This window comes from Pelobates fuscus, chromosome 10 (assembly GCF_036172605.1).
Source record: "Pelobates fuscus isolate aPelFus1 chromosome 10, aPelFus1.pri, whole genome shotgun sequence".
Classification (NCBI taxonomy): domain Eukaryota; kingdom Metazoa; phylum Chordata; class Amphibia; order Anura; family Pelobatidae; genus Pelobates; species Pelobates fuscus.
The window spans coordinates 98,970,553-99,114,731 of record NC_086326.1 but is presented as its reverse complement, the minus strand read 5'-3'; the positions used below and the strand labels follow the sequence as shown (position 1 = coordinate 99,114,731).

Here is a 144,179-nt window from a genome sequence, read left to right as displayed (position 1 = left end):
AAACAGCCGGCAGAGAGTGTAACAATCTATCCACATCCATCCTGATCGGTCCTTACAACAAAAACGGAACAACATACACAGATGTGCTGGTAACATTCTTGCAAAACGTCCCTGACTTATATTTATTTATATACAGTTTTATATTTTTATATGTATATTCTTATACTTTTATCATTTTGTGCCTTGGCATAGTTGTTTTTTTCTAAATAAATTGTGAACTATTTTTACTATATTGGATTTCATTGGATTTTACTGATTTTCATGTTTTGCTACATTATGGAATACAGTCACCTATACTGTATTTCCACCTTATAAGGAACATATCTTTGCATTACAAAGTATATTATTTGGTGTGTACTCTGTTTACTCTGTGACTACAGATTTAAAGACGTATACACCATATATTTCCGTGTTATTACATACTAATGTCATACTAACTAATCACAGTATAGGAAACAGTTTCTCATACTGATTTCTTGTGCATGAAAGTGACCCCAATTTTTCTTTTGTACAAAGTATAGCATTTGGTGTGCACCCAATTAATTCTGCCTCTAACAGATTTAAAGGTATACACACCATACATACAAATATTGTGTTTTGATCCTGAATTTTAACAAAGCCTTTTTCAAGTGAACCAGCTCCTGGATCCACTACACTGGACTTACAGTGTTATCTCCAATATTTTACAAAAATGTGCCTGTTAACTAATTGCTCCTACTGTTATGCATGAAAAACGCTCGAGGATTGCTATTGGGGCACCATGAGCCTATCTGTATTTATCACAATGCACAATAAAAATAAAGAATTAAAAAAAAAAAAAAGTCTTGTTTCAACACCCTACATTATCTCTTTTACCCTTTTACCAGAACTGGCGATCTTGGGAATATTCCCGAATATCCCACCTGCCAGATCTAAATTACTGAAAGTCATAGCAGCGGTCACCAGGAAAACTATCCTGCACCACTGAATTCAGAATACCTCTAACCCAATCACTTTATTTCGTACTATATTACAAAATGCATTTCATATGGATTGGTTGGAAACTCTTAACCTTAAGGAACGGTAGAAAAATTATTTATTTTAGCCCTGGCATCTATTTACTAATTCTCTACACCCCCAAAGGAAACCAACTATTTATAATACTTTTCACTATATGAATTGGTATCTCCACCAATTTCTATTGAAATACCACCCAGTCACTCTTATCTCAGAACCAGATTGTGGCCCCAGCTTGGACAGTTAATACCCATCCAGGGTATTCCTCTTCTTGTCATCCTTGCAAGGGTTTTTATGATGATTGCTAGATCTCTAACTTCCTGTTTTATATAATGAATAGTTGGCTAGGGCACAAAAAGGTATCAGACCTATTTCTATAATTACAGGCTATTGGTTTTGTTTTATGTTGTGTTTATTTAATGCTGTCCATGGATTCATACATAATCCTTGTATTATTATTATTGCCATTTATATAGCGCCAACAGTTTCCGTAACACTTTACAATATTATGAGAGGGGGGATTTAACTATAAATAGGACAATTACAAGAAAACTTACAGGAACAATAGGTTGAAGAGGACCCTGCTCAAACGAGCTTACAGTCTATAGCAGGGGTTCTCAACCCAGTCCTCAAGGATCCCCTGAACTGTCCAGGATTTAGGGATTACCCTGCTGTGTCTAATGTGTTTTTAGGGGGGAGGGGGGACAAACACTTTAGACACAACAGGGTAATCCCTAAATCCTGGACAGTTCAGGGGTGCTTGAGGAAAGGGTTGAGAACCCCTGGTCTATAGGTATCATTAGTTATTGTCCAAGACATTTTAAGGTATAATTTAGAATCAGTGACATATGTTATTTTTCATATCATGACTGGAATAATTTGTCACTTGAAAATATAAAATAAAAAATGTAAAAAAAAAAAACAACTCCCCCAAATATATACAAGTGGAACAATCAACAAGAACATTTAGCTGCTTCACATAGTTGTTCATGTTACTTCTAGGAAGTTGTCTTTAAGTTTAATATGATGCAAAATCCTTATGTATCTTATTTTGTATCTGAACACTATAGTCACCCAGACCACTTCATCTCCATAAAGTGGTCTGGGTGCAGTGGCCCTGTTCCCTTACCATTGCAAGTGGCCCTGTCCACTTAACCCTGTCTTCCAGGCGGTCACTAGAGAGCCCCCGCTGCACTGACAGAATGAAGATAATAGGAAAGCATTGAATACATTGCTTTCCTAAGGGGAAGATTGAATGTACGCATGCAGAACTGGCTGCGCATGCACATTAGCTCCACAATAAACTCTATGAGGAGCATTGGAATGGACCATCGCAGAGGAAGCCATGAATCCCTGATGATGTCATGAGCCGTGCTGAGGGAACATTGGCGATGGAGAAAGGTAAGTAAACTATTTATTTTATTAATTTTTATGGCAAATAAGTGGGGCCCTTAATACTACTAGAGACTACTACTAGGGGCAATATATTTTGAATTAAAGTTTGAATGTGCATATGGCACTCGCTGTGCATTTGAGGAACATTGGCTTCGACCACCCATTCGTGCCATCGGCAGGGAAGGACATGTGAGAGGTGAGCTGCTGAAAAGGGGTGAGTAAAACATTTTTTAAAACTGCACTGGGGGCACCTGGAACACTATAGTGTTAAGAATATGGATTTGTATTTAGAATGCTATAGTGTTCCTTTAATTTACTGCTGGAATACCTAAGCACTCTCCTTTGCTTACTTCACATTGCTTTCTTGCCTTTATGAATTATAGCATAGTTTTAACATGCCCAATAAATTGTATACCACCAAAATGCGTGTAATAGACTTTGTGAAAACAAAGATCTTTTACATTAAATCTTTTTTAATGGCATTGCCCTGAGCTATTTAGTTCTGAGAAATATTTTCATAATTGGTATTTTTCTCCTCTCTTTTTTTACTGCTGCAACATGTCATACATTGTTTGCTTTGATTTCCTTGAAAAAATAAAAAGATTTATCCCCTTAAAGAGACACTATAGGCACCCATACCACTTCATCTCTGTGAAGTGCTCTGGGTGCCATACCCCTCCCTTTTTAATCCTGCAGTGTAAAATATTGACGTTCTTCTGGAACTGCAACGTTTACATTGGAGAGTTTACATGCCTTTTAAATGGCTGTCCCTCTTACAGGAAGCGTTTCTGATGAAATAGCTGAGTAAAACACGGCTATATCAATCAGATGGTCTCATAGAGACTGATTGACAAAGTGCGGATGTAACGGACCGTTTCACTTACAAGAGGATAAAACCCAGTTTAGGCGATAATCCCCTTTCCAGATGCACAGGCAGCTACTGCAAACACCATTCTCCCGACTGGAACCACACGAACACTGGAACAGCTGAACAAGAAAAGCAGACATCGGCTTACACTCTTGGCAGTCAGCTTACAATCCCATTCCCCCAAAGACCGAGACGACACATCGCTTTGAGGGTTAAGCAAGAACTCTAGACTGGGACACCCAGTCTGGCTTTTATTACAACCAAGTACATACAGGACACTCCCAGGGGGAGGATGAAATTAACCAATCACATGCATGTACCTCCCACACATTTCCTCCCCTTAGATTAGCACTTAACACAATTATACCGTACACCTTTTTCCCCAATTCCTGGATGTACCCCAAAGACATATGCTACACCTCCAAAACCGGTATCCCCTGATAGCCCTTATTCAGGGGGACAACATATGCAAGAATCAGCCCATTCGGATAAATGGTTCGGGAGTTATGGGACTTTAAAGTATTGACCGACCGCATGGGCAAAGTATCCGAAAACAGTTCCATGCATTTTGGCCCTGCGGTCGGTCACAAACAGATGAATGAAACAGACGAATTGCCTGTGCTATAGAGACTAAGGGGGATTCGTATGAATCCCCTAGTTCGTACGTTTCTTTCTACCGAACTGCGGGCCGTTCGGTAGTTTCCCCACGAAATCCTGGAAGTCTGGAGGTCTCAGCGGTGTTTGCCTAGTCGAGTGTCCGATTTTAGTTCCAGACACTCGACGGCAAAACACCGCTGTTCGGTAGTTAAAGATGGCCGCCGCCACGTGGTTGTTTCCCGAATGGCGGCCACCCAGAGGACACATAATACATTACATGGATTGCCAATTACCTGTTTGCAACATTGTTGCAAACGGTAATTGGAGGCACACTTAGTCCTGGGTGGTCTGGTTGTTCGGTAGTTTCCTCCATACAATGAATGGAGTGATTCTACCGAACAATCAGATGAATGCTGTACATATATATAACCCAGGTTAACTGCATACAACAATACATACATGACATTAAAGTATTAAAGGCAGGATTACTGTACTACGCTCCACAGTCTTAAAGGTACAGTAGTCCCAAAAGTCCCAATATGTCCATCGCTGCTTTTAAAGGGCCAGTAGCAGCAATATGAATTATCACATGCCCAAATATAGTGTTTCTAGAGCAATATGTCCAGGGGCCGTAGTCGCAGGGCAGGAGGCTAGCAGCCAGGCCTCTCCAGTTCACAGTGGCGAAGCTGGTTTCGCCACATTTCTCCCCTTTGCCAATTAGACTAACAGGGTACCTGACTTTCTGCCGGTCAGTGCCCTGGTTAGTCCAGCAACCCACCCACAAAACAGAAATAACAGAGCAGCCCACCCACACTAACCGGTTACTACATCTGGGTGAGGAAGGATTTTGTCCAAGTTCTGGTGTTTCACCACTGCTGGGTGGGAGACGGGTAGGCTGCCTTGGTGGGTTGCTGAGGGGGCAGAGACCAGCGGTACTCTGTCCTGTTGCCAGCACTACCACGGGAGTAGTCTGGTGGGCGTCTGGTTGCTGGAGACTGGCTGTCTCCCCTTTAGGTGCACAGCTCGACTGCTGGAGGGGGAGACCGACTGTCTCCCCTTTGGATCCATCACACTGAGGCTGGGGAACAGGACCGACCGTCCCTATCCCTTGTGCTGTAAGTGCAGAGACTACGGTCCCATCTGCACAGTTGTGGGGCTTAACATCTCCCCTTGGTGGGTTAGGTTGCCGTGGGAGAGAGGGTGTAACAAGTTCCTCTCTCTGGATGGCAAACTGCCGCTGGGGAGAAAGGATGGCACCTTCTGCTCCCTGGGGTACACACTGCCGCTGGGGAGGAAGGACGACACCATCAGCTCCCTGGGGTACACACTGCCGCTGGGGAGGAAGGATTGCACCTTCTGCTCCCTGAGACACACCCTGCCGCTGGGGAGGGAGGACACGGCTCTCCTCTCCCTTTACTTCACACTGCCTTCCTGGCACATCACTTTGCTGCTGGGGGGCAGGAACAACAACCTCTGCCCCCTGTAACTCAGCCTGCCGCTGGGGAGTAAGGACGACACCTTCATCTCCCTGGGGTGTACGCTGCCACTGGGGAGGAAGGACGACACCTTCATCTCCCTGGGGTACACACTGCCGCTGGGGAGGGAGGACGCTGCTCTCCTCTCCCTTCACTTCACACTGCCCTCCCGGCACATCACTTTGCTGCTGGGGGGCAGGAACAACAACCTCTGCCCCCTGTAACTCAGCCTGCCGCTGGGGAGGAAGGACGACACCTTCATCTCCCTGGGGTGTACGCTGCCACTGGGGAGGAAGGACGACACCTTCATCTCCCTGGGGTACACACTGCCGCTGGGGAGGGAGGACGCTGCTCTCCTCTCCCTTCACTTCACACTGCCCTCCCGGCACATCACTTTGCTGCTGGGGGGCAGGAACAACAACCTCTGCCCCCTGTAACTCAGCCTGCCGCTGGGGAGGAAGGACGACACCTTCATCTCCCTGGGGTTGCTCACAGGACCAGTCTAAGAACTCTGCTACCTCGGGTACTGCTGGTTGCTGTTGGGCGGGAGGACCGGTTGTCTCTTCCCAGGCCTCATTGATGAGTCGCAGGTAATCCCCTTCCAGGTTCCATTCCTTGGTGACCAAATATCGTAGGTCTGCCTCGAGGTCCACAGCGCCAAAGAGACCCAGCATGTTCTCCCGGATGCCGTACAGGTCCCAAAAACGATAGTCGGCATCTTCCCCAAAGTCCTCGTCACCACTATTATCCCAAAATAGACCAGGGCCAGCGTAATCTCCGCCTTCTGGGAACTCATACTCTGCCATCTCGGGGACACACTGAGCTGCGTACCACTGTATCGCCTGGTATGCGTCGTCGAGCACCAGTTCTCCATATACTAAGATCTCGAGTCTAGTCACCCACGCTTCTTCGGTCTTTTTCCTCAGGAGGGGCATCCGCTCTGCCATTCGAGCCAGGATTCGCTGCCTTCTGCTGCGGCGCCGATCCCCTCTTGAATACTGTACTTCCTCTAGGGCTTCGTCCCACAATCCGGCTCTGGCAGTCTCTCTGTACATCTACATGTCCTCTTCTGACACTGCTCCAGACCTCCGGAATACGGAACCGTACAATCTATCCTGCAACTTCTCCTCCATTTTCTGAGTTCCTTTGTAGATAGGGTCGCTGTACGGATACTAGCGTTGCCCTCAATTTGTAATCCAGAAATAGTGTTGTCTGTAGCTGTCCCTCTGGTTGTAGGAACGATCCCGCCGCTTGCCACCAATTGTAACGGACCGTTTCACTTACAAGAGGATAAAACCCAGTTTAGGCGATAATCCCCTTTCCAGATGCACAGGCAGCTACTGCAAACACCGTTCTCCCGACTGGAACCACACGAACACTGGAACAGCTGAACAAGAAAAGCAGACATCGGCTTACACTCTTGGCAGTCAGCTTACAATCCCATTCCCCCAAAGACCGAGACGACACATCGCTTTGAGGGTTAAGCAAGAACTCTAGACTGGGACACCCAGTCTGGCTTTTATTACAACCAAGTACATACAGGACACTCCCAGGGGGAGGATGAAATTAACCAATCACATGCATGTACCTCCCACACATTTCCTCCCCTTAGATTAGCACTTAACACAATTATACCGTACACCTTTTTCCCCAATTCCTGGATGTACCCCAAAGACATATGCTATCCCCTGATAGCCCTTATTCAGGGGGACAACATATGCAAGAATCAGCCCATTCGGATAAATGGTTCGGGAGTTATGGGACTTTAAAGTATTGACCGACCGCATGGGCAAAGTATCCGAAAACAGTTCCATGCATTTTGGCCCTGCGGTCGGTCACAAACAGGTGAATGAAACAGACGAATTGCCTGTGCTATAGAGACTAAGGGGGATTCGTATGAATCCCCTAGTTCGTACGTTTCTTTCTACCGAACTGCGGGCCGTTCGGTAGTTTCCCCACGAAATCCTGGAAGTCTGGAGGTCTCAGCGGTGTTTGCCTAGTCGAGTGTCCGATTTTAGTTCCAGACACTCGACGGCAAAACACCGCTGTTCGGTAGTTAAAGATGGCCGCCGCCACGTGGTTGTTTCCCGAATGGCGGCCACCCAGAGGACACATAATACATTACATGGATTGCCAATTACCTGTTTGCAACATTGTTGCAAACGGTAATTGGAGGCACACTTAGTCCTGGGTGGTCTGGTTGTTCGGTAGTTTCCTCCATACAATGAATGGAGTGATTCTACCGAACAATCAGATGAATGCTGTACATATATATAACCCAGGTTAACTGCATACAACAATACATACATGACATTAAAGTATTAAAGGCAGGATTACTGTACTACGCTCCACAGTCTTAAAGGTACAGTAGTCCCAAAAGTCCCAATATGTCCATCGCTGCTTTTAAAGGGCCAGTAGCAGCAATATGAATTATCACATGCCCAAATATAGTGTTTCTAGAGCAATATGTCCAGGGGCCGTAGTCGCAGGGCAGGAGGCTAGCAGCCAGGCCTCTCCAGTTCACAGTGGCGAAGCTGGTTTCGCCACAGCGGAGTTTTGTCATGCATACACACAAGCCTCTCAAAGTTTTTCTATGTGAAAACATAGATAAATAATCAATTTCTATGATTTTAGCCAAGGAGATGGGAATAGCCGTGGAGAGAGCTGTGCAGCATCCAGGTAAGGTAAGTTAACTTCTTTATAACTTCTTACAGGGATGGGGGTGGTCATCTAAACAATGACTAAGACACTATAGCGTTAGGAATACACATTTACATAGGCTGAAAAGAAAAATGCGTCCGTCAAGTCCAGCCTTTCTCATATCTGTTTTTGATGTTCATCAAAAACCCCAGTGAGAAGCGCTTTCCAATTTTGCAACAAATTGGGGGGAAAAAATCCTTCTTGACTCGAGAATGGCAGTCAGATATCTACTTAGATCATGAAGCTATTATCCCACAAATTAAAGATTATACCCACAAATATTATGTTTTTGAAAGTATACATCCAGTTGCTGTTTAAACATCTGTACAGACTGTGATAAAACCACCTCTGATAATTCCATTACTGTAAAAAAACAAAAACCTTTCCTTTGCCTTAGGCTAAATCTTCTTTCTTCCAGTCTAAATGCCCTGTGTCCTATGTATATGTCAGGGTACCTGTGGTCTCTACCTCCGAAAGAGGTAGAGACTTAGCTGTTCCTCCATCCAGACGGTCTGATGGCTCCCTTCCCCACGGTCTATCCGGTCATGCTAGGCCGGCCGCGAGGGAGTGACTGCCTTTTACAGCATCTAGGCAGGAAGTAGTCATCAGGACACTCCCTCGGAACAACCTGTCAGTCAATTGCTGCAGGACCAATCAGGACGCCTCGGAGGCGTGGTTACTGCTCTGAACAGGGTATTTAACAGAGCTTCTTTCATTAGCTCATTGCCCTGTCGTGGTTCTAGCTTGTTCTAGTCACTCAGTGCTTGTGTATTCTATTATCCCTTTTGGTTTTGACCCGGCTTGTTTACCTTACTCTGCTTATCTCTGTTACCCTTGATTCGGCTTGTCTCTCGCTTACCTGTCTTCTGTTACCCTCGACCTCGGCTTGTCTTTGACCATTCTATACTGTACTACTTACGTTAGTCCGGCCATTCTAAGGTCCGGTATACGTATCTGGCTACTGTTTGTACTCTGCGTGTTGGATCCCTGTCCCGATCCTGACATTACGACAGGGCCAATGGATCCTGCAAGTACAAACAGTCAGCTGGCTGCTCCTGATCCTAGGTTTGAAGCCATGGATCACAGAATGGATCAGATGGCGCTTGCGCTACAGGCTCTATTAGCTTGTGCCAATAACCCACCAGAGGAGATACGTAATACCCCTGTTTCTCCTGTCGGTTCAGGTCTAGAGGTAGCCACAGTGGGTGCTTCTTCTCGCATTACCCCCCCAGTACGCTATGGTGGGGCTCCTGAGAAGTGTCGTGGTTTTTTAAACCAAATTAGTATCCACTTTGAATTGCAACCTCGCTCTTATCCTACAGATAGGGCAAAAGTAGGATTTATTATCACCCTACTCATTGAGAAAGCTCTGAGATGGGCCAACCCACTATGGGAGAACGATAACCCATTAGTTTATAACTATAACGCATTTGTAGCTGCTTTTAGAAGAACATTTGACCCTCCAGGTAGAAAGGTTAATGCAGCCAGATTACTGTTGCGCCTGAGACAGGAGAACCAAACACTGGTGGATTATGCACTAGAGTTCAGGTCTCTGGCGGCAGAAATCAAGTGGAATGAGCAGGCGTATATGGATGTATTTTTGAATGGCCTATCTGATGTAATCCTTGATGAGGTTGCTACCAGAGAACTCCCTGAGAATTTAGAGGATTTAATTTTGTTCATCTCTCGTATAGATGAACGTCTAAGAGAGAGACAGAACACTCGAGAGAGGAACCAGAGACCTTCTTTTAGGTTAGCTCCCGCTGTTCCAAGTCCTGACTCCACGATATCTTTGCTTACTGAACCTATGCAGATAGGGTATACCCGCCTCTCTGAGGAGGAAAGACAGCACAGGAGAAGAGAGGGTTTGTGTATGTATTGTGGAGCCAAGGGTCATTTACTCTCGAACTGTTCTAACCGCCCGGGAAACGCTCGCACCTAAGTCTCTCTAGAGGACAGGCCTTGGGTGTTTCTATTTTGTCCTCTACTCCTGATTATAAAGATCACAGGCTTCTGCTACCAGTTTCCTTAACTTGGGGGAAGGAAGTAGTAAGGGCTATGGCATTGATAGATTCCGGTGCTGCTGAGAATTTTATCGACCAAGCCTTTGCTAGTAAGAACAATTTCCCATCCCAGCTAAGGGAGACACCTTTGGCCGTTGAGGCCATAGATGGTAGACCACTACTAGACCCTGTTATCTTTCGTGAGACCATACCCATTGATTTAAATGTTGGTATCCTACACGTGGAGAAATTATCTCTTATGCTCATTTCGTCTCCTTCCGTTCCCATAGTTCTGGGGTACCCATGGTTTAAAAAACATAACCCTATTATCGATTGGGAGTTAGGAGAGATACTCTCGTGGGGCCAGGGCTGCCAGGATCGGTGTTTGTGCAAGGTTTCTCCATTAGCTAATATTAACATACCGGAGAGTCCTACTCAGTCCACAGAAAGACAAATACCAGACCTTTACCTAGACTTAAGGGCAGTGTTTGACAAGAGGAATGCCGATTCTTTGCCTCCACACAGGTCATTTGACTGTAAGATTAAGCTTCTACCCGGCAATATGCCTCCGAGGGGCCATGTATATCCTTTGTCTGTTCAGGAAAACTCGGTTCTAGAGGAGTATATTCGGGAGAATTTAGAAAAGGGATTCATCAGGAGGTCTTCTTCTCCGGCCGGGGCTGGGTTCTTTTTCATTAAGAAGAAGGATGGCACGCTGAGACCTTGTATCGATTACCGAGGCTTGAATAAAATAACTGTCAGAAATGCCTATCCTATCCCACTGATTACCGAGTTATTTGATCGTCTTAAGGGCTCCAAAATCTTCACCAAGTTAGATCTCAAAGGGGCTTACAATTTGGTGAGAATCCAGCAAGGTCACGAGTGGATGACGGCATTCAATACCCGGTATGGCCATTACGAATACACTGTTATGCCATTTGGACTATGCAATGCTCCTGCAGTATTTCAATATTTGATTAACGAGGTACTTAGGGAGTTTCAGCATGATTGTGTTATTGTTTACCTGGACGACATACTAATACACTCTAAGGAGATTGAGACTCACCATAGACAGGTCAGAAAGGTATTACACAAGCTGCTGCAACATGTTCTATATTGCAAATTGGAGAAGTGCAGTTTTGATCAGTCTCAGGTAGACTTTCTTGGATACGTGATTTCTGGGGAGGGTTTTAAAATGGATCCTGTAAAACTCCAATCTATTTTAGACTGGCCCTTGCCCAAAGGACTCCAGGCTATCCAAAGGTTTATTGGTTTTTCCAACTACTATAGGCGCTTCATTAAAGGATACTCCTCTATCATTGCGCCTATTACCAATATGACCAAACAAGGGGCTGATACTAAGTTCTGGTCTAAGGAAGCTCTTGGTGCTTTCAAGACTCTCAAGGAACTTTTTGCCTCGGCTCCCATTCTAGTCCATCCTGATACGACTCTGCCTTTCTTGCTCGAGGTCGATGCCTCTGAGACAGCAGTTGGGGCTGTTCTGTCTCAAAGGTTAGGGGTGGATAAACCGTTACACCCTTGTGGTTTCTTCTCTAAGAAATTTTCTGGGCCTGAGAGCAGATATGACATCGGGGAAAGGGAACTGTTAGCAGTCATTAAAGCCTTAAAGGAGTGGAGACATTTGTTGGAGGGGACCCTACACCCTATTACGATTTTGACGGACCACAAAAACTTGTCCTATATTGGGGAGGCTAAGCGCTTATCCTCTAGACAAGCTCGTTGGTCCTTATTCCTGACTCACTTCAATTATGTACTGACTTACAGACCTGGTTCTAAAAATTATAAAGCCGATGCATTATCTCGCCAATATGAACCTTCTACTGTACCTGAACCAGTTCTTTCTTCTATAGTTCCGAAATGCAATATCATTGCTAATACGAATCTCAGGATTCATTCTCCATTACTGGCCGAGATCATTAAGTTGCAACATCTAGCACCTAAACAGACTCCTGCGGCCGTCATTTCGTTCCTCCTGCTCTTCAACTGGAACTTTTACAGTGTTTACATAATAGCAAGATGGCGGGACATCCTGGTATTCGCAAAACGTACGCGTTGATCTCTAAGGACTTCTTTACGGAGGGATATTGAGGAGTTCATCGCTGCATGTGAAATTTGTACTAAAACCAAACAACCCCATACGCTTCCATGTGGATTCCTGCAACCCTTGGAGGTTCCAGAAAAACCATGGTCCTCTTTGGCCATGTACTTTATTGTCGATCTACCTATCTCTAAAAGACAGACTGTTATCCTCACCGTGGTTGACAGGTTTACTAAGATGGCACACTTCATTCCCCTGCCTAAACTCCCGTCTTCTCCCGAATTGGCAGAGATATTCGCTAAGGAGATTTTTCGCCTACATGGGATACCCTCTCAAATTGTATCGGACAGAGGCTCCCAATTTGTTTCCCGCTTTTGGAGGTCCTTCTGCTCTCAACTTGGTATTAAATTAAACTTTTCTTCTGCCTATCATCCTCAGTCTAACGGAGCTGCTGAACGTACCAACCAGAAAATTGAACAATATTTACGATGCTTTGTTTCTGAACACCAGGATGATTGGGTCGGTTTGATTCCTTGGGCGGAGTTTGCACACAACAATCTCGTTTGCGATTCTACTCATTCAAGCCCCTTCTTCATGAATTATGGTTTTCATCCGTCTATTCTTCCTTCGGATTCTCCTTCCCAGGGGGTGCCGTCGGTTGATGTTCATGTTGCCAATTTGAGGAAGTTATGGGATCAAACTCGACAAATCCTTGTGCACAACTCTATGTTGGTCAAGAAACACGCTGATAAACGTAGAAGGGCGGCTCCGGTCTTTGTTCCAGGTGATATGGTATGGCTGAGCACGAGGAACATCCGTTTAAAAGTGCCCTCCATGAAGTTCGCTCCTCGTTATATTGGACCCTACAGGGTGCTGACCCGTATCAATCCAGTTGCGTATCGTTTAGCTCTTCCTAATACCTTACGCATCCCGAACTCGTTTCACGTTTCATTGCTGAAACCACTCATATGTAACAGATTTTCCTCCACAATAGCCCCTCCTCGCTCCGTTCAGGTGGAGGGTCAGGAGGAGTATGAGGTTAACTCTATTATTGATTCTCGAATCTCCCGGGGGAGAGTACAATATCTGGTTGATTGGAAGGGATATGGTCCTGAGGAGAGGAGTTGGGTACCTCAGGAGGATGTTCATGCTCCCCGTCTCCGCAGGGCGTATCACTCTCGCTTCCCATCTCGTCCCGGTTCATTCCGCCCGGTGGGCGTATCTGAGAGGGGGGGTACTGTCAGGGTACCTGTGGTCTCTACCTCCGAAAGAGGTAGAGACTTAGCTGTTCCTCCATCCAGACGGTCTGATGGATCCCTTCACCGCGGTCTATCCGGTCATGCTAGGCCGGCCGCGAGGGAGTGACTGCCTTTTACAGCATCTAGGCAGGAAGTAGTCATCAGGACACTCCCTCGGAACGACCTGTCAGTCAATTGCTGCAGGACCAATCAGGACGCCTCGGAGGCGTGGTTACTGCTCTGAACAGGGTATTTAACAGAGCTTCTTTCATTAGCTCATTGCCCTGTCGTGGTTCTAGCTTGTTCTAGTCACTCAGTGCTTGTGTATTCTATTATCCCTTTTGGTTTTGACCCGGCTTGTTTACCTTACTCTGCTTATCTCTGTTACCCTTGATTCGGCTTGTCTCTCGCTTACCTGTCTTCTGTTACCCTCGACCTCGGCTTGTCTTTGACCATTCTATACGGTACTACTTACGTTAGTCCGGCCATTCTAAGGTCCGGTATACGTATCTGGCTACTGTTTGTACTCTGCGTGTTGGATCCCTGTCCCGATCCTGACAGTATAGTCCTATTTATAAATAGATTTCCAGACAATGGTTTGTATTGGCCCTGAATAGATTTGTATAATCCTATCATATCCCTTCTGAGTTTTCTAAGCTAAACAAATTTAGATTTATTAACCTCTCTTCATAACTAAAATGGTCCATTCCTTTTATTAATTTTGTAGCCCACCCCTGCACTATTTCTAGTGCCATAATAACCTTCTTTAGAACAGATTCCCCAAATTGCACAGCATATTCAATATGTGGACTTACCAGTGATTTATAAAGAGGCAAAATTATATTTCCATACTAAGAATGAATGCCCCTATTTATACATTAAAATACCTTATTGACTTTAGCAACTGCTCATTGACATTGCACATTGTTGCCTAATTTGTTGTCTATAACAATTCCGAAATAATTTTTGTGTGTTGTTGTCAGTAAATTACTACCGTTTAGGGTGTAAATTGCTTGTGCATTCTTTACCCCAAAGTGCATAACTTTTCTACATTAAATCTCATTTGCCCGAATTTATTTAAATTCCTGCAGAAAGCAATGTACTGCTTACATTGTATTACTTTACAGAGGTTTGTGCCACATGCATAACTTTTAATGCCTATTTCAGGATCATTTATTAATATGGTAAATTAAGATAATCCCACAGCAAAACCCTGAAATACACCACTTACCATTTTTGCCCAGCTTGAACACTTCAAGATTCTGTCTTTATGAAATACTACTATACTATGCCGCTTTAGGTTAGCTTGACATGACCTATGTTTCATAAAACCATGCTGATTTTTGCTGATAACCATGTTCTTCACAATTAATTCCTCAATATTATCCCTTAATAACCTGTCTAGTATTTTCCCAGCCACAGAAGTTAAGCTCACAGGTCTATAATTTTCAGGTAAAGATTTTGAATATAGGACTCACATCTGACTTCCTCTAATCCACTGGTACAATTCCTGAAAGAAAATGCTGAAAGATTAAATACAGAGGTTCACTTATTTTCACACTTTCCACATCTCCTTAATTATTGCTTTAAATGCAGTGTTTTTTTATTTTGAACAGGGCCGGCGCCACCTGTAAGGCGACCTAGGCAGCCGCCTAGGGCGTAACTTACCAGGGGGCGCCGGATCCCTGTCCACGCTGCGCCTCCTCATGCTGCGCTGCTTGAGTGCTTTAACAAGCCCCAGGCGGCGCAGCACTGCTGCATGGAGGGCGGCCGGGTTTGAGTGACCGGCAGGAGGGAAGCGCAGAGTGCTCCCTCCTGCCGGTCTCTCCATGTAGCGTGGCTGGGCGGCACGGAACGCGGTACAGGAACCTTTGTTTCCTGTACCCGGCCGCCGGCGGAATGACAGGAAGTGCTCACTGAGTTCCTGTCCCGCGTTCCGCGCCGCTCGGCCACGCTACATGGGCAGGAGGGGAGGGTAAGGACCACTAGGGGAGGGAGGGGGGTGTGTAAGGACCACTGGGGGGGAGGGAGGGGTATAAGGACCATGAGGGGGGGAGGGTATAAGGACCACTAGGGGAGGGGCGGTATAAGGACCACTAGGGGAGGGAGGGGGGGTATAGGGTCCACTAGGGGAGGGAGGGGGGTATAAGGACCACTAGGGGAGGGAGGGGGGGTATAAGGACCACTAGGGGAGGGAGGGGGGGTTAAGGACCACTAGGGGAGGGAGGGGGGGTTAAGGACCACTAGGGGAGGGGAGGGCAGATAAGGACCACTATGGGAGGTTGGGGGGGGGATAAGGACCACTAGGGGAGGGAGGGGGGATAAGGACCACTATGGGAGGGAGAGGGGGATAAGGACCACTAGGGGAGGGAGGGGGGGTATAAGGACCACTAGGGGAGGGAGGGGGGATAAGGACCACTAGAGTAGGGAGGGGGGATAAGGACCACTAGGGGAGGGAGGGGGATAAGGACCACTATGGAAGGGAGGGAGGGGGGATAAGGACCACTAGGGGAGGGAGGGGGGATAAGGACCACTAGGAGAGGGAGGGGGGGATAAGGACCACTAGGGGAGGGAGGGGGGATAAGGACCACTAGGGGAGGGGGATAAGGGCCACTAGGGGAGGGGGATAAGGACCACTAGGGGAGGGAGGGGGGATAAGGACCATTAGGGGAGGGAGGGAGGGAGGGGGGATAAGGACCACTAGGGGAGGGAGGGAGGGGGGATAAGGACCACTAGGGGAGGGGAGGGGGGAGTAAGGACCGCTAGGGGAGGGGAAGGTAAGGACCAGTAGGGGTGGGGAGGGGGGAGCAAGGACCACTAGGGGAGGGGAGGGTAAGGACCACTAGGGGAGGGGAGGGGGAAGTAAGGACCACTAGGGGAGGGGAGGGTAAGGACCACTAGGGGAGGGGTGAGTCAGGACCACTGGGGGAGGGGGGTGAAGGAACACAGGGGGAACGGGGGTGGGGAGGTCCACTAGGGGTTTGGGAGAGGGAGGACCACTAAGGGGGGGAAGGACCACCAAAGGGGGGTAAGGAGGGAGGACTACTAAGGAGAGGGGAGGAGGGTAAGGACCACTAAGGGGGGGGGGGGAGATTACCACTAAGGGGGTGGGGGGGAGTAGGGGAAGGTCTACTAAGGGGTTTGGGAGAGGGAGGACCACTAAGGGGTTTGGGAGAGGGAGGACCACTAAGGGGGGAGGGGGGAGTGAGAAGACCACCAAGGGGGTACTGCAGAGGGACAGGGGGCCAAGGGAGAGCACTAAGTGACAGAAGGGGAGAACACGGAGGGACAGAAGGGAAGGGGAAATCAATAATTGACCGGAGGGGAGAGCACTATGATTTTTTTTTTTTAAATAAAGAGCTGTTCCCCTCTCAGTCCCTATCCTACCCCACAAACCCTCTCTTTTACACTACACACATACACAATGCATCCCCCACACACACACACAGAAACATACAATGCATTCCTACTCACACACAGACACACCCGAAACACACAATGCATCCCTTACGTTCTCTTACATAATTAATGCACCCCTTACAGACACACACTGCATTCAATTACATACACAGAAACAAACCTTGCACCCCTTACACACACACACACACAGAAACATACAATGCATTCCTTACACGCAAACACACACTACATCCCCTATAAACACACTACATCCCTTACACAAATTGCACACATAAAACATCCCCAACTCATGGATGGGCCATGTAGGTGGATTTATGGGTGGGCATTGTAGGTGTATGCCCCCTGGGGGCCCAGACCTTGAGCTGTGTAAGGGGCCCTAAAAAATGGAGCTGCTTCCTGTTCGTTAATTGTTGTGAGCACTGTTAAAAACAGTCTCCAGAGAGCCTCTTCTACACCAGACCTGTGGAGCCAGACTGAGCCCATCATCAGCCTCTTGTCCTCATCTGGTGGTAAGTAGGCAATCCAATATATTATTAGTGGCACTAATCTCTAATTTACCTCACATTAAATGGATACTATAGTCACCAGAAGCATTACAGCATAATGTAGTGATTCTGGTGTCTATAGCCTGTGCCTGTACGCTTTTTAATGTAAACACACTGTCTTTTCAGATAAAAGACACTTTGTGAAGACTGGCGTTGGCCCATATGGCAGAGCATATGGGCGGGGCATTGTGATGTCACATGGTGGGCAGGACATATGGGGGGCGGCAACATTTTTTTTGCCTAGGGCGGCAAATATCCTTGCACCGGCCCTGATTTTGAATGTACTTGGTTTACCTTCTAACTAAGCCACATTGGTTTCACTTAGTTTATTTTATATTTATCATCCAATGGTACATACTGAGAAGGGTACATTTCTAATATTGGTTTGAAGATATTCCAATTCAACCGAGTACAGCATTGTGGTCTATGGAGGTTCCTGCGAGAACGCAGGATCCTCTATAGATAAAGCCAATAGCATGCAGCCGTCCCTTGAGACAGCTGGGGGGATTGACACTTCTAGACGGCGGTAGCTCTGCCCAGTATCTAGAAGTGTCAAGTGTAGGAAATATACATAGACAAAGCAGTCCCTACTTTGTCTCAATATATCTCTTGACTGGATTGGAATTTTAGTGAAATACCAGCATTGTCAAAATGAATATTTCCTAAAAATAATATATATATAATATTCAAGATCCAGCGCACTCACTGATCCACTAAACAGCAACTTCGAAGGTCACAGATTTTATTAGTTTTTTTTAAAAACACTTAAGCTAGGTAAAAATAATGGTTTAGTTACAATATATGATCATACATTGCATAAGCCTGAAACAACGTCAATGTACCCCATCTTTGGCAGGTCCTACTCTAACAACCTAATTTCTGCTCTTATAAGATTAACCCACTTACTTGGGGGGAAAAAATCCATCTGGGGCTCTCTGCAGTGCAAGGTTAAATAGGGCCCTGGGATGAGGCACCTGTGACAGGGAGGGGTGCAAAACCAAGGAGTTGGCTAGACTCCCAAATATATATATGAAACCAGGGGGCTGAAGTCAACTTAACAAGCATAAATGGGGTGCTGCTGGGGCCAATTCGTACAATACACAAGATCCAGCACACTCACTCATCCATTCACTAACAGCAACTTCAAAGCTCACAGATTGTATCAGTTTTTTTAAAAACACCTAATCTAGGCAAAAATAATAGGGTTTTAGTTAATGTATATGATCATACATTCCATAAACCTGCCACAACGTCTATGTACCCCATCTTTGGCAGGTCCTACTCTAGCAACATAATGTCTGCTCTAAGGTCTCTGTAAATCATGAGCTTGAAAAGTAATGTAACCCTCTGGCTAGTGGATGTTTTATGTATGAAATAGTAAAACGTGTTTCTATTTATTGGGATACAAGGCTGATTTTGAAGAACTGTTCTATTACAGGTCTCATCAACACAATAAAAACTCCAAAGGGAGGGGGGTTGGCCGTCATGCAGAGTGAACGCATAGTGGCAGAGATCTCTCTTTTTTTTTTTTAAATGTTTCATTTTTATTGAGATGAAAAGGTTTGGATTGACACAATAACAGACATTGCACAACTGCACTTGGTACATAATAACAGAGGACGTAAGGTAATGACAGTTTTCAGCGGCATTGAACAATATATCCTTGTGGCGTCCCGTGAAAACTGCAAATAGGTACCAGTTAGTAAATTCAAATGTGGATTTAAGCTTAGTATTTAGGGAGGAATAGAGATAACTAATACATGGAAGTCAGGTTTTGGACAGAATGGTAACCTTGTATGTGTCTCATGCTGCATTTTTTGATCATGCCATCTCTTCTGCAAATAAATACTTTTTTTTATTTAGTTCTTAGTTTATGTTGTTTTCCAAGTGTGAAGAAAATGTACAATATTTGAGAACATATATAATACGTATGTAGGCAGTAGTAACAAGGATGTGGTAAATAGACACAAGTTATGCAGAAATAGATTAGATCAGTATTAGAAAGTCAGCCGATAACTCAGTCAGTTGTATGTGTGAAAGTAGAGGCTCATAGGCCTATAGTGACCAGAGTTGTACAAAGGCAAATTAATGTTCATCATCAGTCATCCTGGCTAATGGCCACAAGACTGTACAGGGTACTGTAATTGCATGACTCAACTGAATAGGACAGGTGAAAACAAAATAAGAGTGGACAAGGTGTAGGAGAAAAAGTATCAAGGTGGTAGAAGGAAACGAGAATGGATCCAACATGGCAAAAATGTATACAGAGAGTAAAAAAAACAATGTGTAGACGATATGTGAAAATCAAGTTTACAGAGTGAATGAGGATTAGTTAGTAAAACCAAGCAGAAGCATTGTCAAGTCCTCAGACAAGGAAGTGGAAATCCCCTTTAAGTCTCTCACCCTACAATACAGAGTTTATCCTAGAAACTGAAATAAAAAACCAACAGTACATGTAAAGGGAATAAACACAGTAAAAGAGGAAACCATGTTTAAAAGAAAAAAAACTACCACAACAAGAGGACATAGTCTTAAATTAGAGGGGCAAAGGTTTAAAAATAATATCAGCAAGTGTTACTTTACTGAGAGGGTAGTGGATGCATTGAATAGCCTTCCAGCTGAAGTGGTAGAGGTTAACACAGTAAAGGAGTAGAGATGTCCCGAATAGTTCGCTGGCGAATAGTTCGCTGGCGAATAGTTCCTGGCGAACATAGCTTGTTCGCGTTCGCCATGGCGGGCGAACATATGCGATGTTCGGTCAGCCCCCTATTCGTCATCATTGAGTAAACTTTGACCCTGTACCTCACAGTCAGCAGACACATTCCAGCCAATCAGCAGCAGACCCTCCCTCCCAGACCCTCCCACCTCCTGGACAGCATCCATTTTAGATTCATTCGGAAGCTGCATTCTTAGTGAGAGGAGGGACAGTGTAGCTGCTGCTGATTTAATAGGGAAATCGATAGCAAGGCTAGTGTATTCAGTGTCCACTACAGTCCTGAAGGACTCATCTGATCTCTGCTGTAAGGACAGCACCCCAAAAAGCCCTTCTTAGGGCTAGAACATCAGTCTGCTTTTTATTTTTTTTCCCTGTGTAATCTAATTGCAGTTGCCTGCCTGCCAGCGTGTGTGTCAGGCTCACAGCGTATACTATGCCCACTTGCCCAGTGCCACCACTCATATCTGGTGTCACAATAGCTTGCATTTAAAAATAAAAAAACTTTTTGGACTGTAATATAATAGCAGTCAGTTTCCTTCACACGTGTGCGTTTCAGGGCCTGCCAGGACACAGTGTCACACCAGTGCAACTCATATCTGGTGTAACAGCAGTGTACATTTAAAAAAAACAACACTTTTTTGACTGTGAAATAATAGCAGTCAGTTTCCTTCACGCGTGTGCGTTTCAGGGCCTGCCAGGGCACAGTGTCACACCAGTGCAACTCATATCTGGTGTAACAGTAGTGTACATTTAAAAAAAACAACACTTTTTTGACTGTGAAATAATAGCAGTCAGTTTCCTCCACGCGTGTGCGTTTCAGGGCCTGCCAGGGCACAGTGTCACACCAGTGCAACTCATATCTGGTGTAACAGTAGTGTACATTTAAAAGAAACAACACTTTTTTGACTGTGAAATAATAGCAGTCAGTTTCCTTCACACGTGTGCGTTTCAGAGCCTGCCAGGGCACAGTGTCACACCAGTGCAACTCATATCTGGTGTAACAGCAGTGTACATTAAAAAAAAATTTGACTGTAATAGATTGAATAGCAGTTAGTTGTCTGCAAGCGTGTGTGTCAGGCCTACAGCGTCTACTCTGCCAACTTCTGCCAGTGCACAGTGACACTCATATCTGTTGTCACAGTAGCTTGCACGCATAGTACCACTAATCGAAAAAAAAATGACAGGCAGAGGCAGGCCACCCCGCAGGGGCCGTCGTGGTCGTGGTGCTGTGATTTCCTTTGGCCCTAGAATAATGCCCAGTGTTCAGAGGCCACGTACCCTGAACTCGAAAAGTTCTGAGGACATAGTTGACTGGCTAACACAGGACACCCAATCTTCTACAGCTTCCGCTCGGAACCTTGACGCACCATCCTCCTACAGCTTAGCTTCGGGCACCTCTCAAGTTACCACTCGCCCGCCTGCCGCCACCACCAACACTAGCACCACAGCCGCTTCACTTGATCTGTCAGAGGAGTTATATACACATCAGTTGGAAGAAATGAGTGATGCGCAACCATTATTGCCAGAGGATGTAGATAACAGGGATATGTCTCAGTCAGGCAGCATTACACACATGGACGTACGGTGTGAAGATGATGATGATGTTGTAATCGCTGCTGCTTCCTTTGCTGAGTTGTCAGATACAAGTGAAGCGGTTGATGATGACGATGCGTCCGTGGATGTCACGTGGGTGCCCGCTATAAGAGAAGAAGAACAGGGGGAAAGTTCAGATAGGGAGATAGAGAGGAGGAGGAGACGAGTTGGAAGCAGGGGGAGGTCGTCGCAAGGAGCTAGTGGCACAGTCAGACAGCATGCATCGGCACCCGGGGTCAGCCAGACAGCACGCCAATCAACGCATCCTGTTGCCACCACCAGAATGCCATCATTGGAGAGCTCAGCAGTGTGGCATTTGTTTTGTGTGTCTGCCTCTGACAACAGCGATGCCATTTGCAACCTGTGCCAAAAGAAACTGAGTCGTGGGAAGTCCAACACCCACCTAGGTACAACTGCTTTGCGAAGGCACATGATCGCACATCACAAACGCCTATGGGATCAACACATGAGTACAAGCAGCACACAAACTCAAAGCCGCCATCCTCCTCCTGGTCCAGCATCTTCAGCCACGTCAACCACTGCTGTCCTCCTTGCCCCTTCTCAACCATCCGCCACTCCGTCTCTCGCCATGAGCAGTTGCTGCTCATCTACCCACAGTCAGGTGTCTGTCAAGGACATGTTTGAGCGTAAGAAGCCAATGTCACAAAGTCACCCGCTTGCCCGGCATCTGACATCTGGCTTGTCTGAACTCTTAGCCCGCCAGCTTTTACCATACAAGCTGGTGGAGTCTGAGGCATTCCAAAAATTTGTAGCTATTGGGACACCGCAGTGGAAGGTACCCGGCCGAAATCTCTTTGCACAAAAGGCAATCCCCAACCTGTACTCGATTGTGCAAAAGGAAGTAATGGCATGTCTGGCACACAGTGTTGGGGCAAGGGTCCATCTGACCACTGATACCTGGTCTGCAAAGCATGGTCAGGGCAGGTATATCACCTACACTGCGCATTGGATAAACCTGCTGACGGCTGCCAAACATGGAATGCGTGGCTCTGCAGAGGAGTTGGTGACACCGCCACGACTTGCAGGCAGGCCTGCTGCCACCTCCTCTACTCCTCCTACTCCATCCTCTTCCATAACCTCCTCAACTGAGTCCTCTTCTGCTGCTGCGTCTTGCTCCACATCAACGGCACCCCCCCAGCTCCCCAGGTACTATTCCACTTTCCGGATACGGCAGTGTCACGCCGTCTTGGGGTTGACTTGCCTGAAAGCAGAGAGTCACACCGGACCAGCACTCCTGTCCGCCCTGAACGCACAGGTGGATCAGTGGCTGACTCCGCACCAACTGGAGATCGGCAAAGTGGTTTGTGACAACAGAAGAAATTTGGCGGCATTGAATTTGGGCAAGTTGACACATGTGCCGTGCATGGCACATGTGTGTAATCTGATCGTGCAACGCTTTGTGCATAAGTACCCAGGCTTACAGGACGTCCTGAAGCAGGCCAGGAAGGTGTGTGGCCATTTCAGGCGTTCCTACATGGCCATGGCGCACTTTTCAGATACCCAGCGGCGAAACAACATGCCAGTGAGGCGCTTGATTTGCGACAGCCCGACACGTTGGAATTCAACACTCCTAATGTTCGACCGCCTGCTCCAACAAGAAAAAGCTGTTAACGACTATTTGTATGACCGGGGTGCTAGGACAGCCTCTGCGGGGCTGGGAATTTTTTTGGCACGTTACTGGACGCTCATGCGCAATGCCTGTAGGCTCATGTGTCCTTTTGAGGAGGTGACAAACCTAGTCAGTCGCACCGAAGCAGGGGCGGGCTGGGCCGGGGGGCAGGGAGGCAATTGCCCCCCAGGCCGCCCGAAATTATTTTAGGACCGGCCGCGGCGGGCCGGCCCTTTAAATGCTGCAGCCGCCGAGCGCTCTGTAAAGAGCGCTCAGACGGCTGCAGCAGCTTCTCCCCTCCCTTCCCTCCCCTGTAGCGTGGCCGAGCCGGTCTCCAGTCCGCGGTCCCGGCCGGAGTGATGGGAAGGTGCACACTGAGTGTGCACTTCCTGTCAGTCCGGCCGGTTACAGGAAACAGAAACTCCTGTTCCGCGCGGAGTTTCTGTTTCCTGTAACTGGCCGGACTGACAGAAAGTGCACACTCAGTGTGCACCTTCCCATCACTCCGGCCGGGACCGGAAAGCAGCTCGGCCACGCTACAGGGGAGGGGGTAAGAAGAGGGGAGGGGGGGGGGGGATAAGAAGAGGGGAGGGGGGAATAAGAAGAGGGGAGGGGGGAGTAAGAGGGGAGGGGGGGAATAAGAAGAGGGGAGGGGGGGGAATAAGAAGAGGGGAGGGGGGAGTAAGAGGGGAGGGGGGGAATAAGAAGAGGGGAGAGGGGGGGAATAAGAAGAGGGGAGGGGGGGGAATAAGAAGAGGGGAGGGGGGAATAAGAAGAGGGGAGGGGGGAAATAAGAGGGGAGGGGGAAATAAGAAGAGGGGGGGAATAAGAAGAGGGGAGGGGGAGTAAGATGGGAAGGGGGAATAAGAAGAGGGGAGTGGGGGAATAAGAAGAGGGGAGGGGGGAGTAAGAAGAGGGGAGGGGGGAGTAAGAAGAGGGGAGGTGGGGGAGTAAGAGGAGAGGGGGGGAATAAGAAGAGGGGGGAGTAAGAAGAGGGGAGGGGGGAGAGTAAGAAGAGGGGGAGAGTGAGGGGGGAGTAAGAGGGGAGGGGAGAGTGAGGGGAGGGGGGAGAGTAAGAAGAGGGGGAGAGGGAGGGGGAGTAAGGAGAGGGAGGGGGAGTAAGAAGAGGAGAGGGAGGGGAAGTAAGAAGAGGGGAGGGGGAGTAAGAAGACCGGATGTGGGAGAGTAAGAGGGGAGGGGGGGAGTTAGAGGGGAGGTGGGGAGTAAGAAGAGGGGAGGGGGAGTAAGAAGAGGGGAGGGGGGAGTAAGAGGGATGGTGGGGGGATAAGAAGAGGGGGGAGTAAGAAGAGGGGAGGGGGGAGAGTAAGAAGAGGGGGAGAGTAAGGGGGAGTAAGAGGGGAGGGGGGAGTAAGAGGAGGGGAGGGGGAGAGTAAGAAGAGGGGGAGAGTGAGGGGGGAGTAAGAGGGGAGGGGGGAGAGTAAGAAGAGGGAGGGGGGAGTAAGGAGAGGGAGGGGGGAGTAAGAAGAGGGGAGGGAGGAGTAAGAAGAGGGGGGAGTAAGAGGGGAGGGGGGTAAGAAGAGAGGGAGGGGGGAGTAAGAGGGGAAGGGGGTAAGAAGAGAGGGAGGGGGGAGTAAGAAGAAGAGAGGGAGGGGGAGTAAGAAGAGAGGGAGGGGGAGTAGGGAGAGAGGGAGGGGGGAGTAAGAGGGGAGGGGGGTAAGAAGAGAGGGAGGGGGGAGTAAGAAGAAGAGAGGGAGGGGGAGGGGGGAGTAAGAAGGAGGGGAGATAAGAAAAAGAAGGGGGTGAGTAAGAAGAGGGGGGAGTAAGAAGAAGAGGGGGAGGGGGAGTAAGAAGAAGAGGGGGAAGGGGAGTAAGAAGAGGGGGGAGTAAGAAGGAGGGGAGATAAGAAAAAGAGGGGGGAAGGGGAGGGGGAGTAAGAAGAGGGAGAGGGGGAATAAGAAGGAGGGGAGATAAGAAAAAGAGGGGGGGAGGGGGAATAAGAAGGAGGGGAGATAAGAAGAAGAAGAAGGGGGAGTAAGAAGAAGAGGGGGGAGTAAGAAGAAGAAGGGGGAGTAAGAAGAAGAAGGGGGAGTAAGAAGAAGAAGGGGGAGTAAGAAGAAGGGGGGGTGTAAGAAGAAGAAGAAGAGGGGGTAAGAAGAAGAAGGGGGAGTAAGAAGAAGTAGGAGGGTTAAGAAGCTCTAAGGGACAGAAGGGACAGCTCTATAGGACAGGGGGCAAGACAGGGAGCTCTTTCACACTATGCGCACACACACACACACAATGCATCCCTATACATACACAGAAACACACAATGCATCCCTATACATACACAGAAACACAACATGCTTCCCTTACACACAGAGAAACACACAATGCATCCATTACACACACACACACACAATGCAACCCCCACACAAAGACAATGCATCCTTTGCACACATACACAGAAACAGACAATGCAAACACACACACACTGCTTTTCTTACATACACACAGAAACACAATGCATCTCTTACACTCAATGCACACACATACAGACACACACCTTGCATCCCTTATGCATACAAACACAGATTCACACAATGCATCCCTTACACACAACCAGAAACACATAATACATCCCTTATACACAGATACACACTGCTTCCACTACACACAAACACACTGCATCACCTGCACAAACTGGTATCCCTATAAACTACATACCATAAGCACACATATTAGATCCTCTACAATAACTCATAACACATCCCCTACACACTCCACTCCCTGTGAGCGAACTCATGGGTGGGTGGAACATATAAGTGGACTTATGAGTGGGCCTTATGGGCATACTCACCGTCAGGCCCTGGGGCCCAGACCTTGAGCTGTGTAAGAGGCCCCCAAAAAATGGAGCTGCTTCTAATTCTCCCAGAACATTGAATTTTGTGACCACAGTTGCAAACAGCCTCCAGAGATCCTGTTCTACACCAGACCAGTGGAGCCAAACTGCAGCTCATCATCATCCTCATCTAATTGTAAGTAGGCAATCTAGTATATTATTAGTGACACTAATCTATAATTTACCTCACATTAAAGGGACACTATAGCTTAATGAAGTGGTTGTGGTGTCTATAGCTGGTCCCTGCAGGCTTTTTAATGTAAACACACACTGTGTGCAGCACTGGCGTTAGTTCATATGGCAGATCATATGGGTGGGGCATTGTGATGTCACATGGGGGGGTGGCAAATTTATATTTTGTCTAGGGCGGCAAAAATCCTTGCACCGGCTCTGATCCTGGGCAGGTGCACCAGTCTACTGGTGACCCATAGGAGGGGATTTCACTGATTGCACTGCACTCTCCTCCTGCCCAGACCCGTCTTGACCGCAGTGCAAGTGCCCTCTGCCCTCTGCCCCTAATTTACAGTGGCTCACACTCACAACAAGCAGTGCCTGGAGCCCTTTGCAGAGACGGAAACAAAGAGGTTCTGCGGCAGCTGGCCGTCCTGCAAGCATTACATTAAACAGCTGTTCCCCATGCAGCCACAGGTGGCGTTGTGCTGGGAGACTGTGATTACTCTTCACTTCCTCCCAGCCTACAGAGCAGCGCATGGGGGAGAGAGAGGAGGAGGCATGATTTAATCTTACAATAAATCCTCTAAGCAAACCTTTATAAATTTGGGGGGATCAGCTCTGTTTCCACAGTTTATTGGTGTTTACTCTGATGTCTGTATTAATATTGAGGGATGTCTAAGTAGTAACGTCAGTGTGTGTCAGCAGGGCCAGCCGTTGGGGTGGGCAAGCTGTGCGGTCACGCAGGGTGCCATGACAACAGAGGCACCCGTGGCCAACACAGCTCACAAGTTGGGTACACCAGCATATTTAATTTAAACGATTCGCTGGTGGTCCACTGGTGCGCACCAGCAGTAGGTGCAGTCAGATCATATCCTCTCCCTCGTGGTTCCAGCGCTCAGTTAGTGAGTCAGAGCACAGGCTCAGAGATTCTCAGCCTGTGCTCTGACAACATTGAAAGTCAGAGCCGTGAAGGAGCGGGTATGGCAAAGAGCTACTGATTAGCATAACATCAATATCCGTTATAAAACCAGGAAAAGGTGGGCATGGATGGTGAACTGATTTGGTGGCGCAATGGGCCACTTGACTGGTTTTGCCCCCCAGGCCTAAGGCTGCCAGCCCTCCCCTGCACCGAAGGCACCATCAGCGACATCATACCATTTGTTTTCTTCCTGGAGCGTGCCCTGCGAAGAGTGCTGGATCAGGCCGTAGATGAGCGTGAAGAGGAAGAGGAAGAGTTGTGGTCACCATCACTACCAGAAACAGCCTTATCAGCATCGCTTGCTGGACCTGCGGCAACGCTGGAAGAGGATTGTGAGGAAGAGGAGTCAGAGGAGGAATGTGGCTTTGAGGAGGAGGCGGAAGACCAACCACAACAGGCATCTCAGGGTGCTCGTTGTCACCTATCTGGTACCCGTGGTGTTGTGCGTGGCTGGGGGGAAGAACATACCTTCATTGAGATCACTGAGGACGAGGAACGGGACATGAGTAGCTCGGCATCCAACCTTGTGCAAATGGGGTCTTTCATGCTGTCGTGCCTGTTGAGGGACTCTCGTATAAAAAGGCTGAAGGAGAACAACCTGTACTGGGTGTCCACGCTACTAGACCCCTGGTATAAGCAGAAAGTGCCTGAAATGTTACCGAATTACCGCAAGTCGGAAAGGAGACAGCAGTTCCAAAATAAATTAAAAAGTATGCTTTACACAGCGTATAAGGGTGATGTCACAGCACAACGGGAATCTAACAGGGGAAGAGGTGAAAGTAATCCTCCTCCTCCCACGACCACACCGGCAAGGACAGGACGCTTTACAGACGTGTTGTTGATGGAGGACATGCAGAGCTTTTTAAGTCCTACGCATCGCCACAGCCCTTCGGGGTCCACCCTCAGAGAACGACTCGACCGACAGGTAGCAGACTACCTCGCCTTAACTGCAGATATCGACACTCTGAGGAGCGATGAACCCCTTGACTACTGGGTGCGCAGGCTTAACCTGTGGCCTGAGCTATCCCAATTTGCGATAGAACTTCTGGCCTGCCCCGCTTCAAGTGTCCTGTCAGAAAGGACCTTCAGTGCAGCAGGAGGTATTGTCACTGAGAAGTCGCCTAGGTCAAAAAAGTCTAGATTACCTCACCTTTATTAAGATGAATGAGGGATGGATCCCGAAGGGACTGACAGTGGGCGATACATTCGACTAAAAAAGGCCTGATGAGGGGGACGTAACAGGGATTAAACTGATAAGAATAGTACTACTTAACACACCACTCCTATCTGGTGGCACATTAGATTGCACGCCCAGGGCCCCAAATTTGAAGTAGGAGGACCGACCAAGCATATTTTTCCATCTCCCAGTTCCTAAAATCGATGCCATATACACGTCCCCTGATAGGGTACGTAACAGGGATTAAACTGATAAGAATAGTACTACTTAACACACCACTCCTATCTGGTGGCACATTAGATTACACGCGCAGTGCCCCAAATTTGAAGTAGGAGGACCAACCAAGCATCTTTTTCCATCTCCCGGTTCCTAAAATCAATGCCATATACACGTCCCCTGATAGGGGACGTAACAGGGATTAAACTGATAAGAATAGTACTAATTAACACACCACTCCTATCTGGTGGCACATTAGATTGCACGCGCAGTGCCCCAAATTTGAAGTAGGAGGACCGACCAAGCATCTTTTTCCATCTCCCGGTTTCTAAAATCGATGCCATATACACATCCCCTGATAGGGGACGTAACAGGCATTAAACTGATAGGAATAGTACTACTTAACACACCTTATAATAACGCAGAGAGAGGCAACGCAGAGAGAGGAGTCTGAAGAAGAGGAGTCAGAGGAGGAAGGTGGCTTTGAGGAGGTGGAAGACCAAACACAGCAGGCGTCCCAGGGGGCTTGTTGTCACCTTTCGGGGACCCTTGGTGTTGTACGTGGCTGGGTGGAGGAAGAGACCTTCAATGACATCAGTGAGGACAAGGAACGGGACATGGCTAGCTTGGTATCCAACCTTGTGCAAATGGGGAGTTTGCGGTTGTGCAAATGGACTGTTTGCGGTTGTTTGCGGTGCGTTAAACGGGGAGTTTGGTCTGTCACTGTGAAGTGGGCGTAACCCTTACACTACCTGATCGATACAATATCATACCTGATGTTTTAAAGCACGTTATTCCAAACAATTTAGGAATGTTAGGTGATTTATGCCCTTTATGGATTAAAACCAGACTCTGCATAAACTATGTAATTTTCCATGGGAGTTTTGCCATGGATCCCCCTCCGGCATGCCACAGTCCAGGTGTTAGTCCCCTTGAAACAACTTTTCCATCACTATTGTGGCCAGAAAGAGTCCCTGTGGGTTTTAAAATTTGCCTGCCTATTGAAGTCTATGGCGGTTCGCCCGGTTCGCCCGTTCGTGAACATTTGCGGAAATTCGCGTTCGCCGTTCGCCGTTCGCCAAAGGAAGATTTTATGTTCGCGACATCTCTATAAAGGAGTTTAAGCATGCGTGGGATAGGCATAAGGCTATACTAACTATAAGATAAGGCCAGGGACTAATGAAAGTATTTAGAAAATTGGGCAGACTAGATGGTCCGAATGGTTCTTATCTGCCGTCATATTCTATGTTTCTATGTTTCTAAATGCACAAATAAACCCTTGTTGGCCCATTTTTGAAATTACTCACATACATTCATGGGGAAAATAATTCTATGGTTTCACACGACACTCAGACTCCTATACACACACAGAATTCAGCACCACACACAACACTCAACCAGCACACACAGACAACCCTCATCCTCCTCCATACACACAACTCTCAGTCAACACAGACACACACTACTCACAGAAACAGAGCACAGGGCTCTAGGAGGGGCCACATTCTGGCAAAACTTTAATCTGGCTCTGTTCATGTATTGTAAACAATCAAAATGATAAGGCCTTTTCTTTAGGAATTCTTAATAAAATGTATTCTAATTATAATTATTTGTCAATTGTATGTCTAAAAAACCCTGTATACATTTTTTTGTCAAATTTATTTAAAAATAGTACCGATCCACTTAGCAAATCTAATAATTCAAGCTTTTTTTTCTGCCAATGATGAATTGAGTACCATTTCTCCAATGCTGATCCATACCACAAAATGTTTATTAGTCACTTATTTGATGTACCTTCCAATTAACAATAGTTTTGTCTCTAGTGGTTTGTTATAGTGAGCACATACATTTCTCATGCATCCCAATATTATTGTGCAAATTGTTTATAATTCTATCATGGTAGAAAACACCGCATTATGAGACAGCACAGATCGCCTTTAGACTGACATCATCAGACCCAAACACTGCAACCAATACATCCTCTTTTTAAAGAGTGACTGTTATCTTCCTGAATCTCTTCCTTATTAGGACAGTTTTTTGTTTAACAGTCTTTAACTCTGTAATGTTCACTGAGGTGACAATGTGTGATGATGAAACTTCAGGTTTAATCTGAATCCTGTGGAGTCTGGCCTATATCCTGTTTACTATCCTACTTTCAAAGAATTACTTCTTACATAACGGAGAATTATAGTTATTAGTTAACGTAATATGTAGTCACCACTTAGATGTGTACAAAATTATTGTAAAGTAAATCTCACATCCACAAAATTCGTGCATGGCAGATAAAGCTTCAGGTATATGTAAAAGCGTAATCAACCCTGATTTTCAGCAGATGTGTACCTTTAAAGGTATACTTACCTGGAGCTTGCTGGAGGCTGTTAGTAAGTGCTTTTGCCTATCGCAGTTAGTGAAGGACCCTACTGTGTCTAGCATGTGAACGCAAGCTAAGTATTTTGGCTTAACCTGAAAATGAGAGAACGCTTAAATGTGAAACAAGCCGAGATCAGAATACCAGAAATACGGAAATACAATATAACTAGCCGAGTTAGGATTACAAAAGTCAGAAGAGTCAGTTAACAAGCCAAAATCGAAGAACCAGAAAATCAGGGAGCAATATAAAGCACTATCCAAAGAACCAATAGGAACCCACAACAGGGAAAAGACTATAGGACTGAAAACTTATTTATACACTGTGGTGGACAGTGATTGGACCATGTCATGCTGCGACCCCAAAAAGTGCAGGAATGGGATCGCAGTGATGATGTGGCACCACCAGAAGAGGTAATGACTTTAAGCGTCATATCAGTATTAATAGAGCGCCCCTCTTTCTAACATTATACTTAAGAGCATTCAAATCCTGGTGCATTCAGCGTGTTTGGGAGGTCCGAATGCAAGCTTCGATCTGGAAGGCTAAAGAGAATTTGGAGGCAGTACTTCCCGAACAACATGTGCAACGCGCTCATTAAGCCCCAACCTTAATGAGCGCGTTGCACATGTTGTTCAGGAAGTTCCCAATGCATCGGGAAAGTACCACAACAGTTTATGCAGTGTTATTTGTAGTTTTCCTTATTCATATAGGCTTCCACATCTCTCCTGCCAACATTGTTTTATGATACGATTACAGGAAACAATATGATAATTATATCTATTTAGAAATTCCTCATAATACAAACATACAAGTATGTTTGGTACAACAAATGAAAGCATAATAAAAACAGTAAAAATTTGAGCACATTTTTTATTTTCACCTTACTGATATGATTCATCTGCTGATTTTGTAGTTTTAATGTGAGATTCTATATATAACCCCAAAAAAGGGGAAGTTCTCAACCAAATGAAGACACGTTATAACACATTTATTTTTAACGTACTCACTTACCACGCATAAGGTCTTGGCATTGAACTATATCCAAAAATGGTCATAAAGAGTCGGAAGAAGTAGTTCTTCTTACTAATTGTTTTGCTGAGCCTAAATAATATAACCGTTTATTATAATTATTATTATTATTATATAATAAAAGAAACATAAAAAGAAACCTCATTCTGCTTATAAAAATAATATGTAACTGTGAACAGAAATTTAATCCAAAAATGTTCTATTAAGGTGTGTCAAATTTTAATGGAACATCTTTTATATTTTAGTAATGGACTGGTGATCCCAAATCTCACCAGTCTGGCCCAATTGGATATTTCCACGTGGACTGCAGTATCTGAAGTTGACCAGGTCGCCAGGCTGTAATGATTATGTCTGATGTACCTGGAGGCAGATCTAGATTTACATAGGGTCAAATGGAGCTGAAGCTCCAGGCACATGCTCCTGGAATAAGCCCATTTAAATATATATAAAACGAACATTACATTAAACGAAGCTCCTGGTGCTGAAACAGCACTGTCTGCATAGTCCATCCTTAGTTGGCAGGATTACATTGGCGTGATTGGCAGGCAGACTGGCGTGCATTCATGTCAGACTCACCTTTAAATTCTTTGGGTAGACTAGCCCCCTCTCAAGGTGCGTCTACCCTTTTGGGCGGTGCTAGTGACATCATTCATTTCACTGGCACACCTTCATTACTCTGCCCACCTCACAGGATGCTAATGGGGATACAGATTTAGTTGAGAGATGAAAGCGAGAGATTAGCATTGGGTATGTGTATGACTGTTTTAGTGTAGATACTGTAAATAGGTCCACCATATTTTTCAGCACCAGGCCCAATGGGCTCTTCACCGGGCCCTGCCTGGAGGTGGTTCCAAGTGACTGGATAGTGAGATGATACAGAACTTATGACATTCATACCACAAACTAGTTGGCATTAGTGGCACAGGGGCTTTTAGAAACAGAGTCTGTGTCTCTTAGACATGCACGGATCTTTGTAAATGCTTAGTTTGTTGTTCATGGTCATCCTGTTGGAGGTTTACAGAAGAATGTCACAATTCTGGCAACCTCCATCTGTCATTAGTGTAAGCTCCTAATGAATAGCACAATTCACACCCATATTATTATTATTACTATTATTATTATTTATAAAGGGCCAACATATTTGTGACTTCCATGCCAGTCATGTATTTACCCCCCAAGCTAAATGTTCACAGTCCTCCCTTGCTTTCAGGTGTTTTGGTTTTGTCCTTTGCTTCTAAACTTCAAAAGTACAGAGCAGGTGTTTATAAATGTAAGTCTGTAGCCATTCTCAATGAGAAGCATTGTATTGGTGGATAGTGGTAATTGCTGTGCATGGGCCCTATATCCGCCATTTTTCCTGTATGAGAAACATTGGATTGAACAGAGATCACAATGATCACTGATGATTTCACAAAGACAAATCAGCTGCATAGACTGTTTCAGGACATCACATTACAGCGTTTCTTTTGTTTTGTTTTTGTATATTTTTAGCCCAACTTCCGTTTGTTTAAAAAGTTTTTTTTATTTTTATTTTGAAATGCGAAGTTTGAGCATACATACAATGTAGCAAAAAAGAATATGGTTGCCTACGCAGAGGCATATGGAACCAACATAAGAAAGTGATTTGATATGCTGATCAGTAATTCTTGCAGGTGTGTAAAACAAATCGAAAATATTCATTAGAATGCAGCATAAGCAAGAGTTGAAGGTTATTATTTAGCATTCGAAACTTAGTCAAGGTAAGTTCTTTACAGCAAGATATAACGCAACCTTCTATAAGTGATATTCAGATGCAGAGAACTTGGTACAGCATGGTAAAACAGAGCCTAAGTAGGTGTAAGGACACAATACATTCACGTTTCTAAAGTACTTTGTCATGTCATCACAAACTAGTCTAGAAAAGTACAGCTAGAGAAAGGGGAAGAGAAAAAATAAATAAATAAATGACAATAATTTTTTTCAGTATAAGATAAATGTTGAGTAACACTGTATATATATATATTGCACTTTCACACAGTGTTCAGAAAAGACCAAACTATGTGACCGTTAACATCATAGCATTAGAAATCGTGGTTCGGCAATGCATACAAAAATGAAAATGAAGCATATTAGTAGGAAAACGTAATGCAGTACAGGAGAAATCAAACCCAGTCATGCATGTGTTGTGCTATGTAAGGCTTTAAGCGATATGAGAGTAAAAAAAGGTTGGAGGGATATAAAAACAAATTTCTCTTTTCGTCTTGACTATTCCTTTCCTGCATTTACAAAGCATCAACAAAAAGAGGCTAGAAAAATAAAATGTGCGGCCTATTACATGAAGACCCTTTCTTGGGCGCCCTATGGGGTGTATGCCAGTGCCCCCTAGGACATTGTGTCAAGCACGTTTGGCCAGGCACTGTATAATGCCTAATAGAAGAAGAAAAAAGGAGGGGGAGGGTTCTTCCACGTTTCCCTCTTTCTCACATATTTTTATTTTAAGACACCCCCTCTTTCCTCACTCCTTCTCTCACTTCATCCCTGCCTCCTGCCGAGAGACTCCCCCCCACCCAAGGAGCAACACATCTTAATGGTACAGGACAGGCGTACATGTATGCTAGGGCTATGTGCATTTTAAAAATGTCTGATGTATCCTCAGGATACAAAAACAAAACAAATAAATCCCTCCCTCGGTCCCCCGCAAGCCGCTCTCTGCCCTTCTCCAGTGCAGTCTGTGGCACAGTGGGCACTCAGAGGTCAATGTAGTCCATGGGACCCCCTCCCCGACTAGGAGTTCATGGTCCTCTCTTCCTCCTGCACCCCCCTTGCGGCACTTCAGCTCCTATTGAGAATGGAGCCTCCAAAGTCTCACCTAACTCCAGCAACACACTTGGTGCAGGTGCATGTCAACCCAGCCACCAAGGGTCCATGTAAACTGACCCCACAAGACTTTTGGTGTTAGGGACATTCACTCCAGGCCTTCTCAAGGCCACAGTGTGAGGGCTCTATAACTCCAGAGGGCAGGCAGCTTGCCGTCCCCGTGGCAGAATAGTACTCTCCGAAGGCACACGGGTATCACGCAGCTGCCATTCACTGTAGGTATGTGTCAGCCTTCCAGTCAGTTAAATAGATAAACTCAAGCACAGCCTCCAGAAGCGAGGGAGGGACCCCCCAGAAGAGACAGGCAAACACTGCTAGCGGCTTCCCAGGCTGAAGTCTATGCCACATCCCGAAAACCGGGATCTCCCCCACCAGCTGGGAAGGGGACCAGACCGCCATCTGCTTTTTCAGGCTATAGTGCTGGATCAAACTGTTGGCTGAAGAAGCAAGAAACAGACTCGCAAGGTCTTGTGCCCAAGTAGGCCCGGTTTGGTAGCCTCTGCGGTTGTCTCGTATATCTGGCCCCAGACTGGCATCGTACGGAAGCTGCTGGGTTCCCCTGCTTAAATGTGTTGCTCATTTGGGTGTTAGTGCGGTTTGGAAGCTAAAAATTAGCTCTTTTTGGGAGCCCAGGCCCAGAGCCTCATGAGATGGCTGCCACTCAGCTCGACGGCCTGGCCCCGCCCTAAACTCATCTTCCATTGCTTGTTTTGTACTTATGCACACATGCAAATTTGGCATTTTTGATATGTGTGTGTTCAACCGCAGTTTCCATCTTTCTCATTTATTACACCATCACAAATTATTAACTAATTTTTTTTAAAGGAAAACAGGGTTTTCATTTCATGTAACATATGCTTATATAGATTCAAATAAATACAAAAATACAAAGAAAATAATAATTTGGCAATGATGTTTAGCTGTATCTTCTGAGTACACCAATACCCAATGTATCCCTTTACCACTGCCCTGTCTAGCTACAGTGTCATATAAGAGGCTTGACCATTTCAGATTTTACAGTTAGAATTTAATAGATGTGGGCACTGAGACCCAAGCCCCCCCCCAAGTCCCCCCCCACCCCCCCCCCCGGATTTAATTTGCCATATACAGGACTTCCAATTAAAGGAATAAAAAAGCCCGCACAGAAAGAACCTGGAGAATTGAGGGACAGGCAATAGAGATTTACAATGACCAATCCCACCTCACCCTGCAGGCCCGAAGAGCCCTGTGGCCCTCACCGCTGCCATGCAGGAAGCCCAGATACGATACAGGTGGCAGTTCCCTTTTGCGCTCTCAGCTAGACAGGGCACCACGGAAGCCTTCCAGGAAGCCCTACACTTCCCCCGCATTCCTATTCCGGACTGGACTGCATGCCCACTTAATGAACGCCTCACAGGGAGGCCAACCACCCAACAGGGGCCCGACAGAGATGCCACACATACTCATCACCGACTAATTGACCCCGAAGAATAGAGAGATGGAGAAATCAGCCCCCCCTCCCGCCACTCACCCTGCAATACCAGCTTGAATGCAAAAGAGCTCTACTGCCCATATCCACACTAGGAGATGCGGGCGGGGTAAGGCGAACCCAAAGACATCTACCCGGTTAAATAACTTTTTTCTTAACCCCCCCCCCTTCTCCTTACCCCGACAACCAGGAATAAGAAAGATTTGAAGCCCACCACCGCAAAGGTAAACCACCAGGAGCGGACACCTCCATGGCACAACAGATGCCCCCACCTCTGGTCTACACCCGCACCTCACCGGCCCACAGACCTATCACCACCTAGTAACCACCTTGCCTCTTCAACTAACAGGGTCGATGCCTATAGCCCCCGAGTCCATAACCTGTTCAAGACCACCGCTATCTTAACAGAGACAACCCCACAGGACTTGCTAGCACACCCATAACCTGGCTAGCACCACACAAGCTCCCACTGTTCTACAGCACGAGACACAGGCTCCCACCTGTCAAGCCCCAACCCCCTCACGGGGACGCCCGCTGACATGATACCTTGAACTGGCACCTCGGTATCGCACTGGACTGCTTGTAAAGGTCTCAAATACCGAAGAATGACTCAAAAGAGCAACTATAACACTTGGGCTCACACATGTACACCACCATACACACACACACACACACACACTCAATGCACTCAAAAGGGAACTCACACACGCATCCAAGACGACCATAGACACCCTCACTACCTAACCAACCCGGACTCATACACCCAGAACATACCCGGAACACGTGCAGACCCGGTAACACACACTCCTCTGAGGCCCTCGCAAGTGACTACACTCCAGACACCACGAATACACCAGAGAGCGAGGAAACACCACTCACCAACTATTGCATACCACATGATGAATGCTACTTATTGTTTAATCAGACTTGACGGTGAGGGTACCCAAGCCTCACGCTTTGCAAACTGCAAACCGCTAGAACGGGCCAGATACCACAGCTACTGGGCAGCAGGAGACGAACGCTGATAGACAGTGATACACCACCCGACAACAACCAAAAGTAGGTGACCTACCAAACTATCGACGCCACCTGCCCCACGGGTTTACTGCCAACAGATTGTGAGGTGGCTACGAGGGACACTGTCCTCGGACACCCACCTACCAGTGGCACATTACCCCTAACACCAGTCGCCTCTGCGACTTAACAACACCGACAAACACTACACTACTCCGACTATCCTTCCAAACCCACCTAACCTCCCTCAAACCCCCCCTCTATTCTTTTTTTGCACCACCACCCACCCCCCTCTCGCCTCTAACACCCCACCCCCCCACCGCCCACTAACTCCATACCGGAGCCATCTCTGTACAATGGGCCCACCGCCCCCCGCGCCTCCGGGCAAGCGGGGGAAGGCATTAACCTCTACACGATCAATGCAAAGGAACGAGCAAGAGCACTGCGAGAAATTTGAGCACTCAAGATATCAATAGCCTTCTTTCAGGAAACACACTTCCTAGCAACACAGGCCCCCAAATTCTCCGATAAATACTTCTCAACCGGCTACTACGCGCATAATCCCTCCACTAAATCCAAAGGAGTGGCCATATTGTTCTCGGCGGACACCCAGTTCCGCCTGGAAGCGGAGGAGAGGGACCGGAAGGGAAGATACCTCTTTCTCAAAGGGCATATGGGTGACGCCCAAGTCACACTCGCGAACCTGTACCTCCCAAACAAAGGCCAAAAACCATTCCTAGCCTCGGCTCTGCGAAACCTGGACGCGTTCAGTGCGGGAACCGTCATAATAGGAGGAGACCTCAACGCCCCTCTGGACCCCAAAATGCACACATCTAAAGGGAGCTCCACAATCCCAGAACACGTCCTCAGAGGACTGAGGACCCTTCTCGCAAACCACCAATTCGTAGACTGCTGGCGCATCCTACACCATGTAGAGAAAGACTACACCTACTACTCAACGCCACACAAATCCTACTCGAGGATAGACTACTTCTTTACCCAGCACAGAGATTTAGACACACTGCGCTCAGCTCATATCGCCCCCATGACCTGGTCGGCTCACGCGCCAGTGATACTCACCATCGAAAACCCTAGACCCTTCCGATCATAATGGACATGGAAACTTAAAATCACTCTTAGAGGACCCACTGATACAAACAGAAATCAGAAACACCCTGGACCACTTCTTCCTCACCAACAAGACAACAGACAGCACACCAACGACCATCTGGGAAGCGCATAAATGCGTTATCCGAGGGATTCTCATCAAACACGGCACCCGCCTGAAAAAACAGCGCACACAAGAAATTGCACACCTCTCCACCCAAATGGCGCGTCTGGAAACGCTCCACAAACATGACCTCCGGGATGAAACCTACAAACAACTCCTAGAGACCAGAGCGAAACTCAACTCCTGCCTAATGTCAAAAATACAATTCCAGTTCCAACTCACAAAAAAGACATTCTACGAATACGGAAACAAAAGTGGCAAATTGCTCGCTAGGGCACTGAGGGCCCGGAGACAGAAGAGCTACATTCCAAAGATATCCCTGGCAGGGAACACACTGCAGACCCCGAAGGCTATAGCAGAGGGCTTCCGGCAATACAACGCCTCACTATACTGCCTACCCCCAAACAATACACGTACACACGAAGGAGAGGAGGCATTCAGAGCACGGCAAAAAGCATACATCGAACAGAATATCACTACCACGATGACACCCCAGGATATATCTGCACTAGAAGAAGATATCACGGAAGCGGAGATACATCTGGCCATCAAACTGGCCAAACAAGGAAAGAGCCCCGGACCAGATGGTTACACGGCAAAGTACTACAAAATGTTCGCAGATAAACTCGCCCCACACCTACTTACACTGTTTAACTCAACACACTGCGGAGGCTCACTGGACCCTAACATGCTCCTAGCACACGTTGTGGTAATCCCAAAAGAGGGAAAAACCCCTCCTCATGCGCCAGTTACAGACCGATTTCCCTGTTGAACGCCGACCTCAAACTGTTTGCCAAAATACTGTCCCTGCGCCTCCAACCCCTACTGCTGAACCTCATCCACCCTGACCAGGTGGGTTTTGTGGAGGGTCAGGAGGCCAGGGACAACAGAATCAAGGCACTCAATCTTCTCCACGCGGTCCGGAGAAGACCCTCCCCCGCCCTGCTGATCTCAACCGATGCGGAGAAGGCGTTCGACAGGGTCGATTGGTCCTTCCTGAGGTCCAACCTGGAACGCCTGGGGATGGGACCCCACATGATGGCACGAATCTTGGCCCTATACACCGATCCAGCGGCCCGAGTGCAAGTTAATGGGATACTCTCTCACCCATTTAAGATCAGGAACGGCACCAGACAGGGGTGCCCCCTATCGCCTCTCCTTTTTGTCATCAGCCTGGAACCGTTCCTCAATGCAATAAGAGCCCAACCCCACATAACAGGAATTGGGGGCAGCTAGGGAGCCAGCAAGGTCTACGCTTACGCGGACGAACTTCTGTTCACTATCACCAACCCGGCAACCTCCCTCAGGGAGCTCACGCACCAATTTGACGTATACGGTATCCTATCCAACCTGAAAATAAACTACACGAGGGGGGCGTGGCCGACTGCTGAGCGAACAAGACGCGTGTGTGTGGAGCTCCGTTCCAGCGCATGATAAAGTAAGACAATTACCTGACAAACCGTTCCCATACACGGCCACACATACGCCTCCCGTACAGAGAAACCAATGGGGCACAAAAACAAAAAAGGTTGCCACCCAGAGACAACCAAAATGACCGATATTTGGCTCTCGTTTGCGAGGCCTACTCCACAGGCTGCCGCCAAGATGGCGCCCGCAGTTAGCAGTGAGGAGGAGAATCCCAGGATGACAGGGAAAGTCTTACCTCGCCTCCAGCAGAGACTGAAACCCAGTGTCCTGACTCAGAATCAGAGGCAGAGTCATCCCCTGTAACAAAAAAGGACATAAGAGACCTCTTAACAGAAATGAGAGAGGTGTGGAGAGCTGACATACTAAGCACACAGAAGGAGGTGGGGGACCTCCAACAAAGGCTCACAGAAATGGAAACACGGGAAAGTGCAAGGGAGCACCAGATACAGCATTCCCAAGACTCAATGCAGAATCTCTCCTCACAAGTCCAGAAACTTACCCGGACTATCACCACTATGGAAGCTCGACATAGAAGGCAGAACATACGCCTCCGAGGAATACCTGAAAGCGTGGAGGGAGAGGCCTTAGTACCCTACATCCACCGCCTAATGTCTACAATGGATCTTAAAGGAGGCACTGACCCCAACACAATACTTTCAGCGTTTAGAATCCGTAAAGCTGCAACAGCTCCAGGAGACGCACTCAGAGACAATATAGCGGTCACGAAGGACATGGCGACTCGCTCTGCTATCATGTCCCGCTCCAGAGACCAGGGCACTGTACAAATGGAGGGTAGCACGGTGGCCCTATATGGGGATCTCCCATTCGCAGCACTTGCGGAACGGAGACAGCTGGCACCAGTTGCCAAACAACTACGGGAAGCAGGAGTCAGATACCGGTGGATCCCTGGCGGTACCACGGGGAACCAGATGCTTACCCTGACCTCCACGGACGACCAAAAGGAGTTCCTCTGCCAGTTGCACTTCCCAGAGACCGACAGAAGCGAATCCAGGGAAGAAGACACTGCGTCGCAGCGTATGCCCAAAAGCAATCATGGTCCGAAGAAGAGCATGTATATACCGACAATGTCAAAGAGACACTCATAAGCTTCGATACATAGTTGCAGCACGCATACCTTCAGATCCCGCACAGTTGACCAACTGCAGCGCAAGGGTCACCACTTTAACTTCACTGCCCCACTGCCAATACTGCAGCCCTAGTGGACAATTACTATTATTATATCCAGATGTTGATCATTGATACAGGCTTGTTAACACTTTCACACTACGGCAAAGTTGGACTCTGAGAAATTGTTATAATCTTGTTATTACTTTAATATACATAGTATCCAAACTCTAATATAAAACACAAATTGAAAATAAACTACACGAAATCTGAAATTCTCAACGTTAACTGCCCCCCAGCACTGGCAACCATGCTGCAAACAGAGTTCCCCTTCCACTGGTGCAAAGAAATTATCAAATACTTAGGGATCTGGTTGTCGGTGGACCTGTCGAACATCTACCGCATTAACTTCCCGCCCCTCCTCGAACCGGATACAGAAGGACCTCGACTCGTGGCAGCTCCCGCACATTACGTGGCTAGGGAGGATCAGTGTCCTCAAAATGAATATACTCCCGCGAATCCTGTACCTCCTACAAACCCTGCCAATTCATATCCCCCAAACCTTCCTGTCACAAACCCGTAAGACTCTGACGGACTACGTCTGGGCCCGCAAAAAGGCGAGACTAAACTTCACCACCCTCACCAGACCCAAACTACAAGGAGGCCTGGGACTACCCGATATAACAAAATACAGACATGCTGTACACCTCCAGCGATTGATCGAATGAACACACGACCCGAAAGACAAACTATGGATCTCCATAGAGGCCAGCTTCTCACAGATACCCCTGACGCTGCTCCCCTGGTTGCCGAAAACCATGGCCGGGGAGCTACCAAGAAAACACCCAACCCTAAATGCTACAATGGCCGTCTGGAGAAGACTGGCGACCCACACAGACTTAGCCCCGGAGCTCTCACCACTATGCCCTATATCACACAACCCGAAATTTATCCCAGCATTAGACCCCCACTACACGGCTGCCCTGGGCCTACCGACCCCCTGCAGACTGAAAGACGTCTACAACCAAGGCACGATTACGCCCCTGGACACCCTGGTCCCAAATACTCCACACACTATGCTACTACGCTTCAGATACCATCAACTGATGAGGTTCCTGAGAAGCATACCGACTCTGGACTCGGCATCACAAACGCCCTCCGTGTTTGAGACCATCTGCACAAATCACCCCTGCCCCCCACACGCAATTTCGATTCTATACCGTATGCAAACCACCACCCCCACTAACGCACTCCCCCCTTACTTCACCAAGTACTTGGGAAAGGGATCTAGGACACACGCTCTCAGCGGACCAATGGACAACGGTGTTCACACTCACACACAAAGCCTCCATCTCCACCAAATTCCAAGAAACAGGATATAAAATGCTCTCACACTGGTACAGGACACCGGAAAAGCTAACCACGATGAAAGCCACAAACGAACCGGAATGCTGGAGATGCGGGAAGGAACTAGGATCCCTCTTCCACATATGGTGGTCCTCTTTTTACAGAGGTCCACAAAATACTCACAACCATAACAGATGCAAACCTGCAACCCTCACCCGAAACATACCTGCTCCAACTAACAACGATCCCCATCAACAGTTTTAAAAAAACGGCGATCCCACACCTACTGAACGCAGCCCACAGCCTCATCCCGGGACATTGGAAACAACACACAGCCCCGACGATCAGAGAGTGGATGACCAGGGTGGAGGACATCAGACGCATAGAGGAGCTAATCCACTCCGCAACGAGACGCATACAACGCTACCACGATGCGTGGTACCACTGGCTCCAATGGCTCGCCTCCACCGCAGCAAACGCGGGGGCTGCACAACACCCGGCAGTGGAGGAAGACGCTGGGGCCCTGGCGGAACCGACTGACGACAATGCGGAAGCTGGGCCATCAGCCCAACCAAACCAAGACGATCACGCGGAGCCAGAGCTGCCCCGCGTCCCGGAGACGGGGGGTGCTGGAGTGGGGACCCAAAACCGGACACCCCTTCCCCCCGCTGATCTTCCGCATCCTCCCCCCCTGTGCCTACGCCTACCCTCCCCCCACCTGCAATATCCTTGCCCCACTAACCTGCACCCCCACCTCCCTACAGCATACCCCAAAACATATGACCCACAGCCGACATGCTGACCCAAGAACACAACCTACCCAAGTAGAGACCACCCCTCTCACTTGCAAGACCGACTACACGACACAGCACTCACGAAAGACCCCCCACGGCCTGCAAACACCGGATATGAGATAAACCGCCCCAACAAGACTGCAGCATGTCATGCCCAGATAGTAATTGACAAGAGAGTCAGGATACATAGCTTACATGCAATAAGGCAGTGAGTTTAACATGCACCATTTTTTAAAGAAGGTATAATAACAGGATTATAAACATGCTTATTAAACCTATCTAGAACGAGATTATGGCATTAACAGTCAAGGTAATACAGGTATGAAAGGCTATCTAGATATTGGGTAAAGTATTAGAATACAAGAGATTATCTCCTATCTATATCTGCTTTAAGTTTCAGAAAACTGCTGCGATTGCACAAGTTTCGGGAACCTCAGTCTCCCCGTCGATGGAAGTGTCTGTTAGGCTGTTTCTGGGGTCTTCTGACGCAGTTTTTTTGCATTTTTAGTAGCTTTATGGTTTGTGCTGGCAGTAGCTCCCAGAGAACACGTCAAGCCAGCTTAAAAGTCAGGCCCCGCCCCCTTGTGGAATTTATTTTAATGTTATAATAAAAATGTTTTTAATAAATTTACAATTATTTTATAATTTTTGCATATCCATTGTATTTTTCTGCATAATTTCTAAATCTCATGTGTGTAACTGTTATAAAATTCCGTAAACTATAGTCATCAACTCATCTCCTAAGTAGAACAATACCCCCTATGTATACCTTTGCAAAGTATACATACCCAACATAAACCTAATTCTAACCTTAGCAATAGTGCTAGATACTTTCCCTCTGTGGATGTCAGCAGAGGGATTCCCTTGCTGGTCCTAATCTCAACCCTTAACCCTAATCCTAAACCTAATAATCGTATTCCTTATCCATATCCTATAAGTGAACTTTTTCAAAGTATCAATCCTAACCTAATCCTAACCCTAGCAATAGTGTTAGAGGGATTCCCTCTCTTGATTTCAGCAGAGGGCTTTCCTTACTGATAGCAGAGGGAATCGCTTACAGTGCATGGTGCTCTACACTATTCACTACCAGCACAAGAGGAATTATTTCACTCTCTGCTGCTAAATCATATCGTGACAAGTTTCTTTCATCCCCATATCCAATACTTATTAACAAGATTTCTCTAGGGCACTCTAAACCTCATGGACAATCCCAACCTTCGACTAAATTAGGAGAACAGGGTCGTTTGTCGTAGTTCACTAATGTTGCTTCTGATCAGCTCGTGTCCTGGCTCGTCCCATAAAATTTGCATTTTTGTACTGTCCCTTCTAACTGGTTTAATTTGAGGGGGCTTTCCTTACCCATGCGTTTTCTGTTTATCCTTTTTTTTTAAAAAAATACTTCATATAGAAAACTTTAAACTAAAATAAATTACAAAAGAAAAGAAATAGAAAACAAACATTTCTCTCTCTTTAATGCCAAAGTATTTATTAACCAAGTTGTATTAATCTGGGATATTCTGCAGTTACATCACAGATAATTAGAAATACCATGTCTAAAGGGATCACAGACCTAAGGCAATTCTTGTCGAAACAGATCCCGCACCTGAGACAATCCTGAATACATTTCTGAACATACCATTCTGTTAGAAAAAAAAAAAAAGTAATTTTGCAGTAATTGTCTCATACATGTTAATTATGCCTGAGAGAAATTCCAATGTTAAAACTTATAGATTAATAACCACTGCTAGAAAGCAGAACATATCAATGTTTTTATCAAAAACATCCATACCTACACTTCATTTATGATTATGTAACATTTAATTAATTCTACAGCAGGCCGAAGTGTAAATGTGAAAATGTAGGCTTCATTATACGCATTAATCAAACTATATGCTTTTAGACACTATGTATGTGTAGGTACACTCATTAACCTTTTATATATACTATACATCACAAATAACAATTTGTCTTGGATTGCAGTCTTAATGGCCATCAGAATTACAAACTGTTTCTAGACCAATATAGTTTTTGGCAGCCTTGAAAGTGTCCATAGATTGATGTCTGCTGCTCCCTCCTAATGCACACTCTTCATGCATTGATTTGGTAAATAAATAGGGATAGTGTGGTGGAATTTCAGTGAAATGTAAATTTAGTAGGCCGAGATTTCCACGTGGCATATGTGTATGTTGTGTCAGTTAGTTAGCTACATGTAGCTAGGATACTGTCATCAATGTACTGAGCATGTGCAGGAATGCAGGAACTGAAATTGCACTTATTTCTCCTTTGTCTTGGATGAGCCATGTGGTCTGACCAGATGAACAAGTCTATACTCTGCTCATTGATTGGTTAAGGGTATGTGTAGGTGTAGCTATTAATGGGAGGAGCTATATTGCTATATAAGGAATGTACTCCATGTGCTCTGGGCTCATACCTTTTGAACACAAGTTCAGTGTGAGACCCGATCGGTATGTTAATAAAGACTTCTTACTTCCTGAAGACCTGCATCCATCTCTCTGTGTTTGGCTTCTGTAAGTTTACTCGGCAACAATAGTAGTGATACACGTCCGTCTGAGAGCCCCTGACACCGAGCAACAATCTCTTGGTTTTTCTACTGTTTCAGTGACTGCAACCAAGTAACCTTGTGTTCCTGATCCACTGTTGGTGCATTTCTTAAACATTACATTGTGTAATCTTTCATTAAAACTTTATCTAAAAACCAGAGGTGTCTCCAGGATTCATACTTAGGGGGGCACATAGGGGGCTAGGGACAAATGTAGGGGGGGGCAGATATAAAATGTGTATATGTGTCTGTGCTTATATATATATATATATATATATATATACACACACACACACATACATACAAAGGGCTCAACAAATTCCAGGCACTAGGTCGCCATGGCGGCTAAACAATTTGCAATGGCGCCTGGCATTTGTCAGCCCTTTGCTAAGCCGCGCAGGAAACATTAAAGCCGGCCGCTGCAGGGAGCATGGAGGCAGCGCGTGAGGGAGCAGTAACCTTCCTGCAGTTCCTCTCTTCTCCCTTGCGCGCTGTTTAGTGACATGATGTCACTCCATCACTATAGAGAGCGCACAGGGGAGCAGAGAGAAACTGCAGGAAGATTGAGAGGAGACACTGGACGCCACTGAAAGATTCACTCAGATCTCCCAAAGGTAGGGAGGCTGGGTGGATTTAAATAAAAATAAAAATAGCTATTTGTGAAAAAATGTGTGTGTCTCAGTCAGAGAGTGTGTGCCTGTCACTGTATGTCTGTCAGAATTTGTGTATGTCTGTCAGTGTGTCTCAGTCAGAGATTGGGGACAGAGCTTGCGTACGGGGAGGCAATCTTCCATGCAGAGGCAGAGCTTGTGTTCCGGGTGAAGCTGGTAGAGTTCCACACACACACACACACACACACACTACATGATATATATATATATATATATATATATATATATACACATACAAACATACACACACACAAACATATACACAAACGCACTACAGACAAGTTTACTGACACACATGCTCACTACAGACAAGCTCACTGACACACACACATGCTCTCTACAGACAAGTTCACTGACACACACACATGCTCAATACAAACAAGTGCACTGACAGACAAACATACACGATCACTCACTAGCAGGCACATACACACAAAGTCACCGACAAATAAACTAAAGCTTACCTGGCACTGAAGACTGGGGGTCTCCCTCCAGCCGACAGCACACTAAACGCGGCTCTCACTTCAATCCCCTTGGACTGACATAGTCTGTCACAGTCCGAGGGGAAAATAATTTAAATTCCATTTTAGAGCTGTCTGCCCGGCCCCAGGTTAGGCACGCCTTGTCTAGAGTGTATTACTAAAAAATCCTGGGATGTAATAAATCCTCTTTACAGTATCCAACTTCAGCTGAAACATGTAGCGCACAGGAAAAAAATGTTTTCATTAGTTTGGTAGTTTTTGCCTGCTTTAGGAATGATATATCCACCAGTCTTTGATTTAAAACTATCACAGTTTTGGTATGTTTTAACCATTTCAAACTGATGGCAATTTTTGGGAGATTCCATAATATATGGGCCCCTTAGCAGTTTTCTCTAATTAATAATGACAATAACACACAGACAGACACACACACATACAATGACACACATAAACACAAAACACAGATGGACACCCAAACACACAGAGACACACATAATGACACACATACAGACTCACAGACACACATACAGGTCAACATTTTAGCCACCCTCCATTTTCCTACCTATTGGGTGCAGGAGCGTGGCTTCTGCTGGCTGGGCCTGTTAGGAGTCAGAGACTGTAACTCCTCTCTGCTTTCTCCTCCTCCTGTCCTCCCATGTGGCTCAGTTTGTAATCTGGGGGGAAGTAACTGGCTCTCACTTCCTTCCAGCCTGTGAGTATGAGAGGGGCCCAGTCGTGCTGTTAAAGCACCACAGCACACAATCAGGCCCCTGGTGACACATACCCACTAAGTGCATGGGCCACCCATTGGGTCACCTGTGCATGCATTAAATAATTCCACATCGTAACATTAGATATAAAATGAGACTGGATCATTGCTGAAGTACGCATTTTCATTGTTTTCTTGAAATTCACGGTTTGACTGACTTCATTTATTGAGCTGGAACATGTATGATCATTCTCTGTAAATGGCTACATCAATAGGGTTCAAATGGAAGTAATGCTAATGTTATACTTGGCAGAGTCACTTTACATAATCAGAGCTGGGCATGGCAGTTCCTTTGAGTAATTTAACTTGGGTTTTTCATGCCAATTTGGGCAGCTGAGTTCCCAAGTCTAACCCTTGTTTATGTGGGAACAGCTAAATTTGAACTCAACGTGTGTTGTTTTTTTTTATTCTCTTTTTTCAGTGTTGAGCAGACAGATGAAAATATTTCAGTCATGAAGACTCAAGAGAAAGAACAACTAGCATTCTGTTTGTTCTGAATGGGATCATGTTGCACATTAACAACCCACAATATAATGATATCACACGAATCCAGGTATAACTTTAGATAAACAAAACATAGAACAAAGCCTGTAGCTTGTGCTAAGGCAGGGAGGGAAAGATCAAATAGACATTAAGGAAAAACCTGTTAAAGATTAGGAGAATGGGAGTACCCTGGACTGGCGGTAGCTGTGCGAGCGGGAACTCAGCGACTCCTAGACGGATTAGACAGCTGCCTACGGCGCACTGGCTCGGGGGACACAGTCTCAGGGTGACCAGTAGAGAGAGGGGCTGCTGGGGAAAATGAGACACACAGAGGGGCTAGGGATCAAAGAGACACACAGAGGAGCTGGAGGAACAAAGGATGTATAAGGAGTCCAAGTCACATGAAGACTCATCTCCTTCCACTCAAGGAGACATCAAGAGGTTACTGCTGGACCTGAGGCAGGTGTGGAAATCTGACCTTAAGGAAGTCCAGGCCGAGATGAAGATCAATCATGGGAGACTGAACACCAGTGAGGCTAAGGCAAGAGCAAGAGACAATCAGATACAGAAAACACAAAATCAAGTGGAAAGTCTTACCCACCATGTCAAACAGCTGAGCAGAACAGTGGCAGTGCTAGAAGTACAGAAAGAGGAACATTCGCCTGAGAGGGGTTCATGAACGAGTTGAAGGGGAGGAACTGCTGCATTCTACCTGAAGTTAGTTTAATAAATGGGTCTTAAGAGAAGCACAGACCCCTCACCTGTGATGTTGGCATTTAGAGTCTGCAAGGTGGCAGCTCCAAATGGGGCACCCAGAGAAGCTATCATAGCCATTAAGGACATTGCAGTAAGATCCGATAATATGGCCATGTATTATTTGAGGGCTGCTCGGTAGCACTATATGGAGACTTCCCCTTCACAGTCCTAACTGAGAGATGACATCTGGCCCCCATTGCAAAGAGGCTGCGAGACCAGTCCATCAGATATTGTGGGGTATGGAGGGCTCTCTCATCGTCCCCCAGGAGGAAGCACTACTGACCTTGAATTCTGCTGAAACCCAGAACAACTTCAGGGGCTTGGTTTAATGGCTGTACCACCCAAGACCATTGGACCCACGCCAGCGGAGACGGGGTCCATGGATAGCACTATGGACAGGACCTCACAGTAGAGATAACAGTTTAAGTCCAATACAAGGTACAAAATTGCAAGTCAGTAATCCAAGGTCAGTTCAGGTCCGTGTTCAGGATTGGAAAAGGCAGCGTTATCCAAAGTAATAGCAATGTCAGAAACAATGAAATCAGAGAAAGCTCAGGGCAAATCACCGCAGCATTCACTGGCAACAGAATAACTGAGCAACTCACTGGTTCACTAAACTGTTTTTTAACAAGGGAGTTAAGTGGAGGTGTGGCCACATTAGATGAGGAAGTCGGAGACATAGTGGAGCGGTAGTGGAGGTAAAGGTGAGTCCTGACACTCAAATTATTTCTATAAATATGATTTTCCAAATCATCCAGCATTTTTGTTAGGGATTCCAGTTGGAGTTGCTGGGCTGCTACCTTTGCTTGCAATTGGTCACTGTGTCTCTTTCGAGTGAGTCCAGACAAACTGAGTGTGCAGTGATTTAAGACATGGCCATGTCTATGGAGTGCTTGATGTCTGGTGTCTAGGTTAGGCCAAAGAGATGGTAGATGCTTGAACACAATAAGGGCCACTGGAACAGGAGATGTAGGAGTTGAAGGTGAAGCAGTGCATTCCTCAGAATCCGTAGTTGGAGATAGCGAGTAAACCAAATCCATGGAAGACAGTGGTTGTTTTGTATATGATTTGGTAGCCTTCAGACTTTTTTGGAAAGATTTTTTGGGTTGGACAAACTTCTCAATAGTTCAGAGTACTGTATGGTTCACCAGTATTAGAGATAGGAGAATTACAATCCTCAGTTACAACCCCTCAGAATTACAATCCTCAATTACAATCCCCTTATATAGAACCCACAGGAAATTGAGCTAAGCAGCTAGATGAGCACTAGGCCAGGAGATACTGTCAATTGATGTCCTCAATTTTATTTGTGCATTGCTTGTGGGCAAAGTTAAAACAAAACAGAAAAAGAAAAGAAAGTATTTACAGTTCCTGGGGTTTGCCCAATGGTTTCAAAGGCAAATGAGGTATGCATTGTGGCCCCTGCAGATACAAAATAAACACACCAAAGGCTATGCCAAACAGTCTCCAGAAGGATAAAGAAGGGACTTTTCAGTCCAGACCAGCTAAGTGACCACTATTAGACAAAAAAAAAGGTCAAGAAATCTGGACTGGGAATACAATATACAATAAAATAAGATGAACCACTGGAGTATATTGAAATGTTCTTACGATGTGGCCCCAGATCTTACCGCTCCAAAATGGTGGACAGGTTACTAAGGCCTCTTTGTAGGCCTCCTGCTCTACCCTCTACCAGCACATAGGAGCAAGGTCTGGAGATGGCTGGAGTGATGAGGAGCCCTTCTGGGGGTTGCTCACTTGTGGTGTGTTGCTGGGCAGTCTGAGGTCTGTGTGGCTGCAGCTAAAGGCTGGTGAAAGGCCGATGAATGCGGTTACGTGGGGCAGCACCTCAACAACATTTTTAATGGAGGCAGCATTGCTTCTTATTGGATTAAGCAATAAAGACCAAACTATACAGACCTTTTTATTTTAATTGTGAAGAAGTTCAAATATACAATATGAACCACAACAATTGTACTGATTTACTATAACAGAGGTCTCGCCATTCCGTTTACCTAATCACTAGCTATTCACATTTGCACAGAACAAATTGTCTTAAAGCTCATCAAATTTGTTTGACATGTAATGTATGCAAATTATAAACACTATTTGTAGAAAGAACCTCGGTGTCTGAGGCAAATATTGATGCTAACTACGTTTACAGAGGCATTTCTGCATTCACATCTGTGAGCAACTATGGATGAGTTATTCAAATGTGTTATAGAAAGCACCAGGTTAGTTGCTCGTAATTTCTTTGTCCAGTAGGACAGGTAATGGGACCAGATATCAAAAGTAATTTTTTAAAAGGCATTTTATTAAAGAAGAAAGATAGAAAAGCAATTGGAGTAAATACATACACAAGTCATAGAGCAGTATACAAAGGAAAAGGACAATGCCAAAATTTTGGTTTAAAAATATTTGCACAAAAATAGAGGGGCTATATGTGATATATGTGATAGATTTGTTCAACAGAAGACCATCTCCCGTTTATTTGCATTTTTCATTTGAATTAACCCACTACCCCATTTCATGTTTAAAAAGTAAATTTTGAAGGTCAATAAAGATTCTATTTTCTGTAATAGTCACGTTGTTAGAGTTCCTATAGATATTCATTTACTCCAAACCCTTTTTAGAACTCTTTGATACCAATGTGAGCTTTGAATATAACCAATACGGTATTTAATAATTTTGCACATTCTCTAAAAAGTCTGCTTTTTGTACTTTTCGTGTCATATTCAGAAATGTTTCATTAATGCTTTAATTACACACCTGAGTGCATAGGTACAAATATCTGTAATTACATGTTAACCTATTTCAGATTAAATACATTACTACATAGGATAAACTGAGATCGTGGAGTATATTATTATCTACTATCGATCAATATCTCAATAGCAGAAAATGTATAAAACAAGTAAATAATAAAACAAACAACAATTTTTTTAATGTTGGATGTTGTAGCTCTGCCCCTTTTAAATGATGCGATGATGTCATGCTGATGTCATTGGCCTGAAATTGCGTAATTGCAGAAGTCCACTCACATTTTGGGGCAGTCGCTCTCAAGTAAAAGCTCCAGACCTATAAATACTTGAGTTTTGCATCTGTGCCCTGTTGGGGTTTCCTTGAATCCTTATTATGTGATTAAGAAATAAAGTATGATGTCTCACCGAGCAGGCAACTCAACAAATGAGGAGTACTGCTATCAATAAGACAGTGTCAATTTGGGTAGTACCAGTCTACCTGGGGCATGAACCCAAATATATACTGGAAAAAGCTCTATCCAAATACAGAGCCCCTAGGTGGTAGGTAATAAATTACAGACAACAATACTCTCAAAAGGTGTAAAAGTAGTGTGATTAGATATAGGTATAAAGGAAAGTCCCAGAAATAGCTACAATGTACTATACAGACTTTATTAAATGTGGTCAAATGTATAAGTTAACAATGGCTAAATAACGTTGTATTGTGGTAGACACCTGTATTAAAATAAGTAAGTAGTATACAGGGGCGTAAGAACAAAGGTAGATGGAAAACAGTTTCCTCAGATAAAACTTTAAATAGAAGTAAGTATCTTTATAACAGTGAACCCCTCTCGATGAAGTTAGGATTCCCACTCACTGGTGATAAACAGGTATCTAGAGGTGTTCCAAAAAGGAACCATAAATCTCAAGGCACTACAATAGTAGGACAAAACAGAGGGATGGGGACAGATAAATAAAAGTAAACTAATAAATAAGATACTTAACTGTATCTGTAATCCGTGGCCCTACTTCATTGTTATTGTGCACCTCTATCTTTTCGATCCTCTCTTTGAATAGTATAGGTTTAAGAACTGTGTGTAGGGTTCTCATACTTACCTTGACACCTCCCTATGATTGATAGTAGAACTGCAGGAGTTGTTATTCAGTGGGAATCACTCTGTGCTGACCCTGTTCTTCCTGCAAAAACATTTCCTGTGTGAGAGGTTACTAGTGGGCATACCGTATGGGAAATGATCCCTTCCACTTCCTGTCCAGCCTCACACACAGACACACTGGAGGAGCTTGGACAGCACTAAGTATTGCACCCTCTATAGCTGTTCCTGCAGCTCTACCATGAAGCAAGGAGGCTGACTAGACTACAGAGGACACTGGACTAAACTCCAAAAAGGCACATTGTATGTGCTGTGAACAGGAGCCTATAACAGGACAGGTGCCTACACCCCCAAATAAGGAATCCGCACCCACATTTTGGGACATTGCTTGAAGGAATGCTTGAAATAAAAAATGAATACATGTATTGCTCATTATTTAATCTAATTATTGCTAGGTGGGTGCAAGACAACAGCAGTGATAGCGTCTGAAATCAATGCATGGAAAGGCTAACAAAAAGATGAAGGACCACGACATGATAGAAGAGGAAGATCCATTTAAAAATAAAAACTGAAAAAAACATGCCATTATACTTACCCATAATCCAGTGCCAAAATAGTATTCTGTCTGCAGACTGATCAGCCCTCAAAAAGATCATCATCCTCAATGATTTTGGTCCAATCTAATTATTCTCATAGCGAAGCAATGGGGACCAAGAACCAAGAAGCACTGGAAATGTTTGCTGTCATCATGCTGACATGATGCTATGTGATGATGCCCAGTGTGAACGGTCCCTAGAAAACTTTTGCGTTTCTTATTGCCAGAGAAAAGAGACAGTAGCTATACACCAAATCCACTACAATAAAATGTAGTGCTTTTTGCTCTTAGAGTATACCGTTAATTGTTGGAAAAGTGTTTTCATTAACTTTCCAGGTCGTTTTAGGTGGGGAATTTTACTAAATATGCGGTAGGTCCATGAATGTGTTGATAACATTTCTGTTTAATGTAAGGTATAAAGATGATTTTCACAGATCAGATGTGCTGTCTAAAAGTATGAGAATACTGTGATTGTGATTGATTCAACCGTGTATAAGTCTCAATATCAGATTTAACAGATCAATACTTATACAATAGATAGCAATTTACTATTACATTTCAAAACTAATGGGGGGAGGGTCTTCATCGGAGATGGGATGTAGATAATAAAGGCTTTAAAATCTAGAAATTGTTACCGTAAGTCAGTTTTCAATTTAGCAATATTCTTTACCGTTTAAATTATGAGTAATGAGTAGAATTCGGGACAAATCCCAAATGTTTTGAATAAGATATTCAGAGGAGATCGGCCATATACCCACCTGGAAAATTGCCTTGTTAACTGTTTCATCAATGGAATGCCTAATAACCAAATTAGATTTCGGCATGAATAAATGATGTGTCTGTGCAGTGTACAGCTGTGAATAACATATTCCCTTGGGAGTCCTGATTTCTAGAATCAAAATGATTCTTCTAGGACATTTGACATCATATTATCTTCTAAAGTTGACATAATTTTTCGGGAATCTGAGTACTTGTCTGCTGCCTCACACCATGATCCATATCATTCTCCTGGATTAAAGCATTACTATTCAACAAACAGCCTTGGAAAAAAATGACCCTTTAACTACAAGCGGCAAACTAATTGCAACAAAACCAATTCTGCCCAACTATTCATTTAGGTGCATCTGTTATTCTACTGTCCTATTGTCAGGATCCCGCAGGCGGCTGCGAGGGGAGGCTACAGTCCGCTCGCGGCACTCACCCTCCAGCCGTCCGCGGTCCCCTTCCTGCCATGCGCTCGGCGGGCAGCATCCTCCCAGCCACGGATGCCGCCCGCGCCTTCCTCCACGTCCCCCAGCGGCAGCATGATGACGCTGCACGCTGGGAGACCGCCCAATTTCTTACACGCCGGGTTCAGCCACCTGACCCGGCATTAAAGGCACAGTGCCTCAATCACAGTGGGAGGTCTAGATATCTCCCACGTGTGATTGTTAATTCTGATTGGAAATTATCCAATCAGAATTAACCATATGGTTTAAATACTTACCTTTCCTGTTCCTCCCTGCCCTGTTGTGGTCTTTGCTTTCTAGTATTGCTACTGAACTTGTGTTTCTGGTTACGTACTCTCTGGCTTGTTAATCTTACTTTGTGACTTTCTCCTACCCTTCGACCTCGGCTTGTTTCTCGTTATTCTGTCTTCTGGTTCCCCTTACTCGGCTTGTCTCCTGACTATTCTTTGTGTGCTTAGCCCGGCCACTCTAAGGTCTGGTACTGCACCTTTTCTGTGTGTGTGTGTGTGTTAGCGTGTTTGGTTCCCAGAATCGTGACATTACAACAGGGCCATTATGGAACCTGCTGACATACCACAGCTCCTAGTTAATCAGGAGGCTAGAATGGATGGTTTAGACCACCGTATTGATCAGTTTGCTCAAGCTTTGCAAACCATACTGGCTCGTACTGCACACTTGCAACCTGCCGTTCAGGAGGCTGCTGCTGCTGTGCCCGAACCCATTCCCACTCCAGTACCCGTTCCTGCTCATGTAGTTCATATGACGCCGCCACAGCGCTACAACCGTGACCCAGCATTGTGTCGTGGTTTCCTCAACCAAATTGACATCCATTTAGTGATGAATCCACGTTCCTATCCCACTGACAGATCTAAAATTGCCTTTTTGATAAACCACTTGTCCGGGAGAGCTTTAGCACGGGCCAACCCCATGTGGGAGAATACGTCCCCTATGTCCTTTGCAGATTTTCTGACAGCTTTCAAACGCACGTTTGATCAACCCAGTAGGGTTGCTTCTGCTGGCAAAGCAGAAGCAACAGGGTCCGACAGGGTAACAGATCTGTAGCGGATTACACTATCGAATTCCGCACTCTAGCAGCTGAAGTGGTTTGGAATAATGACGCCCTCGTAACAGCCTTTCAGGAGGGTTTGGCCGCTTACATACTGGATGAAATAGCATCCAGGGAATTGCCTGTTCTTCTGTATGATATTATAGACTATATGATTCTTATTGATAACTGTATTAGAGAGAGGCGTAGTCAAAGACGGCTGGATACACGGGTGTTACCTGCTCTACCCAGTACTGCATTACTAGCATTACCCGCTTCTAGGCAACCATCCCCTGAACCCATGCAATTGGGTGCTACGGGGTTATATGAGGCTGAAAGAGCGTACCGTAAAAGGGAGGGGTTATGCCTTTATTGTAGAAAGAAGGGGCACTACTGTAATGCCTGCCCTAAAGTACAGGGAAACTACAGCACCTAAGGCCTAGAGAGGGGTCGGCCTCGGGTGTTATGACTTTGTCCCCTCATGTGTCCATCTCCAGACCGTTTATTACGGTTTCTCTTTTGGTCAATAAAACCACTATAACAACCAAAGCCTTGATCGATTCAGGTGCGGCAGACAACCTTATGGATGAGAACTTTGCCAAAACCGCAACCTTGACTTTGATCCAAAAGGCCACACCCATAGCCGTTGAGGCCATGGATAGTAGATCGCTTGAGAAACCTCTGGTAACCCATGAAACCCAAGAAATTGTTATGTCTGTGGGTGCTTTGCACAAGGAAAGGTTAACCTTCCAAATAATTGACTCCCCTACTGCCTCCATCGTTCTGGGTTTTCCCTGGTTAGTGAAACACAACCCTGTACTTGATTGGGGTTGTTTAGATATACTCTCCTGGGGGGAATCTTGTCAACGAGACTGTATGGCTCATGTACGTCCTGTTTGTTCACTCAATGTGCCCACGGCTAAACCACTTTCTGTTTCTGTCCCTTCTGTATATGCAGACCTTGCATTGGTTTTTGAAAAAAGGGAGGCAGATAAGCTACCCTTCACATCGTGAGTATGACTGTGCCATAAACCTGTTACCGGGTACTATGCCTCCTAGGGGTAAGGTCTACCCTCTTTCTGAGAAAGAAAACCAGATCATGGAGGAGTACATACGGGAATCCTTAAGTAAAGGTTTTATTAGAAGGTCCTCCTCTCCTGCTGGTGCTGGTTTATTTTTTGTGGCAAAAAAGGAGGGCGACTTGAGGCCATGTATAGACTACAGAGGTCTGAACAATATAACGATTAAAAACGCCTACCCTATCCCCCTCATCACTGAGTTGTTTGATCGTGTTAAAGGATCTAAGTACTTCACTAAATTAGACCTCAGGGGGGCTTATAACCTTGTCCGTATAAAGGAGAATGACGAGTGCAAAACAGCGTTCAATACGCGTAGTGGGCATTACGAATATCTGGTCATGCCGTTTGGACTGTGTAATGCTCCTGCTGTGTTTCAGGACCTCATAAATGATGTCCTTAGGGATCTATTGCATGTCTTTGCCGTGGTGTACCTTGACGACATTCTTGTATATTCTCCTGATCTGAAGGCACACCATAGTCATATTAGGATGGTGCTTAAAAAATTATTACAGAACGGACTTTATTGTAAGTTAGAAAAATGTTTGTTCGATCAGACCTCTGTGCAATTCCTAGGCTATATAATTACTGAACAGGGTTTCAGTATGTAAAGAGAGAATCTCCTTAGGTTGTCTAGCTAAAGAACAGCCATATGGAGAGGTTCAGTAGTAGGTTCAGTATGGACCCTGCTAAATTGGAAGCCATACTGTCCTGGCCACTTCCCCAAGGACTTAAGGCTATCCAACGTTTTATAGGATTTGCCAACTATTATAGGAAATTTATAAAAAACTTTTCTCTGCTTATCTCTCCTATAACGAAGCTGACTAAAAAAGGTCTACACCCTAGGGTTTGGACTCCTGAAGCCCTTAAGGCCTTCGAAACTCTCAAGAAAGCATTTGCCTCTGCTCCAGTGCTACACCACCCTAATCCTTCTCTTCCCTTTGTTATGGAAGTAGACGCTTCTGAATCGGGTGTGGGAGCAGTACTGTCACAGAGGTTGTCGTATGACAAACCCCTCCATCCCTGTTGTTTCTTTTCAAAAAGGTTGTCTGATCCAGAAAAGAATTACGATGTTGGGAACAGGGAACTATTAGCTATTGTGTTAGCTTTTAAGGAATGGAGGTACTTATTAGAGGGTTCTAAATACAAAATTATGGTTATAACAGATCATAAGAACCTCTCCTATATAGCTGATGCTAGAAGGTTGTCCGCCAGGCAGGCTAGATGGTCTCTATTTCTTTTGCTCTTCCAATACATTATTACCTATAGACCTGGTTACCGTAATTCCAAAGCTGACGCTATCTCTCGACAGTATGAACCCTTAGAATTTGTTAACCCGACTCCTGAACATATTGTACCTGCGTCTCAGATAATAGCTGCTACCTGTTTGGTTGTTTCGTCTCTTTTTCTTGATAATATTAAGACATACCAAACCCAAGCACCCCCTGAGATGCCTGTTGGTAAACTATACGTTAAATTAAATGACAGAAAAAAGTTGTTAACTTTATTTCACACCGCCAAAACTGCTGGTCATCCGGGGGTTACCAAGACTTATAAGGGCCTCCTTCAACAGTTCTGGTGGCCTTCACTTAAGCGAGACGTAGTGGATTTTGTACAGACTTGTCGGGTCTGTACGCCGTGTAAGTCTCCTAATGTGAGACCCCAGGGTCTACTGATGCCTCTATCTGTGCCCAAGAAACCATGGACCCACTTATCCATGGATTTTATTGTTGAGCTTCCTTCTTCCGATGGTCAGACAGTGATATTGACTGTGACGGATAGGTTCTCTAAAATGGCGCACTTTATTCCGCTTAGGAAACTGCCTTCTGCGATTCAACTTGCTCAGGTGTTTTCCAAGGAAGTGTTCCGCTTGCATGGGGTACCTCAGGATATAGTATCTGACAGGGGACCTCAATTTGTCTCTCGGTTTTGGAGGGGCTTTTGTGCTGAGATGGGGGTCTCCTTGTCGTTCTCTTCCTCCTATCACCCGCAATCTAATGGTGCAGCCGAACGTGCTAAACAGTCTGTGGAATTGTATTTACGCTGTTTCACTAATGCGCACCAGGACAACTGGTCTCGCCTCCTTCTGTGGGCTGAATTTGCCAGGAATACGGTGTCTCATTCGTCTACTGGCTTAAGTCCTTTTGAGGTTGCTTATGGGTTTCTGCCTTCTGTCCTTCCTGGTGCGTTCTCCAACAAGGGAATGCCTGCCTTGGACCAGCACCATAAAAGTATTTTTTTTTTTTTTTTTTTTTAATTCTTTATTTTAGTTGTGCACATAAAAACACAATAACAGGTAGCCTCAATGCGCCACGACAGCGACATCAGGGTAAAACGGTAAACAGTTGCATTACAGGTTGTGGCACAGATTAGTCAGGCACATTTTTTAAGTGAATATCGTTAGTACAACAGTTTGATGATTCGTTTTGTTAAGTAGGTTAGTATAAGGCGTATGTCAGTAAAGATTATTCAGAGGAGTGATAAAGTAGTGAATAAACAGTTTATGCACGTTTTTCTGTGTTTTTTATCTAGCTTAACTAAACTTTGAGAATTTCGAAGTTAAGGTAGAGGAGGCAAGGAATAGTAAAAGCAACGATTTTTAGAGCTTAACCATGCTAAATTGGTCGTCTTAATGTAGCTAGCATTTTATATAATGTTACACATCATCTAAATCATTTCAATAGTTTCTAAGAGAGCTGCTATATGTTTACAAGTTAGGTTTGTATCTTGGTTTGTTATGCAGTATATTGTGGCATGGTTGTCGGCAGGGTTGCGTGAAGCAGAAAATTATTAGTTACTAACATGCCGGGCTAAACAATGCAATGAGGCCTAAGACACAAAAGGAAAAAATATATACTGTCGATACATTAGCTTGTCAACTTAGTAGACGTTAAATTGAACATGTTGTTTAGTCATGTCTAGAGTGTATGAGCATATAACACTTAGCTAGCCTAAGAGAAGATTTAGACAAATGAGTGAGAAGTAGAAAGACTAGGTTCATGCTAGCTGGGTCGTCGCTGTATCCACTTAAGTGGATGGAAATCCTACGTTTGCATATAACATCTTGACAATTAGTTAGAACAATGCGAGAGAATAGAGGTGGCCTAAACAGTTAGTTGTAAGGCATGACATGAGAGTAGTAGATGAACACCAAGTCCGGGAAAAACGGTAAAAACATCAACATTTGCATATAGAGTATAGGAGGCATGGAGCGATGGACTCATCTGTAATAGCAAGAGTCCCGGTCAGCCGACCCCCGCAAGAGGAATTCCACCGTCCCACTCTGGTGCTTTTGTGAGTCTTGGTCCTGGTTGTGGCGTGTGCTCAGGGGGCACCCCGCGTCGTGGGACGTTGTTGGGCCGACCTGGTGTTGTCACCATTTTGTGCCCTGTGCCTTGCTGTCTCCACTCCCGGTCCAGTGTCACTCCCTTCTCAGGTGAGGTGAGTCCCATCTGGGAGGCCCTCTGCGTGACCGTGTGCCTCATGCTCCGAGGTCCTTTGCACTTCCGCGCCCTGTTTGCTGTCGTGTAGCACAGTCCGCGGGCTGGTCTAGGCCCAGGGGGTCCTCTGCTTGTCTGTGGGTGCCGCTGCAATATGTGCCTCCTCTGGCTGTATGGAGCGCGGTGTCGGTCATTGCCGGTACTACGGTGGGGCAAGAAGGCAGGCTCGCATCGGCGCACTGCTTGGGTGAGTGAGGGCTTTTGGCGGCTGCGCTGTTGCCGGTTCGCTTGATGGGAGTGGGTGGGTGATGCTCGCCCTGTAGTAGTGGGTGGTTGTGGTGAGGCAGGTTGATGTAGCTTACCCGCCAGCTTCCTCCAAAATGCCTTGAAGTGATTGTCTAGTCGAGTGAGGATATCGTGTGAGCTGTAACCGGGGTCGTAAGCACATGTGGTGTCCGCCATCTTCGGGAGGTCTCCGTGTATTACCTTTGGTGGTGTCCCCTTTCTCCTCATACTCAGGGTCGCCACCCCCGGGTGGACCGGGATCACCCCCGCCGGTCCGAGGGGGGGTAGCGGGGCTTGCTGGTGCGGTGGGCAGCTTCAGGGTGCCTCCAGGACAGGGGAGCGGCCGCCTCCCCTGCCCGGTGCAGATTAGGCCGCAATGTCCGACGTGGTTTCATCTGGCCCCAGTTAGGTCGCATAAGAGCCCCTCGTGTGCCCCCCATCGTGGGTGGCATTAGGGTGTCTGGAAATGCTGATTGAATCGCTTGGGTGAGCATATTGTCGCTTGTTTTCTCAGGATTTCGTGGGAGCTCATGGAGAACACAACTCTCCGCCATGATGGCCAGGCCCCGCCCCCTAAAAGTATTTTTAGACTACCTATATTCTTATGGTCAGTCTTTTTTATTTTTATTTATTTTTTTTGCTATTTTTATCCTGGCTGTTTCCTACTGTTTTAAAGATCCAGTACTACAAAGAAATCCTTAGGTGGGGATTATTCCACTCACGCCTGGTTCATAGAGCAGTGTGGCTGCTCTATTTATTGTAAGTACGTTTAATTTTTACCTTTTGCAATATTTTTTTCACTGAGAACACTATGGGCCCTTTTTTGTGCTTTTGTCTTTCATAAATCCTGCACTCCATACATCACCAGAAGGATATCCTACATGTGGGGAGTTTCAATACCACTGTATGCTGTTTTACTCAGAGCTGGTTATAGCTCTTATTATTGTAAGTTAGCACTCTCAGGACTTCAGTGTTTGTCTGTAGCTGCAGGTGCCATACGTTATTGTACCATTGGTCCGTCCTTTTCCCTTATGTTTTTTATATGCTGACATGCATTTGAGTCATTGTACAAAGTATTGAAGAATCACCTATTGTCCAGCTATATCCTACATGTGGGGAGTTTCAAATACCACTGTATGCTGTTTTACCTAGAGCTGGGCATAGCTCTACTGATTGTGAGTTGGCATTTTTCTCTTCTGTGTTGTCCGTGACATTATCCTTTATGGTTGTGCACTATTGGTCTTCCTTTTTGTCTAATTTTGTTTTTCATATCAACCACTGAGGACCTCATCAAGAACCAAAGAAGACCTACCCAAGACCCCCTTGTGTATTTTCAGAGACTTGTCCTTTTACTACCTCCCATCCACCTAGCGCACCCTGTATTTTTGATGTTTCTCTAGCTGTCTCAATTTTGTATTACCATCTAACCTTCTCACTAAAATCTCGATTGCTCAGACCCAAACTTTAACTAAACATTATTAGGCTCTTCTTAAATTCAATATATATATATCAAATGCAACTGCTCCATTTTTTAAAAAAATCTTTAAATTTACACGCGTATAGAATAGCATGGCTGCCCTCTACAGTCTGCATGGATGGTGTACGCTCATTTTATTTTAGAGTAAACAATTGATTCACTTGATTTCCATTTTCTGTCTGGTGGGGTTAGTTTCTTCGGGAGAGATTTCCAAAGTTACATAGTATTCTTGAAAAAAGATGAAATTCCATCAAGTTCACCTTGAAATCCATTCATTTATACTGTTCCAAAAGGCAAAATTAAATTGTAGCCATTTACAATTATACCACAAAAAGAAAAAAAATCTTTCTCGACTTCATAATGGCAATCAGATCTTTCCTTGGGGCCACTGCCCCGCTATCCTGCCTGTCTATAACTAGCAGTACCTTTGGCAATACGTGGAGCTTGCCTCTCCCCCCCAACCACTGTTGGACTGGCAAGGGTGATCCCGGTCCTCACTGGTACACTATCCCATTTCTAACAGAGCATTATTTTGAGATTGTGAAACTGCAAATCTGAGGCCTAAGATGGCGGCCAACCAAGTTTGCCACGCTAAGACTCTTCTACAAAGCAAGGCTAACTCTGTGTCAGGATTACAAGTTGATCCAGCATGCAGTACTGTGTCACACCTAGGACTAAGGACAACGTATAACTGGATCTTGGAATGGCCGGACTTAACGTATCCAAGAATAGTCAAAATACTTGCCGAGGTCAGGAACACAGAATCAGACACAACGATGATTTAAAGCCAAAAGTCAAGGATACCAGAATTCAGGGAAGTCAGAACGAAGCCAAAGTCAAATACCAGAAAATCAAGATCAGGAACGCACTCTGGATTACCATCAGGATGAAACCACGACAGGGCAATGAGCAAAAGGAGAATTGGATTTAAATACCCCTCCTGTGGACCTGACTGGCTGTAAGTGGCCTTTGACCCCTTAAGCAATTACCAGGTTTCAATGTGCAATGATTGCTGCTCAGCACAAACCCTCCTGTGGATCTGATTGGCCATAACCGACCTTTAACCCCAAAAGCAATGTGCATGATTGCTGCTCGGCACAACTTTTCCTGACAGGACAGTATATGCCATTAACCACATTTTTATGTGCGGATGAATATGTGACACTCTGGCCTTTGATCACATATGCGCTCAATTCTGGGCTACAATACGCCAGAGGATGCAGAGGCATATGCCACCCTTACCTTCGAATACTCAATGGATTATTCAAGCTAAGCCTTCTCACTGCAGAGTACCCTTCATGTCGCCGAGACAGGACCTGAAGGAGAGACCAAGACAAGTGACTCACTATTGAAGAACAGGTTCCCGATTGCACCACAACTTACGTAGACGGCGATCCACATGGGGTCATCACCCATCACACGGCTCACATCCTGGGATCCTGCACAGGAGGTTGCTGTCTGTAGGAAGTTCCTGGGATCCTGTTCTGGTCGCTGGCTTTAGCTGGAACTGTGAGACAAGTGGAACAGATCGGAGTGAGGTCTGGGGCTTTGCTGGGGACTCTGAGTGTAGCGTAGAGCTGATTTCTCACAGCTTAACTCCACCAGTATATCCAGAGAATGCAGGAACAAGTAGTAAATCCCAGAGAATATCCAGCACAGTCAGCAATAAAATCCAATAGTATCCCATCACCTTTCCCAATCACTGGACGACACACAGTATCAGGAGTAGAACTGATGTTTAATGACAGGGACTCTGCTTTTATGCATTGCTCCCCTGCAAGGGAGCCGCCCACAGGCAATTAGGCATTAACCAATCATATAACGGTTACATCCCACAGATTCTCTCCCCTCTGCTTGGGAGATAATTGAGTTTCCCACTGTATCTCCTCAATTATCTCCAAGCTGAAACTTATAAATTTGTATACAATGTTATAACTTTATGATTTTTTATCACACAGGAATAAAACGTATATTTTTATGAACCACACAACTTTGGGAAAAACATATTAAAAATGTGTACAAATCGGTTCAGTGGTTCCCGAGATATTGAAAAAGTCTCTGTGGACCAACCGCACGCCTGTTTGCATGCCCAAAACAGTTCCACAGATTCAGGCTGTGTGGTCGGTCTATTTCTGCCTTGAAAAAAAAAAAGTCCCATCCGAAGGCGGCGTTCGAATAGTCGAACGTACTTCGACTTCTGTCGAAGTAGAACGGGTTAAACTGCTGCGGTGGTCGTTAGTCAAGTGGCAATCTATTTCCCATGAAAAAGATGACAAAGTCCCATTCGAACGGAAGTGTTCGAATCTTCGAACGGAACTTAGTCTCCAGCCGCGGTGTCGAAGGGTAGGGGGAGGTACAGGTCAGCGGTATTTGTTCAGATGTGTGGCCGCTTTCCGTTCCAGGGATTTGACGGCACACACCGCTGACTGCGTTCGACTGCATTAAAATGGCCGCCGCCACGTGTTCGATTGTCTAATGGCGGCCACTTCGAGTACTTCGGCACTTCGGCTGTATCCGAAGTGCCATATCAAATGTACCCATTCTTTGCATAACACAATTAAAGGGCCAGAAACAGTTTTTGTCTTTAAGTGCAAGGCAAGGTGGATGATGGCAATAAAACAAAGGGTAGAGGTTCTCAGGTAACATGGTAAGTGGCTGATGCAGATCAAATGCAAAACAGGACAGCCAAAAAGGGGTTCCGCTACACTGAGTCACATACCTTCTCGCTGCGACGAAGCCTGTCGGGCTGGCATAGGCTGAGCTCCCACATCGGATATGGTTGCAGGGCATACATCATGCATCTTTAATTGCTGTGTTTTACTTCTTGTCACTCTCTATTAAGGGGTACCCAGTGGTTTTATTATATAACCTTTTCTTACTTCTGCAGTGTGTTATATATGTCAGCTACTCATGAGTTAACATGCACTGTTTATTCTTGTTGACAAAAAAACAAGGCCTGGTATGGCAGTATGTGTCACTGTAAGCTGCATTTCTTGGTCTGCATTATTGTAATGATGCATATATATGTTTTTTTTATGGGTTGTATACCTATGCTAATGTCTCAATAAAAAACAGATTTTTAAAGGGAAACTATAGTGCCAGGAAAACAAAGTTGTTTCCTGGCACTATAGTTCCCTATAGTGCCCCGCTGCCTCCCTGTGGTCCCCTGTCACTTAGCTAGTTACTTTCTGTCACTTACCTTCTGTCACCTAGTTCCAGCGCTGACTCGGACTCGGAGGCAATGGCCGCGCTGGCATTAGGACTTCCCCATAGGTAAGCATTATATAATACTTTACTATAGGGTTTCGGGTATCACTGGATATCCTCATACATAGCGTGAGGATGCCCAGCGTCAGTTAGGTGACTAAAAGTTTCTCAGTAACTGCAAAAAATACTATTGCAGGCTTAAGGGACCTGGGAATATGCATCCAGACCACTTCAATAACCTTAAGTGGTCTGGGTGCCTATGGTGTCCCTTTAATAAAATAGCTGCAAGTTATTACTATAAAGAAAGAATCCAAACAATCCAATTTAGTAAATGTCCCATTGCTCCTTCTCAAAATCTTATGCAGCTTTACAAGCATCCTTTTCCAGAGTGTAAAGTAAGTACTCACTGGTGCCATGTAAACAGCGGAATCTTCTCTTGAACATTCCAAAGATAAGTTTCATTGTGTTGTGTTTGTGAAACACAGTATACCTCTTCTATGCTGGATTTTATGGATTTGATTGAAAAGGAAGACATTTATTATTTCCAAAAACTGTATGAAAATATATAGATTTGTTATCAATATAATTTTTATTGTTCTTTTGTATAAAGTTTCAAAATGTAACACAATGGGACAATCAGGTCCCTAGTTTTGACAAGTGTCTATGGTCTTTCAGGAACTAATACTATTCCATATCCCTAGAGCAGGGTTTCCCAATTAATTTTTCCTGTGGAACCCTTTGATTAACACTGTGTAACCCCCGAAAAAAGATTTGCGCTGTAGCACAAACCTTTTAATAAGTGGCTTTTTAATTATCATTTTTAAATATTTTGCTCATAAACTGTTTAGTCTTATGATACTCCTGAAGCTTTTGCTTAAAAAAGGCAATGTCTTTATCTTTGTACTCTGTGTGGTTTTGCTCAAAATGACGTAATTTAACAGGTGATAACAAACTGTTTGGCAATATTTTCTTGCAAAGTAAGTATTGTGCTTGAGGAATATTTTTATTTCTGGCACTTGTGAATCCAAATGATAAGTAGTTGTCATCATATTTTATTTTCTTTGTTTGAGAAGATTGGGTAGCATTGTGTGCTTTCCTTTTTTTCTTTGACTTGTCACTTGTCTCTGCTATTTCAGAGACAGTAGATTCAACTATTTTGGACTTGTTTTCTTGATTTCTTGTTGTATCGTCTTTCTCAGTTTCTATAATTGTCGAACAGTTAGAAGTAGTAATACTTTTTCTCTTGATAGTTCCTTGTTTTAACCAGATGTCCAAATTTATGGTTGTTGGTTGGTAAAAAAAAAAAAACCATCACTTCTCTAACCTGGAAAAATACAGATCTCACTACCTGACTTCAATGGATGCTGTTTTTTATGATGCTCTTAGAAGGAACTTAAAAGACCACTATAATGCCAGGAGGTGACCCCACCCTCAGGGATCCCCTCCCGCCGGGCTCTGGGGGGGATGAAGGGGTTAAACTTACCTCTTTCTCCAGCGCCGGGCAGGGAGCTTTCCTCCTCCTCTCCTCCCTCTTCTTCTGCCACCGGCTGAATGCACATGTGCGGCAAGAGCCGCGCGCGCATTCAGCCAGTCTCATAGGAAAGCATTCACAATGCTTTCCTATGGACGCTGGCGGCTTCTCACTGTGAAAATCACAGTGAGAAGCGCGGAAGCCCTCTAGCGGCTGTCACTGAGACAGCCACTAGAGGCTGGAATAACCCTATTATAAACATAGCAGTTTCACTGAAACTGCTATGTTTATTAAATAAAGTGTTAATCCTAGCTGGATCTGGCACCCAGACCGCTTCATTAAGCTGAAGTGGTCTGGGTGCCTATAGTGGTCATTTAACGTAAGAAAGATTTTGAATCAGTCTTGGAGCAAAAATATTAGAACTCTTTTAAACAGATCTCACTACCTCACTGCAAAGGATGCTGTTTTTTTGTATTTTTTATAAAGCTCTTAACATAAGCAGGATTTTGGCTCAGTCTTGGAGTAAAGAGAACACTTTACTACAGATTTCACCAGGGGAGGGCTGGCAGCCTCATGCCTGGGGGGCAAATCCAGTCAAGTGGCCCATTGCACCACCGAATCAGCTCACCATCCATGCCCACCTTTTCCTGGTTTTATAACGGATATTGATGTTATGCTAATCAGTAGCTCTTTGCCATACCCATTCCTTCGCGGCTCTGACCTGTAATGTTGTCAGATCGCAGGTTGAGAAGCTCTGAGCCTGTGCTCTGACTCACTAACTGAGCACCGGAACCACAAGGGAGAGGATATGATCTGACTGCACCTAATGCTGGTGTGCACCAGTGGACCACCAGGGAATCGTTTAAATTAAATATGCTGGTGTCCCAAACTTGTGAGCTGTTCTTCATTTTTGTTTGGAAGGCTTGGAGCTCAGTAAAGGAGCCACTGATCGCTGTGCCTCAGCTTTCCTAGGCCCCTTATGAAACTCAAATTGAGAGCGGGATTCCATCCTCTTTTTGTGGGTGGCTATAGGAATGAGGCTACTTCAGAGTGCCACCTTATGGGCTATCCAAATATCCGTTGTTCAGAGGGTCTGAGACAGTTCGTCCACCATCAGTGGATCCTTCAGCAAGGAAGAATGAAGTTGCCATATCCATGGTCATGTGATGGCACTAGGCTGGATGCCTTTATTTCCTGTTGTGTGTGATTTAAATAGTAGAGATACTTGTTACGGTTAGGCCTGAAACATTGCTGGAGAGTTCTGAATAAAGTTATTGTTTTGGGAATTAGTGTGTACCGGATCTTCTTTTTGCATTTGATAAACCTATTAAGTATTTGGGCTGTTATCAGGCTGTTATCAGGTTTACACATGAGGCATCTGAAGAGTCAGTTGGACACTTATTGAATAAAAAACTCCCAAACACAGTTCACTAAAGTAACATTTATTTCTAAAAATGCACCACATGGTACAGGAGAGAGTCACAGAATACAAACTTGCACAGTCACTGTGTACAGAATATCGATTTAAATTGATTTGCTCTGAGACATCATCTCTAAAGTGCACAAAGCGGTAAACAACACACAATTCATCAGGTGGATAAGCTCTGTTGTCCATGATAGGATCTTTTTCACTGCTAGAAGTAGTTTTGGGAAGTCAAATCTTCTTTTAGGGAGACAAACCATATTGTTGCTTTTTTTTATTGTATTCTATCAAAATTTTAGAGCAGATTATTGGCTGCTTAAAAAAGAGAAAAAAAATATAATATATAATATATATAATATAATACTAATATTACATTTCTGGAAGTACTTTTTTTTCCCAGCAGAGTCTGATGAATGACATCTTAAAAGTTTACATTTTTTCACGTTTTTATTTCAACAATTGATAAAAGCTTATAAAATACCACAAAGACGTGTACAGGTGCCCCTCAAAATCTCTAATACAAACTATATTGTATCAAAGACGTTTGCAGTTAAAATATCATTGAAAAAATAATATTTTCACAAAATACACTAAGCCCTTGTCTACTATAAAACTATCTGCTAAAAAGGTGCATCGATAATTGAGTTTTAAGCAATAAACAGTGTATAAAGTACACTAAGCCCTCAAGAAAAATGGGGTGGGGAAATCCTCTGTATCACATCTTAATAAAACACACTGTCAAATAGCAAAATATTAAATCTGTCAATCATTTCAGTTCCAAAAGGCTGAAAGAGGTAATAGAGCTGAAAGCACTTTCTTTACCTCTGGAATAGTGCCTGAAATTAACCCCTTCACGACTGAATTTCTGTTTAAAACACAATTTAGAGTAAACTCTGATGAACAGTTATCAAACAGCAATTTCATGTATAGAAATGCTATTCATAGATAACTTAAAATGTTACTTACATAAATTATTCCAATTGTATTTTTCATTTATTCATTCATCCTTTATATAAATATGGGGGCTTAAAGGGAAACTATAGTGACCCAGACCACTTCATCTCATTAAAGGCAGAACAAAACTCAGGCACCCCCCATCCCCCCCCCGCGCGCCACCCCCACCCAACCTTTACCCCGCCCCGCATTCTAAATACACACACACACATTCACTGACAGATACGCATACACTAGCTAACAGAAACACACACACTCGCTAACAGAAACACACACACTAACAGACAAACTCACACTCAGTAACAGACAAACTCACACTCAGTAACAGACACTCACTAACAGACACACACACAGACACACACTCACTCACTAGCAGACACAAACTAGCAGACACACACACTCACTAACATACACACACACTCACAGGCAAACACACACACTAACAGACACACACAGTCAGACACACACAGTCAGACACACACACACTCACAGACACACACACTAACAGACACACACACTAACAGACACACTAACAGACACACACACACTAACTAACAGACACACACACACACACTCACTAACAGACACACACTCACTAACAGACACACACTCACTCACTAACAGACACACACTCACTAACAGACACACACACACTCACACTCACTAACAGACACACACACACTCACACACACTCACTAACAGACACACACACTTACACTCACTAACAGACACACACACACACTCACTAACAGACACTCACACTCACTAACAGACACTCACATTAACACTTTTTTTTCACTTTAACCCCCCCAGCCTCCTTACCATTGGGAATGCTGGGGGAGGGGGGAGTCATCTTTCTCCCTGGTGGTCCAGTGGCTGCTGGGCGGCGCTGGCGGGCGGCTGGCGAGGGAGCACTTCCTCTGAGCTGTCTGCTCAGCTTCCTCGCGCGCCGCACAGTGAGGCTGGGAGGCGGAGCCGGAATATGACGTCATAGTCCGGCTCCCAGCCTCACTGTGCGGCGCGCGAGGGAGCTGAGCAGACAGCTCAGAGGAAGTGCTCCCTCGCCGCCCGCCCAGCAGCGCCACCTGACCGCCCAGCAGCAGCCCAGCAAGTCTGTTAGTCGCAAGGCTAACAAGACATTTGCCTTGAGCATTTGGGGGGCGGCTTTTTTTGCCGCCCCCTGGAAAATGCCGCCCAAGGCAAATGCCTTGTTTGCCTCGCGGCTATTACGCCCCTGGTCCCAGTCCCACTTAATTCTGCAATGTACATCATTGCAGTTTTTGAGAAACTGCAATAATTACATCGCAGGACTAAAACTGCCTCTAGTGGGCACTTCCTAGTTTGTATTCCAACCACTATAGATACCATTTAAGGATAACAAGCTATAGGTAGTATAACTTGTATATCTCTTAATATTTCAGACAGGGTCTGATATAATAAGAGCAGAAGCAGAAATACCATATTGTTACAAAAGTTGCTGATCATGGATAGTATCAAAGAACCGGCTGACATATATATATATATATTTTTTTTTTACAGGGGAGGCGGGGGTGTGGCTTTCAAAAGATAAAACCAAATATAAAAATTATATATTTTTTTTATATGGGCTGAACACATTTGTATTCTACAAGGCATTGCAGGCTGCTGTAGGAATCTACAAAGAACTTAACTCCCTCAATCTGTATCCCCCCACCCTGGATTCTGGAATGGTGCCAAAGGGCCCATACTATAAGTTATAGAGGGAAGAATAAATGGAAGTGGTGGTGATCAGCGATTACAGTTTCTCTATTGATACAAATTAATTTTTCTACTCAATGAAGACCGACACTGGAGCAGAGAGGATATTTACTGGCACGTGATAGGCTAGATTTTGGTTTGTATTGCTTTTCAATGTAAAATGAAATTTTGCCTATTTATAGGGAAGGGGTTAACTTCTTTTTTTGTAATGAAATCTAGTTTGCCCACACCTACCAGACTGAAGTAAATAACTGCTATTATTGACTATATAGATGACACCTAATATAGAGATAAATAACAGTCAGCGTACGGTGAACACAACACAATATCTTCTCCATCTTGTTAATCAAAACAGGCTAACACTGTAATGCTATCCCCTCCTTATGTAGGGTAAATATATAACACATTAACAAAACCACAGCTAACACATGTTCTGAGGAAGTCAGTTTGTCCAACAAAGAGTAAACATCTGTGTATAACATTGTAGTACAGTGATTCAGGGCTGGATTTCCCAAAGATAAACTAAGGCATTTCTACTTACTAGACTGACATAGTTGTGATGTTCACTTAGTCATATCACCAAACACTGGTGTCCTGTAAGGCGGGCCGCGGGTGTGCAGGCCAGCGACATGATCTACATCTCTGGCCTAAACTAAGAATTGGCATTCATGCCAGGCTGATGTCCAATCACCCATTACGGGTCGGACCACGCGCAGAATAATATTACAGTGCTCTCTACATGATCCCAGTGCCATTATAATAGCGTAAGTGTGTAATAAAGTGTTCATTACAGTTCCCTGATGTCCTCAAATGGTGTCCAGCCCTGCATCTATTTCACTGTCCTTACAGCTCAACAAGTGAGCATACTACTATATACTGTAAACAGTTACACTAAACTGCTGAACGGCAAATTGTAAAATAAATATTATACAAGTGAATATTCAATAAATTCCAGGTTAATTAAAGCATGCACAATATATCTGTATCTTAATTAACTGGAACATGCTAGACTAAACATTGAGAATAATCACAGGCCACAGAATATTATAGGTTAGGCTCAAACACATTCTAGAGTGATACATTGGCAAGTGTAAATTTTGAATATTATTTAAATTTTTATATTAAAAACCACAAGGCATGGGTAAGCTGCCATCAAAGAGTTACCATTTTACCTTCTTTGGCATGATTAATAATTTGAGAAAACAATTTTCTAAATGCAATCTATGCAGTGACCTTATCTTAACTAGCAGTAAACTAGAGATTTGGTTCAAAAGTAAACAGAAATTACTAGTCTATTTAATGCAGTATTAAATACATAGTGTCCAAAACAATCTCAGTTATGGAGAGTTTAATTATTTATGTTGGACAGCATTTCCCATTTGAATATTTTGGTGTAAAATGCGCACTACCCGTGCCAACTTTAAACAATGCCTAGTTTAGAAAATAGACTGTAGTCTGTTTGGTCAAATGTCTATATTTCTCTGTAACACACACACACACACAGGGTTATTCCTTATTTTAGATTTAGAGTTAATGTAGCTGAATTAGAAGTATAGCTAATTGGAGACTATTTCCAGTATAGCTATTTTGTCCTTAAATTTGAAATTCACTCTCAAATCTCGCTTTACTGAATGAACTTCAAAGGCTAAATTATTATAACAGATAAACCGTTATCTGGCAAGTTAATACAATATCCAATGATATTATATGATATGAAACTACTATTCAGTTACCAGGGTTACATTTATAATTTGCCTTGAAGCCAGTTTTAAATGTGAGCCAGAACTGTCTGGAATTGTTTCAGCAAACACTGTTTTGGCATACCTGTAAAAATATAGGGAAGAACATCCATATATCAATAAGAATTTTAGAATCCTCTTTACCTGTTACATTTTGAGATTTTGAGAATTCAAGGGGAATTTAAAATTTTAGGTCAAAATTAAGAAATTAAAACAATGCTGACTTAGGGAAATATTCCAGATCATCTATATTGGACCAAAACATGAAATCCTAACAATTCAGGACTTCTTGGCTAAAGTGCTAAGTAAAATTAGGAAGATACTGGAAGATATATTATATTTGTAACACTTAAAATACAATTATTTTGTCCCATCAGATTTCAAGAAATCATTATGTTGTGAGTAGTTCAGGTATTCCAGTAGCAAATGGCTTTATTTATTGATGGAACTACCTGGCAAACTAATAAAAGCACCTGCCTTAGAAAGCTATACCAGAGTCCATTACTTAGGACTTTTACATCATATGTATACACATGACGTAGAAGATCTTGTACATTCAAATAGTGAGCTGGGCAGCTAGCTGGCTCTTTTGTAAATTGTTCCACCTATGAATTGGATCAAGGGGTACAATGGCAAGGTGCTCCCCACAAAATATTCTATGCAATGAGCATAGGTGTTAAGGTAGCTATAATGTTAGAAACAAAAGAAAACATTTAAAAAAAATCATAAGCAATAATACATTTCCTTATACAATACTTATTATTAGCTATACTTAAAGTGACACTGTTACATTTGAGTTTTATGTAGAATTGTCATGGATAACTTGTAAAGGCAATACCAGAACGTTTATGTGGTAAAATTAGACAAAGTTATAAGTGCAGAATTATGGCAAAATATGGCAAAAGATAAATCCTCCAACATTTATATATTTTTTCATTAAGTTTACTGATGGGTAGTTTACTTTTGGCGTCCAGTGATTCATTTGATTGACTAGTTATTATAAATAACCAGACTCCATACAGATGAGATTGATTTCTCTGATATATGGTTACCGTCTATGCTCATCAGTATATACACTTGGTTTTCTGAGTAAGCTAATAAATAAGATTTAGGAGCTGGTGCAATAACAGGTCCATTTTAGGAAACAGAAAATTAACTGGCAGATTCTAGATGTTTCTAAAATTATATCCAATAAAAATTAGTGCCTTCATTTTTAATATTATTTGTGATATAATAAGTGCCTAGGTAGAGTCACTGAGTACTTTGGCCAATGTGGAATGTGATATGTTATAATCATTAATATGGCCGTAACTATTGGCTTAGCCATGAAACCCAAGGCATCTGGCAGCTCATTAACTCTACACCTTGAGTTCTAATCAGCGGACTACAGCCTACTTATGAGTCATCAAACCACTCAATATTTAAAAATAAAAAATAATTTGCTACATTAGTGTCTAGATATTACATTTAAAAGTTTGGGTACGTGATGATTTCACATTTGGCCTGCTTACATTTTCCAACATATTTAAAGTACATGTGGACGCCAAGTAGCATTGACATCATATATGATTATCTCATATTAATACCATTTGTGCTTTATAATAGATCCCTGTTTAGTACCACCTATCCTTCTACCAACAACTAGTATTTTCTACTTAAAGTGCAATTAGTAAAATTATGATATACTTGATAATTGAGACATTGAGAAGAAGCATTATGCAACATTGGTTTTGTGAGCTACTGTAAATGGGTGGTAGTTGTTTTTTTTCTGGTATAATGAACACCTCTCTCAGCACCTTTAATATTATTAATTCTGGGCAACCAAACGACATCTACCAAGAAGCAGCTGGAAGATAAGGATTTAGTTTTTTGGACAGTTGTGGCAAGGTACAAGAGGAATGGCCTGGAGTTGGTAAAAATATATTTTACTTCTATCTTGTGTGATGTCCAGAGATAAGACCACCTACTGATAATTTAAAGGTGCGCTTTGATATACCATTAGTGAAAAAAAAATGCTTTTCATTTATGAAAACTAGACAGACCATCTTTTAAGCACAATTGTACTGCGTTATGAAACTTTGCATTTTCTGTTAAGGAGACATTATGGCATGCTCTGATTCTGTGTAGAGCAGGGGACGCCAGCAAAGACGCTCAGCAGCTGTTGTGGCAATTCAACGTCCATGGTACTTTTCTGACCTGTGAATAGCTGAGCATCACCGACATTTTCAAATTTCTTAACAGATGGAAAGCTACCCGTTGGTTACCATGATGTAGAGGTAACAGTTGACTTCAGTTTAAAAGCAGTAGTAGAGGAAAAACAGGAAACAGAGGATTATAGTAACAACAGCTATGCACCTAGAAAACAGACAAGAAACAATAGTTTTGTCATTGGTGGAACAAACTGTCCAACACAAATATATTCCACAATATTATAACAGTTAAAGTTCAGGATACTGCAATTTTGCAGGGGTAGCGTAGCTCTACTAGATCTATCACATATCTCCTCTAATTTCAAATGGTCAAAGAGGAACACCTTACTTTTAGGGGAGTGAGTGGAGGTGTAATCAAAGGCAGGGCTGTTCTATGATTTTTTTTTTATTTTTTCATTTTTTATAATTCTTTATTTTTCTTGTGCATTAGATTTTACAACATAGATACCTGTATCGCCACGACGGCGTTTACAGGCCTTTCCTTGGCATACATAGTCATGACATAACTTAACCGTACAATTTTTTAAGGATATAAAAACACATGTATGTACGTAGTGGGGAATCGCAATGCAGCCTAGAACAAAATCTAACCCCATTCAACCCCCCAGTAACGACAGACCACTTAGTATGGATGAAACAGGCCACAGCATTTATTATCACAAACTAAATTACTGCATAACACATCCATAACTTTATTTATTAAATCTCTTCTTTTCTGTAACCAAAACAAGACATAAATAAGCATAAATTAACATATATACATATATAACTCCACACATAGTGTTATACAGTAACCCAACCGTCCTTGCCAATAAACATTGAGTGGTTCCTAATCACAACTCCCTCTCACCTCCCCCCTCGTCATAAAAATCATATCTTTCCAATGCCTGCCATCAGCCGACCTTATCCACGCTCGATGGGCACGAGACCTCAGGCAACCTAAAGTTTAACCTTTGGAGCAGGGGAGGTTTGAGACCTTAAAAACTTGTTCATCTCATTCCATATACTTAAACGTAACCCAGAGGCGGCTCTCTAATTAGGCGGTTTAGGCGGCCGCCTAAGGCCTCGCGCTGGCTGGGGCCTCGCGGCCGCCTAAACCGCCTGTGGGCAGAGTGTGTCAGGTCCTCGGGCAGTGACCGAGGACCTGACACCAGGAGGGGGCCCGGCGGCTTGCCCGGTATGCCGCCGGGTGCGAGGCCCCTCCTGGCTGCCCGGCCACCATCGCAGACACTGGTCTGCAGCTCCGCAGTGTGCAGAGCTGCAGACCATGTGACTCGCGAGAATCGGCCAATCAGAGCGTTGCCGCGGGTTACCACGGCAACGCTCTGAAATCTCGCGAGACTACGCGGTCTGCAGCTCTGAGGAGCTGCAGACCGGGAGCAGTGGCCACCGGACCACCAGGGAGCCCACTGGACCACCAGGGAAATCAAGGTAGGCTCACCATAACCCCCACAACACTCAGCCTCAACCCCCCAGTCACCATCACCACACTCAGCCTTACCCCCAGCCTCACCATCCCCCCTCCACCTCCCACCACTCTCAGCCTCACCACCCCTAGCCCCCACCACCCTCACCACCACCCCCAGCCCCCCTCAGCCTCACCCCCCCACCCCTCAGCCTCACCCCACCCCCCTCAGCCTCACTACCCCTAGCCCCCACCACCCTCAGCCTCACCCCCCCACCACCATCACCATCACCCCCCACCACCCTCACCCTCACCATCACCCCCCACCACCCTCAGCCTCACCACCACCCTCACCCTCACCCTCACCACCACCCTCACCATCACCCCCCACCACCCTCAGCCTCACCACCCCTAGCCCCCACCACCCTCACCACCACCCCCACCACCCTCAGCATCACCCCCACCACCCTCAGCATCACCCCCACCACCCTCAGCATCACCCCCACCACCCTCAGCATCACCCCCCTCAGTCTCACCCCCAGCCTCACCCCCAGCCCCCCTCAGCCTCACCCCCACCACCCTCAGCCTCACTACCCCTAGCCCCCACCACCCTCAGCCCCACCCCCCTGAGCCTCACCACCCCTAGCCCCCATCACCCTCACCACCACCCCCACCACCCTCAGCATCACCCCCCTCAGTCTCACCCCCAGCCCCCCTCAGTCTCACCCCCAGCCCCCCTCAGCCTCACCCCCAGCCCCCCTCAGCCTCACCCCCAGCCCCCCTCAGCCTCACCCCCAGCTCCCCTCAGCCTCACCCCCCACCACCCTCAGCCTCACCCCCCACCACCCTCAGCCTCACCCCCCACCAGCCTCACCTCCCACCACCCTCAGCCTCACTACCCCTAGCCCCCACCACCCTCAGCCTCACCCCCCAGCCCCCCTCAGCCTCACCCTCCTCAGCCTCACCCCCCACCCTCCTCAGCCTCACCCCCCACCCTCCTCAGCCTCACCCCCCACCCTACTCAGCCTCACCCCCCTCAGTCTCACCCCCAGGCCCCCCTCAGTCTTACCCCCCAGCCCCCCTCAGCCTCAACCCCCTCACCCCCTCACCATCACCCCCACCACCCTCAGCCTCACTACCCCTAGCCCCCACCATCCTTAGCCTCACCCCCCACCACCCTCAGCATCACCCCCACCACCCTCAGCATCACCCCCCCACCACCCTCAGCCTCACCCCCCTCTCACTCTCACATTACCCCCCTCTCACTCTCACATTACCATCACCCCCCCCTCCCTCTCACCATCAACCCCCCTCTCACCATCACCGCCCCTCTCCCTCTCACCATCACCCCCACACCATCACCCCCCTCTCACCATCACCCGCCTCTCCCCCCCCCCCCATACACACAACACACTTCAAGCAGCTACCCCATACACATAGGGTCTAAGACAAAAACGCAAACAACTTCAGAGACATACATTCACACACACACACATGGATACTCTCTGTCAGACACACTCTCAGGCACATACACAGGTAGACAGTGCATCAATGTGTATATGTGACACTTTTTTTTGTTAGTGGGGCCTCATGTTTGCGTTTCGCCTAAGGCCTCATAAAGTCTAGAGCCGCCTCTGACGTAACCTCAAACTCAATTGGCAAGGACATACCCCCGGCTAGCTGTGACTAAATATACTAATAGGGCGGGCGGGAGGGAAGCTGTTTGCTGGCCCGAATCCCAAGTGGCACTGAGGTAAGACCTCCCCCACACTAACTTACACAGAACATAATCCCACCCACAGACTCTTTCCCAACCAATCCCATGCATCTATCCCCACACTCCTACATGTGCCCTTGTCCGCTTAGCTGCGCTATCTCCTCAGGGCCTGGCTAGTAACACATTTAGTAATATAACAAATATGTGCGCAATGTGGAAAAGAGTAAATAAGAAGCTCTATACACCTCAAAGTGGTACCCCTATATCACTTTAAAATCAACAATATACGTACATAAGCAAGATGGAGCTTCTTAAAATGGCAGTATAACAGATATTCTGTAAAATAGAATGTATACCATAGTGCAATACAATAATGCAAATAAAATAAGGGATATACACACAATAAATATCACTCACAAGCCTGGAGTCATAATCTCATATGACTCGGATGGTGTGCGCCCTTGGACCATTACAGGATGTCCAAATCCTTCTTTCATGCAGGATTCTGTTTGTTGTCACCCTCAACCAGCTCACAGACAAGAAATGCCAGGTCAGCGGTATATTTCCAAAACGGATGGTGCTTTATTTCCAAATTAGAAAAGTAGGATAAAAAGTAATACATTAAAATATAACCATTCAAATGTTAATAGGGCTATATAGTCCTTGAAAGAATCGCCAAAACGCGTTTCGCCTGGTACAACAGGCTTCCTCAGTTGGCTATGATATAGCGGAAATATATATAGTTGGCTATGATATAGCGGAAATATACCGCTGACCTGGCATTTCTTGTCTGTGAGCTGGTTGAGGGTGACAACAAACAGAATCCTGCATGAAAGAAGGATTTGGACATCCTGTAATGGTCCAAGGGCGCACACCATCCGAGTCATATGAGATTATGACTCCAGGCTTGTGAGTGATATTTATTGTGTGTATATCCCTTATTTTATTTGCATTATTGTATTGCACTATGGTATACATTCTATTTTACAGAATATCTGTTATACTGCCATTTTAAGAAGCTCCATCTAGCTTATGTACGTATATAGTAGCACATTTAGGGTTATAAACATTCTGCGTGCTAGTTAGCATAGCCTGTCTATTGAGGTGGGTCATGGTGCTTCATTCATACTACAAGCTATGATTCCAACCTGTACAGTAGCAATTAGAGCCCTTTTTAACTTTGTCGAACTGGCTGAGAGTATTATCTTGGTTACTCGTAAGTATGGCATTAAACCGACGGCATATTGTCGTCAACTGAGCAAGTAATATATACAAACATGGAATAACATGGAGTAACAGAAGATTAGGTCTACTGTTTAGTTATGAACAAGCTACACGTAATGCAAGATTCTCACACATTATATATTAGCATAAGTATTCGTTCGTTTCAAGAGTATTAACCAGCATATTCAACCGCTGACACTGCCAGAGTAGGCATATTTAAAACCAAGGAGAACAATAAATGTTTAACTGTTATAGATTAACTACTTTAGTATCGCGAGAAAGTTGTAGCATGTGTTATGAGTGGATAGGTCTATGGCCTCATCAGTGTCGCTCTATAATAATAGAAAACTGTAAGAGAACGTTGTCCCCACGTTCGTTAGCAATTAGCCTAGTGTGTCCTAGGTATGTGGGCCATTGGAGCTAAGTAATACCTGGAGGCATCTGTATGCTTCTACGCTCCAGTGACCATAAGCGGATAAGAATATTAAGCCGGGGGCGGAGCCTAACTGCCTAGCGGACCAGACGTGCCCAAATAGGGCTCCCACGTCTGGGGACATAATCCGGGGTGATACAGTCCCAAAAAGCGACATTTGCCTACCGCAACCAATACCACGCGACCCGGGAGAGGCTGCTGCACCGGACGGTGCCTTTCCCGACCTCATCGCTGCTGGAACGAGGTTTGCGGCCTACACAAGGAAGAGACCTGGGGAGACGGCCGCTCTCCGGACTCACTAACAACGGCTGGACACCTCGTGAAACACTCCCTCCCCCCCCGGACCGACGGGGGTTATCTCGGTCCACGCCAGCACACCTCACCTACCGCACAGCTGGCAGACGGCTAAGCCTGTGGTCGTCTGCCATCCAGAGAGCCCTCGCAACATGGCGGACACACTCACTATCAGAAACACGCGACAGCCCAGGCCAGACGGGAGCGCTGTGCTGGATGGCATGCTACAACGCATCAACGAACTCTTCACCCGATTCTGGGAGAAGCTGGAGGAGCGTATGATGACAGCTAATGGGGAGTAGAGGAGCACACGGCTGCAAGCGGGTGAGAGGGAGAGGGGGACCCCACAGGGCATTAACTCCCGCCGAACCCCCAACCCACGAATACATAATACACCAACGAAGGAGACCAAGCGAGTATACCTCTCAACCCCCCCCCAAAGGGGACAGGGGACAGGTATTAGCATGAAACGCACGACCACCCAGAACCCCCTGTACAATAAAGCAGCAATTGGCAATGGCCGTCCCAAAAGCCTTCCCGGGCCGAAGACCACTCGGAGGAACCCTCCCAGGCACCGACCACATCGCCGGAGAGTAGGCCACCGCAGGCGGCGGCAAAACATCCACGCTCTACACGGCGCCCAACTGAGGATCAACCCGGCCTCACAGAGATACCGAGTTGGTGGATTGATGGTGCAGGCCTTTACAAAGATCTGGGGCTGGCAGGCGGCCGCCACATACCCGCATCCTACTGCCCCTGGGGGCGCTCTCCTAACCGTGGGGGCCAACATACCCAGTAGAGGTATCGGCTGATCTTTATCTCTCTGCCCAACAGACCGGACAAGAAACCTTCGGCGATGGGCACTAAACTCCCCACCTTGAAGGGGCACACCTGATAACCAATGAACTCCAATTAAACGACAAATCTCACCTGTTACCTGATGGCTGTTACTCCTAGGCATTCCATGTCCAATACTTTACACACCGGAGACATACCCAGCCTACAAGGACTTCCTAACCGGGACATGAAACCTAACATTAAGACCCGCACACATTTACCACACGCGGTTGCTGAACACAAAGAGGCTCACGCAGCCATTTACAAGTCCCTCACGTTCTGGACTTTCCCACCGCTGGGCAAAACATCTCGACTGCCTAAGATGTGATTTTTCTGCACATCTAGACCGGGACTCAAAAATCTCTTTACTTGTTTTGATTGTGCCTGACTTTTCTCATACTAAAAATGCATATAATACCGCATAATGATGCTAAAACGCATGTCACTCTAACTCTAATGCCCACCCTGTTAGGCCTTGAGACACAGCGGAAGGTTTAAATGTGCCATTAACTGCATACTTGTATATATGTTTTCCAAATTGCATGCTCGAAGCCTGTGCTACAGCGCAGGGGTGGAACACGGGGGACGTGATGCCTAGGGGTCCCGTAGCCTCTTTACAAATAGGCATACGCATAGCAGCTACCCGGTAGGGTAATTCACACTGTTATCTCCGAGCATAACGAGAGGCTGACCCATGCCGGAGATTAGATTTAAGTAACAAACAGACCTAGGGAACTCGGTGTTGAGATGTGCCCACTTCCTGTTAAACATTACCGTACCCAAATGTTTATTAATCAGTCTCTCATTTAGCCTGTGTGTAGCCTCGCCGGGAACTCTGACTGTAAATATTACTGACAATTTGCAACCATTTATGCTTGGACTTACTCCGAGCGAATTCCTAGCCTAATTACGAGGAACCATAATGTACGATGTGCATGTTGCTAATATGCAGGTGAGGCCCACTTCACTTCACTTAACTCACCCATACGGGTTTCCTTTATCACTTGTAAGCGGAACATCGTTCAGCTTGGCTATACTTTCAGTTTACTAAACAACTTGTTCCATACTCTGATACTTATAATGAAAAAATGTGCAATGTTTCTTAATGCCATACCAATGTTATGTTATGTTTATATACCTGCTTACACCAGCTGTTGTGGCAGTGCAGGTATCTTTGTTCTCTCTAAGCACAAATAAAATAAAGATTGACAAAAAAAAAGAATATTAAGCCTGTGTCCCTCTAGTACATTACATGCTTAACGTGATAATATCGTGCGAGTTGTTATAACTCGCTGAGATAGTTAAGCATTTGTGTAGCTATATTTTAAGTAGCATTCAAACAGTGCATATTGCCGCAGTATGGTCTGGTGCGGTGTTAGCAGAGTTCGCACGGGTTGGAGTCCGGCTTCAAGTGGTGGCCTTGGCGTAAGGGTCCGAGGGCCGCCCCTGGGAAATAAACTCTGGGGCGTTCGCGGCGTTTCCTCCGAGTGTGTTTGTGCGCTGGGTGCGGCGTTAGTGTTAGCGAGTCTGCGGGCGAGTCTGCGGGTAGGTTAAGTAGACCCAATGTCCCAACGGCTTCCTGCATATCGCGTAAAACATGTTTGGAGTCCCCTTTGTCGATGTGGATGGTGCGGCTGGGTCCCCAGCGGTACCTGATTTGGTGGAGCCGTAGCAAAGCTGTGAATGCGTTCATGGATCTTCTTCACGCTAGTGTCCCGCCTGAAAGGTCTGCGTAAAAGGAGAGGGTCATCCCTTCGAAGGGGTAAGTGGCCTGTTTTCTTGTGGCTTCTAGAACCGCTCCTTTGTCTCTGGCAGATTGGAACTGAACTATTAAGTCCCCTGGGGTGGCAGCCGGGCCCTCACTGGCTTCGGTATGCAGAAAAGACCCACCAGGGCGATTGCTTTCGCTGCTTTAGGGGTCAGTAGCTCGGTGAGGAGTCGCCTGACAAAGTGTGGAAGTTCTTCCTCTGGTATTGAGTCGGCGACTCCTCTGAGCTTTAGATTATTCCTGCGGTTCTTGTCTTCCTGTGCAGAAATTTGTTGTTCGTGCTGCCAGGATTTTTGCTGCAGCGCCCAGACCGCCGCTTGGAGGTCTGCGATCTGGGTGGTGTGGTCAGCGGAGGAGGCCTCTACCGCTCCCAGCCTCACTGTTATGCCCTTAATGTCTCCTCTTATCAGGGACACGTCGGCCGCAATTTTCTTGTGGTGGGTCGCCATTAGTTCCCCAATCGCGTCTATGGTCACTGGAGTGGGGGTCTTCGTGTGTGTTGGCGCCTGTGTTGTCGATAGGGCTGGCTTAGCCGCCATGGAAGCACTCCCTTCCTCATCTGATGACCCGTCCGTAAAGTCGGAGCAGCCGCCATGCAGGTACGCCATCTTGGCCTCCGCTGCCTCGTGCGCTTGCCGCCACAATTCCCCGATGTCCCTGTTCTGGCGGGGATTGTCTGGCTTAGCTTTTTTGTTTTTGCGGCCCATTTGGTTCCTGCGGGTCTCAGGCGTACTCCTGGTGAGTTTGATTTGGGTGTGTGAGCCCTAAAGTCCCGTTTGTCAGACTTTCTGGCCCGGAGGTTTGCGGCCATGCGACCGTCCGCTTCAAGCGCTTATGCGACCGTCCGCTTCCACCCCTTCTATGAAATTTTAAGCCAAAATTTTTGCCCCTAAAATATAATTAAGAACAAAAACAATGTATCTGATTTACACAAACTGATTTGTAAAAATATTTATTGTAGCTTAAAGACACGTTACTGTGAGTATTATTGCTGTAGAGCTTATTAGGATAGAAAGGGGGGACAGAGGAACATGGGTCCTAATAGCGACACTAAAGAGGTATGGTGAGACTAGATATGCTTCATGCTGTGAATAGTCAAGGTGGATAACCTCATAGCAAACTCATATTTACAGTAGATCATCAACACTTTAATGGGATCATGAAGAAATAAAAGAAACCTAAAGTAAAGTATTTGGACAGTTGGAGAGCCAATGTATAAAATATAGAAGGTTATTAGGGATTTACAGATTACACAACGTTTGGTTTTCTTAGACGAAAAGGAAAGAAAATAGCATTTTCTAAATAGCAATGGCGTGTTCATGTGACTGCTTCCCTTTCACACCTAGATACTGTTAGATGAGATAAATGTATCTCATTTAACAGAACAGTCCCTTAGAGATTTACACCTATATTTCATTTTATAAATCGTTCCCAGTTTTAACAGAAAAGAAAAATATATTCACCTGCAAACTTTTTTTTAACTGATATTGATGATGGCAACAATAGCTGATTAGTAAAGCCACATTAGCGTCCCCCAAGGGAATGGCCAGCTGAGGCAGAATGGAGGTGGCGATGAAGCTGTAGTCCTTATGAAATTCCCAGCACTGCTCCCTCACGCCCTGAGGTGATGCCAGAAGCCGGGTTATGATGTTACTCTGGCCCCGACGTCACGCAAGTGAGCACTGCCGGGAATATCATGAAGATTACACCCACACTGGACCACTGGCTATGTAATATTTATTTTTTTAAATATTCTTTATTACCTATTGCCCTTTGATCAATGAGGTACGCTTGATGAACCTTACATTTTAATCAGGCTTGTTCTGGAAAATGTGAGTAGCTTAAATATCAGTGTCTAGACGTTTCATTTGAAATATAAAATCAATAAAAAATACTTTATCGAGGCAGGGGTATTTATGAATGTTTTTTAAATCTGCAGGAGTACTCCGTAAAAGATTGGGAAACTGCTCTAGACCATGTAAACTTAGCAATTTGCCAATTCACCTTGAAGCATTATATGGCACAATCCTTGAGAGTTCCTATGTAAGTTTATTGTGCTATAAGGCAACCTACAATATCTACCAGGTTCCTTCCTGATTGGTACTTATTTAAAATATTCTGTTTTGTTTTAAAAGTAGTACAGAGTAAAGGAGATCTGCACCTCTAATAAGAACATTTTGTATTCCATGATAGTCAACCGGAAATATTAGTAAAATGTCTGAAAAGCTGCTAAACGGGCCACAATACGTTTTCTTATAAAATCTATGGAAACTGCCAAATATTCCATATCTAATTTTTCCAATTTGCTTATTTTGCCCTTAAATTTAAAATTCACTAAAATGTTCCCTTTAATTAATAACCCTGCCAAGCCAAATTTCCTGGGCTACTCAAAATTAGTTCTGCTTTGTCTTAACATCAATGCTTCATGTTAGATCATTATTTGTTGAATTTTTAGAATTTAAAAGAACACAATTCTATAGAATTTAAAGGAACACTCTATGCACTATAACCACTACAGTTCCCTAGTGCCTCCCCAAGTAGTCAAGACGCTTTCTAACATTTAATTTCTTCCCACTTTACGTGTAATTATTTTCTGGTAAGTGGCCCACTCAATGATTTCTAAGCAGTTATCTTCATAAATAGTTCTCACATTCCCTCATACTAAGAACAGCTGCCTGGTTGCACAGCTGTAGCTCAACAATGTTGGGAATACTTCATGTAATTAAATGCCTTTTATTTATCAAACAAGTCAGTGGATATGATGTCCCTACAACGAACTTGGCAGTGAGACAAATATTATTAACATGCATTTCACAAAAGAAAGATTCCAGTAATTTGCCTGGCATTAACAAAATATTTCAGAAATCAATATTTCAGTTTTTGTTTTTAAAGATTCTTTATTTTCATTTTCATGTTTCATATGAACGTTTGTACAGAAAAAGAAAAAAAAAAAGTGGTTATTTGGGTAACAACAATTGGGTACGACACTGGGTCGTTTGCATTCGAGTCTGGCTCTTTGGGCTGAGGTGTCATTGTCTATACCGTCTGTCAAGGACCGCTGTTTGTTGGGGATCATATGGTCAGGGGGGAAGGTGATATGAGGCTGCCCTCTTGGTTACCCCCCGGGACCCCGAGTAGGTGGATTGGGTTAGATAGATGAGCGACATGTTCGTCTCTTGTTATGGGTTGATGCTGGCGGTGTGGGCTGTGTGGTTGCTGTTGATCACCAAGGGAGTGCGTTGTGTCCTTCCAGCCATGGGTCCCATACTTTGTGAAATGATTTTGGGGTGTAATGTACTTGCGCTGTTAGCTTGTCCATGGCTATGTTGTCAGTTATTTTAGTGTTTATTTGGAGTTGAGTGGGTATGTGTGGTGTGGACCAAGTTTCAGCTATTGCTCTGCGTGTGGCCAATATTTCATTTTAAAGATTATTTTATTATATTATTATTTTATTGACACTCAGATTTAGAAATTAAAGGACCACTATAGTGCCAGGAAAACAAACTTGTTTTCCTGGCACTTTAGTGCCCTGAGGGTGCTCCCACCCTCATGGCCCCCCTCCCGCCAGGATGAAGTTGGAGGAAAGGGTTAAACTCTTACCTTTCTCCAGCGCCGGGCTCCCTCGGCGGTGGGGACTCTCCTCCTCCTTTGGACGTCATCGGCTGAATGCGCATGCGCGGCAAGACCCGCGCGCGCATTCAGTCAGTCCATAGGAAAGCATTCTCAATGCTTTCCTATGGGCGCTGGCGTCTTCTCACTGTGAAAATCACAGTGAGAAGCGCCTATAGCGGCTGTCAATGAGACAGCCACTAGAGGCTGGATTAACCCATATGTAAACATAGCAGTTTATCTGAAACTGCTATGTTTACAGCAGGCAGGGTTAACCCTAGAGGGACCTGGCACCCAGACCACTTCATTGAGCTGAAGTGGTCTGGGTGCCTATAGTGGTCCTTTAAGAGCTGGTAAGTTTTTATTCGTGTGTATCATCATTGTGTCAATTCCTGATGATGATACTGAAGGGAATTGATCAAAAGCGTAGGAAAATTAAAGTGGCCGTTTTATTTGCTGCGATCTTTGTTCTTTTTCCCTCCCTCCTTCCCTATTCCTCTCCCCTTTTCACCTCTTTCCCTCAGTTTCCTTTCCCTTTCCATTATCCAAAACATATTTTAAATCTAATAAAGTGTTAAAGTGTAATTCTATTAAAAGTATCTATTACAAATACACTGACGTATAAAATCAAACTCCATTCACACAACAATTCATACCTGTGGCATGAGAGTGGAGGCGTTCGTTGGAAGGAGTCTCAGGGAAGTCTGTAACCAGAGGCCAGAGTCTCCATATGTCATTCTATAACCCCAAGTTCTCAAGACTAACATATACAGCCTTCTCCATGAATCTCTGATAGTTAATCTGTAAAGGCAATTTCAGTCTACTTAGGGATCGCCTCAGATCTCCATTTTCTCGCCAAACAGACAATTTTGGGAAATCCATATGGAACAAAAAGAGTTCAATATGGGACTGTGTTAAACTTGTAAGTTCGTTTTCTAACTTGACCTTCAAAGGTAATAGGCAGGTACATTCCCACCATATATGATGTATAATAGTTCATTTTATAGATTAAACTAGCAAAAGATGCCTTACTTCCCTTTACTTGAACCAGGTGCATGACCAGAGACCCTGGTAATTCAGCTCAATCCCATGTGATATTCTGAGTGAAGTATGTGAAAGGAATTTTATTTGCCCAAATACAGTGGGGATGGCACTAAAATGAACATATCAGGGACTTCAGTCATTTAATCTAAAGCTATAGTTTTAATTGACCCATGTTGGTGTACACCACCTCCTGTGAGTATTACTTACTTCTACTCAATTGTAGCGCTGGTCTCGTCAGGGCCACTCCACCTCTCGAGATTGATGATTTCAGCCACCAAACCAATGTATTGGGAGGATAGTGTGCATGCGCGGCATTTGATTGTGAACCGAGTCTGACTCAGTTCTCACACGGAAGTCAGGAAGAAAACCACTAGTAAAAACAAACTACAAAAACTACAAATGTTTTACATTGTAGGGTTAAAAAAAAAAAAAGATCAATGCACCCAGACCACTCAGATGAAAAGGTTGGGGTGCCTTTGGATGTTTTTTAATCAAATTAATATTGAATCAGGCAAGTTGTGGTTTAAGTATATGGGAATGAAGAGATTTATGCTATATACATTAAAGGACCACTCTAGTGCCAGGAAAACATACTCGTTTTCCTGGCACCAGAGTGCCTGAGGGTGCCCCCACCCTCAAGGACCCCCTCCCGCCCGGCTCTGGAAAGGGGAAAGTGTTTAAAACTTACCTTTTTCCAGCGGTGGGCGGAGAGCTCTCCTCCTCCGATCCTCCTCTTCTCCTCCCCGTCGGCTGAATGCGCACGCGCGGCAAGAGCTGCGCGCGCATTCAGCCGGTCACATAGGAAAGCATTCATAATGCTTTCCTATGGACGCTTGCGTGCTCTCACTGTGATTTTCACAGTGAGAATCACGCAAGCGCCTCTAGCGGCTGTCAATGAGACAGCCACTAGAAGAAATAGGGGAAGGCTTAACCCATTCACAAACATAGCAGTTTCTCTGAAACTGCTATGTTTATGAAAAAATGGGTTAACCCTAGATGGACCTGGTACCCAGACCACTTCATTAAGCTGAAGTGGTCTGGGTGCCTAGAGTGGTCCTTTAATTCGGCTGCGCCAAATTGCAGCCAATCATGCGCACCCGTGAGTTTAAACACAGCCGAACTCACGTAATTCAATAGGCTATGTAACCTTTGTTCTGCCCTCAATCAGTGCACTAGTGTGATTGCTTGTTTGTTTTCTCTCATTTGTATATAATTCAGTTCCTCCAATGTCAGCTAAGAAACCATTTAAAATATAAGCTAGTGTTATCATTCAGCAGTCACTACTACGTTTGCTACCTTGTACTGGATGCAAACTTGTGTATATTTGTTTTTATTTATTTAGCTGCATTACACACAGTTTTTATATTACGTGTATGAATAATTTGATTAGTTCTACAAAAAAAAAAAAAAAAACAACAACAGACATTCACCTTACATCTGCAAGTAAAGAGAGTCAAATTGGGACTATGCAAGTGTAAGGTCCCCGACCTTAAATAATACTATTTGAAAAGTTCTGAGCAGCTGCCAACATAACACATAAGTGCAATGGTGTTAATGATGCCACTTTGTAGGTCCTGTAAAAACAAAAGGGTGGAAAACAGTCTCAAGAATATTCCCCACCCGAACACGTCTGTTCATAAAAAAGACCTCCAAATCAAATGTAAACAACACCAGCACTCTGTGACTATTAACCCAGTAGTATTTTATTGTGTTTAGTACGGACTGGAGTAAATGTTTGCTGCTATCGGTACAATCATAAATTCCCTTTTTTAGTTAGTGCATCCACATATATTATATATTGTTTTAGTACTGTTTCTTGTTATATATATATTTTTTTATTTATTTCTTGTGGGGAAAAAAAATACTACAAAAAAGCACGCTTTGTTTCAGTTTTGCCTATAATAATGTTTATATAATAGTGCATCTATAGAAATGTACTTCAAAATAAATTAATTTATTTGTCCTGATTTAAAGCATATATCATATATAGTATTTCCATTTTTTTTTTTTTAGTTCCCGCTGACAATTAGCACAATACCATTTAATAGGAACAATTCTTCATTTCAGCCATGTTTCTACACGTAAGTGTTTATGTATATCTATATCTATCTATATAACTATATATATATATATATATATATATATATATATATATATATATATATATATATAAAATCACTGTTGTTCATTGTTTGCATATCTCGACTAGGACTTTGAAGTATGTATAGCTGGCTAGTGAGATAGCTCAGTGGATATATCTCCAGCCGCACTAAGATTTCCAAAAAGCTCAATGCAATCTTTTATCTTTCTGATGGTGATGAACTGAGTACAACAATAATATGTAAACCCTTCCCATGACATACTATAAAAATAAATTCTAGTTAAATACATGTATATTATTATTATTAGATCAGTTGCTATGGTGGATGTCAAATACATGGAGCTTAGCTCAAGTCCTATGGGAATGAAGAGTGATAAATTGGGGATTGGTTTCCAGCCACCCCCAGCCTCTGACAAGTCCCTCTGTCCCAAACAGATGTGTAATTATGCAATAGGAAAATTGCTGTCACTTTTATTTTTTATTTGGTAGAATGTGGTAAGCAATAGAGATGCCACAACTATGCTACAGCAAGCTGTTATGTCTGGACTACACAGACATACTCAGGATCTACTCAGAGGGTGGACATCAAATGTCAATTTTGCCGATTTGAGTCATGGCTTATTAGTAAACAAATAATTGTCAGTACCGTACCCGAATTTATTATAAAGAGGTTTATTCGCTAACAGGGTAATATACATCAAACTAAGAATTGCGAGGAATTCAAAGTGAATTTTAAAATTTAGACTAAAATAGCCTAGCCAAATGTGAAAATTTTGCCAAATAAATTCCATTTTCAGTTTAACTATTTAGGCCTTGAAGGGGCCTGTCATGCTTCAAACTACTTATAGTCCTTGGAAAGAGCGTAACATTCTATCTATTTATTGTGCTAGCACATGTATAGTTTGGGAGAAAAACCTGTTTAAAGATAGATCATTCTCCCTAGCTTGCTGATTTGACTGACAAGGGAGAGCAGAAAAGACAGCCACAGGCAGTCCTTCTGCTCTCCCAACCACAGTGCATCCTATGGAAATTACCTAGCCAAAGCTGCTTACGCTGACTAGGGAGCATAGGATCTCTAAACTCTATTCAGACGCCGACATACTAGCAAATTAAAGAATACTAGAGGAGGAGCTGAGGACAGACCGGAAGGTGGGTGGTACATAAAAAGCAACCCTTAAAGGATCACTATAGTGTCAGGAAAACAAACTTGTTTTCCTGACACTATATAATCCTTAGGGTCCCCCCACCGTCAGGGCCCCCCTCCTGCTGGGCTTAAGGGGTTATAACCCCTTCAGCCACTTACCTTTATCCAAAGCCGGGCTCCTTCGACGCTGGTGACGTCAGCTCCCGACTGGAGCTGAATGCACATGCGCAGCAAGAGACGCGCGTGCATTAAAAACGCCCATACGAAAGCATATCTCAATGCTTTCCAATAGACGTTCTGCGTGCTCAATGCTATTTTCGCATTGAGCGTCGCAGAAGCACCTCTAGCGGCTGTCAGGAAGACAGCCACTAGAGGCTGGATTAACCCTGCAATTACAGCTGCAGGGTTAAAACCTGGGGGACCTGGCACTCAGACCACTTCATTGAGCTGACGTGGTCTGGGTGACTATTGTGGTCCTTTAAATAACGTTGTAATAAACCTGTAGCTGAAATTCAAGATTTTGAATACTTTGAATGCCATGACAATCGGTCATTTCTGCCAAGAAAATTTGAAAAACTAGACCAGGTAACTGGCTTTGGCTGATGGTCTACTGACCCGCTTCTTGGCCCGGGTTGGCCACCCTTATTTCTGAGGATTTCGGACACCCATATCCAGGATACAGTCCGTATGTGCCATGTCCTTTATTTCACATATTAATTCATTTCCTGAGCTGAAGGAGAGAGTGATTGGAGTGGGGAGGGAGAGGACTGACAAGGTCAGGTGGCGAATTACTATATACTGTCTATAACACTTTCTTTTTGTTACTATTTTGTCATTAAGTATGAACAAAACCAATGATTGTATGATTTTCACTATTGTGAACATGTTTAATTTCTCATGCTGAGTAATTATTCTCTGAATGTTTTCATTTTGTTCAAAGAAAACTGACATTCCTGATAAAAACATATTTTGAAAAAAATAAAAAAATTAGACCAGGTTGTTATTTTATATTTGCAACCCTATGTGGAGAGACATCAGTAAGATTTCTGGAAGAGGGTCCAGGTCCAGGTCCAGATGCCAACCCACACTAATGCCTTGTTTCCACTGAGCGGATCGGTTCGGGTCGGTACAGTTTGGAAGGTTTAGAATAGACCAGCCCATTCTGGTGAGCGTTTCCACTGCAAGCCAGACCTTCGGGGGCCATGCAGGGTTTAGAAAAAATTATCTTTCTGTCCAACAATCAATGGATTGTATAGTAGCTCCGCCCTAATCGAACCATTCCATTTCCTATGGCCCTACATCTGAAGCAGGACCCTGAATGGATCAGCACGGTTCGCTTATATGGACCACTTTCATAATGGAAACACCCAAAATAGCGAAGCGTACCGAACCGATCCGCTCAGTGGAAACGAGGCATAATTCTCTGGAGGCTCCCGGATGATGTAATGTAGTTAAACACCTTCCCTCCGAACACTGATCACGGCTTCATTTTATAATCATATTTTAAAGGATCACTGCAGACTAATTCGTTATTTTAAAACAAAAATAACTATTTAGTAAATAGAAAGCCCAATGAATACATGCATATATTCATTTTCTTGAACTGTAGCCTCTGCAAGCCCTCCTCTTTTTCCCTGGAAGAGCCTCTGAATCTGTGCGCACAGTGCGCATGCATTTGCTTGTACACGCTAGTGTCTTATTTGAGCTCTCTGAAGGAGCTGGATTTCCTGAAGACGAACATCTGTGTGGGGTGGAGGCGTGCACGCTCATGTACAGCATGCCTGCTACTTGCATTAGCTCAGGGGAGCAAACAGAAGGAAGCAGCTAACCCCCTTGGCTATCTGACACCTGGGGGGTGTTCCATAATTTATTTATAAAACTGTGGATTTCTCATAAAACTCAGCACTTTATAAACTGGTAAAGGATAGTACTGACATATAAAGCATTTTTAGCAAGCTTTATGGTCCTGTAAATATGACTCCCTCCCACACCAAAAAAAAAATATCATGCATTGGATTCCATTATCCTTCCTCTCCTAAACTACTGCAAGGCAGAATGAAATACACATATTCAAATACTTTAGAAGTTGGCGCCATCTAGCTGCAGGAGGTTTGTACAGCATATGTTAAAACACCTTACCCATCTCACAATCATAAACCAGGGGTAGGGAACATTCGGCAGCGCAAATGTTGTGGACTATATCTCTCCTGATGCTTTGCCAACATAATGGGTATAAGAGCATTATGGGAGGTATAGTGCACACATGTGGTGTGCCAAAGGCTGCCTAGCCCTGCTCTAAACAGTCAATGGAATTACTTAGGTCAAAGCTATCCAACTTCTTTGAAGTAGACCAACATGCTGGGAGGGTTGGGCCCAGTGATGCTTATTATATTTATCTATTATACCCACTTCACTGGCAGAGGTGGGAGTAAAAGCATAGTGCTGCTGAAATTTTGCTTGTACAGAAGTTCACCTTGTAATTAAAGAGTTACTCCAACCATCATAATCATTACAGCCCGACGTACTGGTTATAATGCCAGGAGTACCCTGTCCCGATCCCCCAGTAATGGGGCAAACAGTTTATCAAAGATTGGTCCCTTTACCTGGTTCCCAGTCGCTCTCCGATGTTTGATGGTGGTCTGGTGACGCACTTCCGGCTTCTGCAGCGTCACAGAACCTACAGTCATCACCATTCAATGGCTAAAAGTGTCAGCTGACCGCTCTAAGCCAATGAGTGTTATTCTGTGCAATTAAAGCTGAATTAAAGGGAAACTCCAGTGCCAGAAAAACGATCCGTTTTTCTGGCACTGGAGGGTCCCTCTCCCTCCCACCCCCCAATCCCCGGTTACTGAAGGGGTGAAAACCCCTTCAGTGACTTACCTGGGACAGCGGCGATGTCCCTCGCCGCTGTCTCCGCGACGCTCCTCCTTGTGATTACGTCGGCCGTTGGTTGAGACTAATCTCGCCCACCGGCCGAGGAGACCTAATGCGCATGCGCGGAAATGCCACGCATGCGCATTACGTCTCCCCATAGGAAAGCATTGAAAAAGCATTTCAATGCTTTCCTATGGGGTTTTGAGCGACGCTGGAGGTCCTCACACAGCGTGAGGACGTCCAGCGACGCTCTAGCACAGGAAACCTGTGCTAGAAACTAGGAAGTGACCTCTAGTGGCTGTCTAGTAGACAGCCACTTGAGGTGGAGTTAACCCTGCAATGTCATTATTGCAGTTTATGAAAAACTGCAATAATTACACTTGCAGGGTTAAGGGTAGTGGGAGTTGGCACCCAGACCACTCCAATGAGCAGAAGTGGTCTGGGTGCCTGGAGTGTCCCTTTAACATTAGCTCCAGGCTGAATAATGACACTCTAATGATGGTGCCGGAGGTGGAATTACACCAAAGGCATAAGAGGGGTTACATTTAATTTTATAGTGAAATCCAGCCAACACAGACTCCAGGCACCATGACTACTTGGAATCCTTGTGCTTGGAGTAATCCTTTAAATCTGTTATATTCCTGCCACTGCACCTAGGGTTATGGGGTATTTAAGGATAAACATAATCATAAAGAGCCCCTGCAACAAAATAACATGGTATGCTCTGACAATCTTGCATATAAGGTAAATTAATTAATCAAAATTAAAACAAATTACCACAAATCATAGCTACATTTTAGTTAGGTGCCAGGTTGTGCATAAATCTGACATTTTATTAATGTTTTGATTTAAAAATAAAGTATTTACAAACACTTGGTATCCACATCTGGTGGGACACGGACAGAGATGATTACAGGTTTTTTTTCTCCTAAATCCATAGCAAAGAACTTTAACAAACTTTCTTGCATTTTAACCAAATTGGCAGCTAATGTATTGATGTTACAATCAAACTAAAATTGGAATAAATCTTATTCATTTCAGAAACTTCAGCCTACCATGAATCAAACCTGACACTGGAACATACCGTATACTGCATTTTCAAGATTTACCAGGACACAAAATTACAATTTTTTTAATATTCTATAACGTTGGAAGTAACAAACTGTGGTTAACAACCAGAGATTTTCTACATATTTGATCACTTTGCAAAATATTGTAAGTTAGTCCTCAAATCATTGTTTGGCAAGTAATTCCTCTGGGTAATTAAATGCTCATGTAACAGAACAGCTCACCAACACAACTTTGGGAGCTAACCAGTCCTGTGTCAAAAGTATCCAGACAGCACCTGGATAACTCAGAGGTTAACACTTACATGAGACTATTCTTCTGTAAACCAAAAGTCAGCGTAATATGCATATGTCACAAAAATATTCTGTGTATCTGTACCGTCATGGACTAGTCACAGTGTGGTTTTTACACAATTATCCTCATTCTTGCCCCAGTTATACATTCACTGCATATTTATAAAGAAAGGGGGTAATAGATGGATGTTTTAGCCATCATTATTTTGCATAATGATCTTTTGTTTTTCAGGTCTTTTTCTTTCATATAAATCTATTTTTTAAATGTTTTCATAAATCTTGACTTGTTATTGTGATCTTACTCATTTACTTTGCTAGACAGGATTTATTTTCACACTTTGCTGCAGTCTCACCACATTCCCATCTTTAACAAAAACATTTCGCATCTAGTCTTATCTCTCTATTCCAAAAACATTTTGAAGGCAAAGTGTTAAAGGGACACACTAAGCATCATAACCACAACAGCTTGCAGTATAGTGCCAGGAATTAAAGGGACACTATAGTCACCAGAACAACTACAGCTTAATGTATTTATTCTGGTGAGTATAATCAGTCAGCTTTTTGAAGTAAACACTATGTTTTCAGAGAAAATGCAGTGTTTATATTACAGCCTAGGGATACCTCCACTGGCCACTCCTCAGATGGCTACTATAGGTCTTCATGTGGCAGTGCTGCACAGTGTGCAGTACTGCCACTCAGTGCAAGGAGACAGTGAACTTTCTTCATAGAGATGCATTGATTCAATGCATGTCTATGAGACGATGCTGATTGGCCAGGGCTGTGTTTGGCTTGTGCTGGCTCTGCCCCTGATCTGCCTCTTTGACAAGCTCAGACAATCCAATGCATTCCTTTAATCTACATTCTGTGCTTGTCACTCTGTTGAAACAGCTGTGACCAAAGCATCCAGTGATCTTATCGCTGCAAAATCGCGAGGCCACTACTCTATCCTAATTCTCTTTGACATTTCTGCTGCTTTTGACACTGTTGATTCACAATAGTTTCTTCTCATCTGTAATCTTGGTGCTTTACCTACCTCTCCTAGAGCTCTTTTAGTATTTCTTTCTCTAACTCTGCCTCTTCTCCCAAATCTCTCTCTGTTGGTGTTTTTCAAGGATTTGTCCTTGGTCCACAATTGTTTTGAATCTATAGTGCCTCCCTTGGTAAACTCATCAGCTCCTTTCGCTTTCAGTATCATTTCTATGCAGGTGGAACGCAAATTTACCTGTTCTCCCTTGATATCTCACCACACTTTTTGACTTGTGTCTCTGACTGCCTTTCTGCTATTTCCAACTGGATGGCTGGTCATTTCCTTAAACTTAACCTGTCCAAAAGAGAACTTCTGGTCTTCCCTCCCTCAAGTGCTACCATTAGCTCTACCTCGAAGGCTCATGTTTAGGTGTTCTGTTTGACTCCGACCTCTCTCTTTAACATGCCATGTGGTCCTTAAGTGGTTAAATCATTTACGAATGGTTTTACCTCAAAGTTGTGAACACGGTGCCCACGTGCTCGTATTCCTGGTGATGGTACATGGTTTCAAAGAGGAGAAAGATATGAAGTTCCACACTAAAGCCTTGGACCGTTGTCAAAATGACAAGCAGAAAAGGGCCACTTTTACAACTTTGATTATTTAACTACTTAAGGTAAGATGGAGTCCAGAACCTCCTGGAACAACTTATTTGAGATAAAGTTTTTATGATGCCCGGAGTGTTCCTTTAATCTTTTTTAATCACTTAAACAGTAGAGGAGGCAACTAGTAAAGTTGAACTAAAGCTGTAGAAGACAAAAATATATATAAAATAATTATAGTTTGCCTAAAGAAATGTACATTTGGGCTACCCATCCAATAGAATGTTGCCTGGACCCCAACACAACCTCCTCTTACAACTCCAAATAAATCTTCTTCACATATCACAATTTCTGTGTCTTACATGCACTCAGAAATTTAAATATAAACCAGTATCTTCTTTGACATTAGCAAAAGCACGTTTCATAGTAAGACCTCTCGTCTGTTTAGTGTATTCCTGATAATATATTGAGAGTTTATCCACTGCATCATTGAGTGGCTTCCTTAATGTCGCAGAATGTGGATCTCGAAGCCCGCTGCAGTGGGGCTGGTTCTGTCATAAAAGAGTAATATCTCTTTTCTTCTACACTTCTGGTGACCTTAATAATTCACTTTGATTCCTTGAAACAACTTTCAGCTCCTGATCTCATACACATACTTAGAAGTGTCTAATAGAGTAGCCATAGAATGCAGTCTGGATCGTTGCCATGTTAAATTAAGCAAAAGATTTACAGCATACTATTTCCTGGGAATGCTGGCTCCATTCCACTTTATACATTACAGACTGAGCTAAATAGGGAAAAAATCACTATGTTTCCTCATATCACCTTTAGCGCCCATCTTTCCGTTCATTAAAGCAGTTATTAAAATATGTCACTTTATTTTACGTTTGTTTAATAGCAGTCTTGCGATAATGGCTCATCCATTTAAATCTTTTTCAGCTCTGGAGGTAGTACGCTAATATCAGCTAAAGTCAGCAGAGCACTGCCTAATCTTTTTGAGAAAGTTTCTGAAATACTTACCTCCAGCCATTTTTGACGTCATAAGTTTGATGAGCAGTTTCAGCTAGAGTTCTACACTAAACACTAATCAATAAACAGCTGTGAGAGGGGCGTAGTACTTGTGTGACTTACTGCACTTACACATCTGTGAATTGGAAGCTAGTTACCCATTAAAGTGAACCTGTCATGCCTTAAGTTACCATATATCAATCACAAATATAGTCGCCTTCCTGTCAAGCGCCGCCATGTCCTCAGCTTCATGGGTATTGCTCTTCTGTAACACCCACCTCCAGCCCACCCTTTACTCCTCCCACATATTTATTTTATTTGCCCTGCTTGGGGACACTTAACCAAGCATGACAAACCTTCTCTTTGTTGCCAGCATGCGAGCATCTGAACAGATTGGCATCAGTCACGCCATTCCTATAGCCAGCACTAACACCGTCAGCTGGGAATTTACCATAGCAATCACTCTGCATGCACGGTGGTTATTATGTGCAGAAAGCAGAGTAACCACCTTTGGAAAATATGTTATTCTCTCCTTTGTCAGTAATTTCTAAGGCATAGAGTATATGCCAAAGAATTGACTGACAGGTGGGAGAAGGTCCTATTTTTAAACAGGGATTTCTCCCAATCTATACATTTGCTAGCAGATATGCTAGCATAAAGTATAAATTAAATTATATGTTCTTTCAACAGAGCTTAAATGGACATTATAGGCACCCAGACCACTTAAAGGGATTCTACAGTGCCAGGAAAACAAAGCACCGCTCCCCCTCCCGCGGCGCTCAATGGTAAACCCCTTCAGTCACTTAACTGAATCCAGCGCTGATGTCCTTCACACTAGGATTTTTAATGCTTTCCTGTGGGGAAAAACACAACGCTGGAGGTCCTCATGCAAAACGTGAGGACGTCCAGCGTCAGATAACAGACCAAAGGTCTATTTCAAACCAGGAAGCCCTCTAGTGGCTGTCCTGTAGACAGCCACTAGTGGTGGAGTTAACCCTGGATAGTCATTTTTGCAGTTTCTCAATAATAATTACTATTGCAGGGTTTAGGAACATGGGACATTGCATCCAAAATACTTCAATGAGCTGAAGTGGTCTGGTTGCCTACATTGTCCCTTTATACCCAATGAAGTGGTCTGGCTACATTGTCGCTGTTCTCTTAAATCTGCAATGTAAAACATTGCCGTTTTTGAGAAACTGCAATGTTTACAATTACAGGGTTAAAACTGCCTCTAGTGGCTGTCTACTAGGCAGCCATTAGAGGAGCTTCTTGGAGTTTCAGAGTTTGACTCTGTGAAACAATGCTGGACATCCTCCCACTTGTACGAGGGAGGGTGTTTAGAGAGCACTATTGTGTTACAAATACAACTTTGTATTTCTAACACTGTAGTTTTCCTTGAAGTAGTGTAACAGGTACCCGTTATGTATTTATATATGAACACAATCAGATGAAGGATTCTTTGTAACAACTATAACCTGCTGTTTGCTTACAGCTACAGTGATTTGTGCAACTATACACAGGCAGGAGCATAAATTGTTTGCTTTAAGTGTCAATTTATAAAGCTTCGTGTTCCTATAAATTGGGCAGGATTTCCCATTAGGCATAGTAAGAACTCACTACTGGACAGTTGCCTGTCCTGTAGGGGAAGCCTGTTCCTAACACTCATATTATGCCTTTTTGGGGTTCTGTCACCTCAAACTTACCTTTCTCCTATTGTTTCATCTTATCTTCCCCTTTCAGAATGTGGTGTTCTTTTCTTCATCTGTGATCGATTTCTCTTTAAAACATAAGACAAAGTAGAGACTACTTTGTCTTGTGTATTTTTCCTGCACTTAGAAATCTTGAAAAGGGGTGGAGCTTAAGCCAAGCTTCTCGCTTTCTTGGCTTGACAAAGGAAGTGGAGCTTGTCTTAAGCTCCACTCTTTTGTCAAAATTGTCAGGCGTAGGAAAAAGCAAATGTGAAATCTACTTACCTGAACCTGGGGACCTGTCCCTCGCAGGGACTGCTATCTTCTCCCAGCAGGTCCTCTTTCGACTCTGATAACTCTATCACTCATTGAGGTCTAAGGAGGATTCCGCAGGATCCTCCACAGTTAAAGTAAATTTCCTGCAGCCGTCACTGGCTCGGAGGACTGACACTTCTAGATGATGGTAGCTCCATCCAGTGTCTAGAATGTCAGGGATAGGGAATATAGTGAGACAAAGTAGTCGCTCCTAGTCTTAGTAGATCTCTTGGCTGGGTTTGAATTTCAGTGAAATTCAAACAGTTATTCTAAGTATTTCATAAAGATTTTTTAGGGGGGGGGGGGGGGAAGGGGGTGACAGTGCCACTTTCACCCAACCGTCACAGAGCAGATAAGCTGTTAAGGACTCTTGTTTACAATTAAAATATTAAAAACAGACGCAGAATGGAAGGATGGGATCAGTTATGACAGCTATGAAGGAAGGTTTGCTACTCCCTCCTCTGCAAAATACACTTGATTATTCAATCAATGAAAGCAATAAGAGACAGGGGAACAAACCAGTTGTTGGCGTTGAGCTGGTTGTGCTGCTCCTCTGTGTTTGTTTCAAGGGTTGGCTGTGTCTCCACCTGGGAATACAGTTCCACAGACTGTTTTCTCTCCTCTTCTGCATCAGAATCTGTAGCCTTGCTCTCTTCTTTGTTCTCTGGAATTTCACATAAAGTGCTTGATAGGTCACTATCGTCTGTCCCCACCAAATTCTTCCTGCTGCTTGTGGTAGCACCAAGGGGATCCTCATAGGACATCACTAATGTGCACATGGCTGCCCTTATTCTTTCCTTATGCTGTCAAGGATTAGCAGCTGATGCATAAGCAGTTACTGGTTTACAGGGCATTAACAGCACATACCTTCTATACTCTCTTACACAGCTAAGACACTTGTATTCATATGAAATATGTATGTAATGTAGTAGTAGATCCACTCCTGCCTCTTGACGGTGATGACATTACCGTAAAATTAACCCTAAAATTACATTATAAAAAAAATATTGAAACTGGTGGATGAATTTAGAAATTTCTAATAGAGGTTAAGCTTGATCCGTTGCAGACACATAATCTGGTTTGTTAACTAGTCTGTCAAATCCAAGTCACGGGTCCAAGGAACAAAGAGGTAGCAGATTGTGAGAAGATTGAACCTTGAGATGGGTAAATGAGGATGTGGCTGTGGACAGATAAAAAATAAAAAAAATAAAGTATGAATAACAAAGAATATTAAAATTTAGAATTTTAACAACCTTATTCCAGAATTCAGACTGTTTACAAATACAGAACAGTACATGTGATCGCAGATCCGCACACTGGGTAGCACAATATTTAAAATAATTAATGGTCCAGAACACCTTTTATCGTAGTGAGCAATTATTTTATTCAAGTAAATGTAATGGAGAGGGATGGGGGATATGTTTACTAATTGTCACATTCGCTTTCACGTTTTCTGACAGTTTTGTACAAATGCCCTATTTTCTTATATATTTTTTCTTCCCCACATTTTCTGTAGTACACCAAAATAATCCATGTTTCCTTTACTTTTAATTCCTCTTTCTGCTCTTTTTTCCACTTATTATTTTTACTATTGATTAAATTCCCTAAAGTTAATTATTTTATAAATTTTTAAATGATTATTAGGTATTTTTAGTCCTTAAACAAAAAGGAAGATTGTTAAAGGGACATTATAGTCACCAGAACAACTACAGTTTATTGCATTTGTTCTGGAGAGTATAGTCAATCCATGCAGGCTTTGTGCAGTAAATATTGTGTTTTCAGATAAAATGCAGTGTTCACATTACAATCTATGGATAACTCCACTGGCCACTCCTCAGTTGGCTACTACAGGTGCTTCCTGGGGCAGTGCTGCACTGTGTGCAGTACTGATATTCAGTATCTCCACCCTCTGCATCGAGACACTAAACATAACTCATAGAGATGCATTGATTCAATGCATCTCTATGAGGAGATGCTGGTTGGCCAGGGCTACGTTTGACTTGTGCTGGCTCTGCCCATGATCTGCCTCTTTGACAGTCTCAGCCAATCCTATGTGAAAGCATCAGAGAATCACTTCTGATAATGTCAGCCAAGCAGGCAGATCAGGGGCAGAGACAGCAGCTGCAGACTTGAATAAAAGTAAGATTTTACTATATTTAGGGGGACAAATATAGGGTCAGGAAAACATGTTTGTGTTCTTGACCATAGTGTTCATTTAAATCTGCTCACCTACTTCAGGAAATCTCCACTCTTTTTTATATTTTGGGAACTACATATTTGTGAACTGAAGAAAAAAAATGGAACAGAAAAATAAAGTTAAAATCTAGGCTCTTAACTGTAAAGTACTATACCCCGCAAACCAGCTCAGCTAAGTACACCCAAATAGAGAAGTCTTGCCAAGCTCTAGGTTACTGTTAATGTTGGAACTTACTACACTTAGGATTTCGGCTGCCACTGAATGCATAAGCTTCATAGCACAGTTAACGAATTCCTTACTTTTAAGCAAACGAGATAGGACTCAACTTTGTTTTTTTATCATAATATAAACATGTGCAATGTTTCTTTCTACGGACCAAATGTACACTTATGTATGAAACTCTGTATGCCCTAGCTGTTATGGCAATTGGCAAATCATGCTGTTTGTGAAAATCCCTGCACAATTAAAATAAAGAATAAAAAAAAAAAAAAAAAAAAAAATCGAGGCTCATGAAGGAATATTTGGGCACACAAAAAGAGAAAAAAAAGGAACAAATAGGAAAAGCATTAGTAAGACAGCTTAAAAATAACACATTCTATAGGTAACCTCCAAACTTCTAATTCACTGCTATCATATGTGATGTATTCAATGTAAAATATTGAGATGTACTCATATCGCATTCATCCAAGTGCTGCGGTCTTCAGAGCTTTGTGGGTGTTACTCTTTGTTTAACACCCACCTCCGGTCTCCTCCATTCCATCTGCTGTCTTGTGTGATTTCCCTGCTTGGAGATACTTCTCTAAGCAGGGCAAATCGCCTGTGTGATGCCGCTGAGTATGTATCCAGCATGCCGGTGTCTAACTGGAGCGACTTCAGTCACTCTGTTCCTATACTCCCTAGCAAGCGCTAGCAGTATAAGCTTAATAATATCCATACCAACCACAGCACATTTGTGGTTGCAATGCTTGGCAGGGCAGAAGGTTCGCGTGTGGGAGGTCTTGCTCTCCTTTGTCTGTCAAGTCCTCGGCATAGAGTCTATGCCAAAAGGAGAAGGACCTTTATTTAAATTGTTTTATTTTCTCCCACTCTGCTAGCACAATGTATAGTTAAAACGTTATACCCTTTCAAAAGAGCATAAGTAGTTTAGGCATGACGGGTTCCCTTAAAAGGGACAACACAGGCACCCAGACTACTTTATCTTAATGAAGTGGTCTGGGTGCCACGTCTCTCTTTTTTTAAAGGATCACTATAGCGTTAGGACTACAAACGTGTATTCCTAACTCTATAGTGCCCTAATTACCGTTTAGGTGACCAGCCCCTGCTGTCATGTTAAAAAGTGATTTTACTTACCTTTTCTCCCTCGTAGTGCTGGTCTCTTGTGTGTAGCGCTGCCTCTTTGGCTGAGATCATGGGAAAGCTTTGTGAGACCATCTGATAGAAATAGTAGAGATTTACTTCACTATTTTGCGGAAGCGCCTCTAGCGGCTGTAAATATATGACAGCAACTAGAGGAAGGGTAAAGGGACACTATAGCATTAAAACTATTTCAGCTTAATGAAGCAGTTTGGGTGTATTTAGAAGTTAACCCCTTCAGGACGGAGTCAATAGTGCACGTTCTGATCAAAACAAAACATAAGCAAAAACTGGAATTTGCGCTATATGTCTGTTCAACCGTAATTCACCGCTGTCACATTAAGTGCACCCACACTTATTATATATCATTTTGTTCAGGAGAAACAGGGCTTTAATTTACCATTAACTATTCATATATGGAACATCATTTATTATGAATAAAATTTTTACAAAAATGTGAGAAAATAAGATTTTTTTGGTCATTTTTATTTCCGTCTGACATTTTAGCTGTGAATGTCATAATACAAAAAAATGCACATATGTGTAATCAGCGATGTCTCACGAGTACAACAGTACCCCCCATTAACAGGTTTTATGGTGTTTTGGAAAGTTACAGGGTCAAATATAGAACGTTCCATTTTCAAATTTTATTTTGCCAGATTAGTAATGTTACCTTTGAGACGGTGTGGTAGCCCAGGAATGAGAATTACCCCCATAATGGCATACCATTTGAAAAAGTAGACAACCCAAGGTATTGAAAGTGGGGTATGTATAGCTGGGGGCAACTTCTGGGTTAAACCGTTCGAGAAGGTAAGATTATCTCCAGGGGCTTCCCGCAACATAACTTAATTCCACAAAACATTGCATTGATACATTATGGTACAATAAAATACAAAAACAATATTAATACACAATATATACAAAATATAACATAGAACAGGTAGGAAATATATAATCAACCATGACAGGTGCATTGTGTTTTGAGGTATGTAGAGAGGGATCTCTTAAAGGATTTTAGGCCTGGGGAAGATTTGGAAGAGTACGAGAGGTTGTTCCATAATTGCGGCGCTCTGTAGGAAAAGGAGGATCAGGCTGCTTTCTTTTTGTATTGAGGTAGACTAAATAAAGTGCTGGTACTGGATCGGCGGTTATAAGAGGTGGGAACAGTCGGTGAGAGCATTCTGGTCAGGTAGGGTGGGAGCTTCCAGAAAATCTCATAAACACAAGGCTGGAAAGATGAAGGATGCGTCTGGATTCCAGCAACAGCCAGTTTAGTTCTTTTAGCATGTCACCATGGTGGGTCATGTAATTACATTGTAGCACAAATCGGCAGAACAAGTTATACAATGTATTAGCTTATTAAGGTGGGATTGCGGTGCATGTGCATATACTACATCCCCATAATCAATAATTGGCATCAGCTTTTGCTGTGCAATCTTTTCCTTTACTGTAGGGCTTAGGCAGGATTTGTTTCTTTACAGGGCACCTAGTTTTGGATAAAGTTTAGATGCAAGTTTTTCGATGTGCAGGCCAAAAGATAGATTGGGATCTAACAGCATACCCAGGTATTTGAAAGAGTGGACTGCAGTCAGTGTGCTATTTGATTTTGTTTTGATGGATAGGTAGGAATTGTGTAATTTAGGTACTGATCCAAAGATCATTGTGACAGCTTTGTCAGTGTATAGGAAGAGTTTGTTTTTTGTGATCCACTTTTCTACCTCTGTAAACTGGTCTTGGAGCACAGCCTCAAGCTGCAGTATTTTGGATTTGCTTGCATAGATATTTGCTTGCATAGATTACTGTGTTGTCTGCATACATGTGTACATTTTGTTTTGAAAAATTATCATTACGATGGCCAAGCTATAAAATGTGGTAAAAGGAAAATATGTTTTAAATGGAGTAACAAAAACAGTGAAGAGGAGATACATTAAAGGGTGTCCTGTGGCCAGCAACTACAATTATAGAGAATGGTTCTGTCTGCATTAAGGGGAGGGAGTGGTAAACTTTGGTATTAGTGGAAAACATGACATGAATACATGGGGGATGTGTAGGATACAGGAAGAACTAATTGCTGACCACACTGGCAAAGATCATGGAAAAATGTGTGGTCCACTGGTGGTGGATTCCATAGTTCAAACTTCAAATGGGAATGTTGAACATAGAATAAAGAATTCACCTAATAAAATAAAACTTCATACAATAATTCACTTAGACAGGAACAGCGCATTGGAATAAACTAGAATAGCAGATATTCCAGTATTGTTTGTTTTATTTGCATATTAAAGGATTAGTCAAGGGGACATGGTTAAGAATGAAACCAAAATGTGTTTAAAAGTAAAAGTTAGGCTAAAGAGGAATTACTTTTTAAGAAAATATAAATTCATACAATTGAATTGGGCTCAATTTCTGCCCAAATATTGCGCAGGCAGTTAGGGTTTCTAAAAGGTTGTGCATACTCCACTACCGGAAATGCTTATTTACTAGTTCAGCAATAGACTAATTAAATAGCCTTGATAACACCAAGCACCATGACCACTGGTTATGGTGCCTAGGGTCAGTATGTGCAGTATTTTTCTATAAGACACTGCACATAAGAATTTAAATAGTTACTCCACCACCATAACCAGTGATTTGAAGTGGTCATGGTGGTAGGAGTATGTATGTGCAGTGTTTCTGCATAAAACACTGCACATACTAAGATTTTTTTTTTTTTTTTTTTAAATTCTGCTTAGGGCTAGTTGCACTCAGAGAACTGCCTGTCAATTCTGTGCATATTTTACATCTGTTGTCAGCGCCCACTGGGCCTGCAAGGTGAAGACTGCTCCCCCCTCCCTACAGTCTCCTTCCGTTGCCCTCAGTATATATACATATATATTTTATTTTTTTTAAACGTGCATGTGCTCTGATCTGGCGAAGCAAAACAGACCAATCTTTATGAGAAGCCAGTGATTGGACCGCGAAAGGCCCCTATGACATCAGAGGGGGCATGGAAGACAGCGCTGGGAGCTTTGCCTGGCGCTGGATTCCAGGTAAGTAAATCTCTTTTATTTGCAATGTTTCTGTAGATGGAGGAGGAAACCTTTTCCATAGTGCCCAAAGGGGGATTTTACAGAACAAAGGAACCCCTCTTCTAAGGGCTGGAGTAACCCTTTAACACCTCTGCTGCTGTAGTTGTATGTCAATTTATGGTAGCACAAGGCTCTACTTTTTTAATGTCACTCTCTGCCATGTCATGTGTTTCACACCTCATTACAGATTTTAGGATGGAGGGATGTGCATCCTGGGCATCTCATTATATCACTGATGGTATTACAAGATATCCCGATTGTGCATGCATGACTCCTTCACACATATTCAATGCACTTTTACTACATTGCTAAGGTTTGGACATTGATTGGTTAGAGTTAGATCAATGATCCGCTTGGGTAAACGTAGAAAATCCAAGAAAGAAGTTGGTTTGCCAAAAATCATAATTACCTGCTTTTCCAGCCTCCAAAATAAGAAAGACAGTCTCACATAAAAAGCAAAAACCTTTGAATTAAACAGTGATACAGGTCCCTTTAACAATTTAGCTAGACATCTATGTCGCATAAATCATCCAACATTTCAGGTAATAGTCTGAGGTTTTTTTTTTAACACATACAGACAAAACACACAATTTTTGTTGTGCATATTTAAAAACAAAACAAAAACAAAACTGATTTATACTACTGCATATATATCCCCAAATGTGTATTCAACTACGTATATTCCAGAGTACTGAAATGTTCCTCATTTTTACCCAAAGACAGTTTTTTGGTGTAATTATTGGACCAAATTTTCAGAGAAACAGAATGTTTACATTTGTCAGTCAGTGTGTCTATAGACCAGGGTTGCAAAAGGAACATGCAGGTGGTGAGAGGGCACTCGTAGTAAAGACCACACTAGTGCAAACAGCATAAAGTATCTCATAGAAGAAATGACTGCACAGATTCAGGAGTAAGGTCCAAGGCAGACCTATTGAAGAACAGAAATGACGTTTCCGCTCACAATGAATGAGCAGGACAATGCCTGTCAATACACCACCCTTTTGTCAAGTTTTGTCACCTTAAAATTTTTCATAAGACAGAGTAATCCCCACTGTGTCTTATTATATCTTTTGACTTCAATGAAGTTCCAATACATTTCTTTATCACCATTTCCCCAAAAATGTTTTTTTTTGAATGGCTCTATTTTTTGGGGGGGTGAGGGGAGTGACAAGAGGTATTATTATGGAATGAATGTGTCTGGTCAAATGAGGGCATGCCAGTGATGTTGTGGTTGTCACTGTTGACATGCGGAATGCCTGTAAAAGGAGGTTGTAAGCAATGCGGACCAGCCACCACACTCAGGTTAGCCCATGCGCACTGTGCTTTTAAAGTCTTGCGACGAACAGTTCCTACACTTTTCGTGACTTATCCCTGAGATCAAACCTAGATCTGCACGACATGGACCCAAATTCGCATATTCTTTTTTTTTTTTTATATATATTTATCTAATATATTGTTGTTAATAAAATGTTTTAAAAAATAAGAATTCAGGTATTGTATGTAGTGCAGGGAAGCACTTTTCTAGTAAGGCACAGAAACCAATGCTGCTTCACATTTACACTGTAATCCATTCTGTGATGTGATTTCTATGAATACATATCTAATAATGTTGGTGCTGGCTATAAAATGATGTTGTTCCAGCCAGATGGCTGCCTCTCCCTCTAGTACCAGCTCCATGGACCATACAATCCCCACAGCCCTGACACTGCCCAGGCAGCCTCCCTCCATGGCTGCCTCTCCCTCTAGTACCAGCTCCATGGACCATACAATCCCCACAGCCCTGACACTGCCCAGGCAGCCTCCCTCCAATGGATGCCTCTCCCTCTAGAAACCAGCTCCATGGACCATACAATCCCCAAAGCCCTGACACTCCCCAGGCAGCCCCCCTCCATGGCTGCCTCTCCCTCTAGTACCAGCTCCATGGACCATACAATCCCCACAGCCCTGACACTCCCCAGGCAGCCTCCCTCCATGGCTGCCTCTCCCTCTTGTACCAGCTCCATGGACCATACAATCCCCACAGCCCTGACACTCCCCAGGCAGCCTCCCCCCAATGGATGCCTCTCCCTCTAGAAACCAGCTCCATGGACCATACAATCCCCAAAGCCCTGACACTCCCCAGGCAGCCCCCCTCCATGGCTGCCTCTCCCTCTTGTACCAGCTCCATGGACCATACAATCCCCACAGCCCTGACACTCCCCAGGCAGCCTCCCCCCAATGGATGCCTCTCCCTCTAGAAACCAGCTCCATGGACCATACAATCCCCAAAACCTTGACACTCCCCAGGCAGCCCCCCCTCCATGGCTGCCTCTCCCTCTAGTACCAGCTACATGGACCATACAATCCCCACATCCCTGACACTCCCCAGGCAGCCTCCCTCCATGGCTGCCTCTCCCTCTTGTACCAGCTCCATGGACCATACAATCCCCACAGCCCTGACACTGCCCAGGCAGCCTCCCTCCATGGCTGCCTCTCCCTCTAGTACCAGCTCCATGGACCATATACTCCCCACAGCCCTGACACTGCCCAGGCAGCCTCCCTCCATGGCTGCCTCTCCCTCTAGTACCAGCTACATGGACCATACAATCCCCACAGCCCTGACACTCCCTAGGCAGCCTCCCTCCATGGCTGCCTCTCCCTCTAGTACCAGCTCCATGGACCATACAATCCCCACAGCCCTGACACTGCCCAGGCAGCCTCCCTCCATGGCTGCCTCTCCCTCTAGTACCAGCTCCATGGACCATACAATCCCCACAGCCCTGACACTGCCCAGGCAGCCTCCCTCCATGGCTGCCTCTCCCTCTAGTACCAGCTCCATGGACCATACAATCCCCACAGCCCTGACAGTCCCCAGGCAGCCCCCCTCCATGGCTGCCTCTCCCTCTACGGTAGTACCAGCTACATGGACCATACAATCCCCACAGCCCTGACACTGCCCAGGCAGCCTCCCTCCATGGCTGCCTCTCCCTCTAGTACCAGCTCCATGGACCATATACTCCCCACAGCCCTGACACTCCCCAGGCAGCCCCCTTCCATGGCTGCAGGTGTAATGGCCATTCACTAACCCTCCATGGGTGATATAATGCATGCATGCCCAGGTGAGAGGCCATCCCTCCCCACATTATCCTTTATCCATGAACACACCCCCAGCACTCACCATACTGCTCCTGCTTCAGCAACAATACAGTGACGTAGTACCCACGGTCCTATTGGACAGGCTGCAGGTAATTTTTTTTGCCTGGCGCATCAAAGCGAGGCGTGAAATGCAAATGCGTTCCACGCCGTGCCTTAGCCAATCCACGGCCTCCAACGGAAGCCTGGCTGTGGGTAGGTGATGAGTCAGGTGACCGGAAGCGGCGGTTGCGGAAGGAGAGGAGAGTTAGTGCTGCTGCTGTTGTTACCGGAGTGGGGTCATGGACAGGCCACCGCTGCAGCACGGAGCCGTGTGTGGCCCCTGGGAGATGAAGGACCGGCTGGGCACCGGGGGGTTCGGCAACGTGTGTCTGTATCAAAACAAAGTGAGTTCCCTGCCATGGGGGGAGACAGGGAGAGATATAGGAGTAATATGGGGGATACTGGGAGAGATATAGGAGTAATATGGGGGGAGACAGGGAGAGCTATAGGAGTAATATGGGGGGAGACAGGGAGAGATATAGGAGTAATATGGGGGGAGACAGGGAGAGCTATAGGAGTAATATGGGGGGAGACTGGGAGAGCTATAGGAGTAATATGGGGGGATACTGGGAGAGATATAGGAGTAATATGGGGGGAGACTGGGAGAGATATAGGAGTAATATGGGGGAGACTGGGAGAGATATAGGAGTAATATGGGGAGAGACTGGGAGAAATATAGGAGTAATATGGGGGGAGACAGGGAGAGCTATAGGAGTAATATGGGGGGAGACTGGGAGAGATATAGGAGTAATATGGGGGGAGACTGGGAGAGATATAGGAGTAATATGGGGGAGACTGGGAGAGATATAGGAGTAATATGGGGAGAGACTGGGAGAAATATAGGAGTAATATGGGGGGAGACAGGGAGAGCTATAGGAGTAATATGGGGGGAGACTGTGAGAGCTATAGGAGTAATATGGGGGGGAGACTGGGAGAGCTATAGGAGTAATATGGGGAGAGACTGGGAGAGCTATAGGAGTAATATGGGGAGAGACTGGGAGAGCTATAGGAGTAATATGGGGAGAGCTATAGGAGTAATATGGGGAGAGATATAGGAGTAATATGGGGAGAGATATAGGAGTAATATGGGGGAGATATATAGGAGTAATATGGGGGAGATATATAGGAGTAATATGGGGAGATATATAGGAGTAATATGGGGAGAGATATAGGAGTAATATGGGGAGAGATATAGGAGTAATATGGGGAGAGATATAGGAGTAATATGGGGAGAGATATAGGAGTAATATGGGGAGAGATATAGGAGTAATATGGGGAGAGATATAGGAGTAATATGGGGAGAGATATAGGAGTAATATGGGGAGAGATATAGGAGTAATATGGGGAGAGATATAGGAGTAATATGGGGAGAGATATAGGAGTAATATGGGGGAGATATATAGGAGTAATATGGGGGAGACGGAGAGATATAGGAGTAATATGGGGAGAGATATAGGAGTAATATGGGGAGAGATATAGGAGTAATATGGGGAGAGATATAGGAGTAATATGGGGAGAGATATAGGAGTAATATGGGGGGAGATATAGGAGTAATATGGGGGGAGATATAGGAGTAATATGGGGGGAGATATAGGAGTAATATGGGGGGAGATATAGGAGTAATATGGGGGGAGATATAGGAGTAATATGGGGGGAGATATAGGAGTAATATGGGGGGAGATATAGGAGTAATATGGGGGGAGATATAGGAGTAATATGGGGGGAGATATAGGAGTAATATGGGGGGAGATATAGGAGTAATATGGGGGGAGATATAGGAGTAATATGGGGGGAGATATAGGAGTAATATGGGGGGAGATATAGGAGTAATATGGGGGGAGATATAGGAGTAATATGGGGGGAGATATAGGAGTAATATGGGGGGAGATATAGGAGTAATATGGGGGGAGATATAGGAGTAATATGGGGGGAGATATAGGAGTAATATGGGGGGAGTAATATGGGGGGAGATATAGGAGTAATATGGGGGGAGATATAGGAGTAATATGGGGGGAGATATAGGAGTAATATGGGGGGAGACTGGGAGAGATATAGGAGTAATATGGGGGGGCAGGGAGAGATATAGGAGTAATATGGGGGAGAGATATAGGAGTAATATGGGGGAGAGATATAGGAGTAATATGGGGGAGAGATATAGGAGTAATATGGGGGAGAGATATAGGAGTAATATGGGGGAGAGATATAGGAGTAATATGGGGGAGAGATATAGGAGTAATATGGGGGTGAGATATAGGAGTAATATGGGGGTGAGATATAGGAGTAATATGGGGGTGAGATATAGGAGTAATATGGGGGTGAGATATAGGAGTAATATGGGGGTGAGATATAGGAGTAATATGGGGGTGAGATATAGGAGTAATATGGGGGAGAGATATAGGAGTAATATGGGGGAGAGATATAGGAGTAATATGGGGGAGAGATATAGGAGTAATATGGGGGAGAGATATAGGAGTAATATGGGGGAGAGATATAGGAGTAATATGGGGGAGAGATATAGGAGTAATATGGGGGAGAGATATAGGAGTAATATGGGGGAGAGATATAGGAGTAATATGGGGGAGAGATATAGGAGTAATATGGGGGAGAGATATAGGAGTAATATGGGGGAGAGATATAGGAGTAATATGGGGGAGAGATATAGGAGTAATATGGGGGAGAGATATAGGAGTAATATGGGGGAGAGATATAGGAGTAATATGGGGGAGAGATATAGGAGTAATATGGGGGAGAGATATAGGAGTAATATGGGGGAGAGATATAGGAGTAATATGGGGGAGAGATATAGGAGTAATATGGGGGAGAGATATAGGAGTAATATGGGGGAGAGATATAGGAGTAATATGGGGGAGAGATATAGGAGTAATATGGGGGAGAGATATAGGAGTAATATGGGGGAGAGATATAGGAGTAATATGGGGGAGAGATATAGGAGTAATATGGGGGAGACGGAGAGATATAGGAGTAATATGGGGGGAGACGGAGAGATATAGGAGTAATATGGGGGGAGACTGGGAGAGATATAGGAGTAATATGGGGGGAGACTGGGAGAGATATAGGAGTAATATGGGGGCTTTCACAACTGCGAGTTACAGCGAATTGACAGCCACATGGCAACCCTGGGGGAACAATAACCCATCGGGAAAACTTCATCCAAGTCACATAGAAACTCACTCTGGCTACTACAGTAATGTTAAGAGTTAACTGGCAAATAAAAGGATAATCTTCAGCAGTGTGTGTGTGTAAAAGTGTATTTTAGCGTATTTTATTATTTACCGTGTCGTTAACGTGTAGGTTATGTAAGGTTTTGAGCAAGACACAACGTTGATAATTATATATTTTAAATAGTCAAACAATCAGGCTTCCTTCTTAATAGTACATTCTGTTAAAGGATCACTATAGTGTCAGGAAAACAAAGCGGTTTTCCTGACACTATAGTGCCCTGAGGGTGCCCCCACCCTCAGGGTCCCCCTCCCGTGGTGCTGAAGGGGTTAAAACCCCTTCAGCCACTTACCTCCTCCCACTCCGACGTCAGCAGAGCCGAATGCGCATTCAAAGTGTCCATAGGAAAGCATTTCTCAATGCTTTCCCATGGACGCTCTGCATGATGGAGGTGAAATTTACCTCCAGCGTCGCAGATGCGCCTCTAGCGGCTGTCCGGAAGATAGCCACTAGAGGCTGGATTAACCCTAAATGTAAACATAGCAGTTTCTCTGAAACTGTTATGTTTACATGTGAAGGGTTTAAAACCTGAGGGACCTGGCACCCAGACCACTTCATTGAGCTGAAGTGGTCAGTGTGACTATAGTGTCCCTTTAAGGATTTCCACCGGTGTATATATATTATTTATAAGGTGCTAACAGGTTCAGTAGTGCTGTACAATAGGTGGACAAGGCAAGCACAGAAACAGTGTGTGTTGAGGGCCTTGCTCAAACAATAGGCTAACATGGTAAGAATACTGACTATCCTGAAAGTTGTAATTTGAAATTTAGTCAATAACCCTACAAATGCAGACAACTTAAACTTTTCACTGTTATGAATGTTGTGGCAAAAAGGGCAATGCTTTATGGCTTTTGTTGAATGGATACCAAGTCTTTCTGAATTATTGTGCGCACGGCATTTATTTTCAGTCCTGTCTCATAAGGAATAGTTGAGTAAGAATTGCTGGTAAAGAAGCTTGACAGGAGAGTTTTGAAAAGGGATTGAGGAAAAACAAAAGTTAAAGAAGGTACAAAGCTAATATGGAGCATAACATCTATTCTAATACATTTTGTTGGTGTGTAAATATTACTAGCAAATGCCTAGCTAAAGAGTGATCTAGAGCTAGTGACAGTTTCACTTGTTTGTCAAAAAACAACATATGTCATCACAAGGCCTGCTGCCTGTCAAATGACATACATCATTTATTATGAAATGTCATGTGTTCATTTGTGCATCAGTGGTTGCGTTTATTGTAACTTGCATCCATTTCTGGTTGCTGTTTTGTCAGCAGAAATATTGCCTTTAAGTTTCTTTCTGTACAGCATGCCTTAAAATGACTATACTTTACACTGTATAACAGAATTTGCTTATCACTTCAACAGGGAAGTTCACATTTTATTGTGCTGAAGTGTGCATTGGGGGGAAAAAATATATCTGATTGTATTATGTTGACACTTTCTATGACAAACCTTATCGTGCATTGTTTTGCAGATATAGAGTTTAGATTGTCAACAGAATGCTCTACTTATGCTTACAGGAAACTGCGCAGTTGATAGCTGTCAAATCATGCCGACTGGAGCTGAGCGCAAAGAACAAAGAGAGATGGTGCCAGGAGATTCAGATAATGAAGAGGTTAGCTGAAAATCTCCCTGAAACATATATTCTTGCACAATATATTCCTTCTAAAAAAACAAATAAAAAGTTACTTGCACACTATCCCAAATTTCTATGCCTATTTAAAGAACAGTTTTGTTTTTTAGCACCACTCCAATGGCCATTAAAGTGTAAGCTCACCTGCCATGTAAATGCAAAACCTTTTAGGTGAGTCCTACACTAGCAATTCACCTTGTTGTCTTCATTAGATAGTTTTTCTTTTTTTCTAAAACCCCTACACACCTATTATGTCTTAATAGGGTACACGTGGGGTGGGTGGCAGCACTGTAACCTGGCTGTATAATACAAAATAAAATCCCTGCGCACAAGCTCCCTTTACTCCTGGGTGGCAGCAGTGTCTATAGTACACATCACTACTAGTACATAAAATTAGAAAAAGTTGACTTGCACACTATAACCATATCCCTTTGCCTGGATGTGGAAGATAAGCTATGCTTAAATGACCATTCGAGTGATATTAAAAAAAACATCCAGTTATTTAAATGTGCATAGGGATTTTTATTAATGTATAAGGGCTGAGGTGTACTGCAATAAATTCCTTACATTTAGGATTGATCACCATAATATAGCACTAGAGTAGTTAATTGAATGATTTTAGTCCATTACATCCTATATAACCGTTTTTGGTATTTTGTGTCACCGCTAGTGTGGCTTTGCTGAAGTGTACATTTAGTCTTTTTAGGTTTTTGTGTTGGTGGCTTGTGGGTTTTTGTTTGTTTTTCTTCATAGTTGCATTTACAATATATATCACTTAATGACTGGCAAAGTATTAAATTTTCTCTGGCTAGCATGGTCAGTTTACTATGCATGCACTATTTGCAGAATTTCATAGTGGATTTAATCTATTTATATTTTTATGTCAATAGCAGTGTCTTGTCTTTTAAAGTGTTTCTCCAAGCATGCCAACTACTACAGGCCACTGTAGTGGTTACGGTGCCATGAGTATTCTGGGCCCATGTTCCAGTAATGGGGTAAACCGGTTTGTAAAGGTTTATTTAATGCATCTCTATGAGAAGGTCCTGATTGGCCAAAATGGCATTTGGCTTGCCCCCGTGCCAATTTTAGCCAATCCAATGTTTTCTCTATGGGGAAAGCATTGGATTGGCTAAAAATCTGTCATTTTGATGATGCCACAAAGGGGGCGGAGCCAGCGCCAGCTTACCCGTGCAGCGCTGGAAATAATGTGAGGATTAAACTTTTCTAGGGGGCCGACAAGCCACCTAAATGGTGGGTTAAACACTATAGGGTCAGAAATACATGTTTGTATTCCTGACCCTATAGTGATCCTTTAACTTTTTAAGTTGGTAAATGTTTTGATCTTTCAGTAGTTTTTAAAGTTTTTTTTTTTTTTTTTTTGCTCAGATTAAATCACCCAAATGTGGTGAAAGCATGTGACGTGCCTCCTGAAATGGACTTCCTAGTAAATGATGTGCCCCACTTGGCGATGGAGTACTGCTCTGGAGGAGACTTGCGCAAGGTTAGTTGCACATCGCCATGTTTCTTGTAGAATTTCGCTGGCTCATTTCATTCTTGCTCTTAAGTATTCGACAGATAAAATTTAAACGATTATGCATCATCATATAGGAGCCAAGCAGAATTCTATATAATTAGCCTTTCATTAGCAAGCACTTTTAGATGTCTGCGAATGGGTTCCACCTAAGGAGAACGTTATCTATAGGTTTCTTTGTATGCTTGCATTTAAAAGAGGGATCAGGGCACCATTAATCTCTAAAAGGTTACCGCTGTAGTGGTTATGATGCTCATTTGGGGCTGTCTTAATCGCATCTACAGAAGTGTAGATGCTGGACTCTAATCCCATTGCCATTCATTGAGAGTTTCAGCTGGATGCTCACAGCCAAATAATAACATTCTGTGCATAGAAATATGTACAGAATTAATATTAGCAGGCCTGACACCCTAGCATTTCATCACAAATTGCTACACATACAGACACCAGGAACCATGAACATTGAAATTACTGAAGTGGTGATGGTGCTTGGAGTAACCCTTTAAACAAATGCTACATTGCTATGTCAATGCTCATAAACCTTTGTTTCCATGTAAAAATGATTTGTTTTCTTTTGTTTTTACGTTTTAGCTTCTGAACAAGCCAGAAAACTGCTGTGGGCTTAAGGAAAGTCAAGTGCTAAACTTAATAAGCGACATAGGTATACAAGAACATCTGGCTTTTGTAATAAATTGGTCTCTTTTTGTTTGTCAATCCATGGATAATTTCATAGCCTAGATCAGTGTTCAGTATATCTTGTACAGTGATTTACTGTTATTTAAAAAAAAAAAAAAAATGTATTAGTCATTTCTTAAGGTGTGCGCACATGAATGTGAAAGGAAAGCTAACACCTTTAAAATGTGTCTGTAATATTATATTCTAAGAAGGTTTCAACATAACTACAATACATTGTTGAAAATGCAGTCCATACTAAAGAACCATTGTTCCGTATGGAATGTCTGTGACACACTGTTAGAGTAATCTTTCATGGTATATATGTGATCAAAGAACGAGGGAGAACACAATTGTCAGTTGGTTATCGCATCCAATTCACTGGATGATACATAGGAGTTGGAGTCTGTGCCTCTATCTGGCTAGTAAAATGGGTGGTGAAAAATTAACAAATAGTGGGGATAGGGTGAGCTCTGAAAGTTACAAGCATGAACTGATATGGTCATGGTGGCAGTGTTTACTGAAGAAAAAGTTTGAGACTCTTATAAATGTAGTGGGGTGATTAGGTAAAAGAGAAAGTGTGTCTCATTGAACCTGAAACAGATGTGGGTCCAGGAGTTTAAAGAAACACTATAGGCACTTCAGCTAAATCTCTGGGTCTGGGTGCCAGGTCCCTCTAGTTTTAATCTTGCAGCTGAAAACATAGCAGTTTCAGAAAAACTGCTATGTTTACACTGAGGGTTAATCCAGCCTCTAGTGGCTGTCTCCGCTATTATCACTGTGAAAATCACAGTGAGAAGACGCTGAAGTCCATAGGAAAGCATTGAGTAATGCTTTCCTATGGGCGGTTTGAATGCGCGCGTGGCTCTTGCGCATTTGGCGCTGACGGCAGGAGGAGGAGAGGTCACCAGCGCAGAGGGAGCCCGGCGCTGGAGAAAGGAAAGTGACTAAAAGGGTTTTAACCCCTTCAGCCCGACTTGGGGGGACCTAATAACCCTATAGTGCCAGGAAAATAAGTATTTTTTTTCCTGGCACTATAGTGGTCCTTTAACACAATTTTCTTTAAGCCCATAACCCCTTAAAGATGATTCACTTTATTTACAGAAGTTTGGTCCTTAAGGGGTTAAGGACACATGACATGTGTGACATGTCATGATTCCCTTTTATTCCAGAAGGTTGGTCCTTAAGGGGTTAAAGGAACATTATAATATTACTTTTTCCTTTAGGTTAAAGGGGCACTAGGCACCAAACTACTTTTGCTTAATGAAGCAGTTTTGGCTTATAAATCAGTGTCACTGCTCAATTCTCTGCCATATAGAAGTTAAATCACTTTGTTTATGCAGCCCTGGCCACAGCTTTCTCCACAGTTTTCCTTAACACTTCATGTAAATAGACCTCCAACTGCTATACTTCCTTTATTGTGTATTCTGTTTAATTTAGAATCTCTTATCTTCTGCTCTGTTAATGGCCTACTCTGTGTGATTCAAGTTCAGTTTACAGAGCAGGAGATAAACTTTTAAAACAAGTTAACATCTAAATGAAAATAAAACCATTTTTCCCATGGAGGCTGTGTTAGCTGCAGCCAGGGGAGGTGTGGCTAAGGCGGCATAAACAGAAACAAAAGTGATTTAACTCCTAAATGGCAGAGAAAAACTGAATTAAAGTTGTTTTTGTGCCTTTTTTTTTTTTTTTTTTTTTTTTTTAAATATTCAAGTTACCAAAGATTTACCTGTAATCCATTACTGAGACAGCGTACTTCTTGCCACATGATCCTCCCATTCTGAGGTCATCAACATTAGTGATCTCTGGTCCATTCACATGGCAATCATGCAAAACATGGTGTACATGTCGGTGACACTATCTGTGCTTTGTCAATCTAACTCTGGGAACACCCACAAGATTTGCCATTTTGGAAATGCTCTCACCCGGTCAATTAACCGTCACTATTTGACTCTTGTCACACCTACTCAAATCTTTTCGCTTGCCCATTTTACCTGCTCCCAACGCATGAAATGTAACGGTCTGTTCACTTGCTGCCTAATATATCCAACCCCTTGACATAATGTGTGTGTGTGTGTATTATATTATGCACCTAATATACCAACCATGGTGCTTGTATCTCTTGTAGGCTCTGGAATTCAGTATTTGCATGAAAATCGAATCATCCACAGAGATCTTAAACCAGAGAACATTGTTTTGCTTGACTGTAATGGAAAGGTGAGCATAAGAACTATTCAACCGATCTATTCTGCCCAATTTTCTAAATACTTTCATTAGACCCTGGCCTTATTTTATAGTTAGGATAGCCTTATGCCTATCCCATGCATGCCTAAACTCCTTCACTGTGTTAATCTCTACCACTTCAGCTGGAAGGCTATTCCATGCATCCACTATCCGTCTCAGTAAAGTAATACTTCCTGATATTATTTTTAAACCTTTGCCCCTCTAATTTCAGGCTATGTCCTGTTGCTGTGGTAGTTTTTCTTCTTTTAAATATAGTCTCCTCCTTTACGGTGTTGATTCCCTTTTATGTATTTAAATTGTTTCTATCATATCCCTCCCAGTCTCGTCTTTCCTCCAAGCTATACATATTACTTACACACAGCTTTTCTCCTGCTGTCTAATAATTATAAATAGTAACTTTGTTATTGATTATAATTGCAGATTTTATTTTGTTTTGATCTAACTTCTCATTTCTCCCTGTTTTGTAGACTGTCCATAAAATTATTGACCTGGGATATGCCAAAGACCTTGATCAAGGAAGTCTCTGTACTTCGTTTGTTGGTACCCTGCAGTACTTGGTGTGTATAATTTGTTTCATAAATTCTAACAATCCTCAAAGGTTTTTGTTTTGCCGTTTGATTTTATAGTTTTAACACATTCCTAAAAATGTTTTAATTATTGTAGATGAACATGAATCATTTTATATATGTAAGTAAAGCTGCAGACTGTTTTCACAGCTCAAGCCACCCATCCCAGTAAAAGGGATACTCCTGGCACCCAGACCACGTCTGCCCATTGGAGTGGTCTGGGTGCCAACTCCCATCACCCTTAACCCTGCAAGTGTAATTATTGCTGTTTTTATAAACTGCAATAATTACCTTGCAGGACTAAGTCCTCCTCTAGTGGCTGTTTTTTCATGTCAGACAGCCACTAGAGGGACTTCCGGGTTCTTAAACGACGCTGGACATCCTAACGTTCTGCATGAGGCCCTTTCAGCGTTGCCGGAATCCCCATAGGAAAGCATTGAATAATACATTCCTATGGGGAGGTCTAATGCTAGCGCTCGCCAATTGCTGCGCATGCGCATTAGCTCTCCTCTGCTGGCGGAAGTTGGCGGGGGAGGAGCATGGGCGGAGCCTGACCCAGTGCCAAGGGACATTGGCGCTGTATTCAGGTAAGTGTCCGAAAGGGTTTTAACCCCTTCAGCAACATGGGATGGGGGGCACTGTAGGATTCTCCTGTTTTCCTGGCACTGGAGAATCCCTTTAATGTGTATAATAACTAGATATACAATTATAATTAAAAAATTCTAATAAGTCCAATTTAAATGAAAGCACTAATTTTAAGGATGAAGGGGTAATAAGGCACATGTTAGGCCCATAGCTGAAATGCTGCTAAATTAATGGGACACTGCAATGCTCAAATTAAAAATTCGTAAATATATAAAACCACTATTTTTCTTTGGGTTTATTTTTATATAGTTACATGGGTTTATAGGTTGAACATGGACTTGCGTGTTATTAGAGAAATTGTTCAATATCTAAACAGACATAAGACTAACTTGGTCATAAAATACATAAAAGTTTTACCACTACCAATTTTACATGAACACTTTCTATTCTGCAGCCAATACTGCTAAAACAAACACCAGAGCCTGACCCCTGTCCTGCACCTCAAATGTCATAGAAGTGAACTTGAGCGATATCCAACCGACCTTCACTTCTAGGCTACATGTGCGGGGCTAACCCACCTCAAGCCCCCACATCTTATTCAAACTGTTTGGAAAACATTTGGCACAAACTGGTTAGGACACTACCCAAAGAGACTATGCATCATAACCAATACAAAAAGCTGAAGCTTTAAGTTCACATAAACAAAAATGAGCTCCCTTTAGTTTCCCAGCAGATGCTCTATTTCTTTTGAATCATACTTTTGTTGTCTCTTGTTTTGCAGCTTAATTAATGGGACAACGGTTTATTAATTGCGTAAAAGCTGGATTTTGGGGAGGGAGGAGTGCTAAATATTTGCTAAAATAGGGAAGTTAGGAACTTTCTCAAGATGCACAATTCTCTTAGTTTGAACATTATACTGAAACTTTTTTTGTTGTTTTGTTTTTGTTTTTTTATGTGTGAAATAACAAGGCACCAGAACTCTTTGAGAACAAATCCTACAGTGTGACAGTGGATTACTGGAGTTTTGGGACGATGGTTTTCGAGTGTATATCTGGTTTCAGACCATTTCTCCACAACATGCAACCATTCACCTGGTAAAGAGCAAACTGTATTTCTCTGTTTCTTTGTTGAGTTCTGTACTCTGAAATGGATGGAATCATCTGGGATGGATCACAAAGGGACTCTGTAGGCATTCTTAACATTTCATCTGAATATAAGCAACAAACATATGGGATACGGCTGTGATTCTAAAAAGAACATAAACATAACATAGTGTTATACGGTTAAAATAATGAAATGTGCGCTGTAAATGGTTGCACTCACAAGGTGTAGATGTATAAAGCACTCAATGGGTGCCTCCCCTGATGTAGTGGGGGTCTGTGGATCCCTTCTCCTTAGTGTGCGAATTTATCAGGAAAACAGGACTCCAGATGAGAATGTATAGATAAATGGCTATTTTATTGTATAACAATTGGTGAAAAAACACCAGAATAAATGCTATTAAAACAGCAATAGAATTGGTCTTACACGTTTCGTTCCACAATTGGAACTTCCTCAGAGACCATAAAATCAAAACATGTTACAAGTAATTTGTACAATTTCTCCAGACACTATAACAGGTCAATAAGATGTAGTTATGGCGTCAATTGACGTTTCAGCCATCGATTGTGCTATCAACGTTTCAGCCATCGATTGTGGCTTTCATCAGGATCAGTTTAGCATTGGTGCTAAACTGATCCTGATGAAAGCCACAATCGATGGCTGAAACGTTGATCAATTGAATCATGTTTTAAAGAAACTGGCATAAAGAGGAATTTTTTACCATGAGACAGACCGTGAGTGCAAGACTTATTTCTGTATATTCTATCTATATATATATATATATATATATATATAGTATTTAAATAAACGTATATGCCCACTATTTCAGTGGTTTTTAACCAAACCATTTCTAAGTGTGCCATGAATTTTTTTTTTTTTTTTTAAAGGTTTTTGCTTCGCAAGTACTGCCAAGCCTCAATAACAAGCCAGTAACCAACCGTATGCTGATGATTTGCATTAACAATGAAACAGCTGTCCATGAGTGGTTCACTGGCTTTGCATCTTTTCCTAAGTTGTTTCAAAGCTGTTGTATACTCCAAGGAATCCATGTATAAAATGGAATGAGCAAAAATGTGATTCTTTGTTGAACTAATTTGTATATGCCCACCCAGAATCCTTTGCGGTAGCAACACCACTGCAAATTTGTCGTTTCTGTGGGAAAAGCAAGTCTTATGGCTTGACAGGTGTGCAGATATTTGTTTAAGGTGTATTGAGTATAAAAATATAAATATAATATATAGATACCTGTGTATGTATATATTATATTTATATATATATTTTTAATAGGGATGTCAAATATTGTCAAATACAGGGAGTAGTAAGCATTGTAAAAAGTCTAAGGGACCATCCGGTCACTATAACAACTTTATCTAAAGTAAGTTATTTTCAAGGAGGCCCCTCTTGCCGTTCTCAAACGGTTTAACCCATAAGTTGCCTCCAGCACAAATTTTCTGTTTCCCCCAGACGATTAGCTGACGCTCTAAAGCAATCCGTAGCTTCCCATTGATTAAAAAAAGGTATGTGGCTAAGAGTGTCAGCTGAAGTAAGCCTACATGGGCCCAAATGTGTTTTTGGTTTTTACAGGAGCAATTTTGGTAGACTTCCAAACTGGCAGGCAGAAATAAGGTAGATCTAAACTTTAAAAACTAAAGTATATACAGAAGGCCCAGCTGTGGCGCAGGTCGATGGTGAGTGTAGGCAGAGAGTCCACCAGGTTTCTGAACAGTAGCAAAGTAGTATGGTGCTCTATTGTTGAAGGTTTAATGTGCATCAAAATGATGAACTCTTGAAAAACTTGGCTGCACCAGGGTCATGAATTGTGCTGATTAGATTGTTGAATACTTGCAATGTGCTGGAATTTTAGCCTGTGTGATTGTAATTTGTAGATCAAGTAAATTATGATGGCGTGATGTGGTACCTTTCACAGGTACCACCGTGTTTTGTTATTTCTTATCTGTAGCAGTTATAGTGGTAGAGGGATTAGTGCCAATTAAGCAGGTCCGGCCTGGTGTTTTTAACACATGGTGTCTTTGTGCCTTGGTAGGCACCAGAGCTAGACTTTTGCGGCCCACCTCACAGGCCTCGATTTCCATGAGAAGTGAGATCCATTGGTTTGCGCTCACAGTGTTGCTGAGAGTACCCAGTCTCCAAAAGATCAGCCAACGCAGAGTCAGGATTGGTGAATTGTCGGTGTGATTGCGCCGTGACAGCGCTGGATGAGAGCGGATGGAAACTCAGCCATTGGAGCTCAAATAAAATGTTAAGATGACAGAGGAACCAGAAGTCTCTGTGTCTAGTTTTTTTTAAAAAAATTTTTTTTTTTAATGGGTAACCGCATTTAAATTGTGATTCCAATCTGGCAAGTCAGTTTAGGCCTCGATTTACTAAGCTTTCCAAATGATTCAATAATGTTAGGGGAAAATCCCCTATAATTTATCTACAAAAATTACCATAGGCATTAATGGTGGCTTCTGAAGGAAACATTTTTCTAACAGTATTGAATAATTTTGAAAGCTTATTAAATCTGGGCCTTAGTTAGAAGTATGTTAATATACATGTTCCATCTGGTAAGATTTAAAGTGAAAGCATATATAAGCCACAAATAACGGTTAACAAAAATAGGAATGCATTGTAAATTTTCCTCTAATTGAAGTGTACTTTGGCCCAAAAAGGTTGGCAACCACTGCTTTATATTTTACAATTGATGACATTGGCGATGCTTTTTACATTAATAAAATGGGCTTTCTCTCTTTTCTGTTTCAAAGGCACGAGAAGGTAAAAAAGAAGGATCCAAAACACATTTATGCATATGAAGATATGTCTGGAGATATTAGATACAGCCACAATCTGCCGTTGCCCAACAATTTATGCAGGTATGTGATTGCTAAACTTTGGATACATTGCAGAAATCGTGTGTGTAATGCTTGTTTTAATGTAATTTTGCTGTCAATTGACTTTCATAATTTTTTTTTTTTCTGTAGTATCATCAGGGAGCAGTTAGAGATTTGGTTACAGTTGGTACTGAATTGGGACCCTCGAAATCGCGGGGGAGGGATAGATCCTCAGACAAACCGTCCACGATGCTTCTTGCTACTGGACAATATACTAAACCTAAAGGTGAGAGATTGTCTGGAAAAATAATTATGCCTGACTGGGCCTGTAATGCATATATGGTGGTGCACTCTGTAACTGTTAATAATTGGTATCAGCCAGCATGTGGACAGCTGTTCTCTATTCTGTTGGTTCATTGAAGGGGTACCATCATTTCCCAGCATTTCCAATGCTATGTTAAAGGACCACTATAGTGCCAGGAAAACATACTCGTTTTCCTGGCACTATAGTGCCCTGAGGGTGCCCCCACCCTCAGGGTCACACTCCCGCTGCGCTGAAGGCTCCCTCAGCGCTGCGGACTCTTCTCATGTCATTGGGCTCCCTCGGCGCTGCGGACTCTCCTCCCTCTTCTCATGTCATGCCTGCCCGAGCTCGAAAAGATGGGTGAACATATAAACCCACCAATCACTAAGATCCCCCCCATGCTGTGGCTCAGCAGAACCTCCTATGCTGAACTACGTACAGGCAACCCCGTGATCGATGCTACCCTCAGTCTGGTGCAACCTACGTTACTCCCGGCAGCTTACCACGTCACCAAACCCGCTTGCCCCCATCACAAATAACCCAGACCTGGCAGGGGGCTTGCACCCCACCACCCTGAAAAAGTTTCAGGTGATGGCTGGATTTATATGACCTCTTCAACATGGAAGTGCTGACTGCCTCCCTGCAGGATCGCTCGGACAAATGCTCCCTGACATGGCGCCCATGGATGGTTTATATATCCAGGGGGTCCTCATAACCTTAAAGGACCACTCTAGGCACCCAGACGACTTCAGCTTAATGAAGTGGTCTGGGTGCCAGGTACCTCTAGGATTAACCCTTTTTTTTTTATAAACATAGCAGTTTCAGAGAAACTGCTATGTTTATAATGAGGGTTAATCCAGCCTCCAAATCCTCTAGTGGCTGTCTCATTGACAGCCGCTAGAGGCGCTTGCGTGATTCTCACTGTGAAAATCGCAGTGAGAGCACGCAAGCATCCATAGGAAAGCATTGTAAATGCTTTCCTATGCGACCGGCTGAATGCGAGCGCGGCTCCTGCCGCGCATGTGCATTCAGCCGATGACGTCGCGATCAAGATGGAGAGGAGGAGGAAAGCTCCCCGCCCGGCGCTGGAAAAAGAGGTAAGTTTAACCCCTTCCTCTCTCCAGAGCCCGGCGGGAGGGGGTCCCTGAGGGTGGGGGCACCCTCAGGGTACTCTAGTGCCAGGAAAACGAGTATGTTTTCCTGGCACTAGAGTGGTCCTTTAAGATAGATGGCGGGAAATGCAAGGGGACGGGTCACCATACTGGAACCGACTGCTAAACTTTGAGACCCTATATCCAAACCACAACAGAGCAACCTTTCTGGGTATTCACGTAACCACCCACTTTTCTTTTCTTTCTCTCATCTCTCCCATCCCTTCCTTTTTCTCCCTCTTTCTCCTCCCCTTGCCCTCCCACACACTACTCTTCTTTCCCACCCGCCCCCCAAATTTTCCCTTACCAAGCCCATAACATTCCCCAGAGAGCACAGGCTACAGACGCCTAACTCATGACACCATATGTCTAGTGATAACCACTGTGGACGATCTCATCCGCATATTGCCCAGGCCGAGACCAGGTTCAAGGGCCAGTGACACAAAATGCCCCTGCATAGCCCTCAAACTTTCTCCACCCTGACAAAAAAAATCAGATGAAGACCTCAGGTTACAGATTAAGTGGTCCAATACGCATAGCAGGATACCGGGACAGTTGCCCCTGACATGACCTACACTGACCCTTGGTAAGCACTTAGATCTGACTGCACTTCACGGAATATTCAATAGGTCACGTTAAATGTCAAGCTGATATGATCGCTAACTGTGTTAACTCACCTACCTACCCCAAGTTTTGTTAAAGCTGCCCTGTGATGTATTCCTTCTAACTATAAAAAAAAATGTTTTTTCATTCGTAAGTTTTTATGCCTATGTTTTGCCCCTCTCTCATTCCCCTTGTATTCAAGATGTTGGATACATTCTTTTTTTTTTTTACTCCTTTTCTTTCTCACTCACTCATTTGTCCAAACATTCCCATTCTCCATAACCCCCTCTATTAATATGACTGTTCAATCTTGTCTTGCTGTTGGAAAGCTGCATCTTTTATCACCTCTTGTCGTTTGAGTGAATAAAAGGAAAATGTGTACCAAAAGACAAACACACTGCTAAAAATTAAATCAGTTTGCTGAAGTACTTGGCTCGAAATGTAAAGCAGTACAAAATATTGTCACGTTTGGTTTGTTAAACGTTTTCTTTCAGTGATTTCTCAAAGAGGAGTTAGATAAAGAATAAAACTTGTAGCACAAACAACATTTTAAAAACTGCCAAATGTATGTTGTTAACTTTTTGTGATTGTACCCATTTAAACGTAGTATTTTTTTAAAATCCATTCAAATTTGTAGATTGGTTTGATTTTCTCTGGAGTACCATAAACAACTCACTTTAGTGTTAATTTCTCATAGTTCTACCTTTTGTGTCCTGACGTTTGATGCTCACTTCTGTGTAATTCGTTTTCTGTTTAATTATATTGGCTGGTATATTTTCCTCTAACCAGATACCCAACCTGTAATGCTTGCATCAGCAAATGTATGAGGACTTAGTGCTCCTTATCTTGATGGGCTTTCTCTCACTCTCCACAGATTGTGCATGTTCTGAATATGACCTCTGCTAAGATTCTCTCCTTTCTCCTGCTACCCGATGAGAATCTGCTTTCCCTACAGTCTCGTATTGAGAGGGAGACAGATATCAACACCTGTAACCAGGAACTCCTGCTAGAGATGGGTGTATCACTTGACCCACGAAAGCCTGCCTCCCAGTGTGTCATAGATGGAGTGGTGAGCCCCTCAATTCATATCTTAATGTGTTTTTATGTGTATAATGCTGCATGTGTTATGTTTTTTTACATTTATATAAATCTCATTAGTCACAGACCATAGACAGCACAAAAAATACATCTCAAACATGTTTACTTACCCATAATACTAGCTGATTTTACGTTATGTTTTTGTTTTATTTTGATTTATTTGCACTTTTTTAAAATGACTCTACAAAGCAGTTCTATGAAGCACACGTGATTTATTTTTATTTATTTTTTGTTTGTGTTTTCCGCAGAGAGGATGGGATAGTTATATGGTATACTTGTTTGATAAAAGTAAAACGGTTTATGAAGGACCCTTTCAATCCAGAAGCCTGTCAGAATGTGTTAATTACATTGGTAAGTTCATACGATTCTGTTACTGAAAGAGGACTCTGTCTCCATGGGGAAATGTGTTAAATTACATTTAAAGTTTGTTTATATACCCTCTGGACACATTTTGTCAACTCTTTTGCAATTACAGATGTATTTTTATTCTTTTTTTTTTGTCTGTTTCTCATATCACAATAGAAATCTGTCACATGCGTCAGCACTTTTTCAGAGTCATCGTAGAAAACAAATACGCAAGAAACTTGCTATGTGAGATATTTTATGATAGAAAACAACTATAAACATATATAGCATATGAAAGTAGACCTTGCTCATGGGTTACAGCAAGATTAAGTGACTGAAATAGAGGCAGTGTCCGTAGTCTATCCAGCTCTGTGTATTATATCTCTTTTTATTCTCAGCTCTGTTTGTGGTATGGTTATCTCTGCATTGTACTCGGCTCTATGTATTTTATGGATATCTTAATAGACAATAGCATTCTGAAATTTGATTTCCCTTAGAAATGTCCTTATTTTCCATTAGGACATGCATGAAATGATATTGAATAGGAAATATATTAATTGACCAGGCTAGAAATCCTCTATTTTGAGTGAAATAATAATTGTGTCCTTCAAGCTTCATCAAATAATCTTCCGTATGCAGCAATTACAGCCATGCAGACCTTTGGTATTCTAGTTGTCAGTTCAAGGTGACCTGACGAGATTTCACCCCATACTTCCTGAAGTATCTCCCACAAGTTGGATTGGTTTGTTGGGCACTGCTATGTATCATACCATCAAGTAGCACCCATAACATCTCAATAGGCTTGAAATCTGGCGACTATATGGCCACTGCATTAAACCGAATATCATCTGTTTTTCCCTATATAGTTATTGCATAGATTGGAGCTTTGCTTTAGGTCATTGTCCTGTTATAGGAGGGAATTGGTTCAACTCAAGTGACATCCACAGGAAATAGCATAGCGTTGCAAAATTGAGTAATTGTTTTCCTTCTTCAAGGTCTTTTTTTACTCTGTTTAAACATCACACCTTGCCACCAGAACATCAGACTGCCTCTACCATGCTTAATGGATGGTGTAAAACACTCCTCCAGCATCTATTCATTTTGATTTATAGGTGTTCCTCTTTGTGATCCAAACACCTCAAAATGCATCTGTCCCAAACGCTTTTTTTTTTTCTATCTTCCACTGTCCAGTTGTTTTTCCCATCTTAATATTTTCTTTAATAGGCCAGGCTGAGATATGGCTTTTTCTTTGCAACTCTGCCCAGAAGGCTGGTGAGACTGGTGTTTTGCCGGTACTATTTAATGAAGCTGCCAGTTAAAGACCTGTGATGCGTCTGTCTGTTTCTCAAGCTAGACACTTTAATGCAGTGTTTCCCAAACCAGTTCTCATGACCTACCAGCTATCTGGGATTTATGACCTGGACTGTTGGTTGGTCTTGAGGACTGGTTTTGGAAACACTGCTTCCATGTATTTGTCCTCTTGCTTAGTCGTGCACCCACTTGCCTTATATCATGTAGCTGCCATAACAGCTTTGATGCGTCAAGGCATGGACTGCACCAGACCAGGAGTGGGTTCCCAGCAGGACATTGCCTAGAGCATAACACTGCCTCCTGCCTTCTTTCCATAGTGCATCCTGCTGCCATTTCTTCCTCCTAATCTAAAAGAAAAGGTAATTAATTAATTAACCAGGCAACTTTTTTTTTCCATTGATCAGTTTTGATGCTCATGTCACCATTGAAGGTGCACAGGGGTCATCGTGGGCACTCTAAACTGGTCTGTGGCTATGCAGCCCCTTTCACAGCTAACTGTGAAGCACTGTGTGTTCTTACACCTTTCTATCATGGCCAGCATTTAGTTTTCAGAAACAAGACTTGCTGTGTTGGAGATGCTCTGATCCAGTCAACTAGCGATTACTATTTGGCCTTTGTCAAAGTCACTCAGATCTTTTTGCTTGTTACATTTTTTTTTCTTCTTCCAACACATGAGATTCAAAAGTTTCCATAAACCTCTGTATAACCAAAATTAGTTGTGTGCCATGGCATAAAGTTGGCCACCATGTTTAAGCCAACTAAAATTAAAAATATGAGGATTTTTCAATACCAGGTGGATTATCTCATACTTTTTCTTTCTATGTCTCCTGATAAGTTTTCCACTGTGTTTGTATATATAATGTGTGTTATATATACATTTTCATGTAGATAAATGTTTGTAACATTTGTTTCTGTATTGTACCATGTGATGGTCAACTGCCTTATTAAATATAGAGAAAAAAAAACATAAACAGTTTTAAGATTTGGTAATTGGAATTGGACTATGACATTGCCTTACAAAGCTAAACCTCTCATATGAAGTCATTTTTAACTTTATACCACTCTAGCATTTTAACACCTGAAATATAGTTATCAAGTATAAAAAAAAAAACTAACTTGATCAATACACTCTGAACATACAGTTGTGCTTTTTGTTTGTTGTATTCAATCTCTCACTTCTATGTCTTAAACCACCTGCAGTGCAGGACAGCAAAATCCAGTTGCCAATTCCACAACTGCGGAAGGTTTGGGCAGAAGCAGTTCACTATGTTTCAGGACTAAAGGAGGACTACAGCCGTCTCTTTCAGGGCCAGAGGGCTGCTATGTAAGTCTGTACCTCTGATAACCGTTTGATTTTTTTTTTTGATTTTTAAATATTTTTTTTTGTAAATATCATTTTTATTCTTTGGTATTGAGTTTTTAAGATTTAAAACAGTTTGACACGAGGAGGCCATGGCTGGCTGTGCAACTGACCAGACGTATCTAAGAAGAGCTTTCGCTCCGTTATCTTTAAAGGACCACTATAGGCACCCAGACTACATCAGTTTAATGAAGTGGTGCCAATGTAAACATTGCAGTGTCAGAGAAACTGCTATGTTTACATTGAGGGTTAATCCAGCCTATAGTGGCTGTCTCACTGACAGCCACTAGAGGCCACTTCCGTGATTCTCAGTGTGACAATCACACTGAGATGACGCTGTACGTCCATAAGAAAGCATTGAGTAAAAAGATTTACCAAAAAAAAAAAAAAAAAGCATTGAGTAATGCTTTCCTTTGGGCGGTTTGATTATGCGTGCGGTTCTTGCCGCACATGCACATTCGGAGCTGACGTTGGCTGGGGCAGGAGAAGTCACCAGCGCCAGGTGCTGGGTTATGGTAATAGGCTGAAGGGGAGGCACTATAGAGGTCCTTTAAATTGAAAAACACAGAATCTGTGAGATTTACCTGCACAATCAACATTCTGAACCCCCGCAAAGAGAGATGGGACGAAAGCATAGGAAGCTAGCCCATGCGTAGGGCTCCCTCCTATCTGACATACTCTGGTCCTTTGGTAGGCTGCAACAACAGACCCCGACTTAGATGGCGCATGGGAGACCACGAGGCTCCAGCAAGTCGGATGACTCACAGAGAGAAGATTGCTCTACCTCCTTGAAGGCTCCGAGTGGATTATACCGGAGAACAGACTCTGACACTGACAAATCTCATCAACAAAAGGGGATATTAGTAAACTCCTACTTGACCTCTGGGCGGTCTGGAAGGCGGCCCTAGCCGGCGTGCAGACCGAGATCGGGGGTTTAACCCGACTGGTCAGAGAGGGTGAATCTCGTGAAGGAGAACGGTAGGATCAACTGACAGAGACCCGATCCCAGATGGCAAACCCTCTCACTAGAAGTCCAGAGACTTACCCGCATAGTAGCTTCCCTTAAAGCGCGGCATCATCGGAGGAACATCAGGATACGAGATGCGCCAGAGTCGGTGGCCCCAGAAACCCTACTGGAATTTTCAAACAATGTGGTTGGAGTACTATGGGTGAAAGGAGACCACGGAGCTGCGCCAGTAGCGTCGGTATTCCATATTTGGAAGACCCCGACCGACCCTGCTGATGCACCCAGGGATATCCTAGACATTACCCGAGATGTTTCTATTAAAACGTCCATCCTGGCTCGCTCCAGAAATCACCCCACCATCAAGGTGGAGGACTACACAATCAGGATCTTTGACGACTTACCATTCTCTGTCATGTTGGACAGACAAAGATTCATGCCAATGACCAAACTGCTGATGGAACACAGTGTCAGATACCGATGGGGGGAATATTGGGAACCTTGGTGGTACCCCATGGAGATACAATACTGACTTTATCAGCTGAGGAAGATCCAGCGGCCCTCCTGAGTGCCTTGGGATTGACACTTATATCGACCGTGAAGTCTGGGGAAGCTGTAGTCCCAACAAATAAGGCACCCAGTTTGTACATAGGTGTCCATGACCCTTCATAGAACGCCCAAACTAGCTGAAAATTTCTCGGGCTGCCAAAGGGTTTACACAAAACCCATATTCTACCCGTTTGACTACATACTGCCTTCATTATTGTTGATTGATGATATTTTTGTTGTTGATCATTTTTGCTGAACTATTTTATCTGTGATGGCTGTTTACCTATCCTGGCGGGGAGCAAGCAGGAAAGAATGGAGGTACGGAGATTCATGGAAGTATGACTGCAAAGTTGTCGGTTTGAGCTTTGTGTGCATGAATGTCTTCGCCAAAGGGCCCCAGAAGATAGTCTTAAGCCTCCCTATAGTGAAATACCTTACAGAGGAGGGGTGGTGGCTTGGGATCCCCTGGGCACAGTGGTCTAACAGGGACGGGTGGATAACTGTGCCGGACCCAGAGGCCCCGCATGGCTGGGTTTACCTCAGACAGCCAACGGGTTTATATGTAGCCCATATACTTAACCAGTTTGACTACAAGCTATCTTCATTACGGCTGATTACTGTTATGGATTATCTTTTTTTGTTGATTATAATTTTATATGTGTAGTGTAATTACCTATCCTGACAGAAGGCGTGAGCGGGTAAGTGGGGGAGTACGAGGACGCGTGGGACTAGAGATGCAGATTTTTTTTGGTGTGAGTCTTGTGTATATACAAGCCCTTGCCAAAGGATCCAGATAGCAGAGTCCTTAAGCCTCCCTTTATTGAGACACCTAAAAGATGTGTGATGCCCCGGGCACAATAGTCTAACAGGGACGAGTGGATGAATGTTCCCGGTCCATTCCCGCTGACTGCTGTACTAACCTCCACATCAGACACCAGAAGCAGGTAGCTCTGCACCTGGAATTATAACCCACCTTCCATGGAGTACCCCTGCCACTGTGCTTAAACAATGGAGACAGTATACCGAGGCAGAGTGCAGTGTGAGAGTGCTATGAATGGTGACAAGATAAAGGAGAGTCCTTTCAAACACCATTAATTGCTCTGTTTTTGTTTTTCTCAATTATTGTTTATTTTTTGTTTTTGTGATATGTATCTGGTTGTTTTGGTGTTTTTTTTGGGGGGGGGGGGGAGTTGCAGCCCTAATCATCTGTACTACCTTGTGCAATGACATATATTTCTGCATTACCAAAATAAGTGGACACAATCCACATCAAAAATAAAGATTCGTAAATAAAAACAGTTGGACACGCATGTCCCTAGTTTTGACAATTGTCTCTGGTCTTGCTGAACCTGATACCTGACTGTATAGCAGAGCGTGGGACTTGCTGATCCTTGCTTAGCTCTGAATGATAACTAGCCTAATTTTAAGAACAATTTATGAAAAAAAACTTTTCAAGTATAAACAGAATGGCATAAGTTAAGCTACAGTAATTTTCTGGTGACTCCTGACTCTGTGTCTCACCAGGTCATCCCAGATCCCACTTTCCCTGCTAACTGATGACTCAGGACATTAGTGTACCTTCTTTCCATTATTCTCCTCTGGTATTCCCCCTCTACAACAGGGACCCCTTTTTTTACTTATTTGTTCTTTTTTTGTTTCCTCTTTGTCTTCATTAAATGAATAACCAACTAAAACTCTTATCTCACCCGCTCTAGGCTAAGTCTGCTGCGCTACAATACCAACCTCACCAAGATGAAGAACACTATGGTATCTGCATCACAACAACTAGAAGCTAAGCTGCGTTTTTTCAAACAGAGCATCGATATAGACCTGGAACGCTACAGCGACCAAATGGCTTATGGGATCTGTGAGTATAACTTTCAGTAGAGAGGGGCAAAGCCAAAAAGTACCTCTGCAAGAAATGTTAGTAGTTTTTATATTCAGCAATAGCCTTCTACTCCAATTTGCCAGACACTGTATGAAATAATATTGAATATTCACCTTTTCACTATTTGGTGACTAACATAATAGGGTGATCTCTGGCTGATTTCATGTATCAGTTTACTAAACGTAAAGCACATAGCTTTTTCCCTTGAAGAGCATTGCTGTCCTTTATCGTTACATTCTGGTTGTATAGACCTTATGCCAGCTTAAGTATTCTGCTCACTGACGTTCTCTGTGGCTATCCATTTGTTATACGAGTGGGACCTTACAATTTGGAATAGGATGCTTGAACAGAGTACTAGGATGGCACAAACTCAATCCAGAAGGATTTCATTTTAGTTTTTTTGGTCTCTTATTTGTGCGAGTGTATATATATTCGGGGCATTCAACAACTACTGGCAAAGTTTGGTGACACTATTTTTATTTATATTCATCAGCTTCAGAAAAGATGCTGAGGGCCTGGAAAGAAATGGAAGATAAAGCAGTCACGTGTACAAAGGTATTCTTTTTGTGTGTGTGTATATACATATACAGGTATATGTAGATAGCAAACAATAGTTATTTTATACATTACATTTATAAATTTAAACTTTTAATATTTAAAAAAAACTTTAGCCAGATTTCAATCTGTTATTTTTGTCATTCTGCCACAGGCTGGTCAGATTAGTTTCTTGGATGAGCAGATCATGGAGCTTCATACAGAGATTGTGGAACTGCAGAGGAGTCCATATGCACGCAGACAAGGAGATGTGATGGACCAATTGTAAGGAAAATGATTTTCATTTGTTAATGAAGTGGTTCTTGAGCAGTAATAGTAATTCTGAACATCGTTGTCAATGACTGTATGACGTAAATTACATATACCGTTTTATTAATCCAGTCGAAACCACGTTTTTTTAGTTTAAGGGATAGGATGCTAATGTTTTTTTGATTTAAGGTGTTTTCTAGTGAATTTTTATTTTCTATTTTCAGAGAAAAAAGAGCCATAGAACTATACAGACAACTGAAGCAAAGGAATTCTACTCCAGGTATGTAAGCGTTTACGGTTTACCCATGTTGTTTCTAATCTTGTAATGCCCCAATGCATTATCGTTTTTCCTGTCTCAAAGTTTGTTTGATGGGCAGTTCATTTGTTGAGAAACAAATCAATCTGTACCACAGTTGCTACGCATATGTTTCATACATATTCATGCTCTGCTGTACATTACTAGTTATGGATCCTATGTTATGATCATATGTCATAACACAGCTGGTAAAAGAGCTCAACTCCTCGTTCACACTAGTCAGCAGTTAGACCGTTCACAATGATTGCATACACACTCAGAGGGCCCTGCTAATGTTGGATTAAAGCAATTGCCTCTTAAACAGTAGTGTACAATTATCAAAAAGGAAAGCGTTTGTAGTTTACATTTATCTCTTGTTTGTGGTTGGTTTGCAGATAATGCCTACTGTGACAGCACTGAAATGGTGAAGATAATTGTGCAGATGGTGCAAAGCCAGGACAGAGTACTGAAAGAGCTATTTGGACACCTAAGGTATACCTGCATTTTTTTAAAGTCTGAGAAATTAGAATCCTAAAACATAATGCCTCTGTCATTCACATGGAGTGCCCATGTATGGTGTTAAATTAAGGAACCTATCATGCCGTAGTCACAAAAATGTATATATTTGGGCTGTAGATCAGAACCCATTAAGTCTGCCCTTATTACATGTTGTTTTTTTGTTTCTTTTCTTCATATTCATTGATCTAACTTTGTTCCCACAGCAGGCTTTTGGGATGCAAGCAAAAAATCATTGTTCTGCTTCCCCAGATCGAAATGACTGTGAATAGAATTAAAGAGGCAGACAGTTCCCTCATGCAAATGCAGGCAAAGAGGCAGAGAGAAATCTGGCACCTTTTGAAAATTGCTTGTGTAAGTCTTGTTCTCAAAATTGGACCGATGATCCTGTATATTGATGCATAAAACATACGTTTCAGTAGTGTATGCATATATATGTATGTATGTACTTTGCGGTAGTAACATCATCACTGCAGGTTTGTGATTTCTGTGGGAAAAGCAAGTCTTATGGCTTGACTGGTGTGCAGATTTGTGTTTACCATTGTATTTTTTATATATATATATATATTTTATTTATTTTTTTTATTGTCTGACAAATCACCACAAAACGGCAGAAGGAAAACACCATACATAAAAAAAAAAGTGTTTTTTTTAATTAAATCTAAGGATGGTCCTGATTGTGTGAGGTAATCGTAAAACATACATTGTTTATTGTAGTTGTTGTGTTTGTTTTTTAATGTCCTTTTAACCCCTTAAGACCGCAGCCAAATGTACAAGTTGTGATCCAAAAAAAACGTAAACAAAACCTGGCATTTGCGCTACATGTCTGTCCAACCGTAATTCACCTCTTTCATATTAAATGCACCCACACTTATTATATATCATTTTATTCAGGGGAAACAGGGCTTTCGTTTAACATCAAATATTTAGGTATGGAACATAATTTAATATGAAAAAAATGAGAGAAAATAAGATTTTTTTTAATTTTTTTAGTTCTACGTGACATTCTAACTGTGAATGTCATAATACTGTTTGCTTTTACTGCAATAAAATACACATATTTGTATTCAGCGATGTCTCACGTGTAAAACAGTACCCCCTATGTACAGGTTTTATGGTGTTTTGGGAAGTTACAGGGTCAAATATAGCATGTTACATATTTCAGTTTTTTCACATTGAAATTCGCCAGATTGGTTACGTTGCCTTTGAGACCATATGGTAGCCCAGAAATAAGAATTACCCCCATGATGGCATACCATTTGCAAAAGTAGACAACCCAATGTATTGCAAATGGAGTATGTCCAGTCTTTTTTAGTTGCCACTTGGTCACAAACACTGGCCAAAGTTAGTGTTAATATTTGAAAATGCAAAATACTAATTTGAACACAAATTTTGGCCAGTGTTTGTGACTAAGTGGCTACTAAAAAAAAAAAAAAACATACCCTATTTGCAATACCCTGGGTTGTCTACTATTGCAAATGGTATGCCATCATGGAGATAATTTTCATTCCTGGGCTACCATACGGTCTCAAAGGCAACCTGGCGAATTTTAATGTGAAAAAACTGAAACGCAAACCTTATATTTGACTCTGTAACTTTTGAAAACACCATAAAACCTGTACATGAGGGGTACTGTTATACTCAGGAGAATTCGCTGAACACAAATATTAGTGTTTCAAAACAGTAAAACGTATCACAACAATTATATCGTCAGTGTAAGTGCCATTTGTGTGTGAAAAATGCAAAAAATGTCACTGTCACTGACGATATCGTCGTTGTAATATATTTTACTGTTTTGAAACACTAATATTTGTGTTCAGCGAAGTCTTCCGAGTAAAACAGTACCCCCCATGTACAGGTTTTATGGTGTCTTGGAAAGTTATAGGGTTAAATATAGTGCTAGCAAATTAAATTCCCTATAGTTTCAGCATGGGTTGTCAGGCAGGTCCCGCTAATTGTAATTAATAAAATGACCTAATTATGTAAAATTATTACATAAATATATGCGTAGAATTATTATATATATATAGGTGTGTATATATATATATATATATATATGTGTGTGCATATATATGTATATAATTTTTTTTATTATTTTTATTTATATATAGGTATATATTTAGTGATATATACGTATATACTTATGTATATAGATATATATATTATTTCGTTCTACATGTATTTTGATATCAATATATATATATATTAATTTTAAAATACAGTTAGAACGAAATTTCGCATGTTTACATATTTTTTATCTATTTATTTTGTATTTTTTTAATTTTTTTTTAACGTATTTATATATTTATTTTTTATTATATATAAATATATATATAATAAAAATTATATATATATTTAATCAATATCATTGTACGTGTATTTTGATATTAATATATATATATATATATATATATAATTATGTATATATTAATATTAAAATACATGTAGACAGTGTATGTATATTTATGTGTATATGTGTATATATATACTTAGATCATATATATAATAAATATATATATGATCGAAGTATATATAATCTTATTTTTACACTGCTTTAACGGATTTTATTTGAATTTCAGACAGCAGGGGGAGTACCTGTCATTACAGGCACTCCCCCTGCTGGCACTGCCTTGGACGGCTATGCCGTCCATGTGATCGCGGGGTCCTCGCAAGGACCTCGCGATCACATGGCCCTGGGGGGCCGAAGAGGATGGAGGGGGACTCCCTGGGCTCCCAGGTAAGTCCCCCATACCGCGATCGCCGGCGTGGGATCGCCGGCGACCGGGTAAGTACATAAGACCGCAGGACGTTCTATGCCGCCCTGCGGATTTTAGAGCCATCTAAATAAGGACGGCATAGTACGTCCTGCGGTCTTAAGGGGTTAAAGATGTTTTTTGTAGGGTTTCCCTATGGAAGTTATTGATACTTTTTACGATAATCACTGTTTATCAAGTATTTTTCTTTACAGAAAGACAAAAAAAAAGAAACACAAAATCAAAAACTGTGGGTGATACAATTTCAGATAATAATTTTTCAGGTTTTAATCACCTTGCATTCATTCCATAGGCAGGGTACTTGATCAAAAATAAACATATCGTTAAGAGTATTCTACCCATTTTTTTTTATCCCTTCGTTGATTTATTTTTCTTTTTTTTTTTTTTTTTTTTTTCTCTTTTCCTTTCCTCTTGCATACCCATCTATAAATCCATGCGCTCAAAAAGAGAGAAAAGAAAAACTGAATTTCTAAGTACAAAATTAATTCAATTATTCCCTCCGCTTGTTTTCCTCTCAGTTCACACAAATCCACAATTATCCAACCCAAAATATGTACAGTCGCACATTTACATATATATATACATGAACATCAATACATACCCTCATATAACCATACAGGTACATATTTATCAGTTACCTCCTATGTTCTTATTCTATCCTATCTGACTAGTTTCTATTTTCTTTCTTTTCTCTTTCACGGTTATATTTCTCCCTAATCCCTTCTTTGTATAATAGTAATGTGAAAATTTCTCATTATAGTGTACCTCTCCTTTACTTTCCTTTTTCCAGCCAGTGGCCTTTTACCGCTGAGATATGAACTTGTGCCATAGACACCAAGTTTGGGCGTTTTTGGGTCTAGCATTTGAAAGAGTTGCGATCTTAAATTCTGCAGCCTCAATCTCACCCACTTTGTCCAGCCAGGTCTGTACGGTTGGGGATTCCCTAGATTGCCAATATAGTGGGGTTAAAATCTTAGCAGCATTTAAAAATAATCTTAATATAGATTTCTCATACTGTGCTATTGAGAAGCTTCTGTGGTGTAGGAGGATATTCTCGGGCTGAAATAGTGTTTTTTTCCCCTATATTTTTTTTCCATAACTACTTGTACCCCTTCCCGGAAATGTGTTATACCCCTACAATGCCACCATATGTGCAGGTGTGTTCCATCGTCAGCACATTGATGACTGAATGGGAAAAAATGTATGTAAACTCTTTGGTATGCAGTGCCAGAATGAGATTTTAGATTTATTTCTTGAGATTTAGGGCAAACCGTATTATAGTGATTACGTGTCAAAATCTTTGACCATTGTTCTTCTGAGAATGTAATCTCCAGAGCCTCCTCCCATCTCCTTTTAAACAGTTCTCGACTGATATTGTGTTCTTCCAGCTGGTACATTGTTGATATTCCGTGCGTGACTAACTCTCCCCTACTACATAAATCTTCAGATTTTGTGGTGCATCTATTCAGTAAATGTTCCTTTGGTATAGATTCATAGAAATGTTTAATTTGAGTATATCTGTATTTTTCAATAATTGTAGGTGTACGATTATTTACCAGTTCTTCCTATTAAGTATTGATACCTGATTTGGCCAAAATAGAATACAAAATCCTGGTTTTAGTGTAACTTACCAATAATGGTTTTGTTTAATTTGTTCATTGTGACTGGATTTGTGCCTGCTACAACATGAACAGAACACAGCATCATCTTTAAGTAATTTTCTCTTTCCCAGACGCAAAGTTCCGCCCGTTCTTTAGGAGGTTCCAGTATAGAAACATCTGCAACTTCTAGGACCACCGGCTGGCCTGATAAAAGCCTTCCTCAGCCACTTTCCTCAATGCTAATATCCAAAGAGAAGAGCAGGTAAGTCCCGAGTCAGTCTGTCCACCATCTGCTTTGTCACTGTTTTCTGTGTTTAGCTGTGTCATTTCAAACTTGGGACTGAAAGGAAAGGCAAGACTATCAGACTTCCAAAGTAGTTGTGATGTCTAAAGTGAGAGAATAAATTAATTGGTCGTCTGCTTTGACTCGGCACTCCCCACTTTTGAATATGTATAGTTTCCCCACTCTTGGATGCATATAGTTGTAATTCTCACCATGGGGTATATGAATAAAACAAGAAATAAAATATAGTGCTCACTGTATACAAGAAGATCTTAAAATAATAATAAATGTGCTCATTGATGTAGAGCAAAAAGTTAGTTATAAAAATTCACAAATTCAATTTAATACTGCTCAAAAAACAAAATAAGTCATGTGACTTCATAGTTGCGTAATCAAGTGATTTGCATACAATGTTTAAAGGAACACTATACTCACCTAAACAACTTTAGCTTAATGAAGCAGTTTTAGTGTATAGATCATTCCCCTGCAATTTCACTGCTCAATTCACTGTTTCCATTTATGCAGCCCTTGCCACACCTCCTCTGGCTATGATTGACACAGCCTGGGGAAGGGGGAGGGGGGGGGGGGGAGAGGGGGGGGGAGCGTCAGAAAGCTGTTACTTTCCTTTCCTTCAGCTCCCCTGTGTAAATCTCGCGGGTCCCGCGGCCGTCAGACCGTTGCCACAGGTTACTATGGCAACGCTCGGCGCGCAGACAGCGAGATTTACACAGGGGAGCTGCTGAGAGGAAAGTAACAGCTTGCTGCCCCTACCCCTCCCCCCCCCCCCCCTGCTCAGTACATGCCACTGGACCACCAGGGATTAACATATCCCCCCTCCCTGGCCAGGTAACAAGCAGGGAGAGGGGACAAAAAAAAAGTTTATAAAAATAAATATTACATTAATAATATTAAAATATTAAAAAGGCCCTCCCCCCCACCCAGTTTACACACACTCTGCATTCACACAAACACACACTCTGCATTCACACAAACACACACTCTGCATTCACACAAACACACACTCTGCATTCATTATATACACACTCTGCATTCATTATATACACACTCTGCATTCATTATATACACACACTCTGCATTCACTATATACACACACTCTGCATTCATTATATACACACACTCTGCATTCATTATATACACACACTCTGCATTCACTATATACACACACTCTGCATTCACTATATACAAACACTCTGCATTCACTATATATACACACACTCTGCATTCACTATATATACACACACTCTGCATTCACTATATATACACACACTCTGCATTCACTATATACACGCACTCTGCATTCACTATATACACGCACTCTGCATTCACTATATACACGCACTCTGCATTCACTATATACACGCACTCTGCATTCACTATATACACGCACTCATATCTACAATATCTCACTATATATATTTTTATTCCTTTTATGTTCCTACATTTGATGATGAGATTTATTTGAAAATCTGCTGCTAGTGTAAGTTGTCAATTTTGCACACTATATCACTTCAAGTGGCTTTTGAAATTTGCACACGTGGATACTTTTTCCACTTAAAAAGTGGTTTTATCACACTGATTGTGCATATGTAAATAAGAGTGAAGTGGACAAGGTTTAAAACCTATTCCATGATGTCAAATGTGGCAGTGCCTGTTTTATTACTTTAATGTTGTCTCTGCATTGTCCTAGGCATCAGGCAGTGTAATGTTTATGGATTTTATATTAAATATAACACTTGTTTTGCTGTGCTGCTAAACCCTCCTGTTAAGGACATGTCTGTTGGTTTGTGTACCTGCCTGCAGGGGGCATTGTCATCCACATATTTTGTATTTTTGCATGACAAAGTTGCTTCAATAGATTGTTCAACGGTTCCAATTCTTGTGAAAAGTCACGTATTAAGAACACACACCATGCACTGTTATGATGCCTACTCACCCAATGTCTCCATTCTCAAATAAACTATAGCTTTTTATCGACACACACATGTACTAATATTTTTTTTCTTCTTCTTTCAACTTGTTCCTCTAGGGAAACCTGCAGGAAAGTGATTGATGAAAACATAACTTATCAGAAAGAGCTCAGCACAGTAATTCTAGCAGCTACGGTGGAACAGGAAAATAGCATAATGGTAAGAATTATAATAAGTAGCAGCTAAGCATTGAACAATTAGATCTGTGGCTGTTTTCTTTTATTGTAAGGCCATAGTTTGGAAGCCCGCTTCATGGACAAAAAAATAAATAAATAAAATAATTTATAATAAACTATATTTTTCCAGATATCACTAATGCGATTTTGAACAGCAGAATAACTATTGGTTATACTATTATTTCTAAAATGAATATATATATATTTTTTTATATTTTATATTATATCTATATACTTTTCATTCTGTTCTGAGATCACCAAGTAAATTAGTTTAGCTCCTGCAGTACCATAGTGTGTTCACAATGCACAGCACTGCTGATGAGCAATGCCTGAGCATGCATATGCATTTGTACGCCATTTCTTTCTTAATGCAAGTGTGTTAATGGGTAAACCTGAAGCATCATGGAGCATCAGTTGCCCAGAATGTGGAAGTGAAGGTAGGTATCATTCACTCACTCCAGTAAATGCACCAATAAAGTTTCCTTATGGGGTGGTAGCTGTTCTTTTCAGATAAATAGCAGTTCTACTTTAACCTATAGAATTAAATTTAAAAAAACAAAAACTCTACCAAAGCTGGTATTCCCAAAATTTACATTTTAATCAAGGATGCGCATTTACAGCATTAGAATAAGATATAAAATACAGGTTTAATATTCATAAAATACTCCAATATTTAGAAAGGCAGTAGTTGCTACAAATAACTGTATCTGTAGCAAAGGCACGAGAGCCAGTGTAAGCATGGTATGCAAGGGTAGAAGTCATGCTTGCTCTAAAGGTCAGGGCAAGAACCTAAAACTTTGATGAGGAAATTACCTTGTTCATAATCCCAAGGACATGCAACTGGAAATGTAAACACCTGGAGAGTTGGAAGATCTGGTGCTGGAGGGGAACGGGTGGCATGCACAGGTCCTCGAGGAACATGAGCGAGCACTAACCTCATTTGAGGTGTACAAGAATGAAAAATGCAAATCACCTCAAATCATATTTACATTTGTGCATACTGCCCCATTAATACTAATATGTGGCTAGTGACTAATATGTGGCTAGGGGATGTTTTATTGACCACTCTACCGTGCCAGTAGTAGTGTTTTATTAATCATAGCTTAATACTGATAGTGAAATGATTATCCTTTTACTAATACAAAAGACCTATAGTTTAATTGTATTATGCAATCTACCAGCAGAGAGTTTATATATCCTGTGATGCTTTCATTCGTGGTGTAGTGAATGCCTAATTTTAATACTTTGCTATGTACCTTCAGAGTATGGATTGGAGCTGGCTTCAGCAGTGATTGGAAGAAGACAAGAAACCTCCAAGAGCAAGACAAAACATGGAGCCGCCTCTCTTTAGTCTAACGAATGTACATCATCTTCTCTTCAATGTGGGATCCATCTCCACCAGAAAGATTCTCTGCATGTGGTGTGAAATATTCAGGGTTCAGATTCTGAAATGATTTGTCTGCCTATGTTTTCTAGTAATGTGGCAGTCTAATTTTCTTATTTCTCTTGCACTTTGCTATGTATAATTTTATTCCATTTTTGTATGAAGTGCAGTGTTTCTAAGTTGCGTATTACAACTGTCAAGTGAAACCACATGCAAAATATGTATGTGTTTTAATTGCCATATGACATTCTATAATGTCATTATTATTTTTTTCCTCTGAGAGGAAGCGAGCTGGCCCCAGGAATATGTAAACTACAAACCTCTCCATAAAGTGGAATTATTTTTTTATTTTTTTTTAAAGATTTTAATTCGTGCCTTAAATTTTAAGAAATTTTAAATTAATATCCCACATAACAATCTGGGCTATTTTTGTGACACTTAACTTTTTGCGATGTAGAGTATGCTGCTGATGTGAGGTTTTAAGAGTTATTCACCAAAGTGAGGATTGTCAAGGAATTTCCAATTTAAGGCCAAAATATTCTAACGGGGGGGGGAGAATTGCCCTTGAATTTGAAATACACTTTGAATATATACTTACCTCTTCCACCTGACCACCCAGGTATTTGGAACTCAATCAAATCAATTTCCCTTTGCTTAGAAAAGCATATTCACTTTTAACACCTGCGATTCCTAAGTAAGCACATGCACACTGTTTCTTTGGAATTGACTGCAATTGAAAGTATATACCAGTTTTGCACTATCCCTCAAGATAGCACCTTCATTAACTGGTACTGAATATTTCACCCAACATGAACTGTATGTGTCTACTGGAACTCTCTCAAACAAAAATCTAAATGTTCCAAGTAAATATGCAATTTAAATATGGTTCTCGATGCCTTTTTTGAGTGAATACCTAAAGTTAGAGATTGAGAATAGAAATGAACAGGACCTGGACTGTGTTTGTAAATGAATGTGTGTGTGTATATACATATATATGTGTAATTCATACTGTATTATATTCAGCACTGCTGGGATTTTATATTTAAATGACAAAATATATACTTCTTATATTAGTACAATTGTATTACTTCTTGATTGAGTCCTTTGTACAGAATATCTGAATATAATTTACACATAATATTTTAACAACTATGGAAAATTTTGGTTGGACAGGAAAGCATTAAAAAAAAAAAAATAACTTCCTGGGGGCGTGGCCGACCGAGAGACTGAGCGGACGTCTCTGTGCGAGGCTCCGTGCTAAAAAAAAGAATTAAGAAGACTTTGGCCGACAAAAACAGAGACCTACCTGATCGAAAACCTCACCCCCACCTTAGGACACAATGGGACGAAAAAATAGGAAAACTCGGCGCCCAGAGACACATCGCCTACCAGATATCCGACTCTCCTTTGAAAGGCCCGTGCCGCGGCCGTTAGCCAAGATGGCGCCAGAAGCCAGCACAGCAC

The 144,179-nt window shown here is 43.2% G+C and overlaps 1 protein-coding gene and 1 long non-coding RNA gene across 3 annotated transcripts; one reads left to right on the top strand and one right to left on the bottom strand.

Moving 5' to 3' along the window:
• Nucleotides 1–72,433: 72,433 nt before the first annotated feature.
• LOC134575134 (uncharacterized) lies at nucleotides 72,434–108,953 on the bottom strand. Its single transcript, XR_010085586.1, has 3 exons — nucleotides 108,906–108,953; nucleotides 99,650–100,310; nucleotides 72,434–74,887 (listed from the first exon to the last, which is right to left on the bottom strand). It is a non-coding gene; the product is annotated as an uncharacterized LOC134575134 (long non-coding RNA).
• Nucleotides 108,954–109,099: 146 nt separating this feature from the next.
• On the top strand, nucleotides 109,100–143,270 carry CHUK (component of inhibitor of nuclear factor kappa B kinase complex). Of its 2 annotated transcripts, none has more exons than XM_063434338.1 (21): nucleotides 109,100–109,266; nucleotides 113,679–113,773; nucleotides 115,178–115,292; nucleotides 115,914–115,983; nucleotides 118,123–118,211; nucleotides 118,706–118,795; nucleotides 120,359–120,483; nucleotides 123,256–123,363; nucleotides 123,472–123,607; nucleotides 126,254–126,448; nucleotides 126,726–126,828; nucleotides 129,334–129,457; nucleotides 132,722–132,873; nucleotides 133,388–133,449; nucleotides 133,604–133,713; nucleotides 133,923–133,978; nucleotides 134,389–134,485; nucleotides 134,719–134,863; nucleotides 139,016–139,146; nucleotides 141,215–141,314; nucleotides 142,594–143,270. In XM_063434338.1, the coding sequence occupies exons 1-21, from the start codon at nucleotides 109,162–109,164 to the stop codon at nucleotides 142,621–142,623; spliced, it is 2,238 nt and encodes a 745-aa protein (XP_063290408.1). In that variant the 5' UTR covers nucleotides 109,100–109,161; the 3' UTR covers nucleotides 142,624–143,270. The 2 variants fall into 2 exon arrangements, with proteins under 2 accessions (XP_063290408.1, XP_063290407.1); XM_063434337.1 differs by having other exon boundaries at nucleotides 134,716–134,863.
• Nucleotides 143,271–144,179: the final 909 nt, after the last annotated feature.

What these genes read in the sequence shown, in the direction of transcription:
- CHUK (XM_063434337.1), top strand. Translation starts at nt 109,162, where the DNA reads ATGGACAGGCCACCGCTGCAGCACGGAGCCGTGTGTGGCCCCTGGGAG. An exon ending in TGCTTGACTGTAATGGAAAG is followed by an intron (nt 118,212 to 118,705) that starts GTGAGCATAAGA and finishes CCTGTTTTGTAG; the next exon opens with ACTGTCCATAAAATTATTGA. An exon ending in ACAATATACTAAACCTAAAG is followed by an intron (nt 123,608 to 126,253) that starts GTGAGAGATTGT and finishes CACTCTCCACAG; the next exon opens with ATTGTGCATGTTCTGAATAT.